This window comes from Melitaea cinxia, chromosome 8 (genome assembly GCF_905220565.1).
Source record: "Melitaea cinxia chromosome 8, ilMelCinx1.1, whole genome shotgun sequence".
NCBI lineage: Eukaryota > Metazoa > Arthropoda > Insecta > Lepidoptera > Nymphalidae > Melitaea > Melitaea cinxia.
Window position 1 is genome coordinate 6419610 of NC_059401.1, and position 121896 is coordinate 6541505.

Below are 121896 nucleotides of genomic sequence, written 5' to 3' on the forward strand. Positions count from 1 at the left end.
TTTAATTATTATTGCTACGGTGGTCGTTTTGTTTGATGTATTGATTAAAATCGTGTTTGTGTTTAAATGCCATCTAGATAGCGGTTTCTATCGTGTCAGAGGATACTGTAATCTCTGGGGGAAAGGCTCCTTGTCACTTTGTTGGCATGAGGTACAATGAACGTTTGATTATGTAGGGGTCAATAAAAGCTCTTGATGTATCATGTCCCTAATGAATATTACTAATTGAAATGATAGCCATGCTTTTACTCGTAATTCAATACAACACACACAATAACAACGACAAGTATTCATTTAAATGATATGAATTGAATATTAAAAAATAATAATAATTAAAAACTGTAAAAATACCTTCTACTTTTTAAAAACGAGACCACCAAAGACGTCCTCAATATTATAGCGTAGCACTGGATATAACTTTACATTTATAAATCTATGTACGTATTAAAAATCACATTTTTTTATAGTAACTAAATAGCTATACAAATTGCAATTTACAAGATATCTTTTTTTTTTTGCTTATTGAATAATGTTTTGTTATCGCCAAAAACCAGCAGCAATTTAGCATTTAAGAGTCCCAACTACCATTAATATTTTGTACTGCGCGTTACGTCTATTGCCGCTATGACTTCGCAGCGTACTCAGCTATGATGATTACTTCAGTTCCTCCGCAGACTTTCTCATATCTGATTAAATCGCGTAGAGGTGCATAATCATCCTAAGCTTTTTGATGAGGTTACATAAGGACTTTTACTTTTTTTTAAACATATGAATGAAACAAACTTACTTTAAGCAACCGCTATTAGTGTCTTATTTCGAGGGTCCGACAGGCCACTCGAGGGTTGACATACACACAAGTCATAACACAATGACTTCGATCATGAAAAATGTATAGTTAATGAAGTATTATAATGTATATGTAATTTAAAGTAACGGAGTAATATATTTCAATGTTAAAACATTTTTTATTCCATAGTTTTGAAAGGATGCTTGATTCCACTTTTTTTTAATAAAGATCCCTAAAACCTATTAATTCAAATGATTTATTAATATAAGTATTGTTCGTAAAATCATTGGTTTAATATTATAATACCTTTTCCACACAAAACAGGAAATAATTCCTTTACCACCTTTTCCTGGTACATTTTATACGTTTTTAAAAATTGTTTTAAAACATTTTACAACACAAATAAAATCTGTTAGTGTTCGTTGCATTGCAAATTTTATATTCGGAACGTAAACACATAGGCAACTCTGTCGCGTAAACTATAACGACCAGTAACTTTACGAGGGCATAAACATAAAAAACTCATTGGAACCACGGGCGAAAAATATGAAAATGCACCTAATATCGTACATGTGTGCGAATAAAAGTTTTTCCATTTAGTTGGTACATCGTCGGATGGTATTTCCCTATAGAAGTCATAAACACGATGCTTAGCGGGCAGCGGAGCCTGTCTCCCGGCCCCTCTCCTACCTCCCCGCCTTCTACGGCAAAAGTTCAATTTTATTTCAGTCTTTAGTGGAAACACTATGCTCAGCAGGAAAAATGTTTCGCTTCCCTGTCCATTAGCTGTTTTAAATTAGAGTTTTAATTTTTAAGAGCGCATCAGGCTTGAAACCTTTTATAGAAGCAAAAATCTCCCACATTTAAACAAAGTATAATTCTAAGCCTTAAAAGGAGTGCGCTCCCTTTAATTTGTATTATACCCAAATATTCTATCTGGCTTTGTTTAATTCCTTGTCTTCTTAAATTGGATCTAAATTAAATTGATAAAAAATTTACCTTACAGAAAATGAGTTTACCGAAACCCTCTATGGCTCGCAATATAAAAACAATATTACGCTTAAGTAATATCCAAAGCAATTTTTAATAATTATGTTAGCATGCTTCAAATGTTTGGAACAACGTTGTCTATCAGGGCGTGCTATTAGGGATATGAAGAGGCTCGCGGTAAAGCCACGCGAGCAAATAAAGTAGCGCCGAAACGCACGGTAATGAAAGTTCATTGGATTAAGCCTGGCTTACACGAGCCCCAATAATAATAATAATAAGCAAAAATGCACGTGGAGCGAGCCTCGCATTAAATAACTCTCTCAATAACATCTAATTTAGGGATCACTAAATATACCCGAGTACATTCCGACCCTAGGCTTCGGACGCTCCATTTTGTGCGGTTACAAATTACGATGTTTCAAGTTTATGTTATTCTCATTAAGCTAAATGTTATGGATGCTTAAACCTACATTTTTCAATGCTGTTATTTCAAGCTTTTTTTATTTATAATATGCCGGCAAAACGTAGCAATAAATTTCTAATTTAATTTTTTAGTAACTCTCTCGGTTTATAAGAATATTATAAGCAAAAATTGATATACGTTAGTCATTAGTACAATTATATAAATAATCATTTCTAGAACATTTTGTTTTTACAATATTTATGGTAAATAAAGAAGTTCTCTAGATACCTGTAAACGATAATGTATCAAAAAGTAATATTAAGAGTTCACGTCAAACACACACAATCAGTAAATTTAGTTGGCAGAATAACAACATTTATGACAAAGAATAATCTGAAACGTAAACCTTTGATGTCGAACCTTTTTCAATTCAAATAAAAAACAATAGATATAGAGTCGCGTAGACTCATCTACAAATAGTCTCCAATGTTCTTCAGCTCGAGTATCGGTACAATTTCAAGTCATTTGTCCCACGGCGCGTACAGTAATGCGCCACAGTACATTTGCACCTAGCGCAATTTATTCAACATCCACATACATTTTACCTTTCGCGATGCTATCTCCGACATTCACTCGTACTTTGAAAAGATTTCTGCAAACACTTTTTAAATAAACGTTCGGAAATTTTTCACTACTTTCTACAAGTAAGAGGGGATGTAGTAACGAATCTAGACATTAACGATTTGTAAAATAAGTCGTTTATAGTAAAAGCTTTTAGAAACATGCAATATTAATCTTCTGGTGATAATGTTATTTAAGTAAAACTTATCTTAATCTCTACTTATATTACAAAGCTGAAGAACTGTTTTTGTTTGAGCGCGTTAATCTCAGAAACTACTGGATCAAATTGAAAAATTCTTTTTGTATTGGATAGTCCATTTACCGAGGAAGGTATAGGTAACATAATATTTTATTGTGTTATTTCCTTAAAAAAATGCGGGTGAAACCATAAGATTAAGCTAGTCTACAAGAAAAGATTTCAATGTTTAAACATTCTACGTTAATCTTACTTATTATTAACAATTATAATTTGATTAAAGTGAGTTTCATTAATTAGGTTTATTCAAAATAAAAAATAAAAATGAAATCATTGTAAGTTTCTATTTATTTTACACACATAGAAGCATGTGTAATTTATCACAAGCGCCATTTGTAAATAATATCTCTCGTGGCATTAATATAGACGTATGAAGCAGAGCCACGTCTTCGCTTTATATCTTTTGTATCCGCTTTGTAAAATTTTGCCCCCATAACATTATGTTGATAGCGGCAATAACGCTTGAAATATTTACGAATATCCTAACAAACGAGGCGTTGAAAGATAAATAGGTGATACCCGCGATATACTTGTCAGATTGACCGTGTCGATTTGTGGAATAACCACGACTCGTACGTGCTTCTTATGTAAAATGATTGTCTATTTCCCATCCTATACATAATATATCTATCTATTCCCGTCATTTAAAGAAGATTGTTGATTCTAATAGTTTATGCACTGATATAGTAGTATACAAACTCTACAACTACAACAAACTCTTGGCCCACTTGGAAGGTAACGATCTCCTCAGCGACCGGCAGTACGGTTTCCGCCAGCACCGTTCGACTGGGGACCTTCTAGTGTATGCCACACATATTTGGAGTGAGGCCATTGACAAACACGGCGAAGCACTTGCCATGTCTCTCGATATCTCGAAGGCCTTTGACAGGGTTTGGCACGCGAGCCTTATAAGCAAGCTTCCTTCATATGGTATTCCACCTGGCCTTTGCACTTGGATTTCTGACTTCCTGAGCGAACGTTCAATACAAGTTGTCCTTGACGGGTACTCATCGAACCAAAAGGCTATCGACGCTGGTGTTCCTCAGGGATCAGTCTTGTCCGCTACCCTCTTCCTGCTGCATATTAACGATCTGCTCGTCCCCGGTACCTTTGGGTACGCTGACGACTGCACAGTGACGGACAGATACTTTTCAGGTGCAAGGGCTAGTAAGGATGTTATTCAGTCTTGTCGAGAGGATATGGTCAGCCGCTTGAACGTCGCCCTCCAGGCAGTCTCCGAATGGGGCGATGCCAATCTGGTCACGTTCAACGCTACAAAAACACAGGCGTGTGTGTACTCCTCTAAACGGGGCCCTTTACACCTGGCTCCGACTTTCCGGGATGTTTCTGTGGAAATTACCGACTCCCTACAGCTCCTCGGTGTAGAGCTATCGTCCAATCTGAACTTTGGGCAACACATCGAGTCCAAAGCAAAAACTGCAGCAAAAAAACTAGGTATTCTCTCTAAGGTCAGGCGATACTTCACTCCAGAACAGCTGCTTCAACTATACCAAGCACAAGTTCGGTCTAGTATGGAGTATTGCTGCCATCTTTGGGATGGATCGGCCAAATACCAACTGGCAACTTTGGACTCGGTGGAAAAACGAGCTAAGAGACTCATAGGTGACCCTACTCTGACAGACACCAAGTTGCAGAGTCTCGATCATCGGCGTAGGGTAGCTCGTCTGTCGGTGTTCTACAAAATATATTTCGGTGAGTGTGCGAAGGAATTACACGATCTAATTCCCCCAACAACCTTCCGCCATCGGGACACTAGGCGCGGTCGATCGTTCCATCCTTATGTCATCGATATGCCACCTACGCGCACATAACGCTTTGGCTCTACTTTCCTGATGCGCACAGCTAAGGAATGGAACTCGTTACCCGCGTCTGTGTTTCCCGAACGATACAATCTGGGTGCCTTCAAGGCCAGAGTGAATAGGCTGATATTAGGCAGGCATGCTCCACCTTCGACCGCATCGTCACTTAACATCAGGTGAGATTGTGGTCAAATGCCTGCCTATTTGTCATAAAAAAAAAGCATTGTATGTAAGCATTTCATAATTGACATGTTCTGTGTTCATTATAGTTTAGCTGTGCCCGCGACTTCGTCCGCGTGGAATAAAAAAAATGAGATTAAAAAAATATTGTTCAGTTCGCAGCGTTACAAAATATATAAATTTCTAAAATAAAAGTAGTCTAAGTTACTCCTTATTACATCAGCTATCTGACAGTGAAAGTCCCGTCAAAATCGGTCTAGCCGTTTCAGAGATTAGTCGGAACAGACAGACAGACAGACAGACACAAAAAAATTTGGAAAATTTTTTTTTGGTATATGTACCGTGTATACGCATGCATATGCATACCATATGCATTTAGAAAAAAGCGGTTATTTTAATATTACAAACATACACTTCAGTTTTATTTATTTGTATAGATGAAATGTATCAATTTACATATTCAATGACAGATTGGCGTTGTTTAGTAACAGGCGCCGTCGTCCAGCAGGGTGCCACGCCGAAGGTGTGGTCCAGGAGTGAGGTGAGGGCTGCTGTTCTACAAGAGGCAACAAGTCTCTCTTAAAGAATTACAGACCAATCTCACTTCTGAGCCACCTCTATAAGCGGTATTCGAATATAGTTAAGAATCATCTCGCCACATAACTCAATGAATCTCAACCACTGGAGCAGGCTGGGTTTCGAATTGGCTACAGCACCGTTAACCACATGTATACTGTTCCGCAAAAGACCGAAGAGATGTATAATGAGCTGGATGAGGATTGCGGCAAACCGGGATATCTAGCGTTAGCTTGGGGATGTCTACGTCCAGAAGTGGACTGCAATAGATTGACCTGAGTAGCAGCCCCACAGCTGCCTGACTGACTGAAATATATGCAAATACAGTTTTTTTTTTATATTTTAAGGAGTTCGTTATTTTCCATAACTATCAGCTTACGTACACATCTTTTATTTGTAGTTAACGAAAGAAACATTTTTCCTCAATAAACAACTGGCTGGTGACTGGTGACATTAATATATATAGAAAAAAGAAAGTTGTTAAATATCGTAAGTATCACTGTTCTTTAAGATTTCTAAAGAAAATTTTCAATTAAATTTATAACGAGAAATGCAGACGCATTTAAACAGAACAGTTCCATTGATAAAGCTCTTTGTTGGAGTTCCTATTAAAACTTTACTATGGCTTGTATTGTTACCACTATTCTAGACATAATAAGATATAATTGATATTTAAATAGTTTGTCTATGTTGATAGTTTGTACTAAAATGTTGTTGAATATATACAGTCTAAAAGAAAAAATTCTCATTATTGTTTTAACGTTTCCAATAAATTAAAATATTGCGTACTTTCATTTAAGGATAAAACATGGACATAGCTAAGTTTAAATTTATTAATTTTTTATTTAAATGTATGCTGTCTTGATTACTCTACACTATAATACTATACACGAATAATAATTTTATTTTACAATCGAGATTATTAGAAGCTAATAAACCTTTTTAAACAATTGTTTCATTATAAGATAATTGCATTATTAGCAATTTAACAACGAAAAGTAACCCACAAGATCAACTTGCAAAGCACAAATGATCTCATAATATTGTAAACCTTATCTTATCTAGTAAATTATTAAAAATAAATATAAATTACTGTCCAGTAGTCTCAAAAATACAGCTCTGTAGTTTAAGTACTTACAATTTTATTGGATTGCTGTTAAATTTAGGCGGATTGATTAATTTTGAACAATGTATATTATTATGGAGTTTGGTCGCGAGAAAAAAACAGCCTTTAATTTACACGTACAAGTAATATACTCTATACTCATAAATAAATTGATAACCCAATCAGTGCTCATCTAGTCTCGATTAAATTGAAATGACCATGTGACAATCTCCAGCTATCGATTCAAAAAAGAATCGTCACAATCGATACTTCCGAAAAACGTTACGAGGTAACAAATAAAAAAATACAGTCGAATTGCGAATTGAGAATTCTTTATTTTGAAGTCGATTAAAGAGAACCCGAGATTACGCTCTTAAACTTACTGCGACAAGACATAGATTATTTTTATATTTACTGTCTACAAAAATTCTCCCAAAATAAAAGATATCAATTGTGAGGAATAGGGTTGATATAAAGATAAACATATAATTAATACATAATAAGAGTTAATAAATAAATACAAGCGATATGAAACCATTCAAAGAGATATCAAATAACTGAAAAGTTCATATATAAAATACTTCCACAGCTCCACGGACCACCGTCAGCAATATTAAGGATCCCTTGTTCATTAGCGACGGACGGTGATGGTCATCGGCGCGAAGACCCTTTTGATTGTATCAGATTCAAATCCCCGGCGTAACAATACCGTCCACTTCTTCCACCTCAACGATGTTCATTTCGCAATTCATTGTTTTTGTGACACACTGACAAAAAGAGCGTAAACACCTAAACTTATTTTAAGCAGTCATTACTTAAGCACAAACATTCTGACTGTGATCTTATAAATTGATATTAATATATATAGATATATATATAAAGTTACATGTACCGAGGCTATTATTGCCATGGCAGGGGATTAACATTTCAATATAAAAATAATTTACAAACATATTGCACAAGACTTTGACAAGCTGCTTAAAAGCCTCTGTTACTAGTTGTCATGACAAAAAAAAACGGTTCTTGTGCGTCAAATTTCGCTTTATAATATCGGTAATATGGTATTCAATAGATAAAAAAACGCATAAAGACCCTTATATAAACAGTTGTCAAGAAACTTTTTCAATTGTGGAAAAAATAATGAAAAATAAACTTAACGGTCAATTCGACTGTATATTTTTAAGTATGCTACCCAGAACTTTTGACTGGGTGGACCGATTTCGATGATTTTTATTTTAATCGAAAGGTGGCGCGTGTCATGATTTTGGTCCCATTTAAATTTAATCGAAACCTGCAAAGTATTTTTTAGTTATCTCTAATAATGCATATTTACTTGACTATTTTGTCGTGCATTACTGCTGTACGTTGTATTATTGTTATGTACTGGTCGAAGTAATTGAAGTCGGTTTTTTTTTTTGTTGTAAAAAACAATTATGTATTTTTATTTTAGTTAGTTTACCTATCGTTACATAGAGTCTGTAACTGTATTCTCTATTCGTTTTTCATTGAACTATAAAAATTAATAAAAATTATATTAGATAAATATATCATTATATGTGGCCGTGTGTTACAAATGGTCAACAATCGCCGACCAAATAACATCAATACAGAAGTCCCTAATTAGGGTGAGATACCTGTTAACAAGAACCCAATTAAAACTCATATTTTGAATAGTTACATTAATAAAGCACCTTTTCACTTCTCTTCGGGCAGTTTGGGGCCAATATTGAATATGTTGATTCATTCAAATGTATAATAATACTTTACTATACTTATACATATATAAAGCTAACAATAAAAGTTGTAGTTAATTTATTATTATATATTATTTTTAATTGCTAACATGTCAATTTTTAAATTACTTTTTAATAGAAACAAAATGAATATAATATGTGTTTAAATAAGATCTTTTTGATCCATGAATATAATACTATAATAATAAAAATAGTTAACGACAGGGTATTTACAGTCATTATTAAAGTTTCGTGCTTATTTCATGCCAAGTCACGACCTCCATTCATCTCGAAACGATTTCCCTATGGACAAACCGACATCGAGGTATCTAATTACGAATTCGATTCAGCCAATAAATATTTCAATAGCTTCAAATTTACATAATTCTGTTCAAATATATGTTCTATAAAATGTACAGTCGAAACTAAAGTAAATAAAACCAATCAAGCGCAACAGACTTGTTTTGATATCAAAACAAATTCAAATACGATAACGAACTTCAAAGAGTACAAAGACGCAAATATTCGTATGATAGTTACTGAGGAGTCTTATTAAAACTACGGAATAAGGCAATTTTGTGGACAAAAGGACGCCCCTCAGAGCTGATGGACGCTGACGGCAATTCAAAGTTACTTGACGGTATATCGCCCTAGCTCTCCTGTTTTATTGAATTTCAACCGAAATTTGAAGGATGACCGCAGAATTTATTGTTCTGTCGGGGTATGATTTGGGGCAATTTTGTTATAGATAACGGATATACGAGCCTAAATGAAGTAATGTGATATAAAAAATATTTTGAAGTTTTGAAATATTTTTTGTGAAGTATTTATCACAAAATTACAATAATTAATAATTGTGTTTGCAGGCAAACGAAGAAAAACCGACTTCAAGTATATCGACAAGTAATACAACGTAGGTAGACGAAAAAATAGTCAAGTAAATACGCATTATCAAAGATTACTCCAAAAGTTGTAATCAGATCTCGGTGAAATATGACCACATGATAAACATCGGCTTTCGATTAAGTTAAAAATCATCAAAATCGGTACACCCAGTAAAAATTTATGCGGATTTTCGAGAGTTTCCCTCGATTTATCTGGGATCCCATCATCAGATCTTAGTTTCCTTATCATGGTACCACAAGAGATATCAAACAAAAAAAAATATCAAAATCGGTTCATAAACGACGGAGTTATCCTCGAACATACATAAAAAAAATATATATATACGGTCGAATTGAGTAACCTCCTCCTTTGTTTGAAATCGGTTAAAAAAAGTATTTTTCTCTGAAATAATATTTAATATTCAATTTATTATATCAATTATAATAATATATTTCTTTATGTACACCAGAAAAGATTAAAATAAATTACAAAAAGAAGTAAAAGTACAAGTGGTTGCCTTATCTTATATTAAAGCAGTTTATTTTTATGCAACCTTTGGATAGAAACTGAAAATTAATAATTTAGTACGCGTACTAAAACAAAACAAAGGGGGTATAAATATATAAATAAATATGTATATACATAAATATGTATATATGAATATACAAACATTATTTTTAAGCTTTCCATTTTATAAAGTTAAAATTATAAAAAACAATCTTTTATTCTAAAATGATAATAGATAGAAAATAAAGTACGAGGCGTCTATAAATAGGGTTAGAGAAGCGTCGTCTGTGGCAAGTGGACAATTTGTCCTCCCGGGCTTTCAATAATAATTTCTCCATAAATTCTACCCTGACCGCGTCCTACGATAGTGATAACAATTAATTATTATATTGCTTTTTTGACGGCATAGCAGGAATAGTTTCTTCATAGAGTCGACCCTCACTGTATTTATGTTCGTATAAATATTATAAACCAAAACTTTGGTAGGATGGATGATTGAATGTTTATTTAAGCTGAAAGTTAACATGAGGCTCTAATCCATTTGTATCGAAAGTCAGTATGGAAGCTGGGTAAAGATCATCATCAAGAAGGAGATAAAAAGTTTATAAAATTATTTGTTGACAGTACCGAAAAAAACTTTAAACATAAAAATTCTAAATGTAAAAAAAAATCAAATAAGTTAACGAAGTGAATTTTATTTACTCTGGAAACTGGTGTGAAGCAAAAATTTTAATAGTAGAACTTAAAACCTCATTCCTCACGGAATTTAATTTTATTACTATAGAAAAACATAATACAATATTTTATGTGCATTGTCTGATAGAATATAGTATATTGCGATTTGTAGCACAAAGTTCGTCTACCTTTCCGACATACTGTCTAGTGCAATTTGTTATAGTAATACGGGCAATCTGTCGCTAGCCGACGTCATAACTCAAGCCGACTATATAACCGATTATGCCATGTAATGGCAAATTGGTTTGTTTATTACAATTAAGGTTTTTATTACTTCTCGTTTAAATCACTTTGATCACACTGGAGATCACTTTGAGTCTGCATATTTAACCGTACATATGCTGCGTATTTTATTATATATCATTGGAAGGGTTTGAATTACGTTATAGAACAAAGGAACTTATAAAAAACCAAATAAATCTGTTATCAAACTTAACTCATATGAAACCACTGTTTTTTTTTTCTAATCCTTTCAAAAACTTATAACATAGACTAGTTTCAGCAAACTACCAATAAACCAATTACAATTGATTACCAAAACAACACAAGAACTCAACATAGAAGCACCTGTCTGAATTATTTATTTGAAACGACACAATATGACATCATCTACATCGAAATTCACTAAAATATATTCATATTGTAAGTTATATTCAGAATTACCACGCGTTACCCATACATCGGGACCCAGGCCTTATTAAAGTTTAAAGGGCCGCCCATTATTCATGAGTCTCGCTTGATTCTCCACACGAAATAGTTGCAATAAATTGAGAGACTTTATTGGCTATTAAAATAAGTAATGAAAATGTTTCGGGTGCCATACAGTTTCATTTGCCGGGATGCGGTTAGTGATTTATAGAAAAAAAGGTATTTTTTCATTGCTTTATTTTATCTTCGAAAATGACACGTAATAATTCTGTTAACTTACGCCGCTAAATTGAAAATTAAATTCGCATGAAGACCTTAAATCATATTTAACTCATTGATTTAATGTAGCAAGAACACTACTTTTATAAATTAGTATAAAAGGCTCGGTTTCATTCGCATTATTTCGATATATAAAGAATTTACTCTTATCCTCCCTATCCTCCTTTCCTATTGTATCACTTAAAGCAAATTTTAAGCCCTAAAGTTATATTCTGAATAATCGCATCCAAGTAAAAAAAAAACTTTTATTTCTCTTTGCACAAAAAAAGGTTTACAACACAAGAATTGGAACGGAATTAAAATAAGAAATTTATTTTTTTAAGTGGAATTCAATGGAATTTTACAAGCTATCTACATATAGTCTAATAAATTAACTATTAATAGACTATGTTAAGCTACCTAAATATACATTCTTAGACCAATAGATAATTAACGAGAGAAAAACCTAATAATTAAAATTAATAGAACCATTCCTCTTTCTACCAATACAGTAACACAGCGCAAATACACTTGTTCTTTTAATTAAAAGAAGTTTAAACTCGAGTCTCAAACAACTTTACATATTTCCAACTAATTCTTGAAAGGAACAAAGTCCAATTTACAACGTTATTTACTACTAAAGTATCGCTACATTCCTTTGTATCGCCTCGAATGGCTCTCATTTTCTACGGCGTCTATTTTAATTAGTACAAGGAGCTACTTATCGTTTGTACCAGCTTAAATAAGAGCCTGTACGTTCTTGCTTACATTTCTAAATATGTTTAACTTGTAGAAAAAAATGGCGTCTTCTGTTTTGTTCTGTAAAAACATTCATTTTAATTAAGCATTAATTAAATTTTATCCCGTTTAATACAGTGTCATAAAAATAACTTGTTACTTTTAGAAGTATTGTTTGAGTTTTGTTGTCGCAACACATAAATAAAGTATCGAAGAGCGCTCCGACAAATTAAATAACTCATTATAACATAATGTGAATTCACACGTACTTAGTTTTATTTTATTATATGCAATTTTATACCTAATAAGTATGAAAAATCAACTGGTACATTTTATGTTAAGCTTATTAATCACAACCTAATTTTATTAGATATGAACAACTACTTTCCCTAGATTAATAAGATGTCGTCAAATCTAATTAAAGTAAAACAGTATTTTTGATTTTTTTGTCTATCAATATTCAAATTAAAAAAGTTCCTTCTTTAGTGAAATAGTCTTATTTCTAACTGTCTAATTCCAGAAAATTGTGTTTGCTCGCAAACGAAAAAAAACCGACTTCAATTACATAGACAAATAATACAACGTAAGTTGACGAAAAAAACTAACAAACGCACTAATCGTCACTACGATTTTCGAGGGTTCCCCACATTTTCTCTGGGATCCCTCCCTGGGATCCTGGTTTTCTTATCATGGTACTACCCTTGGGATATCTCCTTTCCAACAAAAAAAGAATTATCAAAATCGGTTCATAAACGACGAAGTTATCCCCGAACATACATCAAAAAATATATATACGGTCGAATTGAGTAACCTCCTCCTTTTTTGGAGTCGGTTAAAAAAAACAAAGTTTTATATTTATAAAATTGGACGACTCAATTCAACTACTTACCACTTAATCAAGAGCTCAATTAAATACGGCAGCCATTGAACCTCAATCCGGTGACTTCCAGGCATTCATTGAGCATTTCCATTAAATTAAGCAACTATTTATAAAGATTCCGCTTAGGGTGATTCTATTCAAGTGAAATTTGACGTGTGAGACCTTTCGAATAAAATGATCCAGCATCTATTGTGCGGAACTTAGAGAACATGTCTACCTCATAACCCGCGTCTTATTATTCCCCGAGACATCTTCATTTCGCGAATATTAGATTTATATTGTGCTGTTGATACATTTTTTATTTATTTATTTAAAGTTTTTGTCACAATTGCAACGTTCACCTGTAATTTAAAATGGAAGTAAATATTCACTAAATCAACATTATGGAAAGCTTGTTGATAACAAAAACTATTTTTTTACTGTATGTAACTACTGCTAAACGTATGTAAATTTAATTATGAAATATTTAAATTTTATTCGTTGTGTTTAATGCTTTTCCGTTTTGTGATTTAAAATGTCATCTACTCTTTATTCATACTTGCCATTTTCATCTGAAGCTCATCACGCACCGTGTGAATAAAGAACACACATAAAAGGTTCAAACACGATCCGCGTCTTATATTTCCAATCTATTTAGACATCGCATGATACATACGTTTCACCCTCTACCATCTAAATCGCTGAGGTACCGAGGAAAATCGCAGTTCAAAATATACTGGTTGCAGAAGGACAATCAAGCTTCGCACGATCGCATTTATAAAGATTCGAAACGCATTCCCCGAATGAATACAATTTGAAGACGAATGCGTTTCTGTATTCGCAATTTCAATGAACACTTGGGCGCTTGATTCTATCTTATTACGCAATATTTCGTCTGAATTGGTTTATAGCTTTTGTTTATTTTGTACTATTGCTCGTTTTGCTTTTTACCAGTCTTAGAAAGAGTTGGTAACGGTGATATAACTGCATTAAATAGCATTGAGTGTTTTTGTATATAATAATCTCGTGTCAACTTGTTTGAAGTCGCGCTCTTCCAAACCTGTACAACCGAGTTTTATTAAATTGTTTGGTACAATAAATTCGGTAAAGTATATTTCAAATCGCTAAGTAGGTACAGTGTTCCAATCCAATTTTTGAAGTGAAACTTCTTTAAGCGCATGAGGGGTAAAATTTTTATGCATGAAACGCGTCACGGCTTTGCAAATACACCGGTTCTCGTCCGCTCACCGAAGTTAGGCAACGTCAGGCGCAGTCAGTATTTAGATGGGTGACCGCCTGGGAACGACGCGTGACGTTGGTTTTTTTTTTTTCAAGTACTTTTTTATTTTAGTTTACTTTCAATTTTCAGTTTTATTAATTTGTTTTTTTTTTCAAGCAGTTTGCCAAAGAAGTTTCAAGTGTATACAATCTACAGAATACACATAAAAGACACCAAATCCAACATCAAATAACAAATAATATCTTAATAAGTATTCTAATGAGAATTGAAATCAGTAAACATATCATAAGGTTACCCCACAAGAAATAAGCAAATGGAATCTCAAAGTTGTACAAAAGCCGAACCTACATTAGCATGAAGTGGATGACATACACTCATCGGATTAATGTCCATATTAGGCATGCATCAAAGAGCTCCAAACGGCATTGTGGAGTGCCCTCCTGTGATTTAACTCCGAACAATACGAGCAAATTATACGCAATCGCTACGTTACGCATCTTGACCTATTTCTATTGGTATTAAATTAAATTCTGTTATTAGTTCATAAGCCCAGTGATTTCCAAATACAGTCCTTAACGTAAGGAGATAAGAGCGAATTTATTTTCTGTAGTGAATATTACGTTACGAATAGTAGATTAAAATTTAAAAGTATTTGTTAGGTATTAAATATAATATTAAACAAAACTTTTAAAATCGTACAGATACTTGTAAATATTGTCAAATTAGAACATTTTAATCTATATTACGTATTCTTTAGATTACTAACATACATAAAGCAATTTAATTTATTAAATTATACACTACAACAATGATTGACATTAACAAATGAACACTTTTCGTTTTAAATAAGCAGTTATTTTCAATTTATAAATGAATGTGCCAATAAAGTCCCTGTAATTTTCATTTTATTTAATGAGACATTTTATAAATGGCAAAGAAAAGAGTGCCTATAATTAATGTACTTACACCATTCGATTCGAAATGAAATTATAATATTAAAGTAACAATTTATTTAAAGACTATTGAAAATAATTAAGTCGAGAAATTATAATAATTATTTGGTAAGTTATACAAAGTTATAAATATGAATGATTATTATTATTTTTGTTACTTATTATCATCATTTGTATTAATAATATATAATCAATCTCGTCTTTTGATAACACGCTAAATTAATAATGTAGGTAATTTAAGGAGACAAAATTTTTTAAGGACTTCAAATTCAATCTTAAAACAAATAGTTTATTAATCAGAAATTAAAACACAACTATCGTTATGAAAATATCGTATGTAAATTTAAAATATCGTATATAATAAAAATACATCGAAATCTATGAGTAGGTACTATAAAACCCAAGTCGCGCAAACAAGCCCTATATATTCCAACCTGATCATTGAAATGTCCAACTCAAATTCACTAAGACAAGATGTTATACTCGAATTGGAGTTTCTTCAATCATTGGGTTCAAAAATATTCCTTTATCCTTTTACAGGGCGATCAAAAATAAAAATGGTAGGTTACTTTATTGTCTACGTTCTTGTACTCTGCACTGCTGTTCAACTCGGTCTCACACTATTTTCATATAATACCAAAGATTGGTTGGAGATCATCAATGTAGCTCCAAATCTAGGAGTAGTTATTATGACCGCAATAAAATATACTAAAATGCAGACACACAAGGCTTTGTATGAAGACATTTTTAAACACTTTCATGATGACGTGTGGGATATTGTTGCGATTGATTCCATCGCTCATCAGAATATTGTCAAGAAATATAAACAGATAACTAGGATTATAAACAGATTTTTATTTTATTATTCCATTCCACTCACGATCGTGGTCGATTCATTTCCTTATCTCGTAATGGTATATGAAAATACAGTTCATGGAGTTACTGATGAATATTTGTATCCTTTTGATGGATGGTACCCTTTCGACAAAGTTAAATGGTACTTCGTAGCTTATATATGGGAAAGTTTTATGACTGCAATCGTGGTATGCGTGTATTGCTTTTCCAATATGATACACGCATCATGCATCGGTTTTATTTGCATGGAACTTAAAATACTTGGAAACTGTTTAGAAGAAATAATAAGTCAAGATGATGTCGTCAAAATAACTAAGGGACGTAACGTTGATATTATACATAAAACAGTTTTGAAAAAGTTAAAAATAATAATAGTGAAACATGACTTTTTAGCAAAGTATGCAAAATCTTATGAGTTTTATAAATTAAATTAGATGAAAGTTTTCACTTAAACGATAACAATAACAATAACCGTTAAATTTCCAGAAGATCGGCTAAACTCGACGCAGTTTTGGGTGATGCAATGCTTTTAAACTATTCCCTAGGAGCTGTATTCATTTGTCTAACGGCTTTCACATTCACGGTACATCTATTTTTAAATCTTAAATCGCAACATCAGATTTTATTGAATACTATAGTATTAATATTTAAATAAATCTTTTAGGTAGTTGACAATCTGTATAAATCTGTGCGGTATTTTTTTATGTTTATGTCACTACTGGTTGAAATATTTAATCAATGTCTTATTGGACAAATTTTGAGTGATCACGTAAGTCATTAATATACTTAACAAATTTATTTCACTTAAGATATATTTTTTGAGCCTTTTATATATTGCAGAGTGAGAATTTGACAGAAACAATATATTATTCAAACTGGCTTTACGCTAGTCCCGAAGTTAAAAAAATCATGCTTATGTTGATAGCGAGAACTCAAAAACCTTTCAAGTTAACTGCAAATGGATATCTTACAATGAATATGAACACTTTAGGCAGCGTAAGTTCACAAAAAAAAAAAAACACATCAAAAGCAAAATTTACAATTACTTATATTCTTAACTATACAATATGAGAATGAATAAATTGTGATAATATTGAATTTACCTATTATTCTAACCGATTTTTTTTTTTTATTTTTATGTGTGTTACCTCAATACTTTTATCAAAAGCGGTATTTCTCGAGTGGTTCCATTTTAATTTGAGAGACTTTAAAATAGCTTTTTTAAACTAAATTTTCCGACGATTACCGACGTTTATTATATTCTCATTTTATTACTTGTCGATGTAATCGAAGTCGGTTTGTTTCGTTTGATGACAAATAAATAATTATTATAATAAAACTTTTCATATTGTTTCAGATTTGCAGCACATCTTTTCAACTCTTCAACTTACTAAGAACTATTTATTTATAATATATACCATATTTGCTTACATAAATGTACTCTTTTCTCGTTTAATATAAACACTTGTTATTTTAGTAAAAATAAAAAAAAACTGTATTTTTATTTGTCGTAATACAATATAATGTATTATAACAAAAGTAACATTAATATCACAAATGGTACTTTAATTATAATACTACTAAACCTATTGAGAACGTCATGACTAGATGAAGTAAAAATCAAGATTAACTTTAAACAAATAACTTATAAAAGCATCTTTGACTTTATATATTATAACTATAGAAGGATGAGTATGAAAATACTATAATTATAACCTGTGGTACTTACAATTCAATAACTGGATAATTGTGTTTGCAAGCAAACGAAAAAAACCAACTTCAATTATAACGACAAATAATACAACATAGGTAGATGAAAAAATAGTCAAGTAAATACACATTATCAAAGATTACTCCAAAAGTTGTAATCAGATCTCGATAAAATTTAAATGTGACCACATGATAAACATCGGCTTTCGAATAAATTAAAATCATTAAAATCGATACACCCAGTAAAAAGTTATGCAAATTTTCGAGATTTTCCCTCGATTTCTCTGAGATCCCATCATCAGATCCTGGTTTCCTTATCATGGTACCACACCGGGAATATCTTCTTTCCAACAAAAAAGAATTATCAAAATCGGTGCATAAACGACGAAGTTATCCCCGAACATACATAATATATATATATATATATATATATATATATATATATATATATATATATATATATATATATATATATATATATATTATACGGTCGAATTGAGTAACCTCCTCCTTTTTTTGAAGTCGATTAAAAATAGATTATAAAATCCATATTAAAATTTTCGTTTTCGGGACTAAAATAAAATAATTACCTTTTAATACATTTATGATGCACTAGCTTCTGCCCGCGACTTCGTCCGCGTGAAGTAATAAAAATTCTGTCATGATTTTTGCAAAATTTTAACTGTTTACGCAGCACATGCAGAGGAAGCTCTCAAAATAAGAAATAACCCCTGATTTTGAAACATTCTTAATTGACGTTCCGCTCCTATTGGTCTTAGCGTGATGATATATAACCTATAGCCTTCGTCAATAAATGGGCTATCTAACACTGAAAGATTTTTTAAATCGGACCAATAGTTCCTGAGATTAGCGCGCTTAAGCAAATAAACAAACAAGCTCTTCAGCTTTATATAATTAATTTATTTATGATTTAATGTATATATTTCCTTCGATGAATATCATCACACGCGGGAAACAGTTGTTTGAAATAAAATAAGTCGTAAAGCGCATACTAAGTGCATTGCGACGGTAAAATCAAATAATGTTATAGAGATGTACAAAAATTATGATATACGTGTGACAATGAAACTAAAAGAGCTGACTCTAACAATGGCTTTATTGAAGCCATTTCGCATCAACGCCATAAAGACAAGATGTCTACGAGTCTACGAGTATTACGAGTCTTAAGAACATATTGGGGGTATATTTCACTTCTTGAATTTGCTTCTTGTTCTATATCTGAATATTCGTATAAATATTATGATATAAGATAGCAAACTATAAAGCTAATAATTAGTTTTTATTAATATCTAGTTAAATGAAATTAATATAAGCTATAAAACATCAACTATGATTAATTGACGGTAGCTGAAAATTTCCTATTCTCTAAAGAATTATAGTGTACTATAGTCGTCACAAAATATTGTTATTATTATTCTTGAAATGGCTCCCTTGCGGATTTGCCAATATCAGATTATTTAAACTTTGCTTTATTTGGAGTTACAGTGGAAGTACAAGTTCGGTTCCAATTCCCGCACAAGTTTGCTGAAAGATCGTCACAAAATAAGAGGCTCGTTTTGACATTTGACAAATACCCTAGAATGTAACTTAATATGAAACTGTAAGAAACAATTAAAGAATTATTAATAACATAGTATTTTTAAAAAATACGTAAATTTTTTGGCGTGTTAAATAATATGATAGAATATATTGGGAGTATTCTTTTCGCGCTTACTTTATAGTAACATGCAATTTCTAATTATTACGAAACGTCTCAAAAACAGTTACGTTCTAAGTCTTTTTTTAATACTAGTGTTGTAATTAATTAATTACTGAATTTCTCCAGCTTCATTCGATTTTCATCGTAATTAAATATTGTTTAGTGATCTTTACTGAAAAAAAGAGCTTGGCGCTCAAAGCCAATTAAAATTTTGATTTGACTAGTCAACCGCGATAAAATCCGAAAAAAAAATGTTTTATTATAATTATTAAAATTCGTGTAAATGTTAGAAAACAATTAAAAATATAAAATAAAGAGAAATCGACCTTTTGTACCATTGTATTATTTCAAATTACCTACAATATTAAAGTTTAAATTAAATTTCTGATCAAAATTTTAATCAAATGATCATCAATACTTTACATTACATTATCAAATCGATCAAATAGTATTGTTTTTTAATGTTCTGCGAATTTCACTCATTGAAAAAAAACAACTTTTTCGGATTTTATCGCGGTTTATTTTAAATTTTTAGATGCCTGGTCACTAAAACGTGGTGCGGGAGGACTGAGAGTCCTCCCGTGACCATGGTTGCTGTAAAGTATCCGAAACGTCGGACATCAAATAATCATACAAACTTGAATCGATTTATCGTGAGAACCGAATACCGGGTTGTATGGTTACACTATTTACTTCCCGATGACAAATGTCAAAACGGGCCTATTATTTTGTGACGACTATAGTGACCTTTGTCGTTCATATTTTTACACGATAAGTAAACACCAAGATAATTATCATATTATTATTACTATTATTATTAATTATTATCATATTATACTAAAACCTCCAAAACACGTTGCATCTTATGGTATGAGTATTATTCCGATCGGTTCAGTACTGTTTGCAGTATAACTGAATAAAAAAAAACCGGCTCTCCATTTATCAATATAAATATTTTTTATAAGGATATCGTTATTAAATAACAATATTATATTGAGTTCGTTAAACACTATTATTATTCTTCATTGTTCTCTATTGTTCACTTCTAGCCGCTGCTACTATATCGTGTGTCCTGTGCCCAAAGTTTATCTGAAAAAAATATCTCACCTGCGATAAGAGCGCCTTTGTACATCTTTGTTTTCATTTATTACTAATTTATATTTTGGTGTGCAATAAATAATAATTATTATCTGTCCATATATCTTTATACTTGAAGTAAACTACACCATCCATGTTTTCGTAAGGGTCTCTTTGCAAGGCTTAATGCTTGTTAACAAATTAAAAATAAGAGAAGAGTTATAAATCAATCATAAAACATAATTTACCTATAACAAAAAATAAAAAAAAAATTTATTTTATTATACTTATCTTCTAAATATAGTTTTACAGAAAGATAACTTACTGATACATAATCTGTACTGCTTATAAGAGTTTCTTTAAGATAAATTACAATTTAAATAAATAAACATCATATGTTTTTAATTTTTTGCAAAGAAGATACAACAGCACATACAGCATTAACTCATTAGCAAATTAATTGATTCAATGTACATTGTAACAACTTCTTTCGAAATAAAGCGTTCCATATACCAGTAAATTATAGATAAACACGAAAAAAATTTTTTCTCTAAGGTAAAACTTCGCCATGACTTCAAAAAAAAAAATACGTTAAAATAATTCCTTATCTTTCATTTTTTAAACACGTATGACAACCTTTGAAAAAAAAATTAATAATGAATGTTGTTATCAAATGTTATCGCGACCTTTTAAAATCTACCGTAATTCTTACACGTGTGTAATTAAATTTGATTATTAGTAAATAAAATTATATCAACATCACGACATTTTAACTGCCACTTTTTAGTGTTTTTTTTTCCTTTATAAACCCTTCGTCAAGCAGTACAAGTCAGTCATTTCACCTTGTGAAAATGGGTCCAAGGGAAAACATACTATTATTTTTACTAGTGTCTCCCCTTGGTCTTGTAACACAATGTCACGGATTATGTAAGTCAAAACTAAACTACATTTTATTCTAGATTCACTTTTATCTAATACAATTCAATTTAATTGTTTCATATTATAATAATTATTTTTTTAACAGCGGCCGACTTAGAAGCGACTGCTGAAGCTTCTGCTGTCGGTATGCTTATATAAGATTTTTATATTTAACCTTATTGTGTAGAGCAAGTAAAAAATTAAATAATTTTCAACAAAAATCTTTCAATCAATCTTAAGAGCTTAAACTCTTCCTCCAAAACGATATATTTTACTTTAAGCACCATATTTTATCATACCATTATCCATCTACTAGAAAAGTTTTAGACCGTTACCAATTACCGACCAATTATTGACCGTTATAAATAATAACTGAAGAGACTATTCAAACATAAAGATAGTTTTATTATATCACTAACAGTTTTTAAGCCACAAACTTACGTCGAAATCATTAAACTTATTTTAAATTTAGCCTTAACTCACACATCTAGATAAGAAAATCATTCCTGTAACTACATTTATAATAATGGTATTAGTAATTACTAAAAATATACCAGTATCTACGTATGTATGTGTTATAATAATGAATATAGTCGCAGTTAATAACAACTGAAAACACTAGGAATGAATCCAATGAAGCTATTGCAGCTTCTCATGGTCGTTTTACGATTATATTTTTTTAATATTCATTTTTGCTAAATTTTTCTCACTTATATTTTTTAAGGCTCTTAAGATACAAGGCTAAAATTTAATCAGTCGATTGTATTTTGATTTCGTGTCTGATAGATCCTTTTTTGGAACACGAAAGAGCAGGCAATGATAAATAATAAGTGGTATTATATTATATTATCTCAACTATAATATTTTTTTAATTATTAAAAGCTGAAGAAGGAGGTGGCGAGTCAAGTGATGCAATTGCCAATTCTCGAGGTAACAGTGCCAAATTTAAAACTACATATTTATATGTACCTATTTTTAATTTTTTTTTGATTGATTACAAAAAAAAATGTATGTACGATTGGATAATTTTTTTTTGCAAAAAAAACGATTTACAATTTTGAAGTAAAAGTAACTGTAATTTAAAAAAAAACTCAGAAACGCTGTTAGTATGGCAGTAAAAAATTACATAAAATGACAACGTTAAAAAGTTATCTTTAAAATAGTAAGAAGGTTTGTATTAAAAACCAAGTATTAACCACAAATATTGTTGTAAAATTAATTTAAAAAAAAATAGTTTTTAAATTTACAGTGTTTTTTGAGTCTTTTTTTACTCGAAATTAATTTTAATGTGTGATATATATTATCTTCTTTTGTATATATGTATATATTATTATGACTATTAATGTTTCACAGCTATGAACCTTGGCAGAGGGATAAGTGAAGCAATATCTAGAGCCAAATGTAAGTAAATATGTAAATAAAATACATATAAATAAATGTAAAATGCGTTATTCTTAAGCAATCGTTAATTTTAACTTTTATACTTTAACAGCGGAAAATGATGATTTTCGTAACTCAATTCGCCGTCCTCAAAGTAAGTTTGTTTATGTACTAGAAATCAATAACTTTAAAACATTACATAAATAGTTATACTGACTGATAATTTAATATACATAACAACCACTCATCTTATTGAGTCACTGGTGGCTCCTTTAACAATTTACTCCGATAGTAACAAAGGCCCGTTTATAGAGATGGTCGCATTTCTTTTTTTATGGAACTAATATTTTTATTTCTATAAACTATATTTTCTAATTGATGTAAATGCTTATTGCATAATTTAGTATAAGCTAAAGTAATAAGCGGTTGATTTTAAAGTTAGTAAAACGCACGTTGATTAATAGCGTGTAACTGTTTCAGATATTGGCGACGAAATAAGCGAAGCATTAGCACGAGCCAGATGTAAGTCAAATGTTTTGAGAATAATTACATTATTTAATAAGAAAACTAATAGGAATAGTTAGAGGAAAAATTACAACAAATAATTTAAATAATAACTGCAAACAATGTCCTCGGGTCACGTGACCCAATACTAGATTTTTCTAAAACTTTTACAACAAATAGCGTTATATATTTAGCATTCATGTTAACTCTTCCGGTACATTTTTGATCAATTTTTTACTAATAAATAATACCAATATGTGACTGTATCATCTTATTGTCATTATTTTTATTTTATAACAGCTAAAAATACCTTAAGCGGGTCGAGTGTAATACATATGTTACAATAATTATTCATTATATTTTAATAACAGCTGAAAACGTAGGTAGTGGGTCCAGTGAAGCAATTGCCAATTCTGAAGGTAAATTATACTGATCAATATTCCGCAGTTTAGTAATGTAGATTTTCGGTGATTGTTTACTGCTTATTTTTATGTATACAACGCCTGTTAAGTACACAACGCACGAAGCATAAACTTTGTCGTTTTTAACTTGTTCGAAACTTAAATTAAATCGTAAAAAATAGAAGAAGAAGAAGAAATATACTTTATTGTCCATACAAGTTAATATACAAGTTATCTTAAAATTAAAACTTATAATATTATGCACAAAGATGGTCTTAGGTAAAAAAAATAATAATAAAAACAAAGTGAAACCTACAATCTAATAATATAATAATAATAATACTTTTTTCTTGCTTTTCTATAAATACAATATCTTCATTTCATAACACCAGAAGCATATATGTCACAAGTATGAAGTTGTGCGAAGCGTATATGAGTTCATAATATAAAATTGTATGCTCTACAGTCTCAACAAGATAATTGTATAATTACAATAGGAATTACAAAATTGGTGAACTTATACCTAATTCGATGAAACAGTATTATACTATACCGTTCCTTTATAATTTAATAACAGCTAAAAATAGTAGTAGCAGGTAGCGGGTCTAGTTAAACAATTACTAACACTGATGATTTTTTTTATTTGCCAGAATATCATGATATATTTCCAATTCATATAAATATAATCGCATTTTACATAATGATTGTTTATAATTTAACAACAGCTGAAAACGAAGGCAGCGGGACCAGTGAAGCAATAGCTAATTCTGAAGGTATTGTAGTAAACAAATTTAAATTTTTTGATTTACAACCGCTGATTTTTAACAGCTTGGTTTTATGCAGCTATTTGATATTTCATACGCAACATAAAAATGTCATAAGTTAGTACTCTTCCAAAGCGTAAATGTGACCGTAAATTTATATTGTTCGCTATCACAGACTGCACGCACTAGGCACAACAACAAAAAATGACTGTTCAACAAATATTATTTAATGTGGATGTAATACCGATGAATATTTCGCATATTTGTTATTTAGATTTTCGGTGAATTTTATTGCTTATGTTTATGTATACAACGCCTATTAAATCCACAACTAACGCATAAACTTTGTCTTTCTTAACTTGTAATGTATTTTAAATCGTAAAAAAATTATTCTTGCCCTACGGAATCCATTTACTTGGCATAACAATGGAACATATAATATTAATAATTAGTTTTGTATATGGTCTCACTTTGCAATAACTATTGTATGTAATTTAATCACAGCGGAAAACATGGGTAGTGGAACAAGTCAAGCAATCGCCAATTCTCAAGGTAATAAATAGTGAATATTTTTTGAACAAGTAACATTGATTTTGGTTCGTTTTTTCTTGCTTACCTTTTCGCTTGCTTATGTACAAGTAGCTAATTGAATTAAATTCATATCTACTTGTAAACTTTTCCGAAGCAGAAATTAAGCAATAAACTTTATTTACGGTATTATTTTATTACGGTATTTGTCACAACATCGCGCAAGATTAATAAATAATAATTAGTGTAAGTAAATTCGTATTTTACAATAATGATTTTTTACTATTTGATAACAGCTGAAAACGAAGGTAGCGGATCCAGTGTATCAATCGCCAATTCTGAAGGTACTTTAACTAATATCGATTTTTTTTGAGTTTTGTATTGCTTACCTTTATGTTGCTAATTGAGTTGAATTCATAAATCTTAACTTCTCCGATGCAGAAAAGAATCGATACACGCTCTTTAATCTATAACACATTATTTACATTCGTGTGTCCCATACTTCATTTTTTAACACAATATCATATAATAATTTAAAAAATATTATTTTATAACACATTTAAATATACAATTAATATTAATAATCGTATAAATAATATTTATTAGACACAATCATATTTCATACATATAAAGTTTACCCTGAATCCTGCACTAGCAGAACTATGTTGCAGAAGCAGAAGGAAGGATTCCTTTGATTACATGTTACTTATGCCATTATGCAGATTTTTCCATTCAGCCTGTAATATCTCACTACTGGGAATAGGCCTATTTCCTCATGTAGGAGAAAGATCAGAGCTTAATGCACTACGCTGCTTCAATGCGGGTTCGCGGATATATTCGCTACTATAAGTAACGATCGCTATCAGGTGTACCGTGTCAGGTGACCGGTGGCTTAACGTGGTCTCCCACGTGAAACCCACAAGGACTGCACCAACACCTAGACCACGGTAAACACCTGTATGATCAATACAAATATTTGTCATGTGGATCGAATCCGCAACAGTCACAAAACAGTGCTGTGACCGCTAACGCGTCGTTATTCATCGTCGTCCTTAGGAATTAAATTATATTAAATTAACCTTCTAATCCTAGCTAAAGTAGTAATATGGAAGTTTTAATTAAGTCGTTTATCCAAGAATACACCTTAAAACTTCATAGAATTTAATTTATGAAGTGTTGCACAATGACAGTTAGTTATCAGCGATACGGTTGCAAGTATATGTATGTATTTTAAGTATAAAATTATGTAACAATTTATCCGAGGCTAATTTGCTGAAGCGTTGATATTTCGACTTAAAAACATTCAAGGACAGCAATCTTTCCTCCAGCTAGGCTCTGATTCTAGCAAGGCTATTTTCAGCTTTGATTTATACAGTATACTAAATTCTTCCATGAAATATCTATATATATATCTATATTATATCTATAGTATCATCAGCAAACATTGCTATTTCAACGATACATTGAGCAACTACATTACAGAGTTCATTGATATTAATAAGAAATAAAAAAGGAAAAAGAGTGCTGCCCTGTGGAACACAAAACCATTCAAATATTGTGTTCTATCCGGTAAATAATCCGCGAACTATACAAGAACCACACATTTCATGCCAAGATTTACGATTTAGGAGTATTGGTAACGAAGCCGTGTCGAATGCTTTTTGAATTTTTAGGAAAACTCCCAAACACTTGTCGCTCTTGTCTAAATACATCATCATCATTCATCATCATTACAGCCTATTGCAGTCCACTGCTGGACAAAGGCCTCCACAAGCTCGCGCCAAAATGGTGCGAACTCATGTGTTTTGCCCATAGTCACCACGCTGGGCAGGCGGATTGGTGACCGCAGGGCTGGCTTTGTCGCACCGAAGACGCTGCTGCCCGTCTTCGGCCTGTGTATTTCAAAGCCAACAGTTGGATGGTTATCCCGCCATCGGTTGGCTTTTAAAGTTCCAAGGTAGTAGTGGAACTGTGTAATCCCTTAGTCGCATCTTACGACACCCACGGGAAGAGAGGGGGTGGCTATATTCTTTGATGCCGTAGCCACACAGCATTGTCTAAATACGTTACTATAATATTATTAATCTTAACACTGCGTTGTCCATTGATTTACTTTTCCTAAAGCCAAATTGATAATTGCAACATATAAGCAACTCATACTTTACTTAATTTCACAATAGTGATGCTTTGTAATTTTATAACAGCTGAAAATGAAGGTAGTGGGTCGAGTGAAGCAATAGCCAATTCTGAAGGTAATTTAGTTTTCTGTATTCAAATTAAAAAAATGATTGCCGCTTTGGATTGTTTTATTTTGTAGAACTAGTTGTATTTTAATGTGTGATCTAAAAATGTCGTAAGTCTGTACTGCTCCGAAGCATAGACAGGTCCGTAATATTTTATTGGCAATGGCCAAAGAATTGATTAACTGAACATACCAATAAAACAATAACTGGTCAATAAATATTAATTAATGTAGTAGACGTACTTATATGTTACAAAAATAATTCCTTATATTTTATACAGCTGAAAACCAAGGGAGCGGGTCCAGTGAAGCAATTGCCAATTCTGAAGGTAATCTTAGAAACAAATATTTTTTCTTTAAAATCTTGATGACATTACTTACGTCATTAGCATTCTTTTTCACCCTCAAAATTATTAACTGATAGATATAGGTGCCACAATAAAAGCAAAAAAGCTTAAGCTTTTTTACCGACATCAAAAAAGGAGGAAATTTTTCAATTCGACTGCAATTGATCGATTTATGTCTCCTACCTTTTACTTTTTAACGGGAGTACCGATTTTAAAATTCTTTTTTTAATCGAAAGCTGGTGCTTGTCTTTTAACTTTTAGGGTCATTCCTTATGATATTTAATCAATTAGATGATATATTTTTAACTGTCTTTGTAGTATTATTTGTCGAAATAAATTGAAGTCGGTTTTTTTCGTTTGCCACAAACAATTATGTTTTTTAACTCGCAGCTGAAACATCCAGTAGACCCAGCAATCCAAGCGGCCCAAGTAATCCAGGAAGTTCTCCCGGAAATTCAGGAAATCCAAGCAGTCCTGGTAGTTCACCCAGTGGACCTAGCAACCCAAGCGGCCCAAGTAATCCAGGCAGTTCTCCCAGAAATTCAGGCAATCCAAACAGTCCCGGTAGTTCACCCAGTAGACCTAGCAACCCAAGCGGCCCAAGTAATCCAGGAAGTTCTCCCGGAAATTCGGGCAACCCAAGTCGTCCTGGTAGTTCTTCCGGAAGACCCAACAACCCAAGTGGGCCTAGTAACCCAGGAAATTCTCCCGGAAATTCAGGCAATCCAAGCAGTCCCGGTAGTTCACCCAGTAGACCTAGCAACCCAAGCGGCCCAAGTAATCCAGGAAGTTCTCCCGGAAATTCGGGCAACCCAAGTCGTCCTGGTAGTTCTTCCGGAGGACCCAACTACCCAAGTGGGCCTAGTAACCCAGGAAATTCTCCCGGCAATTCGGGCAACCCAAACAGTTCTGGTAGCTCTCCCGGTGGACCCAACAATCCAAGTGGCCCCAGTAACCCAGGAAGTTCCCCCGGAAATTCTGGAAATCCAAGCAGTCCCGGTAGTTCACCTGGTGGATCCAGCAACCCAAGTGGCCCCAGTAACCCAGGGAGTTCTCCCGGAAATTCAGGCAACCCAAACAGTCCTGGCAGTTCTCCTGGTGGACCCAACAATCCAAGTGGCCCCAGTAACCCAGGAAGTTCTCCCGGGAATTCGGGCAACCCAAGCAGTCCCGGCAATTCTCCCAGTGGTTCCAGCAATCCAAGTGGGCCCAGTAATCCAGGAACTTCGCCCGGCAATTCAGGCAACCCAAGCAGTCCTGGTGGTTATCCCGGTGAACCCAACAACCCAAGTAGCCCTACTAACCCAGGAAGTTCTCCCGGCAATTCGGGCAACCCAAACAGTTCTGGTAGCTCTCCCGGTGGACCCAACAATCCAAGTGGCCCCAGTAACCCAGGAAGTTCCCCCGGAAATTCTGGAAATCCAAGCAATCCCGGTAGTTCACCTGGTGGATCCAGCAACCCAAGTGGCCCCAGTAACCCAGGGAGTTCTCCCGGAAATTCAGGCAACCCAAACAGTCCTGGCAGTTCTCCTGGTAGTTCCAGCAATCCAAGTGGCCCTAGTAGCCCAGGAAGTACTCCCGGAAATTCGGGCAACCCAAGCAGTCCTGGTAGTTTACCTGGTGGACCTAACAACCCAAGTGGCCCCAGTAACCCAGGAAGTTCCCCCGGAAATTCGGGAAATCCAAGCAGTCCTGGTAGTTCACCCAGTGGACCTAACAACCCAAGCGGCCCAAGTAATCCAGGCAGTTCTCCCGGAAATTCAGGCAATCCAAACAGTCCCGGTAGTTCACCCAGTAGACCTAGCAACCCAAGCGGCCCAAGTAATCCAGGAAGTTCTCCCGGAAATTCAGGCAATCCAAACAGTCCCGGTAGTTCACCCAGCAGACCTAGCAACCCAAGCGGCCCAAGTAATCCAGGAAGTTCTCCTGGAAATTCGGGCAACCCAAGTCGTCCTGGTAGTTCTTCCGGAAGACCCAACAATCCAAGTAGCCCCAGTAACCCAGGAAGTTCCCCCGGAAATTCGGGAAATCCAAGCAGTCCCGGTAGTTCACCTGGTGGATCCAGCAACCCAAGTGGCCCCAGTAACCCAGGAAGTTCTCCCGGAAATTCAGGCAACTCAAACAGTCCTGGCAGTTCTCCTGGTAGTTCCAGCAATCCAAGTGGCCCTAGTAGCCCAGGAAGTACTCCCGGAAATTCGGGCAACCCAAGCAGTCCTGGTAGTTCACCCGGTGGACCTAACAACCCAAGTGGCCCCAGTAACCCAGGAAGTTCTCCCGGGAATTCGGGCAACCCAAGCAGTCCCGGCAATTCTCCCAGTGGTTCCAGCAACCCAGGTATTTATGTATATTATTAAAAATTTATTTATATTATGAAAGTTTTTTGCGCCTATGCGTTGTCTTCTTACACACTACTAGCAGTTTGAAATAATTCAGTGATAATAATTCAATTCAACTTGCTGTGTGGTTACGGCAGTAAAGAATATAACCATGTGTTGCCCATAGTCACCACACCGGGCAGACGGGTTAGTGACCGCTGGGCTGGCTTTGTCGTACTAAAGACGCTGCTACCCGTCTTCGGCCTGTGTATTTCAAAACCAGATGGTTATCCCGACATCGGTCAGCTTAATAAGTTCCAAGGTGGTTAGTAGAACCTTAGTCGCCTCTTATGACACCCACGGGAAGAGGGGAGGTGGCTATATTCCTTACTGCCGTAACCACACAGCTTATCAGCTTGTTGTTGTCTAACTTAGAACTTATAAATTCCACAAGTTTATTAACATTTTCCGTGACTAAAACCGCATTGATTTACCGATAATTTTTTTTTTTTTTAAATATGTTACTAAACGGATGTTGATGATTTTCTCAAGACTTTTAGACATCGCTGGTAACTCATGGTCATCGATGGAAATCGACGTATAGAGAGATATTTATTAAATACGACTTCTGTCTCCGTTCTTATAAACTGCGATTACTTCTGATCGTTTTAGGGAATCAAGGAAAACTCCAGCTCCCAAACAATCGTTGAAAATATTTTGCGGAGTGTTAGTGTTCTAATTAATTGTAGATTCTGAGATTTTTTTTGTTGACAGATTTTACCAGCTCACGGCTACCCACGCCTATAAAATAGTCGTTTTCATCATGCAGCGATTGATTAGGAAAAGATGAGCTATTTAACTGTACTTTAGGGTGTGTGTAGTTTTGAATGTGTGTGTGATGTTTTTGATTACTTTCCATAATGTTTTGTTATCTATCCGTGTTTCTATTATTTGGGATTTTTCTTAATTTTTTATGTTCGCAATAAATTGTTACATATACAAATACTCTTTATTGTACACTATCAGAGAAAAATAATTTTACACCGAAAAAGAACATATAGACATGTACAAAAGGCGGACATACATACATATATTTCTGTATCGTTTATAGGTTATTTTTGAGACTTCGTTATCCGGATCAGTGTTAGTTTTTTTGTTGTGTAATCGGTCCCTGTTTCGCATGTATCGTAGTAGTCCAGTCTAGACAGTGTTATAAGTTTTGTATTCCTTTCTATAACATTTTGTAAGTATTGTGATAGTAGGTATTGTAAACTAGTATTAGGGTTATTTGTTTTATAAATGGGATCGAAATTTATTTTTCGTACATACGTCATATGCTAATCTTTTATCGTCAATTTTCATTCGCGTATATACGTGTATTTTTTAAATTTAAACAAAATAAAATGGGGTGGTGGTCATTAAGTGATGCGTTTGGGACTATGATAATAGATGAAACTTTAGTTTTAATAAGGAAATGGTCAATGCATGTCTGGTGAACACTGCATATAACTAACATATGCGCTGGAAGGAGGCCGTGCGAAAGTAGCTAAGGTTAGATTTTGTTAAAGTGTAAGAGGGCGATCTGTATAAAGCAAATATGGCAGCATGTATTCCTATGGTGGCTAGTAGGCAATTATATTCATGTAACACTGGTTCAATTATAGTTAGGTTAATAGTATATTTATAGTAGATAACTACTCCGTCATTTTGTAAGGGTTTTAGTTTTGTTGCTGAGTAAGAATAGCCTGGTAGGTAGGTTAGGGAATACAGTTGAGCTTTTGAGCCACAGCTCACATATAAATCTAATCACTAAAATCTGATAATTTTAGTTTAAGTCGTTAGAGTAAAACTACGTACGTTACGTACGTTAGAGTAAAACTACGTATATTTTGTGTCAATATAAGTAGGTAGATGGTAGGTAGTCAGACGAAGAAGTAATAATAATTTGACATTCCTCAAGCGTAGCGATTTGTGAGTGAGGTAATTTAAATACAATATTGTATTGTATTGTCAACTATCATTCATTATGCATCTCTTTATTTTTAAACTTAAATGTGATTCTGAATGTTTAATATACGTATGTAACTATATACTTTTATCATAGTAAAAGATTCTACGTAATATCGATCTTAACTCGCCTTCTTATCGGATGAAAATAATATTTCATTAAATAAAACATATTTCTGAACCAATAAGGTTATCATAAAATTTATTGTTGTAAAAGATAATAAAAATAATTCATTGTTACAATTCCACTGACTTGCTTACGAAATAAACGAAATTAGAATCGAAACACAAAAGTGTTATTAGAAAATATAGTGTGTTTATTTTATAAAAAGTGAATGTTAAATTATAACTACAATTTTTTTTAGAGAGCGATGAAGACGAAGATGACGAATCTACAAGCACAACGGGAACCGTTGTCATCGGTATTTATATGATTAAAATACTAATTGGAAAAAGAGTAACTAAACCTTAACCACGTTTTTAGTAAATTTGTTTTATATAACATGGTTAATGTAAATAATACGTAGAATCATTTTAAGGAGTACTTGTCCATTAACATATGCTAAAATTAGTACAATAATATCCTACATCTGATTATATAATTAATAATTGTAAACTTGACAAAAAAAAGTTATGTATATATTGTATTCATCTATTTTAGCTAACCACGAAGGTCCAGGAACGAGTGAAGTGGATGCAGGAGCTAGTGGTGAGAATAATGATCACTATTTGTAGCTGTGTGTAAAACCGTAATTTTTTTACGTATACATTTGTAATTTATATTAACATGACTGTATATATTTAAAAGCGGAAGGTAATGGAAAAGGAACAAGCAAAGCACAAACCAAAGCTACTGGTAAGTCAATTTTCGTTATTGACTTTCAAATTTAAAGTCAACTCTATCGGTGTGTTAATAATAGTACTTATTTTCTTTTATGTAATAGCAAAAACTGGAGGCAATGGAACAAGTATTGCACAGACAAGCGGTACAGGTGAGCTACATATTATATCTTTGTTAAAACGTTTTATTTAGCAATGACAATTTTAATATCGTAGCCATTATTTTGTGTTAAGAAATAAAATATTTTTGAGAAATAACAATGGAAACATTGTACCTATAATAAGGCTATTAAATAAATATGCAATCGATATCTTAAAAGATTATAACAGCTGATTTGTGATTTGTAGCTCCTTTTAAGCGCATAAGTTGCTTTGGAATAACGCTCTCCCATTCATTACACAATTGTATTTAAAGATACTTGAAGTAGTTTAAATTTAACTACTTATTAGTTTTAACAAAGCCGAGGATTTCATAGGAAGGTAATATCTATCGAGACACTATGATTTAGTATTCCTTAAATGTTGTGACTAAGTTAAGGTTACTGCATAACACTGAGTACAACATTCCCTAAGTTTGTTATGTACCTAATGTTTAGATGTTTACATTTTTTAAGTGATGACGCTTTTGCTAGCTTAACTTAAATTTTTTTTGTTAGTCTTTTTTTAAGAGTGTAGATATGTTTTTTGAGGTTCCTTAAGTGTGTATTAACACCTTATGGCGAAATAAATATTTTTCATTTCATTTCATTAGTTAAAAATTTGACAGTAAGCAAAATGCTATATATTTCACTCTAAATTACTTAAAATCTACAGTTCAAGTGTGAATGTTGGTGTCTGTGTTTATATCGATCAGGATGAATGTACATGAGTAATTGTTACACTGTGTTATCTACCTACCTGCATCTGGGTTTAGTATCATCAGAGCTCATTGTTTTGAGGACGTTAAGTAGCGATTTTTTGATGACTTTATTTTTTGATGACTTTTTGATGAGTTCACGCCATTTTTGGCGTGAACTTTTGGAAGCCTATGTCCAGTAGTGGATTGCGAAACGCTGCTGTAATTATGATGCTGTGATGAAGTAGCGACTTTTTACATTCATATCTTTTTATAATGTAAATATTCATTATTTTATTCACTTTATTGTAAAGTTTATGATCTTGAACACGGAATCATCTTACAAGAAAAATTGACATAGGCATATCAATAGGAACGACAAATCGTGTGCGTGTATTGCTTAGTTTGCCGACCTAATATTTAAGAAATTTGTATTCTAAAAATCGAACATAATAAGTACAGTTTCCTGACTAAATATAAAACTACAAAAAGTGTAAAGATCAGCGTTAGGGAATCGATAAAATTAAACAACACTACATTTAGTAGATATGTTAGCGCTTTCGAGTTCGACAAACTATATTTCAGTAGAAGCTCTAAACTTTTTTTTTTTTTTTTTTTTTTTTTTTTTTTTTTTTTTTTTTTTTTTTTTTTTTTTTTAATTTCATACCTCCGATATGTATGGTCGGAGCCTGTATCTACGTTGTACTCTTTCATTCCAGTTCTATCATTTATGCCTCTCGTACTTTCATTCCTCATACTAATTTCTTTCTCGCGTCCATCATCTTTCATACTCAGGGTGGGTTCCCAAACTATTTGCTTCCTAAGCTATTCTATCTTTCTTATTTTTACTATGCCTTTATTTTACAGGGTAAAGAAAACAAAGATTTTACTGGTTTATATTTTGCTTTTTACAATTTGTAGGCTTTGCGGTTTTTATCGGAGTTACTTTTCTTGAGATAATTCATTATCTCGTGAAAAGCTATATTTGAACATTGGTTGTAAGCTCTTAGTTATTTTTACAAATTACATGATCTTATTTCTACTTAATACTATTTTAACTAATTTATTTTATTTTAACAATTTCAATCTTAAGCTATTATACAGATTCCTTATCCTACGCAATAAATCTATGCTACCTAATTATATACAATTATATAATTGGAACATATTTACTTGCCATTTTGTGAGTACCACGTATCAATATTTTTTCAGCCGTTTCTAGGACAGGAATCAGGGTTTATACTGCTGCCTAAGTTAGCTTCATTCAACCTTCCATACATCTCTATTGCAAGATTCGGAGGACGCGCGATGTATCCCTCTTATTCTGCAGGAACTTTGTTCCACAACAAACTTATAAGTTTCTTCCAGATCCAGAGTCCCCGCAGAATGTCTCGCGCACTCTGTGCCAGGGATACGGAGACTTCTTTTGAATACACAGCTGTGCCGACTATCGCACCGTCAGCAATAAGCGACGGACGATCTCGCCAGCTCGTCCCACCTCCTTCTTACTGGGCAGTCACTGCTGAAGGCATTGTGCTGAATACTATCAAGTTTCGCTCTTCGGCAGTTCCTGCAGGAAGGCGGGTCTGATGCCGCGAGGTCCACGCAGTCCGCCTTGAGGTGCGGGCCGCCACAGTGGCTGCACGCGTCCTCCGTTTCCACACAGAACCTCTTGCTATGTCCGTAGGCGAGGCACCTCGAGCACTGGACCAGCGGGGACTGGTCCTCGGCCTTTACCCTCTGGAGGTCTATATGCACGTACGCCGCGTTGGTGATCCGATTCCAGAGGGGTGGTGATGTTTCCAACACCACGTGTGCCGTGTGCGGGTTCCTCGCCTTACGGCGGTAGCGCACTTTCACTCTGCAGGTCTTCTGGTCGAGACCGTCAAAGAGTTCCCGGTTCTGGTTCTTTAGGGCCTTGAGTATGTCATCGTCGGTGTTAACCGAGAGGACTCCCCGTAGAACCAGGAGCGGGTCCCTGTTCTGGACTTCTTCGACCAGAAGACCCTTCCCTTTCGCTTCCACTCGCTCTCTCACTTTTGCTCTTTCGGTGGTGGTGGCGAAAGCCATCACCACCTTCCTGTCTTTCGCCTTTCTTACACGCTCGACCTTGGTCCATCCTTCTTTGGCATCGACCGCTTCCCTCAATCTGGTGAGGACTTCCTCCCCGGTCATCTGATCATCCTCCGATGATACCACCAGAGAGTGGAGAGCGGCCGGCGCCTTTAGTGAGGGCCCAGATGTTATCGCCTCGGCGTAGGTTTTCGGAATAACTCCCGCCTCATGCTGTTTTTCAATGTTGGCTTTGATGTCCTTAACCATTTTTTGTATCTCAAGCAGGAGACGAGATTGCTCGTCGACCTTCTCTATAACCGCGCTATTCTGACACTTTTCCTGTTCATCAAGCTGGGCCTCTAAGGTTGTGATCATTACCTCGAACAATTCATGGGTATTCCTTAGGCCTGCTTCTAATGTTTCCCTTATTTCTTTTTTCAAAGTTTTTGCAGCGCCCAGGGCTTTTCTGGTCTCATCGAGGTTTTCCTTCTCCGCCTCCCTCCATGTCGTGAAAACTCTCCTCTTCGCATTGTAATAGCTGGCTTTTGGAATCTCTTTTCTCTTTATAAGGGGAGTCAGCCTTGTGTCCAGAGATTTTTGAACACTTCCCAACGAGGACTTGGGAGTTCGCGGAGTCACCGAAGTGCATGTCAACACTTGGGCTCTGCCAGAGACGTATAACCTTGAGCCTGACATACCGGAGGTGCGTCAAATAAAATTTTTCTAGTAGGTCCAATATATAAAAGACTAAAGAAATTTTTGTCAATTTTTTATATTAAATCTGCAATAGCAGGGGTAAATGATTGGTCAACCACTAAAATGAAGAGCAAATATGCCCGTATCTTAAGAATAAGCTAATACTAAACTTAAAACTATCAAAAAGTAGAGAAAACTCTACTTTTTGTCAAGGGCTCTAGGTAGAGTCACCACGCACGGTCAGTTACAGAGTCCTTTAGGAGGGCTTGTCAAAGGTGAAAACTGCGTCGCTCTACGACCAGTGGTTCCAGAGATATCTTATCTTCTAATTTTGCTCCTTCGCGATCGAAATCCTTCTACCAACTTCTTTAAAAAACAGAAATTCGATATCTTCGGAACCTCTGGCCGCAGAGCAGTGTGCGACGGCTCCCCGTGTCGGGCCTGTCAAGCTCTTTGACCTCCTGGTCTCGGATTTTGGGTTGGGGGGGGTTGACTTTACCCAGGGTCCCGAGCCCTACTACTGGACGGAGGTGATCGTGACTTGTGCAACAGCGAAAGCCCCGACTTCCTCCGATTATTAGAACGGGAGTAAAATGGATTTTTCGTTTTTCAAAATGGCCGCCAATATGGCCACCTTGTCCCTTCCGAGTTCTAGAGTTGGCTGTATTTGCCCGAATCCTAGCGTTCTTGGGCTCGTTGAATTCGTCTCGACGAGAGCTAACAGCTTTATCTACTAAAAAATTTTTACAACTACCCACGATTTATGGGGTTGAAAAAACCTGGTTTTTTAATAGAAAATTCTTTATAAAATTAGAAATACACCATAAAAAATTCTACAAAAAATTTAAAAGCTTAAACTAAATATTTACAATATGTTGGAGTTGATTCCGGAGAGATCAGACCGGGGGTTACGTCCCCACGCGCACCCCCTAAAATTTTAAAAATTTGTATCTCCGAAACTATTTGGTCGAAAAATCTGAAATTTAGTATGCAGCTAGAGAATATTAAACACTATTAGATAAACAAAAAATTTGGGAGTGTCGTCGCTTTGGTTTTTCCGAAAAATAATTTTGAATTTTGAAAATTCACGAAATTCCCGATATCTCCAGAACCACTCACCTGATCTTAATGTTTGATACGTCGTTTTGCTGGGCTTGCCGAGATGCGTCGAATGACGTATCGCAGTTAGGTGTAGCCCCTCCGGATCACGAAACACGTGGACACGTGGTTTTCAGTTTTCGTTAAATAACTCTGTGAATTTTCCGCAGGAAAATTCCAAGTGGTATATCAAAATGTCGGGCTCATTAAGCTCCGTTGAATGACATAAGAAAAAACATATGTCGTCGATTTCGTTTTCGCAGCGTTTCAAGTTTTTTGTTAAATTTTTAAAATTTTTACAGTTTTTCACTCTTTTCACTAGTGAAAAGTCCATATCTTGGAAAACAAAATACACCACAGTGTAAAGCGAATAATTCCGCAACTTTTGATGTATAATTTATCTAAGTACACTCACTTTTTACCACTTTTTAGAATTTTTAAAAATTATTTCTGCACGGAGGAACAGCGAAAACGACCGTTCTCGGTGACTGTATCGAGAGGGCTCCTAAGCTCTAAACTTAGGATACAATAGATGTATACGATTTTATTTTTGTTACCCACACATTAGGAAATTCTAAACATTTTTTTAATATCATATTAAAAATTAACTGTTCCAGCGGGGATCGAACCTGCATCTCCGACTGACCGATATGATATAAAATCATCATTTCAAAAATTTCGATCTAGCGGGTACATCGTTCCATAGCTTAATTGGCTAGAGCACCGACACGGTCAGTCGGAGATGTAGGTTCGATCCCCGCTGGAACGGTCGATTTTTGATATGATTTAAAAAAAAGCTACAATAGATTCCAAATTGACTCAGCAATGGGATCTGTTAATTAGTTGTAATAAATAGTTGCCAGCGATGTGCCTTTGAGTTTTAAAGTTCCATACCAACTTCAATCCTGTTCATGATTAGTTTTATGTGATGTCATGCCAAGATATTTTTTGATCAACTAAGACTCTTACGTATTTTTTGTGATGGTCTTTTTTATATTTACACATAAACAGTTTATATATAACAAATAATTTTATTTCATTTATTCTTAAGTTGACAAAAAAGGAAAAAAGATCTTTTTTTATTTTATCAAGTCAATAATAAAAGAAAAACCTTACATATCTACTAAATAAACTATATGGTAGCAACCAAAATGTAAAAATAAAATATGTAAGATAAAGTGTGCTTTTATTGTCGTTTATGATAAAGAGTTCTCTCCTTTAAAGTTCAAGATAAATACATTTTTTTATTTTTCAGCAAAATCTCCCCGTAAAAAGAAGCCCCCAAAACGTCCTGGAAATTCACCAGGAAGTTCAGGCAATCCAAGCAGTTCACCCAGTGGATCTAGCAAACCAAGTGGCCCCAGTAGCCCAGGAAGTTCTCCCGGAAATTCGGGCGAACCAAGCAGTCCGGGCAGTTCTCCTGGTGAATCTAACAACCCAAATGGCCCGAGTAATCCAGGAAGTTCCACCGGAAATTCGGGCAACCCAAGTGGCTCCGGCAGTTCACCCGGTGAATCTATCAATCCAAGTGCTCCTAGTAGCCCAGGAAGTTCTCCCGGAAATTCAGGCAACCCAAGCGGTCCAGGCAGTTCACCTGGTGAATCTAGCAATCCAAGTGGCCCAAGCAGCCCAGGAAGTTCTCCTGGAAATTCGGGCAACCCAAGCAGTCCAGGCAGTTCACCCGACGAATCTAGCAACCCAAATGGCTCGAGCAATCCAGGAAGTTCCACCGAAAATTCGGGCAACCAAAGTGGTCCCGGCAGTTCTCCCAGTGAATCTAGCAATCCGAGTAGCCCGGGTAACCAAGGCAGTTCTCCCGATGAATCTAACAACCCAAGTGGCCTTAGTAACCCAGGAAGTTCTCCCGGAAATTCGGGCAATCCAAGCGGGCCCGGTAGTTCATCTGGTGGACCCAGCAACCCAAGTGGCCCCAGCAACCCAGGAAGTTCTCCCGGCAATTCGGGCAACCCAAACAGTTCTGGTAGCTCTCCCGGTGGATCCAACAATCCAAGTGGCGCCAGTAACCCAGGAAGTACTCCCGGAAATTCGGGCAACCCAAGCAGTCCCGGTAGTTTACCTGGTGGACCTAACAATCCAAGTGGCCCCAGTAACCCAGGAAGTTCCCCCGGAAATTCGGGAAATCCAAGCAGTCCCGGTAGTTCACCTGGTGGATCCAGCAACCCAAGTGGCCCCAGTAACCCAGGAAGTTCTCCCGGAAATTCAGGCAACCCAAACAGTCCTGGCAGTTCTCCTGGTAGTTCCAGCAATCCAAGTGGCCCTAGTAGCCCAGGAAGTACTCCCGGAAATTCGGGCAACCCAAGCAGTCCTGGTAGTTCACCCGGTGGACCTAACAACCCAAGTCGCCCCAGTAACCCAGGAAGTTCTCCCGGGAATTCTGGCAACCCAAGCAGTCCCGGCAATTCTCCCAGTGGTTCCAGCAACCCAGGTATTTATATATATTATTATAAAATTTATTTATATTATGAAAGTTTTTGCACCTATGCGTTGTCTTCTGACACATTTATATCTCTTCCCGCGTGACGTCAGAACTAGCAGTTTGTAATAATTCAGTGACAATAATTCAATTCAACTTGCTGTGTGGTTACGGCAGTAAAGAATATAACCATGTGTTGCCCATAGTCACCACACCGGGCAGACGGGTTAGTGACCGCTGTGCTGGCTTTGTCGTACTAAAGACGCTGCTACCCGTCTTCGGCCTGTGTATTTCAAAGTCAGATGGTTATCCCGACATCGGTCAGCTTTATAAGTTCCAAGGTGGTTAGTAGAACCTTAGTCGCCTCTTATGACACCCACGGGAAGAGGAGAGGTGACTGTATTCCTTACTGCCGTAACCACACAGCTTATCAGCTTGTTGTTGTCTAACTTAGAACTTATAAATTCCACAAGTTTATTAACATTTTCCGTGACTAAAACCGCATTGATTTACCGATAAGTTTTTTTGTTCTTGTATATACGTTTATTTTTTTTTTTATTTAAACAAAATAAAATGTGGTGGCGGTCATAAGTGATGCGTTTGGGACTATGGTAATAGATGAAACTTTAGTTTTAATAAGGACATGGTCAATGCATGTCTGCTGAACACTGCATATAACTAACATATGCGCTGGAAGGAAGGCCGTGCGAAGTAGCTAAGGTCAGATTTTGTTCCCCTTCAAACTTGGTTTTATCAGAATTAGACGCTATATTCATATCACCTATAACAAAGATGTACTTAAAGAAGACGCCAATTGTAAAGATTTATCCAACTACATGAGAAGCAGTTCTACTTTGGTGTAAGAGGGCGATCTGTATAAAGCAAATATGGCAGCATGTATTCCTATGGTGGCTAGTAAGCAATTATATTCATGAAACACTGGTTCAATTATAGTTAGGTTAATAGTATATTTATAGTAGATAACTACTCCGTCATTTTGTAAGGGTTTTAGTTTTGTTGCTGAGTAAGAATAGCCTGGTAGGTAGGTTTGGGAATACAGTTGAGCTTTTGAGCCACAGTTCATATATTATCAGATTTTAGTTTAAGTCGTTAGAGTAAAACTACGTACGTTACGTACGTTAGAGTAAAACTACATATATTTTGTGTCAATATAAGTAGGTAGTCAAACGAAGAAGTAATAATAATTTGACATTCCTCAAGCGCAGCGATTTGTGAGTGAGATAATTTAAATACAATATTGTATTATATTGTCAACTATCATTCATTATACATCTATTTTTAAACTTAAATATGATTCTGAATGTTTTATATATGTATGTAACTATATACTTTTATCATAGTAAAAGATTCTACGTAATATCGATCTTAACTCGCCTTCTTATCGGATGAAAATAATATTTCATTAAATAAAACATATTTCTGAACCAATAAGGTGATCATAAAATTTATTGTTGTAAAAAATAATAAAAATAATTCATTGTTAAAATTCTACTGACTAGCTTACGAAATAAACGAAATTAGAATCGAAACACAAAAGTGTTATTTGAAAAAATACGTATATGTGTGTTTATTTTATAAAAAGTGAATGTTTAATTATAACTACATTTTTTTTATTTTTAGAGAGAGATGAAGACGAAGATGACGAATCTACAAGCACAACGGGAACCATTGTCATCGGTATTTATATGATTAAAATACTAATTGGAAAAAGAGTAACAAAACCTTAACCACGTTTTTTAGTAAATTTGTTTTATATAACATGGTTAATGTAAATAATACGTAGAATCATTTTAAGGAGTACTTGTCCATTAACATATGCAAAAATTAGTACAATAATATCCTACATCTGATTATATAATTTATAATTGTAAACTTGACAAAAAAAGTTATGTGTATATTGTATTCATCTATTTTAGCTAACCACGAAGGTCCAGGAACGAGTGAAGTGGATGCAGGAGCTAGTGGTGAGTATATTGATCACTATTTGTAGCTGTGTGTAAAACCATAATTTTTTTACGTATACATTTGTAATTTATATTAACATGACTTGTATATATTTAAAAGCGGAAGGTAATGGAAACGGAACAAGCAAAGCGCAAACCAAAGCTAGTGGTAAGTCAATTTTCGTTACTGACTTTCAAATTTAAAGTCAACTGTATCAGTGTCTTAATAATAGTACTTATTCTCTTTTATGTAATAGCAAAAACTGGAGGCAATGGAACAAGTATTGCACAGACAAGCGGCACAGGTGAGCTACATATAACATGTTTGTCAAAACTTTTAAGTAAGCAATGACAATTTTAATATCGTATCCATTATGTTTAACAAAGTTCTAAAAAAGGAGGAGTTCCTCAATTCGATTGTATTTTCTTAATGTATGTTACCTCAGAACTTTTTTTTGACTGGACAGACCGATTTCGATGATTTTTGATTTTTGGTTCGAAAGGTGGTGCGTGTCATATGGTCCCATTTAAATTTAATTGAGATCGAGTACTCTACTACTAAAGTACTAAAGTACTTCTAAGTACTTTACTTGACTTTTTTTGTCGACTTACGTTATATTTATTATACCTCATAACTTTTCACTGGGTGTTCCAATTTTGATTATTCTTATTTTAATCGAAAGCTGATGCTTGTCTTGTGGTTTTATTTTAGTTTGATGACACATTTTTAATTTAATCTTAGATAACGCGTATTTACTTGCCTACTTTTTTTTCTACCTACGTTGTATTATTGTAAAACAAATTATGAGCAAAAGCAAAGAAATAAAATATATTAAAGAAGTAATAATGAAAACATTGTAAGTATACTTAAGACTATTTTGAAAAATGTATTCGATATCTTAAAAGATTATAAAAACTGATTTGTGATTAATAGCTCCTTTTAAGCACATAAGTGTGCGCTGTGTTTGGAATTACGCCTCCCCATTATATTATTGTATTTAAAGAATCTTGAACTAGTTTAGTTTTAACTAGTTAAGTTTGAACAAAGCCGAGGATTTCATAGGAAGGTAATGTTTACCGAGACACTATGGTTTAATATTCCTTAAATATTGTAACTAAGTTAAGGTTACTGCATAACACTGGGTACAACATTACTTAAGTTTGTTATGTACCTAATGTTTAGATGTTTACACTTTTTAATTGATTTACACTACATCTGGCTTTAATATCATCACAGCTGCATGTTTTCAGGATGTTAAGTAGCAAATTTTTACATTCATGCTTATTTATAATGTAAATGCTGTTGTGTAGTTACGGCGTTAAAGAATATGGCTACCGTGGTGTCATAAGAGGTGACTAAGGGATAACACAGTTTTACTACCACCTTGGAACTTATAAAGCCAACCGATAGCGGGATAACCATCAAACTGCAGGTTGGCTTGAAATACACAGGCCGAAGACGGGCAGCAGCATCTACGTTGCGACAAAGCCAGCCCTGCGGTCACCAACCCGTCTGCCCAGCGTGGTGATTATGGGCAACACACATGAGTTCACGCCATTCTTGGCGCGAACTTATGGAGACCTATGTCCAGCAGTGCCCTGCGATAAGCTGAAGTGTGTTTGTGTGTGTGTGTGTCCGTGTATAATGTAAATATTCATTATTTTATTCACCTTATTGTAAAGTTGATAAGTCTTGAACACGGAATATTCTAGCAAGAAAAATTGACATAGTCATATCAATAGGAACAACAATGCGTTTGCGTGTATGTGTTGTGCTTAGTTTACCGACCTAATCTATAATAATATTATAACGCTAAAGAGTTTGTTTGTTTGTTTGTTTGAACGAGCTAATCTCAGTAATTACTGGCCCAATTCGAAAAATTCTTTGGATAGCCTATTTATCGAGTATAGCTATAGACTAATTTTTTCAAATAAAGGCGTTTAAACCGCTAATTCTAAAAATCGAACATAACATGTACAGTTTCCTGACTGAAATAAAAATACAAAAAGTGTAAAGATCAGCATTAGGGAATAGATAAAATATTACATTTAGTACACCGCGTTGGCGCAACGGTCACAGCCATAGATTTTTTTTTATATAAGTAGTATACATCCACGGGATTTTGAACCCATGTCCTTTTTTATTTCTAAAACATGCTATTTTTTTAAATTTTTTTTTTTTTTTTTTTTTTAATTTATTTATCAAATAAACAATATTGTACATATTTAATATAAATAGCATTAAAAACCACGCAGGTTTATGACAATGCTATTTAGTAACTAATGAACTAAATATATATATAAAATAATTACATAATTATCCACCCTCCTATTAGAAGCAAGCTGGCAAACTCAAATAAAAAGATGCACACAAAGTAGGTCTTACTCAGCAACATCATTGTACAGCCGTGGATTATACCTGTTGCGCTAGCGGTTGCGGGTTCGATCCCTGCACATGATAAACATTTGTATTGGCCATACAGGTGTTTGCTAGTCTGGATGTTCGTGCAGTCCTAATGAGTCTCTCCACCGTGCCTCGGAGAGCACGTTAAGCCGTTGGTCCCAGTTGTTATCATATACACCTGATAGCGATCGTTACTCATAGTAGGGAATATATCCACCAACCCGCATTGGAGCAGCGTGGTGGATTAAGCTCTGATCCTACACCTACATGGGGAAAGAGTCCTATGCCCAGTAGTGGGATATTACAGGCTGTTAATAATAAAAATAATAATAACATTTAGTAGACATGTTAGCGTTTTCGAGTTCGAGGAACTACATTTCAGTAACAGCCTTAAAATTTGAATATAATAGATTCCAAATTGACTCAGCAATAAAATCTGTAGATTAGTTGTAAAATATAATTGCTAGCGATCTGTCTTTAAGTTTTAGAATTTCATACCAACTTCAATCCTGTTCATGATTAGTTTTATGTGATGTCATGCAAAGATATTTTTTGAGCAAATCCGACACTTTACGTATTTTTTGTGATGGTCTTTTTTATATTTACATATAAACAGTTTATATATAACAAATAATTTTATTTCATTTATTCTTAAGTTGACAAAAAAGGAAGAACGTTTTTTATTTTATCAAGTCAATAATAAAAAAAAAAACCTTACTTATCTACTAAATAAACTATATGGCAGCAACCATAATGTAAAAATAAAATATGTAGATAAAGTGTGCTTTTATTGTCGTTTATGATAAAAGAGTTCTCTCCTTTAAAGTTCTAGATAAATATTTTTTTTATTTTTCAGCAAAATCTCCCCGTAAAAAGAAGCCCCCAAAACGTCCTGGAAATTCACCAGGAAGTTCAGGCAATCCAAGCAGTTCACCCAATGGATCTAGCAACCCAAGTGGCCCCAGTAGCCCAGGAAGTTCTCCCGGAAATTCGGGCAACCCAAGCGGTCCAGGCAGTTCACCTAGTGAATCTAGCAACCCAAGTGGCCCGAGTAATCCAGGAAGTTCTACTGGAAATGCGGGCAACCCAAGCGGTCCAGGCAGTTCACCCGATGAATCTAGCAACCCAGGCGGCTCCAGTAACCCAGGAAGTTCTCCCGGAAATTCTGGCAACCCAATCGGTCCAGGCAGTTCACCCGATGAATCTAGCAACCCAAGCGACTCCAGTAACCCAGGAAGTGCTCCCGAAAATTCGGGCAACCCAAGCGGTCCAGGCAGTTCACCCGATGAATCTAGCAACCCAAGCGGCTCCACTAACCCAGGAAGTTCTCCCGAAAATTCGGGCAACGCAAGTGGTCCCGGCAGTTCACCCGGTGAATCTGGCAATCCGAGTGGCCCGGATAACCCAGGCAGTTCACCCGATGAATCTAGCAACACAAGCGGTTCCAGTAATCCAGGAAGTTCTCCCGAAAATTCAGGCAACCCAAGCGGTCCAGGCAGTTCACCCGATGAGTCTGGCAATCCGAGTGGCCCGGATAACCCAGGCAGTTCACCCGATGAATCTAGCAACCCAAGCGGCTCCAGTAACCCAGGAAGTCCCGAAAATTCAGGCAACCCAAGTGGTCCCGGCAGTTCACCCGGTGAATCTGGCAATCCGAGTGGCCCGGATAACCCAGGCAGTTATCCCGGTGAATCTAGCAACCCAAGTGGCCCGAATAATCCAGAAAGTTCTACCGGAAATTCAGGCAACCCAAGTGGCTCCGGCAGTTCACCTGGTGAATCTAGCAATCCGAGTGGCCCGGATAACCCAGGTAGTAGCAGCTCTGGAAGTTCTCCAAGTACACCTGGCGGCTCAGCTAGCAAACCTGCGGAATGCAAACCTATTATTATATACAGATATCCAAGACATAGACATCATAGACACAAGGAGCGTTATGTTTTGGTACCAGAAATAACAATTACGGGTACAGGTAAATCACAAATTTCTTTTTTTTTTATTTTATCCTCCAGTGACGATATATAGTGCGTAGTATGAAAAAATATGAAGAGTGAAATCTTGTGAAACAATGAAACAGCAGTGTCACTGAAAGTGTCGGTTTACAGGGTTTTTAGCTGTAGTAAGATGTAGGTATAATAGTATACCAGCAATTATTCACTTTAGAGTTGCTTTTAATTAATTACAATTTTATTAGCTTAGTAGTACATTTTAATTTGTAAATATGGTGGTAATCTTTATTGTGGATTGAATTCCAGTCGCCTGTCAAAATGACACGTACACTCTTTTACTGTCACCAAAAGATTAGTGTTTGAAAAAAGTGTTGCGTTATTCATTATTCCTAATATAATTAATATTTGTATTATTTTTGTTACGAATAGGTGTAGAAAATAAATATCGATCTAGACCGAAGCTGTGTCCGTGCCCAGTATCAAGTAAGTAGTCAAAGGCCACCTCTTTTTAAAGAATAGTAACAACAGATCTGTAAATTTGCCGCTAATTCACATGTTAATTTTATAATATACATTATTTTATGTACCTATTTATTATATTTATTATGTTTTATCGAGTAACTTGAAATCCCTACTAATATTATAAATGTAAATGTAAGTTTGTTTGGTACGCTTTCACGCGAAAACTACTTAACCGATCATCATGAAACTTTGTAAACATATTCTTGGAGGTATAAGAAGTAACATAGGATACTTTATATTAACAAAAAAATTAAATGCAAGCGAAGCCGCGGGTAAAAGCTAGTTATATATAAGGATATATTTTTGTTGTGTCGTGAAAGATTTAATTTATCTAATAATATTTACGATACACTTATTTGTAATATATTTTTGTGTTCTCTTTGCAGGTAAGAAATCTTAATATCAGCCCGATAGAGCAAGTTATTAGACGATAACGAAACTGAAGAACGACCATTGAGCGAGAACAACTGACTGACGTATCTAACATACAATATAAATATATATACCAGTAATTGAAATGTAATATTTTATTTCCAAAATATATAGAGCAAGTACAAAAGTAGTTTGCATTTTCATTTCTAATAAATACTTTTTCATATGCTTAAGAAGAAATCAGTTTGTGTGAACTACGTCTATTCACTGGGCTATATCTTAAAATTTAACTTCTTTCGTTATATGAATTTTGTACGATTCTTGTTAGATTATTGTATAAAATTGGTTGCTTAAATTGGCCTAGCTAAATTAACGTAATCGTTACCAGAATAAATAAATATCTTAAGAATTGAATTACAATGCAGTACATTTATTGTCTACGCTTCTATATATTCAACGTTGATTTCGCATGGAATTGGGAAAAAAGACTGACCGAACTTTTAATTTCATAATGAAACTATTAACCTGGTAAGAGGTTAGATCTGGTAAATCACTTTTTAATTGAGGTTGCAATTTTTGTAACTATGTATGAATACTTAAGATTAACGCAATAAGCTGAGCAGAGATTTTGTTTTAAATAATAATTAACGGACTGTTAAATAATTTTGTGTTGTACAATAATGCCAGACACTATATGAAAAAATAATTGGAAATAAGACGATTATTAAGGTGAGGTTACCTTCATTGGCCTTAGTCCGTCTATTGCAGACGATTTAGACAATGTCAGACAGACATTGTGTCACCTAGGACACTCCTCAAGAAAACGCAGAGTTGCCTAAGCTCGGCGCCACCCTCTCGACCTCAGTGGCTAGGCCCTCAGGAACAACGAGTAGATACGTGTAGAGCCAGTTCGGCTGCAGAAGTCTTTCGCATTTTAGAGCTATGCTACGAATGCTTGACGGAGACCCCATTCCAGGTTTCAAGTGAAGTTATCCTTCTCCAGGATCCTGATGATTTTGAGCCAGCTTTATCCCTCCCACGTGAAGAAAGGAGGTGGTGCTATTCCACTCGGCCGACACACACGGTACAGGGGAGGTTAATGCAGAAAGAAAATAAAAAAGAAATAAGTAGTAGTAGTGTGCTTTATTTATTTATTTACTACATAATTTTTTGCAATGCTTTGATAACAATGATGGCGTTAACATAAAATTATTATTAATATAAAAATGAATGAAATAATGGGCTACATAAATATTACATCATCATTATTACAGCCTATACAGTCCACTGCTGGACATAGGCCTCCACAAGTTGACGTCAAAAATAACGTGAACTCGTGTGTTTTGCCCATAGTCACCACGCTGGGCAGGCGGGTTGGTGACCGCAGTACTGGCTTTATCGCACCGAAGACGCTGCTGCCCCTCTTCGGGCTGTGTATTTCAAAGCCAGCAGTTGGATGGTTATCCCGCCATCGGTCGGCTTCTTAAGTTCCAAGGTGGTTGTGGAACCTTGTTATCCCTTAGTCGCCTCTTACGACACCCACGGGAAGAGAGGGGGTGGCTAAATTCTTTAGTGCCGTAGCCACACAGCACATTATATTACATACATAATAATTAATACTACATAATTTATTCGATACACTTTTATTATGAAAATCATACAAAAATTAATCAATAGTTAAGGATGATAGATCATGATCAATAATTGTTTACTCCTACTTTACTTCTTCTAATCATAAATTATTTGTTAAGAGATAGAGAGAAGATATATCAACCAATGCAAGTGCCTAGTCATAGAAACCGTTGAAAAGCATACTTATCTTGGATTGGTGGTGGACTGTTATTTTAATTGGAAACCTCATATAAGTACTATATGTGACAAACTCAGAGCCTTATTGGCTAATGTAGTTATAATTAAGAAGAAAATACCATTTAAAATTCTAATTATGCTTTACAATGCTTTGGCTGATTCGATCATAAGCTACGGTATCACGACCTATGGTAGAACCTTTAAAACTTATCTTAACACTGTACAAAGTTTACTAGTAAGAATCCTAAAACAAATCGTAACTCCTAAAATAAAAGAACAATATAAAAATGATGACAATAAACTTTTAAAGCACTGCAGCGTGTTACCGGTTGAATATAAATTTCAATATAACATATTAAAAGAAAACTTTTTTTAATATGGACATACAGCACAAAATTCACCATGAAATTAATACACGACAAATAACAAAACAAAAACTTATAACAACAACTGTAACAAATAACGTATATGGTGAAAGGACCACCGAATATTTGACTCCTCGCTTGTTGAATGGATTAGATGTGGCATTTAAGAAAATAATCACTACAAAAAATTTAAGAAATGAATTGAAGTCATATTATCTGAACATCCTGTAACTGTTTGTAACAAACCGGTATTGCGTCTCGATCGCCTTCCCCGCGTACGCATTTACACCTAATTAAAAGATACCTACTTACTTTAATTTGTAGAACTAGCCTCCTTATTTTTAATTGCCTAAATGAACTGTATTCAAACTTAACACTCCGGACAAATCTCTGCGATTTTTGGAGTATATTACTGTAATTTTTTTTCATGTAAAATGAGTTTAAATATTTAAAAAAAAAGAGCCACTTTCCAAAGTGAGTTTTCTGGATATTTTTCTCTATAGAATTTCCATACCGAATCAGTGGTAGCGTCATGTACGCTGCAACTAATTAATATAAGCAAGTAGTATAATAATTTGTAAAATAACAATTCATAATTGTGTTTGATTCCAAAAAAGAACCGACTTCAATTACATTGACCAGTAATAACAACGTTGCTATACGACAAAATATTCAAGTAAATAGACATTAGTAAAGATAACTCGAAAATACTCAGCAGATCTCTATCAATTAAATGGGACCACATCATCTTTCGATTCGGGAAAATCATCAAAATCGGTCACAGAGTTGGTTACCCAGACAAAGGTGAAAAGTTCTGCGCTAACATACATAAAAAAATACAGTTGAATTGACAGCCTCTTCTTTTTTTTAAATCGGTTAAAAATGCTTTGAAACCTCAAGTACGTATAAAATAAGTTTGATTTGACTTAATTATATATTTATTAGGGATTGTACACACCACAGCCAAAGTTATTAAAAAACAAGAACGAAATATAATCATAAAAACCAATTACGAGCATCCATCCGCTTAAAATTAAATCAACAAACGTGAAAATCAAAAAATGAAAAACAAAACAAAAAACGATAAAAACGAACAAAAAATGAACTTATTTACATATTTAATTAATAAATACCCCTAGGAAGTACAAATTACAAACAATCAACGGATTTGGTAGGTAATATAACCTATAAATATAATAACAATAATAGTAAAGATTATATAAATATTTATGAAATATATACAAATGATATATATTTTAGTTGTTATTTTGAATACTGTTTTAAAGAACTGTCGTTGAATTTAATTTTTAAATATAGTTTTGGAACCATTGAAAATATCTACCTCTTGAAATTTCAAATTGTAGGTGTTAGGCAATCTTGTAAGTGTGAAATTCTGTACATAGTGGTGGATTTTTTACCAAACGCAGTAAATCTTTGAAGCAAAACATGGTCCTCAAAACAAATCAACAAAGGTTCCGTATCATTTACTGTACTATCTATTATAACCTAATAAATTATGAGTATATTTAAGTCTTATCACTTGGTCATTTGGGCATCAACTATTGGTTATATCTATATAAATGAAAATGAATTGCTAAACGCATAACTCGAGAATGGCTCGACTAATTCGGTTAATTTATTTTTTTATATGTTCCTTAAGGCCCACGGAAGGTTTTATTACTTTAAAAAAATAAAAAAATTTTTTTTTTTAAGTTTTACTATTAACTTTTGACAGAACGAAGTCCGTCTGGGCAGCTAATCTTCTTACATAAATGAAAATGAACGTCGCTAAGCGCATAACTAGAGAATGACTCGACCAGTTCGGCTATTTTTTTTGTATGTTTTTTTTTGTATGTAATTTTTTGCTGGGCTAAGGCCCACGGAAAAAAATTACTATCAACTTTTGACAGAACGAAGTCTGTCCGGGCAGCTAGTCTAAAATAAAACACGTTGTTGCTTTAAAATTATTGCAAACATACGTTTTTTTTTTTTGTATATATTCACGAGTATATTATAGATATAATTAAATATTTAAACTATATTTTTTACTATAGTTTTTATTTGCATTGACTTTAGGTTCTACAATTTAATAATTAAACTGCTCATCATAAAATTGTCAACGGCCACGAAAAGATAATTTGGTTGCTTTAAGACCTAAATTGTTAATGAAGTCATAAATATAAAAATAAAACCCGACTCCTATAATTCATATACATTATTAAAGACAATAGTTACGTTCATCTATAAATTTAATATCAGCAAAGCAAATAAAAAAGAAGTTACAGTTTATTTTACAAGCATGCCATTATTTCTAATTATTTGCATGATGTATCATACCAATAGTATTACAAAGTAGCAGGCGTACCCGATATAATGTTTTATACATAAATGATAACGTCTTAAATAACAAAATTGAATATAAATTACAGGACAATTGTTTTAAGCGTGCGCGTGCGTCACGAAATTTTTCGCAAACCTCAGTCTGCAAACCTCAAATTCGGATTTAGCACCCCAAAATACACATAGAATGAAAGAAATCAGAACTACCCCAAAACTTTCCAAGTAGCGGCCCTTTAGAGTACAAATTGACTGAGTAAGTGGTGGCGTAGGTTTTACGAGAACGAGTATATAAACATAACACAAAAATGACAGATTGTAATAATAATAATTAATATAACAGAGTATTAACTTTTTAATTATATTCTTCCGACTATCAAATTATCGGTAATTTGTTTGATTAACAATGATAAATGAAGAATTTGGTCAATCAGTAACAGTTTCCTGTATTATTAACGAATTAAGTTCTGTTAAAACCTCTAAAATTTGGGCACCCTATTCTATTATTCAAAAATAATTTAAATTTAACTACAAACAAAACGTACTTATACGATTGTCAGACAGTGAATTTCACAAAGCATCATTATCCGTTTTAATTGGAAAACTCATTATAAATAGAGTAGTTCTCAAAACCTTTTTTAAATTAATAGGGTTGAGTTAAACTTACAATATTTATACCAAAACTGTTTCTTTTTAATACTTTATAAATATGTATGCGTATTCATACGTTAATTCAGTTTTTAGACAAGTAACTTTATATATTAATTACTCTTATTCTTGTAATTTTCTTAATAAAAAGGTTTTCACATAATAGTTTCGTTAATATTTTTACTAATATCTATGCATAACACAGCCTTGCCTCCCGCTCCAGATTATGATACATTACAAATATAATTATTATTACAATTAGATTAATGTTTTAATAAGAAAAAAATAAAATGTAGTAACAAATTTACATCTCAAAAGACAGTATATAAGTAGAAAGTATTTTATTACTTTAAATAAAATAAAATTAAAATTAAATATCTTATGAAAAATTGTCACGACATGCATTAATGACAATAATGACTAACGATTTTTTTTTTAATTTTATTATTAGCTGCATAAAGTTTAATTGTCTTTTGAATGCAATGAATAATAATAAATCAAATTATTACGATTTTTATGGCAAATGTAATGAAAGCGTTTATATTTAAAAGTGCAACTCATACGAGTCCATTTCATACTTCTAAATTGTATACAAGATGCAAAGGAACGTCGTCGCTGTTTGCATTTTCTTTTTACTTATCCATTCCTTATTCGAGCCATATGGTAAGTATTTAGATGGAAATTTTAATTTAATTTAATGAGATTTTATTAATACAATTATTTTAATAAAACAGTTGCAAGTCACCACCATCATCACCACCATCATGGAAAAGGTAATTGTTTTTAATTTTTATTTTATATAATTTTAATTTATTAAGGTTTATTTTGTACTGTGTGGCTACGGTACTAAAGAATATAGCCACTCCCTCTCTTCCCGTGGGTGTCGTAAGAGGCGACTAAGGGATAACACAGTTCCGCTACCACCTTGGAACTTAAAAAGCCAACCGGTGGCGGGATAGCCATCCAACTGCTGGCTTTGAAATACACAGGCCGAAGACGGGCAGCAGCGTCTTCGGTGCGATAAAGCCAGCCCTGCGGTCACCAACCCGCCTGCCCAGCGTGGTGACTATGGGCAAAACACATGAGTTCACGCTATTTTTGGCGTAAACTTGTGGAGGCCTATGTCCAGCAGTGGACTGTATAGGCTGTAATGATGAAGGTTTATTAATATTCTTTATGTGGCAAGTAAGGTGACCAAAGCTCCTGGACGAAATTAAGTGGCAAGATCGGCAACACGCAAGTGATGCTTCTGGTGTTACAGGCGTCTCTAAGCTACGGTAATCGCTTATCATCAGAAGATGAGCCGTACGCTTGTTTGCTGACCTGGTTATATAAAAGTCACAAAAGCCATATTTACTACGTTTGTAATCAATCTCGCGTGTGTCTCACATTTAGTGTGTTTGTCGTTAGTCACTTACCCCATGTCCCTTGAAATAGTGGTGAAATATTAGTAACTCAAAATAACAGACGTAAAGCGCTCTAAATATCCCATTTCACATATTAAATAGTTTCATTTGATAGGTACTCTGTATCAAGATTATATTAAATCACATTTAGAATTAAACGACAAATCAATCTACAACTTTACTGTTTTTAAGCCATAGCTTTGGCTTTATATTCTATATATGTCTTTTTGATAAAGCTAACGGTAAGAATTATCGAAACTAATTAGTAGTTTCATAGTTACATTTGCAAACAGTTCAATTTTACCCGTTTCCAGTAAGTAAAATTAAAAATAAAATCGTCTTACACAATAACTTCAAACATTATCAATTTATTAACGCGTGTAGCATTTTTTTATTTTAATGTTCAATGATTATTTTGTATTACAGTTAAGTGTCTCAAGCAATTAATTCGAGATATAGATATAATAGAATAGGTGTATATAGATTTTTCTTGCAAAACTTTCATTGACCGATTAAAAATAATAAAATACTATTAAAAAGAGTGAAATATCCAACGATATATTTTTCTTTAGTTAGAATACAATTTCACAAATAGTTATGTAATTTTATTTTTTAATATTTTCAGACAAAGAAAACGATGAGAATCAGTCACCGTCGGGTAAAGTAATAAAAGACTATTTATAAATATTTTTTTTGCTTTTTTTTTAAATTATTTAAGTCTATAATATTAATACGTGAAGCATAAATTTTGTACCCCGTCTTACGAAAACTGCGCGGACAGAGGAGTATGAAATTTTGCACACTTATAATTTATATAGAGAAGTACAGAGTGTCAATATCGCCATTTGAGTCTTGATTCTCCAACAAATGCCGAGCGTCATCCATTTCAATGCTCCCATCAGTACATCGCTATGCAGATTGCCGCTTTATTTCTTTTTTTTTTTTTTATACATTTTGCTTATTTTTCATTTTTTTTTTTTGTTTTTTAATTGTTATTGTTGATTTTATATGGGTAGTTACCTATTGTTATTGTTTTTAATTTTATTGTGTTTTATTTCGGTTGTATATTGTGTTCATTGTTTCCAATTTAGCTATTTGTCATAATATCTATTACACATACTCGTACTACCATGTATTTGACACAACACGCATAATATATTCTCTTTTGTTTATTATTATAGAAGTATAAGTCTTTGACACCAGAACCTTAATAATGTTCATATAATTTAAATGAATTATGGTCGAATTTCGACCGCTGGGCGACCACTAGTATTAATAAAAATAAAAAGTTAAATATCCAACGATCTATTTTCTTAAGGTAGAAAACAATTTGACACATAATTATATTAATTTGTTTTTTTATTATATTTTCAGACAAAGGCAGCAATATGAAGCCGTCACCTTCAAGTAAGTTAATAAAAAACTATTTTTGTTTGTTTTTTTTTTAATTACAAAATAATTTTCATGTTGTGTTATATGAATACAAATTTAAAAATAATATTCCTAGAACACTATCAATCAATATTACAAGTTCTTAAACCATTGTGACTTCACCCATCCATCTACAAAGAGCTAAAAGAACCTAAATAGCTAAATCATATTATTCGGTCTTATATTTTATTAATGAAAAAGATGTATGGATTCAGTGGCGTTGTATTTCATGTATATAACAACTTTTTTTGTATATAACAACATTATGGGTTACAATAAACTACAACATTATGGGTTATTTTCAAGACATAACTTTTTACTTATTAAAACCCTAACAGTTACATTGCGATTATATTTTCAGATCAAAGATACTCAAGTGGTATTCATTTTATTCACTCACTCACTTCAGCCTATCGCGGTCCACTGCTGGACATAGGCCTCCACAAGTTCGCGCCAAAAATGGCGCGAATTAGTGTGTTTTGCCTATAGTCACCACGCTAGGCAGGCGGGTTGGTGACCGCAAGGCTAGCTTTGTCGTACCGAAGACGCTTCTGCCCGTCTTCGGCTTGTGTATTTCAAAGCCAGCAGTTGGATGGTTATCCTGCCATCGGTCGGCTTTTTAAGTTCCAAGGTGTTAGCGGAACTGTATTATCCCTTAGTCGCCTCTTACGACATCCATAAGAAGAGAGGGGGTGGCTATATTATTTACTGCCATGGCAACACAGCAGATTTTATTATTATCTACGTACTATGTACTTAAATGTTTATAATTACAAAATATAAAAACGACCATTACTAAAACATTTTTATTGTAAAAATGTTAACATATAATATAAAACTGGTAATCTTTGATACTCCTCAAAAATGTTTTGATTGGTAATAAAAACGGTGTTTTCTTTTAAATGTTTCATTCATTTATTTGAAACTAGCGACTCGCTCAGGCTTCGCACGGTTGCAAAAACTATCAGTGTTTCTCTGCTATATATGCATGTATTATACATATAAACCTTCCCCTGGAATCACTCATTACTAAAGAAAATCGCATCAAAATCCGTTGCGTAGTTTTAAAGATCTAAGTATACAGATAGTGGAATGCGACTTTGTTTTATACTACGTAATGATTTATATTTAAAAAATAGTATGATATTTGTAATATTTATACTATCTTTATTTGTCGTGTAATTTCAGTGAGAGCAAGTAGCAATGCTATAGCTGAAAACAGGCAAATGACGGAAATCGTAATAAATGCTGAAAAACCTTCCTAAACATGGTTTCTCACCTGTAAGTTATTTGTTTATTTACGTTCATAAGTGTAAGTCTAATAGACTTATATTTTGTATCTTTTTTACAGTAATAATTTTGATACAAATATTATGGTGGTATGTAATTATTTACTACAGCTTAAAATACAAATTATATGATTTTTTAGTTCCCTCTCACGTAATGTTTTATTTAATTAAAACCATAAGCAGCAAATGTGTTTAATACATAAGAATATTTTATATGTGTTGCTATTCATTTCAGGTAGTCTAATCATCGTACGAAAGAAAATAAAGTTTGTGCAAAAATTTAAACGTTTTCTATTTATTTTTCATACCTGACCCCATAAATGCTTAAAAATAATGTTTAGATGTAACATGTCCATGGAAACTAATGAAAGAATTCTATAGGACACATTAATCACATCCGAGGAGAAGGGCCTCATTCTCAGATTTGATTAAAGTACACAACGCATATTTCATGTTTTCATATTTCCAAAACCTTCATTAAATAAATAAATAAATATGCTTACCGTACACAATCTCAACCGTCCCTAAGGCACACACACCTGTGCAACTTAACGCCTACGTTTTAGGTAGGTTACGTTTTTGTGAAAAATGTACATGTATACTATTATATAACAAAATCCCTCCCATAAATGATTTTAAAATTGTCACAAAATAAATACAAAGCCTCACCGAACTACCGAACCACCATTGAAGATTATACTCAAGACTAGCTGTGCCCGCGACTTCCTCCGCGTGCAATTTAATTAATTTACAGTGAAAATCGGTCCAGCCGTTTCAGAGATTAGCCGGAACAAATAGACAGACAGACAAAAATTATAAAAAATGTTATTTTAGTATTTTCAAAATTTAGTTAAAAGTGGTTATTTTAATATTACAAACAGACACACCAATTTAATTTATTTGTATAGATAAATTTACACATTGAAACGTCGTAATCTATATATCTATCTAGTAATAAAATTGGCTGTATTCATTTTCAATCGAACTGTAAAATAATAAATATAAGATAAAGATGTGAGGAATTAGTGGTCCTATATTTCATGCAGGGTTTTACAAATTTTACAATGAAATGTATTTTTTTAAACATTAACTACGGAGTTTCTTACCGGTTCTTTTCAAAATGTATATTCCGGATCGGTGGTAGCTTTACTTTCAACTATAAAGAAATTATTAAAAATGATATAATTAAATTTTAATTTGTAAAATGACGATTCAAATGTGAAGCCTACTTTAATACGGTAATCTTTTATTTTTATTTTTTGTACATGGATAGTTAAATAAATATTCAATTAAACAAGCATTATTAAGGGTTACTCAAAAAATATTCGTCAAATCTCGATCGAATTGAAATGAACATGACAAGCATCAGCTTTCGATTAAAAAAAATTACTACAATCAGTACAGCAAATAAAAAGTTATAAGGTAACACATAAAAATACAGTCGAATTGAAAACCTCATCCTTTTTTAAGTCGGTTAAAAAGAACCTACATTGCATTAACTCTACAAACTATATTTCTTATTTTTAATACAGCTTTGATCGTTAACAATGATGTTATAGTATTAGCAAAGATGAGAATGAATCAACAATATGTTCTTAACAAGTATGTAATATTTACTCTCACACTAGGAAAAATTAGTTAGATCAGTTAACAGCTGTTCATGTTAAGATACTATTTTGTGTCAGACCGCTGTTTTGAATTTCATCATAAGCTTAAATTATAATACATAGAATCGACCTTTAAATTAAAAAGTTCGTGCTTTCTGTCGAAAACAAAGTTGAAGAGTGAAAACGGGTTGATATTTATTTTAGAAAAATGTACTTAGCGTATAGGTAGACTACAGGTAGGTTTCTCAGTACTTTAACGCAGCGAGAGCACGAAAACCTTGATTTTCCAAGTTGAAGTACGTTTAGGTTGTGTTTTTTAGTATTAATAAAATAATAAACCTTCAAATCAGCTAATTTAGTTTTTAAGGTAAAAAAGTTTTCTTAATATGTATCCTAAGTTTAAGAGAATCATCATCATCATCACTTCAGCCTATCGCAGTCCACTGCTGGACATAGGCTTCCGCAAGTTCGAGCCAAAATGTCGTAAGCTCTTGTGTTTTGCCCATAATCACCACGCTGGGCAGGCGGGTTGGTGACCGCAGGGCAGGCTTTGTCGCACCGGAGTTGGTGTGCTGAAGTAGTTGATCAAAATATAGGTCATTACGTCTGTACCACATAGAATATACCCTAGTTATACTAGACCAAGTGAGGGTCTATAGGCCATGCTTGTCACAGTATGACCACGGTATGTACTACATAGTATATGGGCACAATATGCAGCTGTAAGCAAGCATAGCACCTGCTCCAATCCAGTGGAAGCTTCACTGGCACATTATCAAGCATGTCTGCTATGGCAAAATTGATCAGGACGGGTAGCCGTAGATCTTATAAATATATAGACAGACTTTCTTAAACTCTTTATTAAATTAAGCTATTTAAATAGATCTCCAGCCATCAGAGTCTAAATAACCCAAAACAATTTGTACGATTTTATTTTTGTGTTACTCACACATTAGGAAATTCTAAACATTTTTTAATATTATATCAAAAATCGACCGTTCCAGTGGGGATCGAACCTGCATCTCCGACTGACCGTGTCGGTGCTCTAGCCAATTAAGCTATGGAACGATGTAACGGAGTGATGTAAGTATGGAACGGTCGATTTTTGATATGATATTAAAAAATGTTTAACCCAAACAAAATTCAAAGAATATTTTGAACCTCGATAACCTACGAGTATATTACGGTAAGGAAGCTGAAATTATTTTTTTTTTTCAAAATAATAAATTCAGCCTCCAGTATATTGTTTTAAAACCATAAATTCAGCCTACGTTTGATAGTTTTGTCAACTTTCAACAAGTGTAGGCTTAATTCATGGTTGTAAAATAGTAAATTCAGTAAATTCAGCCTCCAGAGCCTACCCCAATACATATAATATAAATCAAAAGAGATATATATAAATTACAAGAATATTTTGAGCCTCAGTAACCACGGAAAGGAGGCTCAAAATACTATTTTTCAAAATAATAAATTTAGCCTCGAATGCCTTTTTTTTACGTGGAAAAAATCCATCATGGATACTCTCCGGCGCGGGGGTGCCAGAGGGTTATGTCAGAATCCTACTAACTAAAATACTACCAAGTGTGAGCAGTCGTCCTGGGTGGGGCGAGATGGGGTCGCGCTAGCATTCACCACCTCACCCCGGCGGTAGGCTCGGACGAAGCCTCCGGGCCCCGGCACAATGGTTGGGATGGCCTCACCCACAACAAGGCCACCTCTCAGACTTGTGGGGTCGTGTCGTCCAGCCGGCTGAAGTCCCCCGACTATCAGCTAGCGATCCCACTATTAAGAGGGGGGAAAGGGGGGCAAACCATCTCCTCCTTGCCTCCGCACATCTGCGCTGGAGTGGGTCAGCCGAGACGTCATTCTCTCTGACCCGCTCCGCAGCCTCCTTCTGCGTCATCACCTCTTCGCAAAGCCTCGAAAGCCTATTCTAGCCACTTCTATCGTGAAAATGAATCATATTGGTGGTTGTGAAATAGACGAACTGGCGAAGGGAGCGTGTACAAAACTGTAGTACATATAGCAACAACGCTAGTTCACTCTGAGAACATTTAGCTCTCTCTGGCGTTTAAATAAAACGACCAGTGTTTTGTGAGAAAATAGTCTTTAATGACTGATAAACAAGTTAACAAGTACCGAATACAATATTAGAATTAAGAAAATCGACACACTTAGATAGTGCAATCTTTCTGCGAACAACGCCAACTGCGTTTCATTGTATGAACTAATAATAATCAAATATACATTCAACAGAGCAAACCGAACCATGGTAGGATATCTGAAGGCTGAATTTATTAGTTTAAAAGCATAAATTCAGCCTCCAGAGCCTACATCTCTATCGTTAAAATGAATCTTATCGATGAAAGTTTCGGTAGGTTGTGTAGGCTGAAAATAAAATTCTAAAATCATAGTTTTGGCCTCCATTTCCTATTTTTAGGACTTTAAGGGCCAAAATAATGCTTTGAATTTAACGTCAAGTACGTCAGTTATAAATGAGGCATGTTAGGCTCAAAATATTCTTTAAATTTTGTCTCAGGGAAACTGAGTATTTTCGTATGATACACTATTTCATATTTATAATAACAGTAATTTAAATTTGATACGAACAAATTCAAAGAAAACATTTAAAAATAATAATAAAAAAAATTATAGTTATATTTCATTATTTAAAATTTATCGGAGAATTTCGTGTAGGAGCAATAAATTAAAAATATTGTTTTACTATCAATATAATATATTATGTGTTTTTTTTATTATCTTCGTGGGTTTTTAAACCAATTTCCAACAGCTGTCTATTCACTAACTGCTTGTCTTTTGCTGCAACTTATTTTTCAAGATGCTGAAGCAAATTGTTTTAGTATGTCTAGTGGTTCTACTTTTCCATCATACATTCGAATCAAGTGGTAAATATTAGTTTTAATACAAAAAATATTGTTTTCCACGATATTGTAGAAATTTTGATCAATTTCTGTTGTTTATTTTTCTATTTTTTATTTTCACAGTTGAGGGCTGCCATCATCGGAAAAGTAAATAATTTTATATTTGTAGCATTAATTATTTATGTCTATTTTAACAAATAGTTATTTTTTATTTATTATACTTAAAATTTTATTAATACTGTCGACTCTCGTTAATTCGAAACTCGGGGGACTCGAAAAATATTACGAAATATCGAATGTTTGAAATATCAAATAGTTCGAAGTTTTCGAGAGAAAATAAATAAAACTTCGAATTATAGTGTTGATCAATTATTTCATACAAATTTATTAACTTCTATTCTTTAACAAAGACAAAAGTCACCATTCTTTTCACCTCCCTCTACTTTTTTGGTTTAACTTTTGCTTTTCAGCAATCGTCAAGCATGTTTACTTTTTAGGACTCATAACTAACACAAGCTTTTAATCTGTATACAACGAAAGAGTAACAGTAAATGAAACATAACTAAATAAACCAATTCGTGCGGAAGTGTGTGTCAAACTACTCATAATAAATGTATGTACAAGTTTGACTTTTTTTGTCTCGAAATGTACTAAGCTTTCTGTTTCTTTTTCTCTGCAACTTTGAATTGTCGAGTGTTTGACGCCGATGACTTCGAATTAACGCGTCGTTTTGTTACGTAGCAATGGTTTTTTCGTCCGAATCACCAAGTGTATAAAAATGGATTGATTTATTTCGAAATATAAAGAGATTTTGTAGGAAACTCGTAATGACTTTGAATAATAAAGAGGTTCGAATTATTGCAGGTTTAAATTAACGAGAGACGACTGTATATTATTGTACATTTAAAGATTTATTTTATAATCAAAGTTTTAAGACATTTTTGTCGTGTTAGATAAACCTGGTCGTCCTTCTAAGACTCCGTCTCCTCGACCATCGCCGGCACAACCATCACCGGCACCACCCGCACCACCATCACAACCCGCACCACCAGCGTCATCACCAGGTAAGGTTTTAAGCCAAAAACATTAGACATTATTTCACATATTGTTTGCTTAAGTAGGACGACCCGAGCAATTGTTGCAATAAAGCTATCAATCACCTGAGCATTCTTAGACCGGCTTTTAAAGTCGTCGAAGTATGTTTTTTTTGTGATTGTGTTTATTAAATAAATAAAAAAGTGTTGTTACTAGTTTAATAAACTTATTGCACGCCTCATGAGCGAAGCGGATGAGGTTGTGCTCTACAATTGCCTTACAAAAATCAATCTCTATCGTCTAATTCAATGTAGTTTATTTATAAAACTAGAGCTGTGCCCGCAACTTCGTCCGCGTGGAATTTAACAAAAAGTAATTATTCAGTTCGCCGAGCTATAAATTAATATATGTATAAAATAAAAGTAGCCTAAGTTACTCCTTGCTACGTCAGCTATCTGCCAGTAAAAGTCCCGTCCAAATCGGTCCAGCCGTTTCAGAGATTAGCCGGAACAAACAGACAGACAAAAATTGTACAAAATGTTTTTTGGTATATGTACCGTGCATATATATGCATGCCACATGCATTTATTAAAAAGCGGTTATTTTAATATTACAAACAGACACTCGAATTTTATTAATATGTATAGATTAGCAATAATTTAAAAAAGTTCGTTATATGTTAGCAATAAAAAGATCAAAATCAATTTCATTGTAAAAAATGAGATTATGAGGCGTGCACTTTTGGATTTTCCAAACATTTTTTTTTCGAAATTTTTATGAAGATAAGGTTACAAAAGAAAATTTTAAGATATTTTTGGCCTTGTCAGATAAACCTGGTCGTCCTTCTAAAACTCCGTCTCCTCGACCACCACCGGCACAACCAGCATCGGCACCACCCGCACCACCATCACAACCCGCACCACCAGCGTCATCACCAGGTAAGGTTTTAAGCCAAAAACATTAGATATTATTTCACATATTGTTTGCTTAAGCAGGACGACCCGAGCAATTGTTGCAATAAAGCTATCAATCAGCTGATCATTTTGAGACCGGCTTTTAAAGTCGTCGAAGTATGTTTTTTTATGGTTGTGTTTAACTAAATAAATAAAAAAGGATTGTAACTGCGATGAAAATTCTTAAATGCCTAAATTAATGAAAAAAACAACACATTCATAAGAATCTGAATGTGTTATACTTTTTTTCATGCTCATCTCAGAAACGGCTTATTCCATTTAGACGCAATTTTCACTTATATATTGTGGTAAGCTACACTTAAAATTTAGTGTTTTTTTTCAAGTCGATCGCTTCATAAAGAAAAAAGTTATGCCAATTTAAAGGACACGTTGAACATATAAATACCCAGTATCTGGGTGACCGAGCTTAGCTCGGTATTTTTAGTAAATCGTGTTTTTTGGAAATAATATTTAAATTTTTTTTTTTATTATTACAGCCTATACAGTCCACTGCTGGACATAGGCCTCCACAAGTTTACGTCAAAAATAACGTGAACTCATGTGTTTTGCCCATAGTCACCACGCTGGGCAGGCGGGTTGGTGACCGCAGTACTGGCTTTGTCGCACCAAAGACGCTGCTGCCCGTCTTCGGCCTGTGTATTTCAAAGCCAGCAGTTGGATGGTTATCCCGCCATCGGTCGGCTTCTTAAGTTCCAAGATGGTTGTGGAACCTTGTTATCCCTTAGTCGCCTCTTACGACACCCACGGGAAGAGAGGGGGTGGCTAAATTCTTTAGTGCCGTAGCCACACAGCACTATTTAAATACGAATCACATTTACGAATCACATTATTGATAAAATATGAATGATATTTTTTTTCATCGTCCTCTGAGGCATTACAGCCGCGGGTGGGCCTTAGCCTGGTCCAGCAAAGCTCTCCAGTCCGATCTGTTCGAAGCTTTCCTTTCCAACTTGTTACTCCCAAGATCTTAATATCTTGTTCGACGCCGTCCCACCATCTTAACTTGGGCCTACCTCGACTTTGGTACTCTTGCCTCGTCCATTCGCAACACGTGCCCTGCCCAACGCAGGCGCCCGATCTTTATGGTCTTAATTACGTTTGGCTCATCGTACATTTGGTATAGCTCGTGGTTATAACGCGTTCGCCATCTCTCATTTTCCCTCACAGCTACGAAAATGCGTCTTAATATTTTCCGCTCAAATACCGACAAGGAATTTTCGTCTTTTTTGCTCAACACCCAACATTCGTAACCCTAGGTAAGTATGGGTCTTAATAAGGTTTTGTATAAGAGAAGATTTATGCTTCTTAAAAGAAGTTTCGAACGTAAGTATCTTAGTAGTCCGAAGTAGCACTTGTTAGCCGCCATTGTTTTTCTACTTATTTTTGAAGACACATCGTTGTTATCGGTTACTAAGGATCCCAGGTATACGAAATCATTGACGCTAGCGAAGCTTAACTCCTTGTAGTAGAGTTTGCTGGTCTTATGACTGGCTTTTAGGTACTTAGTCTTAGCCATGTTAATTTGGAAACCGGCCTCCGCAGCTGATTTATCAAGAGCAAGGTATGCACTCTCTATTGCAGGTAGAGAGAGATCTTCCTATCACATCGAGGTCATCCGCATACCCTAGAATTTAAACGGATTTGTGGTAGATAGTGCCTTTGGTCTCGATATTTAACTCGCGAATACACTTGTCGAGAGCGATGTTGAACAGTAGGCACGAGAGCGCATCCCCTTGTCTTAAGCCGTCATTAGTTCTGAAAGGTTCTGATACATTTGTTTGAACTCTGACAACATTCTGAGAGTTTCTCCGTCAGGCGCACGAGCTTTGTTGGGATGCCAATCTCCATCATAACCTGGTACAGGAAACGTCTTTGCACATTGTCATAGGCAGCCTTAAAATCTAAGAAAAGATGATGAGTGTTCACGTTGAACTCAAACGTTTTTTCAAGGATCTGCCTAAGCGAAAAGATTTGGTCTACTGTGGACCTGTTTGGTTGGATATCTTTAGTTTATTAAAAGCATATTGGCAAAAACTTTATAACCGGTGTTCAAGAGCGATATTCCTCGGTAATAATTGCACTCCAATCTGTCGCCTTTCCTATGTAGGGGACAATAACAGATGTATTCCAATCATCAGGCATTTTTTCATTGTTCCTTCCTTCAATATTTTTTTACCGACAATAGTAAAAAATAAAAATAAATATAAAAAATCAAAAAAAAAAAAATCATCATTACAGCCTATACAGTCCACTGCTGGACATAGGCCTCCACAAGTTTACGCCAAAAATAACGTGAACTCATGTGTTTTGCCCATAGTCACCACGCTGGGCAGGCGGGTTGGTAACCGCAGTACTGGTTTTGTCGCACCGAAGACGCTGCTGCCCGTCTTCGGCCTGTGTATTTTAAAGCCAGCAGTTGGATGATTATCCCGCCATCGGTCGGCGTCTTAAGTTCCAAGGTGGTTGTGGAACCTTGTTATCCCTTAGTCGCCTCTTACGACACCCACGGGAAGAGAGGGGGTGGCTAAATTCTTTAGTGCCGTAGCCACACAGCAAAATTATTAAATAATAATAATAATAAAATATGAATAATATTTTTCGATTTTACATACATAATTAAATAAAAAATAACGAGTGCAATTAGAAAAAAAAAGAAAAAATAATAATCGATCAAGGATTTAAACCGTGGTCTTTTCAGTCGATTGCGACCGACCGATTTCCCACTTGAGCTATTACAATATAAAGAATCAAAAATAAAAAAAATAAAAAAAAAATAATGATAAAATATGAATAATATTTTTCGATTTTACATACATTATTAAATAAAAAATAACGAGTGCAATTAGGAAAAAAAAAAAGAAAAAATAATAATCGATCGAGGATTTGAACTGAGGTGTTTTCGGCCGATCTCGTCCGGTCGATTTCCCACAACGTTACTGACATTTGCGAAATTTACCTTCGTATTCTAACGATATTTTTTCATTGTCTAAAAACTCTGATAAAACGTCATTTTCTAAAAATGAATCCTAGCTAGATTTATTTATCTCCCCCGAAATTCGCTGCATACTAAATTTCATGAAAATCGTTGGAGCCGTTTCCGAGATTCAGATTATATATATATACAAGAATTGCTCGTTTAATAGTATAAGATACGGCGATGTTTATAATCGAAAATAAACTAAAACATATATCCAAAAAATGCTGTCCAAAGTCCACTATTCCATAAAATAGTACTAGTTAAAGTATCTAAAAATTTTATTTCCGGCCGCATTTTGAAATCAAAAGTGGGTTTTTTTACACATACTATATTATCACTTTAATTTAATTTTCTCAAATTACAGCACAAATAGCATGGAATTAATTTTTCTTTTTTTAATCTTTAAATACATATTTATTTCAAATCATCGGCTGAAGTTGATATATTTTACACAAATCCTTAGGCTAAAATAATTTATAAAAGTATTTAAACTTTTCACAACTATTACCTTTGATATTTGAAATAAAACAAAAGTCGTATAGAAATATAAAAGGTTGTATTAAAGCTATTTTGTTTTCAGCGGACAAAAGCGCGGGAAATAGCGCTGAAGTTAATAGCCAGCAGACTACAAATATCTCTGTAGATAATTGAGGATAATATAATAATGATTTTGTCATTATTGTAGTAATAATACACGTAAGTTCTTCATTCGTATTTTTAGTCATATATTATTAAGTATAACTGGAAAGACAGACCTTCCTAACTGTTAACGATATTAATCTGTTTGATATAGGTATAGATAATGTAATACTAAGTTATGCACTATCGTCAGAAGCAAAAATTTATTATGTAAGCTAAGTTAATTTTAAGATGTTTCCATGAGGGTGTTATCTTCAATATTTGAACAAGCCCTCTATAAATATTTAAGAAAAAAAAAATATGTTCATTATTATGACGACAAAATTATACAGAACTGCATAAAATGTGTTTTTTTTTTTTCAGAAAGCATATGTAAAGGTAGCTCAAGTGGTAATAAAAGAATAAAAATTATGTACTTTTTATTTCAAACTATCTACGTCCAATCGTCCACCAAACTTTCTCCTTTGTGAATCTGTAATTAGTCTCGTAGTTGTTTATATGTGTATTCTTACTAAGTATGAAAAGCTGTAGATTCGCCTAACAAACAAAATAAAATAAAAAGATACAAAATAAATTTTCTGTCCAGTCTATTCTTCTGAAGCAATTTGTTATGCATTTTATAAAAAAAATTATTTTTATAAATAAATATTATTAAAAAATAGCGAAAAAATTACACTGAGAATGTACATTTTTTTTAACCATTTACCTAACAAGGCACTAAATGTTCAAGTAACTCTGAACGTATTGAAGCATTTGCACACTGCATATCGTATCATATTACATTATTACCTTTTTTATTAATAACCAATGCACGGAAACGAACCACCGCCCCAATGTAGTGGTGCGCGTGTAATGTACGCGCTTTATTACCGGCGGTTTGCGGATTCGATTCCCCCGATGTCTATCTTTCTTCTTCTTCTCTTCTTGAAATTTGGTCTTCCATCGACCCTTGCCAGAAAGTAAGTTAAACTGTTGGTCCCGGTTGTTATCATATACACCTGATAGCAATCGTTACTCACAGTAGGGAATATATCTGCCAACTACCAGTGGACCTGTATTGTGAATCAAGCTTCAATCCTTCTCCTACATGGGGAAAATGAGGCGTATGCCCAGCAGTGGGATCTTACAGACTGAATCGTACGAAAACGCTGAAGTTAAGCCTTGTATTATTAATATTATTTGACATACAATTTTATAATTCGATAAACGTAATTCTTATTCTTGCTTCATTCCTTTACAGTTTATTAAAAAGTGCTATAAGTTTATTTTTATAATAATCGCTATTTTAATAACTTATTTAAATTTCATTTGTATTAAAATTTATTTATTTATTTATTTAATATTTGGGAAACAAACAGATATACATAATAAAAAAATATTAACACAAATTAATTTTACAAAATCCAGCAAAGTTTCCACCAATTATTATTTCATAAAAGCACTCCAAAGTAATGATAAGCTTTAATAAATTAATCAGCATCAAAAAATTAAAAAAAAACTCAAATCAACTATATAAAATTCATTCTACATTAAATTGTTTTAATGAAATTCGACAACTGCTTTCTATATTCAGGCAAAGATAAATGAAATAAATCAAAATTCTCAAAATGCTCATTGTATTCACGACAAGCTCTGATCAAAAACGAATTAGCGTTATAGGATGTACGACAAGTTGGAGTATGAAAACACCTCGGATGACGTGAACCAGACCGTGGACAGTTCAGAAGTAGATTGCTGAGTAAAAATGAAGAGTCTATGTGACTATTAACAATTTTAAATAAAAATATTTGGTCTCGAACAGAACGGCGACTAGACAGACTCAATGGCTTGTTTGGTAAGTCAGTAAATTTATACGACAAATACTTCAGAAACTTATTCTGAATATTCTCAATCCGATTCCTATAAACGTCATACTGTGGATTCCAGACCGTAGAGGCATACTCATGTACACATACAAAATTTACGATAAAGGTTTTAAAATATCGAAATTTGTTTCTTAAAACCAAATGTCATATTTATTTTCTAAAATTTCTAAATATGAAATAAGAAACAAATAAATTAAAATTGTAACAACATATTCTGTAAAATTAATTCATTGTCACTAAAAGTACATAATAAATCTTGGATAGTGACTAATTTAATTAAGAAACAAAGGTTTTACCTATGTAAGTTTATTAACGTAATATGTAAAACAAAACCGTTATAATTGTTAAGTTAAGACTGCTCTTTAAAAAAAATACTGAATAAAACAACTAAAATTGTTACAAATTAAAGTTATTTGCTTAATTATAAATATCATATAAACACAAGAATCTTAACTTTTCAATAAAATACGAGTATAAGACTATGAATTATCAAACTAAAATTAATTTCATACATTATATTTAGGAACAAAAAACTAATGTGATGTATACAAATACAAGATTTGTTTTAATCCATTTTATTTCCTAAATGAAACACGCATGTCCGTTTCCACATCCGTTTCAGACAACCGAGGCACTTTCTAATGCATAAAAACTAGTTCTGTACTTAGTGTAGGTTAAGCTAGTGTACTTAATGTAGTCAAAAAATATTCATCAAAATCTCTATGATAAAAAGAAAAATACTTTTAACAAATTCAGAAATTGGAAAGCGGGTAGCGGATGTAGCCTTTTAGTATAATATCCAATGGTTCAACTAGATACGATTATGTGTAGACGAGTATTATTATAGAAATATTGCAATGATTCATGTACAATAACTATTGAATCGGCGAAATATACGTCATTATTTTTAGTCACTGTAGCTGCTGTAACTCAAATGATATCAAATACAACACATACAGAGAAATAAAAAAAGTTTTTATTTTAATTATTTTGGATAAATTCGACAGTGAAATAATGTTTTTCGTAGTGGGGCTAAGATCTTACATATCTATAGGCGAGTTTTGAGCTGATATCACTATTCTATACTATACACATCACTGGAGCTGGACAATACTTCTAAAACTACGAACTTTAATGGAAAATCTAGTTTTTCTAAGAATGCGACGGCAAGGTGCACGGACGATTTTCAAACTAAAATAAACTCAAAACAATATTGTAGGTAGACGGCAACCGTATAGGAGGAGTACTAAAGAAGTATTACATACTGTATATCGACAATGCAGAAAAAAATTTAATATTTTTTTTAGTATTATTTATATGCTTACAAATTAAATTAAAAATAAAAATTAGAAACAAAATATATAGGGCTGCCCACAAACGACATTGGTACCCGACCACTATATTTTAAGGGATGTGGTTATTAAGATCATTAAAGTGTTTTTTTTTAAATACATTTCTTGTTTTTTTCGTATAAAGTACCTTTCTAGGATTTTTAGGCTACAATACCACTGCAAAACATTTACATATTTCCAGTATGTCTATAAGATTTATTTTGTGTTATCAACTAGCAAAATATGAAACTTATTTCTTTATTTAAATTGTTTAAAGTATAGCCGCATGTTTATATAATTATTACACTTATAGGAAACAAACACAAAAGTTTGTTACGATGTAATCTTCTATATAAATAAAAATAGATGTTGCTAAGCAACACATAGCATAAGCATTGCACAAGTCCAGAATTACTCGACCTATTCGGAAGGTTTTAAACTAAAAAAAGTAAAAAAAATAAAATAATTTGTACTATAATTTATGACAGAACAAATTCTGTTCCGGATAGTTTCGAATATAATAATAATAATAATAATATCTTTATTTCACATACTTAGAACTATATTACAATGATAATGTGGCAACAAGTTTCAAATATAAACTTTATGAATAACTTGAAAATATACTTTATATGTCTGTAATCACATATTTTTTCTGATCTGATGAGTATCTTAACTGCAATATGGTAAATAATAAAAAAAAAATAAATATCTATACAATACACACACATAGTTATAGGTAACGGCCGACTGGTATAGCTATATTTTTTTTTCAACAAACATACTTATAAATAATACATATATAAATAAATATATATATATATATATTACATCCAGACTCGGGGACTCGAACCCACAACCCCCGGAGCAGAAAGCAGGGTCACTACAAACTGCGCCAACGGGCTACATACACATACATATGGTGGATACAATTATCTTAGCATTTGGCCTTAGGTGCGTTGTATTAGGTTTTCCTGAACTATAACTACTTTTCTCCATATACTCACTCACATATTGTACTAGTCAGCCTAGGTCGACTTTACTATTACACAATGGGTACCTGCAACGAGGTGGGGATAGGTATGTTCTATGCTCCAGTTTCCATAAAAGTATTTATTTTGTATTTGATGGACCTTTATTATCATTCGTTTCAATTTAAACGATCATTACAATTAATTACAGCATTAACTACAACGCAAAGCAATTAAACGAAAAAGTAAAAATTAATACGTGTACTGTAAACGTTTTAGAATACGAACTACTATGAATCATAAGATTTGTTAGTCGTCAGTTCAGAAACGTATTAAATTCCTTAAATGTTAATAGTTTCGGAGTTTCTGACGAAAAACATTATTCCTTTTTTTTTCAAAATAGTTTGTTAATAACTTTTGCAATTTTGCGTACATGAAAATCCTTCCGTTCCATTTTTCCAGAGGTCATTCCGCATCTAATGAACTATAGCTCATATTTTTAGGAGAGTTATCTTTATTTAACACGTTTTAAAACTTCTTGATTAGACTTTACTACTAAAACTATTTTACTAGACACGCAATTTTACTTGCGTATATACAAGTAATCTAAGAAACTATTACTACTTTTTTTTTTAAATTCAGCCTCGAAAGACTACATTTCTATCCTGAAAATTAATCATATTGGTTTTTGTGAAATAGACGAACTGGCGAAGGCAGCGTGTACAAAACTGTAGTTCATATAGCAACAATGCTAGTTCACCCTGGGAACGTTCAGCTCTCTCTGGCGTCTAAATAAAACGACCAGTGTCTGTGTGAGAATATAGCCTTAAATGAGTGACAAACAAGTTAACAAGTACCGAATACGATATTAGCAAATCGACATGACACTTCGATAGCGCAATCTTTCTGCGAACAACGCCATCTGTGTTTCATTATATGAACTAAAAATAATCAAATATACATTCAACAGAGCGAGCGGAACCAAGGTAGGCTCTGGAACCTAACTTTATTGTTTTAAAACCATAAATTCAGCCTCCAGAGCCTACATTTCGACGAAGCGACGGAAGGTTGTGTAGGCTGAAAATAAAATTATAAAATCATAGTTTTGGCCTCCATGACCTATTTTAGGACTTTAACGGCTAAAATAATGCTTTAGCGTCAAGTACGTTACTAAGGAAATAAGGCTTGTTAGGCTCAAAATATTCTTTCAATTTAGTCTAATAAAAGTGTGTATTTTTATCCATACACTATATAATATTAATTATAGTAACAGTAATTTAAATTTGATACAAGCAAAGTCGAAGAAATTATTTAAAAATAATAATTAAAAATAATTGATAGTTATATCGTGTAGGAGCAATAAATTAAAAATATTGTTTTACTATCAATTAAACACACTTATCAATTTAAGTGTGTTTTTTTTATTATCTTCGTGGGTTTTTAAACCAATTTCCAACAGCTGTCTATTCACTAACTGCTTGTCTTTTGCTACAACTTATTTTTCAAGATGCTGAGGCAAATTGTTTTAGTATGTCTAGTGGTTCTACTTTTCCATAATACAGTCGAGTCAAGTGGTAAATATTAGTTATAATACAAAAAATATATATATCATTTTCCAAGATAGTTTAAAAATTTTGATCAATTTGCTATTTATAATATTGTTTATTTTTATATATTTTTTTATTTTCACAGTTAAGGACTGCCATCATCAGAAAAGTAACCACTTTTATATTTGTAGCATTAGTTATTAATGCCTATTTTAACTAATATAATAAACTTATTTTTTTTATTACATTTAGAATTTTATTAATATATTTTATATATTTAAAAAAGTATTTTATAAATAAAGTTTTAAGACATTTTTTGTCGTGTTAGATAAACCTGGTTGTCCAGCACTGGCACCACCCGCACCACCATCACAACCCGCACCACCAGCGTCATCACCAGGTAAGGTTTTAAGCCAAAAACATAAGACATTATTTCACATATTGTGTACTTAAGCAGAGCGACCCGAACAATTGTTGCAACAAGGCTATCAATCAACTGTTCATTCTGAGACCGGCTCTTAAAGTCGTCGAAGTATATATTTTTTGTGATTGTGTTTAATTAAGTAAATAAAAAAGTGTTGTAACTAATTTAATAAACTTATTTTAACTTAGAAAAGAAAATATTAAGACATTTTTTTGCCTTCTTAGATAAACCTGGTCGTCCTTCCAAAACTCCATCTCGTCAACCACCGCGGACACAACCAGCTCCGGCTCCACCAGCACCGGCACCACCCGCACCACCATCAGGTAAGGTTTGAACCATAAACATACGAGATTATTTCAAATGTTTTGTCCATAAACAGGACGACCCGAGCAATTGTTGCAACGAGGGTATCAATCACCTGATCATTCCGAGACCGGCTTTTAAAGTCGTCGGAGTATGTTTTTTTGTGATTGTGTTTGAGTAAATAAAAAAGTGTTGTAACTAATTAGAACGAAGTTCCTGACGGCAGACTTGACATTTGGCATGGGTGACCGAACTGAAAAAAATGTGATACTAAAACCGTAAGAACAATATATAACGGAAGTGACGTAATATCAGTCACACGACTGTATAATATAACGTTTGTACAACTAAAATATTACTGGTAAACTTTTTTAAAATTATTTATGTAATTTTATACTGTCGGAAAAATAAATAAAGACATGTTTTTTATTTCACTTAACAGTTTTAATTATCATTTTTTTTTTGGTTTATTTTATTTTACGGTATTTTTTATTTTCTAAAATACTAAATTTCCTAAATACTTTTATGTAGTTATTTAAAAACCAATCAACAAAATTTAAAAAAAAATCAAAAACTAAAAATATATATAAAATTGAACAATTATTTTTCAAATTGTGCTGCTTCTATACTATCCGAAGGAACTTCGTTCCTACCTGGTGTCGTCCCATGACACCACATAATTTTTTTAATAAACTTATTTTTTCGCCCTTCTATGAAGACAGGCTTAGAAAAGAAAATATTAAGAATTTTTTTTTGCCTTGTTAGATAAACCTGGTCGTCCTTCCAAAACTCCATCTCATCGACCACCGCCGGCTCAACCAGCTCCGGCTCCACCAGCACGGGCACCACCATCAGGTAAGGTTTTAAACCAAAAACATAAGACATTATTTCACAATTTGTTTCCTTAAGCAGGACGGCCCGAGCAATTATTGTAACAAGGCTGTCAATCACCTGACCATTCTTAGACCAGCTTTTAAAGTCGTCGGAGTATGTTTTTTGTGATTGTTTTTAATTGAGTAAATAAAAAAGTGTTGTAACTAATTTAATAAACTTATTTTTGCGAACTTTTATGAAGATAAACTTAGAAAAGAAAATATTAAGACATTTTTTTGCCTTCTTAGATAAACCTGGTCGTCCTTCCAAAACTCCATCTCGTCGACCACCGCGGACACAACCAGCTCCGGCTCCACCAGCACCGGCACCACCCGCACCACCATCAGGTAAGGTTTGAACCATAAACATACGAGATTATTTCAAATGTTTTGTCCATAAGCAGGGCGACCCGAGCAATTGTTGCAACGAGGCTATTAATCACCTGATCATTCTGAGACCGGCTTTTAAAGTCGTCGAAGTATGTTTTTGTTTGTGATTGTGTTTAATCAAGTAAATAAAAAAGTGTTGTAACTAATTTAATAAACTTGTTTTTTCGAACTTTTATGAAGATAAACTTAGAAAAGAAAATATTAAGACATTTTTTTGCCTTCTTAGATAAACCTGGTCGTCCTTCCAAAACTCCATCTCGTCAACCACCGCGGACACAACCAGCTCCGGCTCCACCAGCACCGGCACCACCCGCACCACCATCAGGTAAGGTTTGAACCATAAACATACGAGATTATTTCAAATGTTTTGTCCATAAGCAGGACGACCCGAGCAATTGTTGCAACGAGGCTATTAATCACATGATCATTCTGAGACCGGCTTTTAAAGTCGTCGAAGTATGTTTTTGTTTGTGATTGTGTTTAATCAAGTAAATAAAAAAGTGTTGTAACTAATTTAATAAACTTGTTTTTTCGAACTTTTATGAAGATAGTCATAGAAAAGAAAATATTAAGACCTTTTGCCTTGTTAGATAAACCTGGTCGTCCTTCCAAAACTCCATCTCGTGGACCACCGCGGACACAACCAGCTCCGGCTCCACCAGCACCGGCACCACCCGCACCACCATCAGGTAAGGTTTGAACCATAAACATACGAGATTATTTCAAATGTTTTGTCCATAAGCAGGACGACCCGAGCAATTGTTGCAACGAGGGTATCAATCACCTGATCATTCCGAGACCGGCTTTTAAAGTCGTCGGAGTATGTTTTTTTGTGATTGTGTTTGAGTAAATAAAAAAGTGTTGTAACTAATTAGAACGAAGTTCCTTACGGCAGACTTGACATTTGGCATGGGTGACCGAACTGAAAAAAATGTGATACTAAAACCGTAAGAACAATATATAACGGAAGTGACGTAATATCAGTCACACGACTGTATAATATAACGTTTGTACAACTAAAATATTACTGGTAAACTTTTTTAAAATTATTTATTTAATTTTATACTGTCGGCAAAAATAAATAAAGACATGTTTTTTATTTCACTTAACAGTTTTAATTATCATTTTTTTTTTTGGTTTATTTTATTTTACGGTATTTTTTATTTTCTAAAATACTAAATTTCCTAAATACTTTTATGTAGTTAATTAAAAACCAATCAACAAAATTTAAAAAAAAATCAAAAACTAAAAATATATATAAAATTGAACAATTTTTTTTCAAATTGTGTTGCTTCTATACTATCCGAAGGAACTTCGTTCCTACCTGGTGTCCCATGACACCACATAATTTTTTTAATAAACTTATTTTTTCGCACTTCTATGAAGACAGGCTTAGAAAAGAAAATATTAAGAATTTTTTTTGCCTTGTTAGATAAACCTGGTCGTCCTTCCAAAACTCCATCTCATCGACCACCGCCGGCTCAGCCAGCTCCGGCTCCACCAGCACGGGCACCACCATCAGGTAAGGTTTTAAACCAAAAACATAAGACATTATTTCACAATTTGTTTCCTTAAGCAGGACGGCCCGAGCAATTGTTGTAACAAGGCTGTCAATCACCTGACCATTCTAAGACCAGCTTTTAAAGTCGTCGGAGTATGTTTTTTTGTGATTTTTTTTAATTGAGTAAATAAAAAAGTGTTATAACTAATTTAATAAACTTATTTTTGCGAACTTTTATGAAGATAAACTTAGAAAAGAAAATATTAAGACATTTTTTTGCCTTCTTAGATAAACCTGGTCGTCCTTCCAAAACTCCATCTCGTCAACCACCGCGGACACAACCAGCTCCGGCTCCACCAGCACGGGCACCGCCATCAGGTAAGGTTTTAAACCAAAAACATAAGACATTATTTCACAATTTGTTTCCTTAAGCAGGACGGCCCGAGCAATTGTTGCAACGAGGCTATTAATCACCTGATCATTCTGAGACCGGCTTTTAAAGTCGTCGAAGTATGTTTTTGTTTGTGATTGTGTTTATCAAGTAAATAAAAAAGTGTTGTAACTAATTTAATAAACTTGTTTTTTCGAACTTTTATGAAGATAAACTTAGAAAAGAAAATATTAAGACATTTTTTTGCCTTCTTAGATAAACCTGGTCGTCCTTCCAAAACTCCATCTCGTGGACCACCGCGGACACAACCAGCTCCGGCTCCACCAGCACCGGCACCACCCGCACCACCATCAGGTAAGGCTTGAACCATAAACATACGAGATTATTTCAAATGTTTTGTCCATAAGCAGGACGACCCGAGCAATTGTTGCAACGAGGGTATCAATCACCTGATCATTCCGAGACCGGCTTTTAAAGTCGTCGGAGCACGTTTTGTTTGTGATTGTGTTTAATCAAGTAAATAAAAAAGTGTTGTAACTAATTTAATAAACTTGTTTTTTCGAACTTTTATGAAGATAGCCTTAGAAAAGAAAATATTAAGACTTTTTGGCTTGTTAGATAAACCTGGTCGTCCTTCCAAAACTCCATCTCGTGGACCACCGCGGACACAACCAGCTCCGGCTCCACCAGCACCGGCACCACCCGCACCACCATCAGGTAAGGTTTGAACCATAAACATACGAGATTATTTCAAATGTTTTGTCCATAAGCAGGACGACCCGAGCAATTGTTGCAACGAGGGTATCAATCACCTGATCATTCCGAGACCGGCTTTTAAAGTCGTCGGAGTATGTTTTTTTGTGATTGTGTTTGAGTAAATAAAAAAGTGTTGTAACTAATTAGAACGAAGTTCCTTACGGCAGACTTGACATTTGGCATGGGTGACCGAACTGAAAAAAATGTGATACTAAAACCGTAAGAACAATATATAACGGAAGTGACGTAATATCAGTCACACGACTGTATAATATAACGTTTGTACAACTAAAATATTACTGGTAAACTTTTTTAAAATTATTTATTTAATTTTATACTGTCGGCAAAAATAAATAAAGACATGTTTTTTATTTCACTTAACAGTTTTAATTATCATTTTTTTTTTTGGTTTATTTTATTTTACGGTATTTTTTATTTTCTAAAATACTAAATTTCCTAAATACTTTTATGTAGTTAATTAAAAACCAATCAACAAAATTTAAAAAAAAAATCAAAAACTAAAAATATATATAAAATTGAACAATTTTTTTTCAAATTGTGTTGCTTCTATACTATCCGAAGGAACTTCGTTCCTACCTGGTGTCCCATGACACCACATAATTTTTTTAATAAACTTATTTTTTCGCACTTCTATGAAGACAGGCTTAGAAAAGAAAATATTAAGAATTTTTTTTTGCCTTGTTAGATAAACCTGGTCGTCCTTCCAAAACTCCATCTCATCGACCACCGCCGGCTCAGCCAGCTCCGGCTCCACCAGCACGGGCACCACCATCAGGTAAGGTTTTAAACCAAAAACATAAGACATTATTTCACAATTTGTTTCCTTAAGCAGGACGGCCCGAGCAATTGTTGTAACAAGGCTGTCAATCACCTGACCATTCTTAGACCAGCTTTTAAAGTCGTCGGAGTATGTTTTTTTGTGATTGTTTTTAATTGAGTAAATAAAAAAGTGTTATAACTAATTTAATAAACTTATTTTTGCGAACTTTTATGAAGATAAACTTAGAAAAGAAAATATTAAGACATTTTTTTGCCTTCTTAGATAAACCTGGTCGTCCTTCCAAAACTCCATCTCGTCAACCACCGCGGACACAACCAGCTCCGGCTCCACCAGCACCGGCACCACCCGCACCACCATCAGGTAAGGTTTGAACCATAAACATACGAGATTATTTCAAATGTTTTGTCCATAAACAGGACGACCCGAGCAATTGTTGCAACGAGGGTATCAATCACCTGATCATTCCGAGACCGGCTTTTAAAGTCGTCGGAGCATGTTTTTGTTTGTGATTGTGTTTAATCAAGTAAATAAAAAAGTGTTGTAACTAATTTAATAAACTTGTTTTTTCGAACTTTTATGAAGATAGCCTTAGAAAAGAAAATATTAAGACTTTTTGCCTTCTTAGATAAACCTGGTCGTCCTTCCAAAACTCCATCTCGTCGACCACCGCGGACACAACCAGCTCCGGCTCCACCAGCACCAGCACCACCTGCACCACCATCAGGTAAGGTTTTAAGCCAAAAATATAAAAGATTATTTCACAATTGGTTTCCTTAAGCAGGACGACCCGAGCAATTGTTGCAACAAGGCTATCTATCACCTGATCATTCTGAGACCGTCCTTTAAAGTCGTCGAAGGATGTTTTTGTTTATGATTGTGTTTAACTAAATAAATAAAAAAATGTTATAAGCTTGCGATTAAAATTCATGAATGCCGTCCACAATCGTAGCAAATAATAATCAGTAAAAAACTTTTTGCGACGGATAAATCCACCAACCAGCGCGTATAATAAAAACGTAAATATATAATGTTTGTGCACGCTAATGTCAGAAACAGCTTATCCGATTAAAATGCAGTTTTCACGAATATATTGTGGTAAGCTTTTTTTAATATATAGACTGGCGCTTGACTGCGATCTCACCTGATGGTAAGTAAAAATGCAGCCTAAAATGGTGTGCGCTTGCCTAGAAGATACCTGTTCATTCTTCATTTAAAGATACCTAAGTTATAGTTAGTTGGCAAAACGGAAGCCGGAAGGGCATTCCAAAATTTAGCAGTGCATATTAGGAACAAGGAAGCAAAGCGCTTAATGCGAGATCGTGGGATTTGAACCACGTAGCGGTTCAGATTCATGTGACGCCTTGCTGTTTGGTTGTAGAAAGGTGATGGTGGAACCAAATTGTATAGTTCTTGTGCACACTCTCCGAAATAAATCCTGTAAATACCGACAGACAGGTAACCTTGTGCCGATGTTTCAGACTTTGAAATCTAGAGTTAACCAGTGATTCGTCACCGATGAGTCTTCTGGCGCGCCGATCCGCAGAATCCAAAGCAGCAAGCTAGGTACTTGGCAGAGCCATCCCATAAGTGGCTGCAGTACTCCATGCACGATCGACTTGTGCTTGGCACAGAGTAAGAAGCTGTTCCGGTGTGAAGTACTGCCTGACTTTATTGAGGATACCAAGTTACCAGCAGTTTGTGCCTTGGACTCTATATAAAACAAAAGATATATCTCAAACATGCTGTCCAAAGCCATTATTACACGCGGACGAAGTCGTAGGCATAGCTAGTATGACAATAAATGTGACAGCAGTTCATAGAACGCTACTGAAAAGTCAAAAGTTAATCTCGAATATCTCCACGACATCAGACATTATGGTCTTTTTTTTCATAAAAAAATTGAAAAATGTAAAATCTAAAAATTCTTTTTAGGCCGCGTTTTGAAATTAAAATTAGGGTTTTTTACACATACTATATTATCATTTTAATTTGATTTTCTCAACTTACAGCACAACAACATGGAATTAATTTTTCTTTTCTTAGTCTTTAAATACATGATTATTCCGAATCATCGGCTTAGTGACTTTTTTTTATTTAATCGATGCAGCGTGATCAACTCCACTATATATTTGAAAGAAAGAAGAAAGAAAGAAAGAAAGAAAGACATTTATTTGAGACACATACATTGCTTAGAGACATTCAAATAACACAATGAGAGCACAAATACAAAAAAAAAAGTCAAAATTAAGTGAAAATGTAACTAAATATTTAAATAATTAATTTAAATAATTGTGTTTGCAGGCAAACGAAAAAAAAAACGACTTCAATTATATCGACAAGTAATACAGCGTAGGTAGACAAAAAAATAGTCAAGTAAATACGCACTATCAAAGATTACTCCAAAAGTTGTAATCAGATCTCAATGAAATTTAAATGTGGCCACATGATAAACACCAGCTTTCGAGAAACTTAAAAATCATCAAAATCGGTACACCCAGTAAAAAGTTATTCAGATTTTCTAGAGTTTCAGATTACTACACCAGGGATATCCCCTTTTCAACAAAAAAAGAATTATCAAAATCGGTTCATAAGCGACGAAGTTATTCCCGAATATACATTAAAAAATATATATATAAATAAATAAATATATATACTCGTCGAACTGAGTAACCTCCTTTTTTTGAAGTCGGTTAAAAATTAAAAGTATATAGTGTAATAAAAGAGTAATAATAAAAAAAGCAACAAATATAACCTCTCTTTATAAGATTGAACATAAATGTGAAGAAAAGGGTAAAAAACTTAAAAAATTAAATTAAAATAACCGTAAATGTAACACAAAATTCATCTGCCAAAGTTATTTACACCTGTACAGCAGTGTACCGTCACAAAAAGGATGGCCACTCAGCACTTGTGGAAATACAGGGACCATAGTAAGATCCCTTTCACACGCTGATTTTCAGTGGCCAACTCGGGTACCATGCGAACGACAGCGGCAGCAGCCAATAAATCGTATCTAATAATTCAGTAAGACTACGCAGTAACCAACAATACCAAATATCATCAAGTACACATATAATAAATATAGGTATCTATACATAGATACACAAATAGATACATCATGTACACTCACATACACATTACACACTAAACATCCCTTCCAGTCGTTCTTTTATTTTATTACACACATTGGTACAGTCGTTTTCAAATTTATCTGAATGTAGACGAGTTGATATATTTTACATAAATCCTTAAGCTAGAATAATTTTTAAGTGTTTAAGCTTTTTTTACGACTACTACATTTCATATTTGAAATAAAACAAAAGCTATGTATATATTTTTTTTAAGATATTCCACCTTATCGAAATATAAAAAGTTGTATAATTATTATTATCATATCATATATATTCCATCGTATCGAAATATAAAAAGTTGTATAATTATCATTATCATATCATATTTATTTTGTTTACAGTGGACTCAAAAAAAAGGGCTAAAGCTTGTGCGGATCGAACTGGAAGGAAAGACCATCGTAACTGTGTACGATATTAATCTGCTTGATATAGGTATAGTTAATGTAATATTAAGTCATCCACTATTGTCAGAAGCAAAAATGTATTATGTAAGCGAAGTTAATTTTAAGATATTTCCATGAGGGTGTTATCTTCAATATTTGAACAAAAACTCTTTAAATATTTAAGAAAAAAAAAATATGTTCATAATATTATGACGCCATATACAGAACTGCATAAAAATGTGTTTTTTTTTTCAGAAAGCATAAAGGTAGCTCCAGTGGTAATAAAAGAATAAAAATTATGTACTTTTTATTTCAAACTATCTACGTCCAATACCTTCCTACATCAAACTTTCTCCTTTGTGAATCTGTAATTAGTCTCATAGTTGTTTATATGTGTATTCTTACTAAGCATGAGAAGCTGTAGTCATTCACAAAATAAATTTTCTGTCTAGTTTATTTTTCTGAAACAGTTTGTTATTTTTAAGATGAAATTTACATAATATATATTTTTAGTGGTAACAAGTTATGTCGACTTTCACACAAAACTTAAATAATCCTATTAATAAAGACACCTTGAAGGTTCAGATACTAATGTTCCGAGCACTTTTCAAAAATAAATGATCTGGTATTTTTAAGAAATCAAATAAATATATTAAATTTTATTATTTTATCTTTAATAGACATTATTAAAAAATAATGAAAAAATCACACTGAGAATGTACATTATTTTTTTAAGTATTTACATAACAACGCACTAAATATTTAAGTAACTCAGAACGTATTGAAGCATTTGCACATTGCATATCGTATCATATTATATTATTAAATGTCTTTTTTATTAATAACCAATGCACGTAAATGAACCACCGCTCTGGTGTAGTAGTGCATGTACCTTGTACGCGCCTTATTCTCGACGGTTCGCGGGTTCAATTCCCGCTCGGGATAAATATTTTTTCCGGTTTTGATGTCTTTCCTTATGGGTCCTAGGACCGTGCGATGCCGGAGAGCACGTTAAGCTGTTGGTTCCGGTTGTTATCATATACACCTGATAGCAATCGTTACTTACAAAAAATTAATGAGATGCATACAAATGCAAGATTTGTTTATATCCATTTTAGGTTTATTTCCTTAATGAAACACGCATGTTCGATCGCACAACCGTTTCAGACAACCGAGGTAGATACTTTCAAAAACATGAAACTAGTTCTGTTCAAAATTTAATTATAATATTATTATTATATATAATATATTATATTTGTTGTTATATATATATATATATATATATATATATATATATATATATATATATGTATAACAACAAAAACTTATACGAAATCCTAACTTTCTTTCGACTATGTTTTTAGGATTACATACTAAAATTGCGCTGCATGGTTACGGCAATAAAGAATATAGTAACCCCCTCTCTTTCCGTGGGTGTCATAAGAGGCGATAAGGTATAACCAGTTCCACTAGCACCATGGAATTTAAAAAGTAGAGCGACGGCGGGATAGCCATCTGACTGCTGACTTTGAAATGCACAGGTCGAAGACGAGCAGCAGCATCTTCGATACGACAAAGCCAGCCCTGCGGTCACCAACCCGCCTGCCCAGCGTGGTGAGTATGGGTAAAATACATGAGGTCACGCCATTTTTGGCGCGATTGCATCAAAATTAATCTAGAGAATATAAAAATATCAAAAAGGTTTATTTTTAATTAAAGAAAGTAAAGAGGCCAGAAAAAAAATTAAATTTTAAAACTGCTTTTCTCGTACAAAACATTAAACAAAGATCATTCATGCCTTATTATCATACGATCGAACCATTAATATTTGAGCCATGACCATGAAAGGTCATCATCTATTTAGCGAATGTAAAGTAATTTTATTAAATTAGTATGTGCATCTAATAGAATATATAATTTTATTTCGCTTTCACAACGAAGAAAATATAAGTGTGTACTGGAAAAAGCCTTAACAATCTAAGTACAATTTGTTGTATTTTTACAGTATCTTTTACCAACTTACTTCTACATAAAACGAATAATAATAATAATAATATTGAAATGAAAATATTCTGAAGTGTGAGAAATTGTGTTGCGAAATAAACAACAAAACGGTGCATAAAAACAATAAGAAGTTAAATGAATCGCAATCACGATTTTTTTATCATCATCATCATAATTTCAGTCGATCACAGTCCACTGCTGGACAAAGGCCTCCACAAGTTTACGCTAAAAATGGCGTGAACTCGTGTGTTTTGCCCATAGTCACCACGCTGGGCAGGCGGGTTGGTGACCGCAGAACTTACCGAACCGAAGACGCTTCTGCCCGTCCTCGGCCTGTCTATTTCAAAGCCAGCAGTTGGATGGTTATCCCGCCATCGGTCGGCCTTGTAAGTTCCAAGGTGGTAGTGGAACTGTATTATCCCTTAGTCGCCTTTTACGACACCCACGGGAAGAGAGGGGGTGGCTATATTCTTTACTACCGTAGCGACACAGCAGATTTTATTATTATCTACGTACTTATACTTAAATGTTTATAATTACAAAATATAAAAACGACCATTACTAAAACATTTTTATTGTAAAAATGTTAACATATAATATAAAACTGATAATCTTAGAAACGATAGAGATTTGTTTATAAATTCATTTTATTACTTTCACGTTAAAATGTTTCACGTTCATATAATAAATATCAATATTAGCAATTTATATATTCGACTAACGTTATCGAATATGGATCGTGCGTGGGTTTAATCTTTAAGATCTTGGTCTGCCTCACTAATGTTTATTTTTTTATTAGTCTTATGTATATGAACAATGTTTGTTTTTTAAAATTAATTAAAATTTAAAAATTAATGGTTGTAAACAAACTCACATTTTATTTCGCACAATTTTGTAAAAAACCGGTGTTTTGGCCTTTATAATACGACTTGTAGAATACGGAAACCTGACGCTTCAACAAAATCTATGAATGTCACTGGTAAGAGATTAATTACAACTAAAAGCCATTGAAACAATTAGTAATTTAGATGAATACCAAAACTGTCCTAGAATCCTTACTGTATTCCGCCAATGTATAAGTGAATATAACAAAAACGGATCCCAGATGAATGTAAAGATAAATTATACTAAGTCTTAATAATAACGCAAAAAAAAAAACAATTTAATTGATAAAACTATAAAATCAAATTAGTCTTATATCGCTTTGGCTATCAAGGAGTTTTGGAATAATCACATTGCATAATGATCTCATTTTTTTCTCGCTTGTAATTTCTTTTTATATACCATTAATATTTCGCTTGTTTCTCCTTTACCCCAACCAGTCAAGTTCTCTTCGGAGGCTTAAGAAGCATCCGAGGTGGTTGCAGACGATATATCCTGGGTATGAGAGAAACGGTTTTCGATGTTCTGCTATGCCTTCGCACGGGCTTATATATTTTCCCACTCTCCTTGATCCTTGACGTTTACAAACATGACGAGTTAAACCTATAACATGAAAATACTATATTAAAATTGCATTTACATTAAATTCAATAAATATTTAACAATATTTAGAAAAGAAAACAAGTTTTCTTCTAAAATTAACAGTTCTATTGATATATTTAACACCGTTTCCATTGCATCCTGGTTCATAGTTACCATAAACTATTCAAAACTATGCTTATTTAAATGAATTAAGCTTAATTAAGTCAGCTACATTCAATCACATCAATAAACTAATACTGACTCCTCTAAAACGACTTTATGAGTATACTCACATATAACTCTAAACGTCAATAGGTTAGGCTAAGGTCGTAGATGTAATATTTTTAAACACTCGTAGTATTTACAAAGACCAAACAGTAATATTTTAATTATAAAAATAAAAAATTAATGCTGTAATTATATACACATTGTGTAATGTTGTTAGTTATATATTACATTTAGAAGTAGATAGGTTTCCATCCACTAACCTTGTCACAAAACTTCAGTACATTATAATGTTTGTAAAGTGTGTGCTATAACTACTTGCCTTTAATAGATGTGTCTAGACGTATTACATGTATTACATGTATTATATATAGAAATATACAACAAGAATTAAAAATTATAATTTTTTATACCTACGAGATTCTCCAACTGTCACAGCGTATATTCTCCATTTGTACAATACATAATGATATAAAACTTTTTGCGGTTTCAAGCCTATTGAGATTTGACACCATTACTGTGTGTAATAACTGTTTCCGCACATTTACTATAGGTCATACTGTTCCGTCTCAGTAGTCATAGCCTTATAACGTTCCTTATAAATACGTTTTCTAAATGCAAAAAGATTTTTTTAAAACGCTTTATTTCAGTTACCGGATATAATTAATCAAGTCAATATTTACAAATATATACATTATTTACAAAATAATTTATGCGAAAACATTATTTGATTTCAATAATTTCAGTATCAAATCGACAAAAAAATTATTGAACACAAATTTATGCAAAAAAAGAAATGTATTCAGCATTAAATAATAATTTCGCCTCTTGTGGCTAAATATTTGTTCAGTAAAAGTAACCAACAACTTAACTTGTTGTACAATTGCATTTAAAATAAGGTATTTTTTCGTATTTACATTATGACAGCTCTAAAGAATTTTGTTTACATTCGGTATATTTAAAGAACCTTGCAAATAAAAACAAAATGTATTTGTAATTTTCTTTAGGTATACCCAATGGATATCGGTGATTTGAATATCAAACGAATTTTATCTCTAAAATACGCTCTTCATTTTCCAGAGGTAGACTTTTCTTTGAAAGTAACCCGAGGTTAAGGTTTTTTATCGAGTAAGTGGCGGTGACGGATTCCTGCATAATAGCCGTATCGAATACAAAGCAGGAGGCATCACCCGAAAAAGAATCTAATTTAAAAATAAATAGCCTTTCACACAAGATATAAAGTAGTAAACGAAATGTAATAATATATGGAAAGGAAATCTTTAACTGTAAATAAATGTAAATATTTAAAACGATATAAAGATCTTTAGTTTTTTTTTTCTTTTAAACTTGCCTATTTACATTATATACTCGTGATAAAAGTTAAGTGGTTTGGGTTGTCTTCAAGAAATGGCTAAATAGCCATAAGTCCGCCCATTGTACTTCACAGTCTGTAAATATTTTTTAAATGTGTTTATTGTTTAAAATGTAGTTGTGGTGTACAATAAAGTATAAATAAATAAAATGGGAGAAATGAGGAATGTCAGAATAAATTCGCGCCACTATTTTAAATGCTCTATTTCAAATAGTTATAGAGGAGAATAGATTTAATAAAAGTCCCTTCGTTGGTGAATTTAATTTAGAAGATGATGTGGAGCGTAAAGTGGCTCCTCACTACATCTGCGAACCTAAATCAGATTTTGTTCTACATATTTTCCATCACACTATGAAAGTAAGATAAAGTACTTGCTTTTTTCCATTGTACCAAAATCTGTGTAAAAATGTTAGACTAAAATGAAAAAAATAAAATAAGAATGTACATTTAAATTGCTTTGTACAAGATTAAAATTTAACAAAACAGAAGATTCGTAATCATTTATCATAATATTATTTTGTATTAATTTCAGATTAAAAAGTCTTCAAGTGGTTTTACAGTTTTTAGACATTTGTGCCGTTATATTATCATTATTGCTCCTAAGGAGGGAAAGGGTACGGTCGTCAAAGTGCTTACGATGCTACTTGCGTTGCAGGCGTACAAAGGCTACCGTTACTGCTTAGCATCATGAACGCCGTAAACCTATTTGCCACCCTAGTGGTATGATCTTATACCTATTATATAGAATAAAAGCGATATTCAGGGACACCTCAATTACAAACCGCGTGCATTATTTAAAAGCGAAAAGGATAAATTATCATACAACTTAGTTTATCTTATTATTTTAATTATTTACAAATCGTGAGACTGTAAGACACAAACGTACAAATAATTTAAATTCCCAATCCACTCATAACATGTCGTTAACGAATAAATTGTTAACTATTTCTATTGCGAATTTAAATAAAGTATTAATTTTATTATCCTTCACACAAATATCACAGATTTACATGTTTATTTACATCATTTAACTTTTGTACTACTGAACATAACTGTACAAATACGAAAGTTTTATTATACATAGGGTAGGTACTTGTGGATTTTATTTTATATAAATATTTCATATAGATTTTATCTTCTCCCGTAGAATCCTCTGAAGAAATATCTTGGGACACGTTCTGTAACGAAACAAAAATAATGTCATAAGAATAATTAAATGTATTAATATGTATGTGTGATTCGGGGATCTGTATCAAATTCACAGAAGTTGTCCGACTTATCTATAATAAAAAAATAAACATTAAAATATTTACGCTATTAAATAATTTTTTTAATATTATAATAATAATATCCATCATTCGAAAATTTAAATTTATAAATATGACGGAAGTTACTAATGTTAAGTATCTTTACTATTTAATATATATGTGACCTTATTTGAATGTTAAAAATACGCAACGTGTTATCTTTTCTATTTAATAACAAGTCATAAGACTGAAAACCGAAAGTTTATTTTCAAATCCAGTTTTAGTAATGGAAAAATATGTTTAAAACTTACGATTGTTTAATTACAAGTATAAAGAAAATAAGAAGTAATCTTGTGTTGTTTTTTCGAGTGACCTGAATGAATGAAGTGGTTGCAACATGTAGTGGATTTAGCTGAAGTACCTTGAAATGTATTAGTTTATATGTACATATATATTTCTTAACCTTCTTCGATTAATATAAGTAATGCATTAATTTGAATAAATGCATAGAATTAGTGATAAGCGAGGTTTAAGTTAACATATTTTTAACCGGCTGTAGAGGAAGGGTTATGTTTTTTGCGCGTGTCTCGTATGTAATATTATTTATTACCTCATATCTCCAGAACCGCTGAACGGATTTACATAATTGAGGTATCGTTAAATTTGTCTTAGCAGCCCAAGTTTTCTTAGAAGAGTGTTCTTAGGGAGGCATGAAATTGAAGGATAAGTCAAATCATTCTCTCTTTGTGCATGTTTCCAACTGCACGTTATGTACGATGTTGCATAAAAATTTGAAGGAATACCGTATTGATATTTTTTAGTGTACAGTACATAATGTTTGTTATTGCTTCGATTTATTTCCCTGGCTTTGTGTAATTATTGAATTTTTATCTTGTTAAAGCCTTTTGATTTTTTATTAGTCGTTCTTCACGCAAACGTGTTTTTTTTATTTTTAACCGACTTCACTGAGGAGGAGATCTGATAACTACTGTTTGAGTAATCTTTGATAACGCGTAGTTACTTGACTATTTTTTCGTCGATCTACGTTGTATTACTTGTCGATGTAATTGAAGTCGGTTTTGTTTTTCGTTTGCGAGCAAATACAATTATTTTATTTTTAATTATTATTTTATGACCTTTATAAATTAGGAACTTACTTAAGAAATTTAGGAACTGACAGTGAAATTATCATTAGTTCCATTGAAGTTACGTATAAATAAGAATACATCATATATAAAAAGCACGTGCTGGGTACAACAATAAGACTTACGACGGACTTTATTTTTTCCTGTAAAAACGTATCTACTTTACAATTGGTGTACATTTTATTGGTAATCATACAATAGTCAAGCTTAACTAACATATTCGAACACGCCATTGTTTTAAATTCCTCGATACAGTATCAAAATGAAATGTGTAAAAATAAATAAAGATACGTAGTATACTTTCACAAAGTTTTCAATTTCAGAAAGAAAATTAATTCACGTCTACTTGTATTAGGTCTCGCTTAAACGATAACAATGTTTGTTTAAACGCGTTTAGGGAATAGAATTCCTTGTCTCACGTCAAATTTCACGTTCGTTGGGACGGAAATGCACAAAGTTTCCTTTTGTGGCGTTTCTCATAACTTGATTTGTACGTTGCAACCCTTCAGGGCGGTTCCTGTGAGGCGCCGCGTCGGCGAGACGGGCCACTTCCGCCATGCACGACTTTTGATACATATGGCTTATTTGATTCGCGACATTCGGACAGTTTATGTCACACAGATATTACATTGACGCTTTTCGATTAGACACGGGTGGTTTATGTGACTAGTATTGTAATATATATATTAAATTTCGAGCAAGATAGTAATTGAGATATTTAATAAATTGGGGTAGAACAGAGCGGTGCTATCCTATATTCTCTACCTATATACTTAATAAAATAAAAGTAACAATATTTTTCTAAGCTCTACTACATATAGCTTATCTATACTAATATTATAAAGCTGAAGAGTTTGTTTGTTTACTTGAACGCGCTAATCTCAGGAACTACTGATCCGATTTGAAAAATTCTTTCAGTATTTGACAGCCCATTTATCGAGGAAGGACTATATCATCACGCTAAGATCAATAGGAGCGGAGCAGCAATGAAGAATGTTTCGAAATCGCGGTTTTTTTCAAGTAACTACTCCACGCGAACGAAACCGCGGGCAGAAGCTAGTGTATTATATTCTTGATATTTTTTTCGCTATAACCTGCACCAGAACGGTTTATTAACAAGGCTGACTGTAACAATTAAGGCTGTTTTATTTAACTCATGTTTTGTGTTTTCGATAGCATAACGGTACATAATTTTATCATTATTTATTAATAATGAAAAAAATGTTTACCATTAGAAAAATAAATGCCGCTGTGTATATTTACTAATAGTTTTTCTTAGCAAAATCTTCTACGACTTATTTGCTTTCTTATTTTTCATTACTACATTAAAATGTTATTTATTTATCACGATATTATTGCAGTAAAAACTTTATACAAGAAACATAAAAGTTATTTTTTGCTTAGTATTTGAAACTTGTAGGGTGGCGTATTCGTTACTGCAACTTATTATATTATTATGAATATTCCTCTAGCAGGCGTAGGTTCGATTTTTGAACTTGCTGTTTTTGTTTATGCTATATTTGGTGTAAATGTTTGTGGCTGTGTTCCATATGTTTCCAGGACCCCAAAACAATATTTCATACTTTTTAGGGATTGTTAGTTGTGTTAATAAAAAAACATTTTGAAATTATTGTTAATCCTCGTTGTAAACGCAAAGTGTTATTAATTAATTTTAAAGCGAAAATACCATTGATGCATATACTTAACTTATAAAAATAATTATTATAAAATATTTCCTTAAAAAACCATTCCAAACAGGTGTGATTAGAATTATTTAATGACAAATTAAAAATACGACGACACTCGTAAGACAACTTTTACATAAGTATTAAAATATTTCTATAGTTGACACCAAGGAGAACATGACCATAGTACGCTATATTAAATACTGCATTAATAGAAAAGCGGTTACGCAATAATTTGCAAGTAAAATTATTGAAATTAGGCTTATAGGCAAGATTAAAAGTCATTTTGAAAATTTTATTGAAATAAAAGGTACTTATATAAGCATTACCACTTCTGTCATTAAGCCTATGAAATGAAGTAGGCCAGCTGATGCAGCGTGATGAGCCGTACCGTCAAAGGTAAACCAAATATGTTAAAATGTTTACAAGACCAGCTTTAAGGTATCTATTTCCTAATAAAAAATATGATTTAAATTAGACATTGCCGTAGTTAATAACAACTATGTACGCATTTTGATTTTCATCTAATCTCGTTTGTCGTTCACCTAGAAAACCATTATAAATTTTAAGGTAAAAATATTAAGCTATGAATAAAAATAAGGTATAAAATAGATATAATATCTATTATTATAGATAATGAGGTAATTATAAAGTATATATATTTCCTGGTTCTTTTTCTACATATTTAAACCACAGCAACCATGACCAAATTCTCCTAGGGATAGTTATCAAGTTTGTAAGTGAAAACACCAGTATTACGGTATCACAAAGCATATATGTTTCGTAATTATCTTACGAAATAGTAAATTATATCCTGACTATTTATTACTATGTTCAAGATTTTATACTTTATAATGACCAAACTTTTATTCCTTGTAGACAAGAGAATAAAAGTATCTTTCAATAAATACATTTGTAATATAAGTAAACTAAGGGGGGTCGTAAGTTGGCAATGTGTTTACGGCAGTAAGAATATAGCCACCCCCTTTCTTCCTGTAGGTGTCGTAAGAGGCAACTAAGGGATAAAACAGTTCCGCTACCACCTTGGAACTTAAAAAACCGACCGATGGCGGTATAACCATCCAACTTCTGGCTTTAAAATATACAGGCCGAAGACGGGCAGCAGCGTCTTTGGTGCTACAAAGCCAACCCTGCGGTCACCAACCCGCCTGCCCAGCGTGGTACTGGACGTGGACGTGTACGTGGATTATAGGCAAAACACAAGCCATTTTTGGCGCGAACTTGTGGAGGCCTATGTCAAGCAGTGGACTGTATTAAGCTGAAGTGATGAAGGGGGGTCGAAATGTGGATTTTAATGACTTAAAATAATTTCCAGCTGCATAACTCTGATGTAAATGTAAAAAAACTTAACTCCTTTTTCGCAAATCCACCGAGAAACAATAAGACTGATTCAGTTACAACACTTCGACTTAAATAAAGAAAATGTATTCCTCTGCATTAACAGACATTGTAACTTTGAAATAATAGATAAAAAAATATAAATAAATACTTTTCAAAACTTAACTTAAATTTATTCTTGTTTATATAATAAATTGATTATAAGAATCTAAGAATATTTGAATAAACGCAAAATATTGATATGAAACTTTTAACAAGACTGGGAGGCTTCTTTATCGTGAGTTTGCTGAATTAAATGTAGTGGGTATAACTAAAATAATCGCTATACTCGCTGTACTCGCACTTGTAAATTTAACGCATAAAAGAATTTATACATCAAAGTTTCTTTTTCAGAAGAAAAACGACGACGAAAGAACGCAAAAATTTTTGGTAATTACATTCCAATACCTTTCACATTAATGTAGTACGTACAATCTAATGGTTCTGTTTCTATTTGAACCACATTTGATATTAGCATCCGCGTAGTTGCACATCGATGGATATCGATTATTTTTTAATACGTGAAGCAAAACCTTTGTACCTACCCCTTTTTACGAAAATTGTGCGGACGGAGGAGTATGAAATTTCGCACACTCATAGTTTACATGTAGAAGAAGTGCAGAATGCTGATTTTTTTTTATAATATGCATAAAAAATACATTAAATCAATAAAAAAAACGTTACACACCACTACCGTGTATTTGACACAATGACAAATTGAGAATAGATTAAAGATTAATCAAATGGTCTGTGATTATAGAAGCCTTTGACAACAGAACCTTAATAATGTTCAAACTTATAATTTAAATTAAGTAGTTATGGTCGAATTTCGACCAAGTTCGACGCTAGTCGAACTTTAAGAAATAAATTTTCGATGCAGTCGCAAAAAGCAAAACTTTTTCAATTTATAACTTCACTCAATTTTTTGTTGATTGAAAACTAAACTCGAAAAAAAAACATATTGTCACAGAGCTTAAAGAAAAGTTTTAAAAGGGATATTAAAAGAAGCAAACTACATTCAACATTTTGTTAGCTATATTCTGTTGAAAGATTTGTTGTAATTTACTTTACGACATTTACAATTAACGCAATTAATATTTTTTTCATATGTCATAACATTTTTCTGATGCATGAACCAATTATAGTGATAAGATTGGAAAGTAATAGGAACGCGTACTGACTGAGCAGTTAATTGGTTAGTAAAGTAATTTATTATGGCCTTACCGTATTCTGATTGATGTGTGATAACACAACTTTAGTTTATAATTACAGCTCCATAAAGCTTCTGATATTTACGATACTGCTGATTACTAGTTGGAACGATTTTTCCGTAAAGAAGGCAAAGTACATTTAAATTAATATTTGAAAACCTCTATGTTCTAACAAATCTATTCTGAAAATAACTGAAAATAGTTGATATGTCGGTCTGTATATAAGTAGAGGAATTTATTACAAACTACTAACTTAATACTCGATTATTGTACTACTTATTATTACTTAATACCAATATTTTAAGTAAATTAAACGTAAAATACGACTAAAACTTATTTTTTATATATTTTAACTGTTTTTTGTACATCATAATAATATTGAAATAGAGTTACGAAAAGGGTATTTTCATGGTCTACGAAACATTTACCCTCACGTATTCATTAAAAGAACACACAGTAGCATTTTTGAAAACAAACATATAAATATGCATAAGATAAATATCGCAAAGGTCCGAATAGAAATGGTGGCGGTCCGGGGATATAATTAATTTTATGAGTGCAAACTCTTTTATTTAATTACTTATACCTTTCAAAACAATGGCTCCCTTATGTCTACGGCTAAATGTTAATAAAATTATCATTCATAAAAAAAACTACTACTACTTCTTACCATATTTTTTTTTAAATATTGTTTACATAAATCTCGTTCTGGCAATAATGAACAGAAAAAAAGAGTTATTCAATGTAGTGCAAAAGTTTATATTACAATTTGGCTATCTATTTTTATATATTTGGACTGATTTTTGAAAAAAATTAGCTATTTTTATTGTGTGAATATTAATGGAATTTCTAATCAATTGTCTTGAAAATTACAGCATCATTTATAAAAATACGAGTAAAAATCAAATAACGGTATATTTTTATTAAAAAATACTATTAAACAGTAAATAATATTTACGAACCATGCAAACAAAGTCGCGCTTACCACTTAGTACTTGTGACGTTCGGCGCAACACCCGTTGCCGCTTGCGATATGTCAATTTCATAATTAAATATGCGTTTGACCGTGTTGGAAGGGTATGTGAGATTAAGGGAGTCCAAATTAAATATTTGGGACGAGTTGAAGCTGTGAATATATAAAGTCATCGAGCCTTGTCAAATACAATTAAAAATAACCGAGATGAACAATAGAAATCGGGGTTTAATAATTGTATTTGGTCGCAAACGAAAAAAAACCGATTTCAATTACATCGACTAGTAATACAACGTAGGTTTACGAAAAAAATTGTCAAGTAAATACGCGTTACCAAAGATTACTCAAAAAGTTGCTATTGGATCTCAATGAAATTTAAATGTGACCACATAATAGACATCAGCTTTCGATTTAATTAAAAATCATCAAAATCGTCACATCCAGTAAAAAGTTATGCGGTATAATACAACGTAGGTCGACGAAAAAATAGTCAAGTAAAAACGGATTATTAGATATAACTCGAAAAGTAGTTGTTAGAGCTCAAATTAATTTAAATGGAACCAAATGACACACACCACCTTTCGATTAAAATGTTTTTTGTTGAAATCGGTCCACCCAGGCAAAAGTTCTGAAGTAACATACATAAAAAAATACAGCCGAATTGAGTACCTCCTCCTTTTTTGGAAGTCGGTTAAAAATAAAACGAAAATGATTTTCAATGCTGTTTCACCATTACTTTGTTGTTTAAATATAATTAAATTGAACGTTTATCAAAAGTTTAACAATTATTATAATTGTAGGTCTGTATTGAATAATTAAATTCATTAATAACAATTTAATATGCAATGCAAAAATAAATATTAGTATTGTAATTACCTATTAGTAATGGTCTATTAAAACAACAATGTTGTTATTTAAAAGTTTACACGATTAGGATCTTATGCAAAATATTGCAACATCGAGTTCAAAATAACTTAAGTACAGATAACGGTCGACAGAAGATTGACATCAGAACAACAAACGAACGTAATGTATATATGGCTGACAATCAGGAATGTTGCCACGTAAGGGCAGATCCTGAAGATTACAAAAGCACTGATTAATCCTGTTTGTATCAAATAATGCTTCTAATATTGACGCGTATAGGTAATTATAAATCAATATTACTAATAAGTTATTAGTCATAAAAATTCACGTCTGTTTGGCTAGTACATGTTTAATTATTTGAATATTTATTATAAATTTGTTGTAACTTATAAACCTATGCTGACTTTGACCATTTCCTTTGCCCTAAGGTTGCCTGAAGAGATCGCTTTTTAGCGACAAGGCCGCCCTTTGTACCTAATGAATATATTGTTAACATTTTTTCTTTCATTGCTATGTATTATTTCTGTTTTTGGTATACAATAATGTGTACTATTATTATTATTATCGTTATTATTACATATGTTAATGTATGGATCAAGCCGCGACCAATAATGGACAAACGTTGTAATGACCACAAAACATGAATAAAGTTTATACAAATTTTCGTAATTTCTGTTTTATATTTCTGTATTGACACGTGTCTTTTAAATTAAAATTTAATCGTTAATTTAAATTCATTAAGTAGTGATAAAATAAAATAAACGTCAATATTAATATACATAACTAAGTTTAAATTAACATCAAAATCAATAACATAAAATTATCAGGTAAATTATAACATATTTTTTGTGTTTGTTTTTTGTTGATATCTACTTAATTTATTAAATTAGATGTGAGCAAAAAAAAACAAATACAAAAAAAAACATGTTGTAATTGACCTCTAATGTAATTTGTCAAATCAGGTAAAAGATAACGAGATATAGAGTACAAAACGATCGTGAGCAAAAACAGCTGATGAAAAAAAGGTATGCCTATAAATTCAGAACGTAACAAGTTTAATAATGCGTTGATCCGGCATTGCAAGGTCATACTATCGCTTACTCGTTGCCGGAACGAAACAAGATTAGGCTGTTAACCGCAGGTCCAAATGATTCATAGGAAAACTATCACTACTCCATATCTGAATTATAACTAAAGCAGTTACCGTGTTATTAATACTATAATTATTTTAATAAAGGGAATCAACACTAAATAAGAATTAATATGCGTTTTTACAAAATAGCTAGCATGCAATGTGCATCTTACTTAAAGGTTCTAATGAAACAGGTCACACTTTTTTGTTTTTTTTTTTTATTATTTTTTGTAAAGTAAATATTTATTTATTTACATCATTTATATTTACAGCTATACAACAAACAATAAAACTTAAACAATATTTAACATTAAGAAAATGCGTTAAAAAACAATTCGTATCCTATGTTACAATTCAATTACAACTATACTTTTTTTATACATACATGCGATCTAATTAATATTGTATTGGTGTAGTTATAAACATGCAACTTATCTATTTCAAGCATTTACTACTTATATACAATTATTAAAAAATAAATTAAAAACATGCAATTTTACATCTGCTTTGCAGATTCGCTTAAAACGCTGCAAAAACGTTTCAAATAAAAAAAAATACAGACAACGAGATATAACAAAAACAAAAAAGAATATATAAAGAATATTACAGTGAATAAATGCTCATTATTATTATAATAGGGATTTAAGTATGTTATTAAAAAAAGAAGTAGGGTAAAAGGATAATCCAAACATAATACTAAGAATGCGCAAATTACAATGCAAAAAGCCAAATACCTAAAATAAACGGCGGTTTTAGGTAACAGAGTTTGAAAGATCGTATATCTTGTTGTCTTTTAGTGGTACGTTAGTTTTTATCTACAATTTACTACATTTGACTTATCTGCCGTCGCCTCATCGTTTACCTTGGGAGTTCGGGGGCTGGAAGCCATAGCCGGACGCACCGGGAACTACTCCGCTGGTCTGGGATGGGTCGCCGGCTGGCGATGGTGGGAACACTACTGGGCCTGGAACAAGATGCAACTTGAATTAATTTAAAAAAAAAAACATAATAACAATAAAACTGAAATGAACATACAGCTGAAAATGCATATCCACGGTGTATAGGTACAAAACTATTTTGACGTCAACAATTATATTAATGTACTTGTTAAATTATTGTATACAATGTATTACACAGTAATAATAATAATAAAAAATAATTTCACTAAATCTTTCTTTACGATATGAGTGTTAGTTATTTTATTTTTTTTTATTTTATTTAAAAGTTAGTAGTAGATATAATATTATAATTATGACGACGAGTTAGCGCAACGGTCACAGCACTGGTTTATGGCTATTGCGCTAGCGTTTCCGGGTTCGATCCCCGCATATAACAAACGTTTGTATTGGCCATACAGATGTTTGCCGTGGTCTGGGTGTTTGTGCAGTCCTTAGTTGGGTCTCTCCACCGTGCCCAGGAAAACAGGTTAAGCCGTCGGTCCCGGTTGTTATCATGTACACCTAATAGCGATCATTACTCGTGGTAGGAGTCCGCCAACCCGCATTGGAGCAGCCTGGTGGATTATATTCTAATCCTTCTCCTACATGGGGAAAGAGGCCTATGCCCAGTAGTGGGATATTACAGGCTGAAGCGATAATATTCTATTATAACTAGCTGACTCGGCAAACGTTGTCTTGCCGCTAAACGCTATTTCAAAACAAGGGTTGATCGTAAAGGGTTAAAAATTTAGGGTTGTATGTATTTTTTAATGTTGTATCGTAAAAAAAATATCTAAAAATAAAAAAAAATTAGGGTTGGACTACCCTTAACATTTAGGGGGATAAAAAATTGATGTTGTTCGATTCTCAGACTTACCCAATATGCACACAAAATTTCATGAGAATCGGTCAATCCGTTTCGGAGGAGTTTAACTACAAACACCGTGACACAAAAAATTTATATATTAGGTAAAAAGGTGAAGAATAATCACAAATAAGTAAGAAACAAAATATTTAAAAAATTCATCAAAACTTAAGTTGACAAAAAAAAAATAAACATAAGTCTTTACATAATATTCCTGTTGTTGCAATCCGACTCCTGTCGGAGTAAAAATTTGTAAACCAATAAATTATTGTCTCACGTCAATCGGTCTCTACAAATATCTATTTAATATAAGCCTACAACCACCCACATAGTGATAAAAAATTAAATACATAGCTTACATAAATAGACTATATAGCTACCAAGTATTACGGATTCATTCTGGTTTAGGTACCAAAAAATATTGTGTCGTGTTGAAAGAAAGGAAATATAAAAAATATTAATAATCGTATCAATTATAATTATCTTGATAATTCAATGCACAATAAACATTAATTTATTCGATCAATAAAATTTGGTAAATCAAGTTCTTTATTAGCGAGAAAGTTTTTGAAAATTACTTAATGGATTAATTACAAAACTTAAAAATCTTTACTCATTAACACGATTAACTCGTAACTCTCATTGAGATAATATGTGTTAAAAACTTTCATATTACATAAACTTCGAGTCCAATTGAATATAAATTTACTTAAGATAGGAAGTATATATTTTTAGTTCAAACAACAATTCAATGTTTTATGAGATGCTTCTCGAGTCTGACCTTTTCGTCTATTAAGACTTACAAATAGGCGTTATAAAATCACCGAAATGACAAGAAAACCTCACGAATTGACCTAAAGGCATATTGAACATTTAAATGAGATGGAACATACGCCTAAGTGTGTAATCAAAATCAAAATTGTAAGTCACTTGAACATAGTCAACGTAATTGATGAATGAGAAGTTATGTAACGTCAATACAATAATTACACTCATACTTCCTACGCCACAATTAGATTAAGGTACATATTTTGAAATGTTCGGACAGCATTGTTAATTATATATCATATAGATTTTGCTCAAGTAAATATGATGTTACAAAATAGTTAAGTCGAAACAAGTCTAATTATACTAAATAAACAACGTTGTCATTCAAGGATAGTTAAATAATTATTATAACTACATTATTCTGTTCATGGGATTCAAAATCTTATATCTGTACGTATAAAGACTCATTTGCTGCACGCATATATCAATATACAGTGAGTGTACAGTTTACATACAGACAGTAGATAATTAAAATTATGCAATTTGCGAATGACGACTATAAAAGCTTTAAAATAGAAAATAATTAAAATTTACTATTTAATAATGTGTAACCGATATTATGATATGATTAATAAAGTGTAGGTGATGATTTCAAAATATTTTTCAGGGAATATGTCTTTAGAGACTATCTTAACAGTATTCTAATTTCGTTATGGCGAAATCATCAATAATATTTTGGCACTATGAAAAGTAGTGAACCCAAGTGCCTAAATGAATAAATTAAAAAAAAAATTATAGACCAATTACAGACTCAATAGCAGACTACAGATTCAATATACAGGCATAAAATCACTCAATTTTAGTCCCTCATTCACTCACTTTTTACTTTTAAACGTCAACATAATCATGCAGAATAAAATATTATTTTTATTACCTTGAAAATAAACTGCGTGTTGAAACAAGAACAAGGGAACATATTTTTTACCTGATAACCTTTCTAAACAGTGTCACTACAGAACAAATAGATTTAATCATAAATAATGTCGAACTTTTGAAAAGGATAATTGTCAAGTAAACCTTAAATTTATGACTAAAAACACGCATCTTCGAATTTTTAAAATAAGGATTCAGCCCATAGTTTTATAATAGAGATTAAATAAACTCTACTAGTGATTTTTTATTCCGATATCATATATTGTTACATATTACCATTGTACTATAAGTTTGTAGTTCACTAAATGTTCGATCATCTGTTATTTTGGTGGAATCATGTCGCAGTTGTGATAGCACGACATTCGTTTTTGTTACTCAAAATTAGTTTTAAAGATGCATCTTCTGACAACGTTTTGATAGAGTACCTATAAGTGGTGTGTCAACCGAAAACCACAATAACTCTCCAATGTCTTTATTTTATTTGATTACTAAAATTGTTAAAATGAACCACTATGACAATGATTACTTTTTGAAAAGAAAATTTCCGCCTGGACTATGACTTACTGTTAATTCAAAGAAACCTAAACAAAGCTATTTGTCTTTATCAAGCTGTACAAATAATTATAAAATAACTAAAATCTCTACAATACATTGTGCAAGTAACAATTACAAGTTTGTTGTTGTGGCGTATGAAAGTAAGCATCTTAACCTGTTGCAATAACATATGTCCCTCACGTAAGCCTTATGAGGTAAAAGGAAACAAACGTTACGATATATTAATAGAATTATAACAGCACGTTGCTATGTGAACAGCCTTATAACATAACGTGTCGGTCGGCACACGCGTAACATTGAAAAATCGAGAATCAGACCGGGTCGAGCGAGTGCAACTGAATACAGAGATGACATGAAATTTTTTAACTATAAAACCCACGTTTAACTGACTAATATATATGTAGATGCAATAAATTAAATTTAAAAATTGTAATTTGTCTAATGGTTCTTTTTGAAAGTAAGCCATTTATGTATAACTATTTAACTAAAAATGGATATATAAACTATTATGTAATTATTTGCTATAGTAAAATCTTTAGAGCTTATGTTTAAAAACAGGACTACTTGTTAACACTTAAATTTCCTTGGAAACATTTTTATACAGCAAATACAACTATAAACTACTATAATAACTTAATTTATAACTGGTATTTAAATATTGCAAATGCCTATTATATCTTAAACTTAGTTAAAATAACGCATTCTTGTCTTATCTACTTACGATTACATACGTGTAGCGACTAAATAATTAAACATGCGCCAGTGGCCATCTCTTGTGCACATTGCGAAATGATTGTTTTACGGATCTTGCCACACAGTACAACACTTGTTTCGTTTTACCACTAGCGAAATCTTAATTGAATCTAATTATATTTGTTACAAGAAAAACGAATGTAATAAATAATTTTGTATACTTTTAACTTTTTGTTTTATTACAAAATTTAATTCAATGATCATCACCATCACTTCAGCCTAATATAATCCACTGCTAGACATAGGCATCCACAAGTTCGCGCCAGACATTCCGGTTTTCCGCAATCCCCATCCTAGACCGGCAATCTTACGTAGATCGTCGGTCCAACGGGCCGGAGGACGTCCCACACTGCGTTTGCCAAGACGCGGTCTCCACTCCAGGACCCGTCTGCTTCAACGGCTATCGGTCCTGAGACACTGACGCCTCTTACGATACCCAGGGGAAGAGAGGAGGTGGCTAAATTCTTAATGCCGTAACCACACAGCAAATTCAATGATAAAAAGCTTTAACTTAACAAGAGGGTGAGCTTAACAATAATGTTCCTATAAGGGATGACTCATCCTAAATCTTACAAATATAAAAAGCGTGAATTGAAGAATAAGGCAAGGAAAAGCTTTAAAAATTTTACAATATGGGTTTCCGATCATAGCTCATAATGAAAAATGATTTAAAAAAAACATCATATGTATATAACATAAAATTTTATCAAATTTGTTATACTCGCAACAATTAATTCTGATTGAGAGATGCCGCGTGCAAAACACTTGTGCAACGTCCTCGACGGTTTTTGCTCAGCCGAGCATGATTCTGTCATTAAACGGACCGGGGCCCTTCTAACAATAACCACGTATATATATGATACACAATGTCGCGAACATTTGCCTTCGTTATGTTACGAGTCTGATTCAATTTCACTTTTCCCGGGTTCGTGCTTTATGATGTCAATATTTATTTATGCATGTAATAAGCAAACATGTATTTGCTCTATATATATCACTAATGAATGTTTATTAAATAGTTTTAACTTACTTAAATTAGTTATGTTGCTATTAATAGCACATTTTTCTAATTTCTCTGTATGTCTTTTATAGTAATTTATATATCTTAAAAATGTTGTTTTGTGGTGTTTTTCTCTGTTCTATAATTTTCGATTTTTTTATAACCTTTTTTTAAAGTTTTTATTTTTAATTTTAGATTTTATTTATAACAGTTTTTTTTCTCCTAACAATATGCCTATATTTAACAATCTGTTCTAACATAAAATAAGATTGCTTGAAATTAAAACTTACTGAAATCAGTAAATAGCCTTCATTACTTATAGACACAGAATTAATCCTTGTCTTATGTATAATTTATATAATCCACTTTAATAAGCTGTTTATAGAGCTATTTGTATCTAAGACTCGGACCGGTTTCGTATGGGAATTGTTTCAATCTTATCATTTGCTGATTCACTTATAAAGGTCAAAAAGTTTAAATAATAACAACTCTTCTAAAAAGAAAATAATAGTATCTTAATCTGAATAAACTTCATATGGATTGCATCAAAACTTCATTATTATTTTTGAGTAGCTATGTTAATTATTATATTTATACTTAAATTTGTATCTCTTTAATATTGTTACAAATAAATGAATAAACGAAACACTTTAGTAACGGGCCAGAACGTAAACCTATTGAAAGTTTAATACAATACTGAAATTAGATTTGAAATAATTAGGTACTTTAGGTATATAAATCTCTAAACATTTTGCAGTAAACTTGAATTAAGTTTCGCTACGGTGTAAACAGATAAAGATCAGTAGTCGTAATCGTTTTGTTATCTATAATGTTACAACTTAATTAATTTATTATAAAGATTGCGTGTATGATTTGGTAACTTATGAAGGAAGTGTTTCAACAAAAACTCATTAGCAGGGCTCGATTCTTTGAAATTGGACTAAATAAATTTACCCGCTCGGCCCCTTTCCTGCCTTCGAACAGACCAGTCTAATTTACATTGGTTTGCGTAAACGTTCATTTGGCTTCAAGTGGTTAAATTACGGAAGCCGCAGCCGTGAAAAAAACTGGGGCGTAAAAAAGGCTAAATAATTAAAGTGCACTGGCGAATGTTTCGCGAATTGTGGGAACACGGTGCAATGTCCTTCTGTAATTAATCAAGAACGGAATTTAGATTTACTTATTAATCAACTTACATATGGTTGTGTTTTCACACACAAACACAATGTTAGTCTGAGGAATCTGTTATATAAACTTGCTTAATATGAGAGTATATTCAATTTTTATATATTTTTTCATGTAACTAGGTCCGGCAAACAAGCGTACGGCTCACCTGATTGTAAGTGATTACCCTAGCTTATAGACGTCTGAAACACCAGAAGCATCGCAAGCGCGTTGCCGACCCTATCCCCAATTCCCCCCATTAGCTCTGGTCACATTATTCACGAACAGGAACACAACACAGCTTGAAAATAGTATTATTTAGTTGTGATCTTCTGTAAGGTCGAGGTACCACCCCAGTCGGACTGCTCCATATTTTGAGCAAGAAATTTCCTCCTGTGCCCTACTCTAGTTTAATTTTTTTTACATAGGCATTACTTTTACCGGGTCGCTTCTAATTAGCTTATACTAGTATTAAATAGTAGTTGCGTTTACGTAAATGTAGCTTAGTAGTAGAGTATTAAATTTTTGTTACAGTAATATGTAAGATTCACACAGTAATACAAAAAAAAAAGTATGACATGTTACTAATACCTCAACAAATGAGTTATCTCTACATTGTTCTTGTTTAAATTAAAAAATTTAAAAACGAAAACAATAGGGAAACAAAGACAACCGACCGCAGACCACGTTGAAAGTATTTGCGAATACAATGTTTACTTTCGTAATAACGTGAACACATGTCGCTACAAACAATTAGTCGAGTGCAGTCGTTCTGTGTTTGCTACAAAACAGTAGATACCGCGCCTTCAAACGTTTCTTAATATCCTTTTGTTTAAGTGCTCTGTATACGGCTATCTACTTTCTATTAGATTTGTACCAACTATTTCAAGGAGAGTTTGTGTAGAAACTGCATTTTAGTTGAACTTATTTCATTGATTCGCCAATATAAAAACTAATTACTGTATAATATGTATGTTTATCGCGATATTATATTAGAATAATTGCTTGTTTATTTATTTGTAATGGATATGGATTAATTCTGAAAATACTGAACCGATTTACCAATTGTTTTTAGTGGAAAGCTACAATATTCAAAAATAATCAAAGCGATAAAACACAGTGCTCGGTTTTTAAGATCAATCTTGACCAACGATCAGAAATGTTACTAAATCTTACAATTATTTAACACAACTAAAACTACTTATCCGAACAAAAATGACTATTAATTTATTTTAATTTTTTATAGACATTATATTTTATAGACATATTTTATTTTTTAATATTAATATTTTAAAAATATAAAATATTTTATATTAATTTATTTTCTGTTTTTTATTTGTTTTCTACGCTATATTTAAATAAACATTTGATTTAAACATCACTAACTACACCTTACAATAAGCTGTATCTACCACAAAAAAAAAAAAAAACAAAATTGTAAGTCGCTACACTCGTATAAAACGCATCACAGAGTTAATAGCTGCAATAAATCACTGTAAAAACATTAATCGATTACGAACAATTAAGATGATCATTCATTATTACTGTTCTCTAACCTGGCATTATGTTTTCATTAAAAAATAATTATTATGCAGCAATATTAAATTGAAGCGAATCAATATTTTTTTTCTGAAGCAATTTTAAAACAAAAAACTGAAGTACTCTACTACTCACTGTTACAAAGTTTGTGATTAATTTCATATTAACAAGATTTAATTTTAAAAATGTATATAATTTATATGATAGCCAAATATCCACAGGTGTTACTCCTGTATGTCATTACCTGTGTTAGCCCTCGGGTCTCTAGCCGCTGCTGCAGATAGAACGTTTAAGCTCGGAGGCCCAAAGTTGGTCAGATAGCCGTCTGAGAAACCGAAACCAAATTGGTTGTACTGCGCCGATGTGAGCAACACGCATGCACAAAGTACTAATGGCTGGAAAAAAAGAGAAAACATTTTGATAAAATAAAAATAAAAACATTCAACTTTAAACTTTATACGTCAATATATCATTTGCATTGTGTAGGGCCACACACGTCAGAAAGTCGAGCAGATATAGGAACAGAAAAAAAAAACATAAATGTCAACGTAGATGAAATCGCCAGAGACTAGTAAAGTAGTAAATAGTAATCATGTTAAGCTCTAAGCTTTAACCACGAAAATCAAAATTCTAATTAAAACGAAGAATTAAGTTAAACTTTAATATGTAGTTTGATAAAATCGCTTCAATACAAGTAAAGTGGGATAGAAATGTAATTTTCTTTTATGTTGAAATAATTAGTTTCTGAATATTTTATCTTCAATCATAATTTATTAATATCCACGAAATGACAGCAAAAACTCAGTCTTTATTTTATTTTACATTTTAAAAATCAATACCATAATTTAATAATTTGATAAGAAAAATAAATATCATAATTGTAAGCTATCAAAAGCTAAGCGTTAAAAATCATGACTACAAAATCTTGATAAATATAAACTTTTTAGTTTTTTTTTTTTTTTTGAATTTGAAATATATACTATTTGCACTTTTAAATATACTATACGGATATTTTTTTTGTATATTCATCAACGCAAATATTTACATAAACACAAATTATTGTAAATGATATGACAATATATACATAACCGTGAATTTTAAAGTTTTATCCTTGATGTTATAAAAACAAGCTTAGTAAAAAATAGCGACTATTTTGAAAGGTGGGCTAACTAATAACGAACCTTTTTTTACTAGAAATATGAGCATTTAAAGCAGAAACTAAATTAATCGGTAATTTAACTGCTTAGAAAAGTACCTATAACCTAAAATGGTTACCGTAATAGTTAAAATTATTTTCGGAGATATGATTAAAAATAGTAACATTACTACATAGATACAACAAAAAATAAATATTTTTATTTGCTTAGTTAAAAAAGTTCGCTATTGCTATAATTTTATCATTAGCTGTCTATCCAAATACTGAAAGAACAGCGAATCTCTCGTCTCGATGTAAGTCAATTTTAATTTAGTTTATTTTTGCTGTTTTAGTAAACATTATTAAAACCTTTTTCTGAAAATTATATTTCAATACTATTTCAGCTATGTCAGTCTTTTGTTTCTTCTGAGGAATTTATTAAAAAAATGTTTACAAACCTTTGCATCTAACAAATGATACATAGGTAATCAATAAGGCTTGTTTCGTAACAAATACAAAGCTAAATACATTGTATTAGACTTGAACAAACATAATTATGTATATTGTATAAATCTGTTAATTAGTAGCATATTAATTGAAATGTCAAACACTCAATTGAATGTATTCTTCCATGACCTTACTTGTAATTCATTGCTTTCAATTTAATTACTCGTATAAGTATACATTCACTTTTATTTCTGTAACGCTATTGTTATATTGATCTTATTGTACCATTCACTTGACAATAAACAATTTTATTGTTCAAATATCCTTACAAAAAAAATCATATAATATAAATAATTATTATATTACAGCAAAATTTTATGTGACGTAATTAAAATAATATAAAATCGCATTTACTCGTAAAAAAATTAAATAAAAAAATTGTACACAATTTTGTCATTCGCAGCCCTACAATTGTATTTTGATTCCGCAACAATGAGTGAACGGGAACTGCGGAAGCAGTTATGTAATATTCACATACGCAATTTGCCTCCGAACGTATGAACTTGATATGTGACCTTAACTTAGGCGCGCTGAAGGCAGGCCGGGCCACTTATGAGCTGTGGGTCAGAGGCCTATTAGTCATCTACATTTCAAATCGAAATTACATGTTCTGAGCAAATTTAAATTTTCGCGTTATTTAAAGAAGATATATATTTATTTAGATATAATTAGATATTTGCTAAATGTTGAAATGTTATCTATATTTTATTTTTAAATTTGCTTTATGATAATTAGATTCAATGTTGATGTTATTTTGATTTATTTAATTACTAGTTATTTCATATGAAAATATGATTAGGAAAGACATTCGTATTATCATCACTAAGGTCCTTATGACTAATTCAAAAGGTGCGTGATTGGTATGGTGAAAATACTTAAAATTGTTTTAATAAACAAAACTTTAATTTATGTGTATGGGGCATTGTGAAATCAATCGGTTTGTTTTTGTCAAATAAATAAATCGGTTATATTCTAGTTATTGGTTAGTAATATATTCCAGGTACAAGTCATAGTGAAAATTATTTCATATTATGTAAATTAAAATTTTGTAAGAAAATTAATTTGTAGTATGAAGTAAATAACATAAATCTGACAACACGTTAAACGCCCACTCGAGCACGGCAACATTGACTTACCCTATAATTGATTTGAAAGTTTTAGTTCAAAGTATTTCCTAACTTTTAAAAGGCTTAATATAATTTTACGAGTCTATTACCACTGATAATAAACGCAGTATTTCTTAATCTTTCGGAGCAAAATACATGATTTTACTACATTTTTTACAATTAAATAATAATAACTGCAAATATTATTTTATTAAAATAATTAATAAAAATTGCAATTAATAACAAAAAACACTTTGCTGTCTTTATTACTAATCGAAATCGGTAAAAAAATATTTTTGTTTTACGTAGATATTTTATCTCACTGATATTTCAAAATTGCAGTTTAGTAGAAAATGTAATAAACTTCAATCATTATTATATCGTTTAAGTTTAATGTTTAAAGTATTTTGCTATTATTGTAAAAAAGTTTACTGTCATTGATATCATTTAGCATATTTTTGTTACTTCTCAAAATAAAATAAAAAAATCTGTTATGACAAAACTCTTCTAGTTTAAAACGCTAGAAATAAAATATATAGACATATTTCATTTCTAACTTTTTTAAATTTGAAGTTACGATTCTTATTTTTTTGAAATATCTTTACGTGGAAACAAATTGTAACTAACAACTATGTATATCTCTTACATACTTTTTTTTAAACTTGTCGACGAAATATTGTGCATACTTTTGTAACTCATATTCAATATAATTTAGCCTTGATATTCATTTCATTCATCATGTACACAATTATATATCAGACTAAACAAGAAACCATGTCGAAGCGAGCGCAGATTGTATCTTTATAGTGGAGGTTGTTCTATCGCCAACAGTCTTATCAATACTACTAAACTTAGCTAAAACTTCCTAGACTGCATTAAGCTCAAAGTTACCGACGGTTTGTTTCGAAGTCAATTTGAATATTAAGATAACCATAACGCAGTATTTACCAACATTTTAGGGAGTTGAATATTTGAAAGCGTATTTTTTTTTTACTTTCTGCAAGTAAACAATAGCATTATTTTTCTTTGCCTCCTAGTTTAGCATCACAAGAAATTTAACTGATTATCTTTTACAATATAAAAATCAATGTCTCGTTTAAATTCTAGAGCAGAACTAATTTGAGAAAGCTTAAACGGTATAAAGACATTTACATTAGTATAGAAACAAATATATATGTATATAATATTACAAAATAGTTTCCTAACAATAAAGTCAGTTGTTACATAAATGCGGCTTACTTCACGGATAAATAGATACTTATGTAATATGCTCTTAGATTTAAATAATTTTTATCATTGCTTTTTATCAATTACTCCTTTATTTACAGTTTAAACATTTGTTATATGGCCGAATGCTCCTTTTTAGTCCGCAACTGCACTTATGCCTAGATGTTCCTTGTAAAGGCTTCATAATTATTCAAAAACAATAAGCCGTAGTATCATGTTATATGGCCTCTACCTAAATGTTTATTTCTACTAGGTACAGGTAATCTTTTACACTTGTTATTGATTATAATTAGTTGTAAGTTGAGAGTTTAAGTTTTTTTTTTTGGTAACGCAGGGGAACCCATTTGCGGGTGATATCCAGCACGCCCGGGTAAGCATTCCTAAACCGTAGGTCAGCATCAGCACTTGGGGGTGCAATACCGACAAAACCCCTCTTTTTTACGTGGGGAAAATCCTTCATGGATACGCTCCAGCGCGGGGGCGCCAGAGGGTTATGACATACTAAAATTACTTTCTTTAAAATTCTATTACTGAACATTAATAAAATACTTTAATGTTTGTTAAAAGACAAGATTTCTGATTTCACAACCCTGCGGGGTTTATATTGACTGTCCATAATGCCATGACACTACAATTTTTCTGAGTGATATTAAAATTTCACAAATGTATCTTATAATATCATTGAATGCGCTATACGAAATTGAATTTAAAATTTAACCGGTACGTAATACTGTTTGAAATTGAAACGTTTCAGAATTTCTATAATATCTTTTTATGCCAAATCAGTCTAAAATTTCGATATTTACGATAATAATTTTGAGGTAACTATAACCAAACTTTGGAATATTTAATAAATGAAACTTAATGGTTTTTTTTTTTCTTAAAACCAAATGTTAGAAAATTAATCTGACAATAGCAGTTAACGAGTTTTAATAGTGGCACAAGGTCGTTACCTAATTATTCTCATAAATTCTTCAATCTAGACACAATCTAGGCTGCATCCTTACAAGGACGATTACGTTAGCTACGTGCGACGCCTTCCTATTATCGAAATCACGTGCTAACTGGTCAAACTGCTGAATATTTAAGTTTAATACTCTACTTATGTTTATACAATATTAATAAAGGCTTTAATTCACTATATAACTATACATTTTGACATTTTGACTAGCCCATTGGCGCAGTTTGTAGTGGACCTGCTTTCTGCTCCGCGGGTTGTGGGTTCGATTCCCTTCTGAGTCTGGGTGTAATATTTGTATTTATATAGCTACTATTACTAAGTGTATTTATTAAAAAAAATAGCTATTACAGTCAGTTGTAGGCTTATAACACAAGTATCAAGTTGCTTACCGTAGGAACAGACGACCACGTGTGTATAAGATATATATATTTATTTATTTATAAGTGTGCGACAAATATATGGTATTTAGGCTTTAAACTAAAAACCGATAAGCTTAAATAAATAGCTTGTTTATGAGCAACGTGCTTTTATTATTGGTTTTTATCTAGCTTCCCCCTAATTGAGTGTCGTAACAGTCTAATTTAAACTTATCGATCAATTTACATGTGTTGCTTAAATCGAAACAAATTACGATTTTATAATACAAACAAATCACCACGATTCCACAAAAACTTCAAGAGAGAAGCATTAAATTTATCATTATACCTATTACATATTATTTAACGACATCATACATCATACGGACTGTAAGAATATATGTCTTTAACCTAACGATGTTACATCGTGACTAGCACACGCATACCTGTGGTTGGTTAGGCATTTACTTACAGTCAAAATAAATGAAGTGTAAACGAAATTTACAACATATTGACGCAACTACAACACATATTGTAATTTGTCCTTAAATGTACTCAAATTTTACAATATCCTGTAATTTGCCCGCGAACTTAATACAAAACTAATTAAAGAATAACTTAGTTAAATATTTGTAATTTTAATGAATAATCTATTTATTATTTTTTGTTGCATTCTATTAGTGTGGGTAAATTATTTAAGTTTTCAATACATTTAAATTTTGAAATAAAATGCAACTATTGACAATCTACGTAAACTAATAAAAAATATAATTACCAAGTTTAGTTACAACGACGAATTTAAGAATGAATTTTCTTATTCAATAATAGTAGTAAAAAATCCGTTAAGATAATTGAACGTAATCATTACAAAAGAAAGTGTTCGTCATCGACTAAATATCGACATCAACCACTAACAAATGTAATAAATCTACAACATTGCAAATTCCCTAAAGTTGCAATATGAATTGCCACGTAAAGATAGATGTCGCAATGTCTTCAGAGCCTTTACGGACCTAAAATACAACTTTCCAGAACATTCTACTGTTAATTTATTGCCAATATTTACAGTGCAACACAACAAATTAAATCAATGTATAAAATATGCGTTGCAATGCAAACCGAACAGCAACCGATGTTGCAAAAGAGAGTGTACAATAGATGCGTTATAAAATATGCAAAGGAACGTGGACTGAATAAGGGCTTTGGTTAAGCATACTCGTATTTCGTCTAAGTGGGTTAAACATAACTGACAGCAAAAAGTCGTACCATATTGTTATAAATAAAGTACGCTATTAAGGACACTATCCCTTTTAATTTACAGTTTATATAATAAAATTGAAACCATTTAGAAATATTTGAATTATTATAAATAGTAAGGATATGTACATAATTATACGAAGTCAATAAAATAAAATGAATATTGGAAACTTGTTACGATGCTGACACTAGCTCTTTTTTATTTTCTAACGAAAAAACAATCTCAGTAAATACAATTGCATAATTGTTAAGGCTTTTAACTGACTTGTAATTCAAATGTTGATCGTTGATACAGTTATACACGCTACACTCATTCATTTGCTAATTTATTAGTAAATGGGTTATAATAAGGTAACTATGTCAAGTTCGTGCAATTATTCTAATTGCCATAGAGTTTGCAAACAATTTGCTCAATTAGTATATGATTGTATGTTGGCCAAAATGCAAAAAAACAAAGTCTCGTTAATATACTGATTACATGATGTAATATTAGTATCGGTGGCAGGATATTATGCTGGACTTTATATTTTTATCTTCCGTTTTAAGTGTGAGAAACGCTAAACGAATGTGTACTTATTACGAATCTGAGTCACCTCAGATATATGCAAAAGTAAATGACACAAAAAAATAATTCGAACAAAAATTTTCCAAATGTTATAAGATAGTTTTGTTGGAGAGTTAAAAACATATTTTTGAGATATTTTATTTTTCAAAAATTATGTTCCTAATCCCTCTTCATTAGATTCAATTCTTTTGCGTTATACAATTAACCTAAAAGTAGACGTTTATAGACTATTGTAGATAATTTTTAACATTTAGATTTGTATATTCGAGCTCCAACTACAATTTTGTTTAACGTGTTATCATAATAGTGCTTATCAGTATGGCATTCTTAGACATTATTGTTCAACAGTGGCATTCAACTGGTCACTTAACTCTACAATCTTTATGTAAGTAATTTACATAAGTCACTAGTTGTCATTCACACAAAAAGATTCTTAGAGTGGTTTAGACAAGGTTAGGTTAAAAATTTCATTAAGTCGTTTCAATTAAATGTCATAATAGTTACGTGAAGTCGATCTAAAGAAAAATTTAATTCGATAAGTACCTATCTATGCACGTTAATACAAAAACGTGCCAAAAAATCTTTCAAATATATATATATAGGTCAGGTCAGCTGGTAGCAGGTATATATATACCTGACCAACTTCGTACCACCTTATTTTTTTTCTTACATATAATAATGACATATATCAAAATAATATATAGCCTATCTTTCAAGTTGGATTAAACTGCACACTGTATCCTATATATATTAAGATATGATAAAATCAAAAACGTGCCAAAAAAAATTCAAAACTATGTAATAAATATTGAAAGACAGCAATAAAACATTTTTATAGTGACCTAAAATACCATTTGACCTCAAATAAATTACGTATTATAAAAATAAATTAACTATATCTTCAAGCATGCACAATGCTAATACGCGGCAACAGAGTTCTCAATGTTGTCGCCTACATAACGAAGGTTACCCAAACTTGGGTTAATACTCTTGTTCCATGATATTGACGTAGTTATGCCGCACCTTACATATTTAGTGCCATTTTAACTATTAAGGCAATTTTGCTCTTGTAACAATCAGTTATAAGATTTCCCGTAAGTAAATGTACTCGAGGTCAACCGCTGACCCTCATGCATACTTACAGACGCAGAAAAATACCGTTGTCTTTGATATAATAATGTATTGATTGATCTTGTTAACAATTGACACTTAAACGCCTGTCTCATTGCGTACGAATGTAATCTATAACGTGTTACTTGATTTACCACATTAATGACGGTTGATTAAAAATAAAACATAAAACAAGTTTCATAAATAACCGTTTTTAAACAAGGAAGCTCGAATAAAATATTTAACCCAAAACGGAATCTTCTAATTAAGTCTCTATTAAATTAATTATATGTAATACTAATATAATCTTGTAGTAATAATATTGGTATTACACAATACACGACTACATACCTACATCATGGCTCTCGCCATGAATGGCCATTAGCTTACCCATACGTCACAGTTATCGCCCGAGACAGTACTAGTAAGCAAGCAAACGATAGTGACACGACAAATTTGTTGTGAATATTTCACATCCGTTCTAAAAATATTCATCATCGTCACAAATTTTTAAAAATCATGATGAATCGTGCTAACAAAATAAGTTACTTGTAAGAATCTAAAATTCATTTTTATATGCATAATGTGTTATGTATATATCTTATACAAAAATATAACACTCTAGACATAATAAAAGCGTTATGGATACATTACAAAATTATTTTTTATTTAACGATAACGTCATATTGATTACTTAGTTTAATACTCAAATATAACTCAGTATCACAACATTATGATAGAGAAGAATCAAGTATATATCCAGTCGCGAATAAATCGCAAGTCTGCTGGTGCAAAATCGCCGCAAATGTGTATTAACATACTCGTACACATACGCGGCGTGTCCACAAACCGGTTACTATAACTTCCGTCTTCCGCGATAAATACAAGTTATTTAATAATAATTTGCCATGATTTATTATTCAAAATATTTAACGTACCCGTAACACAACTAGGAATTGATACACCAATTACGAAAACAACTGAGATCATTAAACAAATCCGCTAATGAATAATGGTTTATCGAATTCGTTATAAATAGATGTAATCGATTTTATTCGACTATTATAAATGATGGCTCCTGAGTTTAGAACATAATGATCTACCGTTTACGTTACTTAAGAAAATAGACCGCATACATTTATCGACGGTATATTTTACAATCGCCAATTACAGCTGATCATTTAATCGAGTTTGGAGATCGTTTTATTTAGATTTTATTGAGTGCCAACAAACTTAAATGTCAATTGGAAATATTGAGCTACCATGCTTTAAATTTTTACAATTTATCGATAATAATCCGATTATCTTCGAATAAAAAAAAGTAATAGCTTACAGAAACAGTCTGTGTTACAAACATAAATTTTTGAGTGAAAGTATAGAGATACTCGAAGAGCAGCGAGTGTATGTTATTTGGCATCGGATAACAGTTTAATTAATCATAATAGACAAGGAACCTACGTTAACGCAAAAGACACATTTAATGCAATCGGTATATTATTGTTAACAATATAAACAATTGCTGTAATTTCATATTGTTTTTTTAATTACTGGGAAAAATTAAATTTTGATTTGAGCAATTAACACATAACTATGGCAAGTAATTTATCAAACAATCGTATAATTAGGTGAAGTTGACACATAAGTAAACTATGAGTGCAACAACAAGGCCTTTATCAGAGTGAAAACGATATAACCAGCACATTTATTCGCCTTGACTCCTATATGGCTGAGGTCGAGAATGAGAATTAAGAAAAGGAAGTACGCAGCAAAACAATACAAAGCTACTTCGATTCTTTATTTGTAGGTAATCGTAATGGCTATTTAATACCTGACCGTCGCTTATAGAGGATATAAGATGGTTATTATTACGCAACATGGCACTTAGCCATAATTTTATAAATATAACTTAACTCTACAATTGCGTGTAAAAAAACAATCAAATTTCTTAAAGTATTGTTGTCAATTTGTATAAATGAATAAAGTGTGATTTTGTACTCTCCATTCTACGTGACACTGGCGAAACCATCTGTGCTCATTTGACACTATTGAAAGCTATTAAGCCTGAAGAAGAAGAAAAGGTGTAATTTTTAAAAATGTTGCTTGATTAACTTTAGTGGGAACCGTTAATGCTAAATAACCAGAAAACGTATGTAAAGCTGTACTTAAAAACGCGGAAATGAGATATTATGAACGCAGTACGAGTTCGTTCATTGGTATACTATAAGATTCGTATTAAATGATATACCGTGCACTTTCTACGTACACAGGTAATGTCGAGTATTTTGTGAATGCGCTTTCAGTGTTACACAACACTTACAACACTAACATCTCGACTGTATCATTATAGGTCTATTATTTTTGTCACAGAATGTAATGGCTAGTCCAAGGTAACTCACACTGTCGCGTGCGCCGAATAGACATTCGTTCAAAGTCACCAAAATTTTATTTTCATGATCATTAATTTGTTATCATGAATTTAAATTACTTTTCGTGACACTGAAAATATATCGAACTATACCGTTGATATATATGCGTCCCAAATTCCTTTTCTCTTTTCTTACGTTACTAAAGATAATAAAAATATTATTTTAATTTCTATCGTAAAGATTGGAAAACTAATTTAAAATAATAATATTAAAATGTTGGTAATATCTCAAGTGTGTGTAAAATAGGTCATTAACCTTTTACCCGCAAATTCAGAAGGTCTTTTTTTACTCACAGTCACGAACACCAGACGTCTTTTAATGTACCTTATATATATTTTTTTTTAATTTGTAAAAATATAAGAAATCAAGGCCCATAATTGCATATATTATATGAATATTTATGAATATTTTTTATCATTTATAAAAACATCAAAATAAACTTAATCGGATGACGTAAAGTAAAATAATGTTGTTGTTCATACGTAAAGATAAACCACAAGATTGCGATTATCATGAGAACCAATCGTCTTTGTTCTTAACTGACACCAAGAGATACCTTGGCCGTAATTAATCAACTCCTTTTGTTTGATAAATGCACATATAATATTTGACCCACTTTTCTCATCACACAACATTTAAACACCATGCAATACATTTAATTAATTATTTTAAAAGAGACTCGATGGTTTGTAAGCCAGGAAATGAGTTTAACTTTAAGATCGACACAGATTTTCGTCTAAATATGAGTGTTATGTAAGTAAATAAAAACATTATGTTACTACGGGATTAAATTATCTCTAAACTAGCATGTGTAACCTTACTAATAGTGATGTAACATTAAAGAACTAGTAACATAGTTCACAGTAGCTATTTGACAAAATTTATGGCTTGAATTCATAAAAATTAATTTCACTTTTATTTTTCTAAAGATTTTTGAGTTTTTTCTGAGAAGTCTGAAGCTGTGGTCTATTTGTTTTGTTGATCCGTGGCATAATCACCATTATTTTAATACCTATATATATAAACTTTGTTCAAAAACTCAATTGTATGAGAAATCCTAATTCTTAGTCAAGTGGCCCGTTTAAAACAAAGTAGCATATAATGTCTTCGAAGTTTATTACAAGTATCAGATTTAATGCACGTAGTTACATAAATTACTTATATATATTTAAATTGAATACTAGCTCGGATAATTATTATATTGCCAAGGAAACTAAATAAACTGTATAAATAGCCGTTTGTTATTCTAGTTTATTTTACACTTAAGAAAAGTGGTGGTTATAGGCTTAAAAACCGCACCCTATGAGTACCGCACCTAAGATATTTTGTCAAACAAGCTATTATTCCAAGTGACGGAATTAGTAGAACTATTTCTATTACTTCCGTTTAAATGAACGTTCGTGAACTTTTTTTCACGTGTGAAATGATACTGAAATTACATGAAATTTAAAAAGATAAACGACAATGACATTTAAAACTTGTTGATTTTTTACTATGAAATGAAATCACCGTCGACTGAATTCTTAATGCATTAAATTATGTTATTGTGTTTCCTACTACATTCAAATTTTTGCATGATAAGACATTTCAGTTAAAATTGTATTTTAGACTCTAATATTTTAAACAAAATATTTATTACAGATTGAAGTTTAGAAATTTTTTGATAGAAATACGTTGATTTAAATTATCTATATATCTATATTTTTTACTTATCTATATCTACAAAAAATAATCGCTAAAATATGTGTACGGGCATAGCTTCCAAACGACTACACCAAAATGGGTGATTCTTTTTTTGTGTCCTTTACTGTCAGGAACTGTTGTGTGAAAAAAAATGAAAAAGTCGAAAAATTCAAGAAAAAAATTATTAGGGTAACAAAGCTCGCTGAAACTAGTAATTGATAAATTAGATGCAACAATTAAGGATCAAAACGTCTACCGCTATCTTTAACTAATATAACTGTTTGTCACGAGATAATCATCGCCGTAAAGCGTAGCAGCGCGTCGATCGTACGATTGTATCGGCCCTTGATTATATCTAAGACTAACGAAAGGAACATTCACCTATTTCACTCACAATAATTCCTGTCGATACTAGTCATAACAATGTAACACCGAACTAAAGCCTTGTTCAATTGAATCAGATATTTATTTACAACAATCCTATTTCAATTAAAATCACCATTATTAATAAAGAGTCGTGATTTGATTTTCTTAGTTTTAGGAACTCTGAAAATTAAAGTTGATTTGCGAATTAATTCGCTGCTGAAAATCTAAAATATAAGTTAATATATTTCAGATTTATAAAATCGAAAAAAATTTATTTTGAAATAAATATAACAATAGTTGTATTTGATCTCAAACGAAAAAAACCGACTTCAATCACATTGACAAGTAATACAACGTAGGTAGAGAAAAATAGTTAAGTAAATACGCGTTATCAAAGATTACTCAAAAAGTTGGTATTAGATCTCAATGAAATTTAAATGTAACCACATAATAGACATCAGCTTTCGATTAAAGTAGAAATCATCAAACTCGATATACCCAAAAAAGTTATACGGTATAATACAAGGTAGGTCGACGAAAAAATAGTCAAGTAAAAACGCATTATTAGATATAACTTGAAAAGTAGTTGTTATATTTCAAATAAATTTTACTGGGACCAAATGACACGTACCACCTTTCGATCAAAATTTTTTTTGTCAAAATCGGTCCACCCAGTCAAAAGTTCTGACATAACATACATAAAAAATACAGTCGAATTGAGAACCTCTTCCTTTTTTGGAAGTTGGTTAAAAAGCAAGATTGTAACGTTTAGAAAAGCCTTGATTATTTTAAGTTTGAAGAATTTTCATTAAAATTCAAATTCTAACTAAATTTACGTAGCAAAAGAATAACCAAATAACACCAGTCATAAGATTTAACAAATAATTTGTATTTTTGTCGTGCTTTAGACTTTAATTTCCGCTGCGTACGCGTCTTTTTATCTTTATTTAATATTTATTAAAACTTTTAAGTAATTTCAGATTTAAAATATTTTGATTACTAGGTTTAATTTGACGTTTTTTATGACTATAAATATATTCATTTGTTTACTCTAATTGTTATTTGCATAAATTTTATTCTGCGTGCGAAATTTATTGCGTATATATTAACGTGTGACAGTAAATTACTGTTTGACATCATAAATTTCCACTGTATTAGGAAATTTGATCTGAATAAATAATATACAAACATCATTTTCGTAATTCGAAGTCCTCAATACCTAGTAATAATAAAATATAGTAAAGTATTGATGGTCAACTCTTATTAAAACCAAAATTGATTAACTTAGTTTTTGTTTTGTTCTATATTTACTTGTTACGTCCTGTTTACACTCTCATATTTAAAGTATAATCCAGGCACAAAATATACTGATAATATATTTTGATAAAATATAATATCATACATTTCTTTAACTAAGAATATTCCTTTTCATAAGTAATTTAGACAAAACTAATATCTATAAAAAAACATTTAGACTTGTAGGTACTTTTGTCATTATACTGTTTTTTTTTTTATTTGTTTTTTTTTTTTAATTTTATTTAATAACCCGATAAACTCGTTAGTCTAACACATAAAATTAAAAAATATTTATTGTTTAATGAACAATAAGTCAATTGTAAACTCGTTGCGGATATCAATTTTACGTAAAAACATTTTTATTTTCAAGTTAAATGTTCATGTTAAATATTATGCATCTTATATGATTGTATATTTAAATAGTTCTAATTTTATAGATAGATTTTTTTTTCGAATTTTACAATAAAAAGTTATGAAATACAATTTTTACATAATTGTTACTTTATGGCTAATATATAAAATATTTAACTTACGATTGTGACGTATTTAGTCATTTTGAGGGTTGTTATGCTTGGCACTGTCACAGATTCACTGGAGCGGGGCGACGCACGCGCACTGACCGTCGGCTGCGTCCGAGTTCCGACTGACTCTAACTGCTGGAAAATCGCCGGTCTGCAACCAAACGGTGGTGGTACAATACACGCCGTGCACCATACAAACAACCATTTTAGATCACGCGTCTAATAATTTATGAAAATCTTAACGCGGGGATGTAGAAATCGTTTCGCAATTGACCTTGACGGGGCCGATTGGAATGTAATTTTAATTATTTTTTTTTTACATTTACGTACTGGCTTCGTAGCGGGGTGTTTGCTGTGTGCGGTTGAGTTGGGTAGTACGCTCTTAGGAGTTGAGATCGAGTTATATAGGACAGAGCGCGACCTTAGTATTGCTGGAAGTACGTGTGTTACCCTCGCTGAAGATTACACTTAGACACGAATACAGTTGACATTACGGTCGAGTTCACTCGTTCGTCTTAATTTAATTTTACTTTATTTATTTTTTAAACTGTTAAACATTTTAGAAACGCATTAAAATTTAAAAATATGTGGGATACTTTGGAAATTTAGTGCAAGCTTACAAATAAATTAACTTTTTCTATCATAATTTGAGATGTCTAATGTTTTTGAAATAAAAAGAAAACATAATTCAGTGTTAAACAGAGTTCAGTGTGCTCATTTGTATTCATAATAGAGCTAATATTATTCCATTAAAATAAACAACAAATATTTATGAATAAGACATACAAAATCCAAAAAATATGCGTTCCCTATAATGTTTTTAAATCTCTTGTCTATTCATACATACATAACTGAGGGAGGACAAAGCAAGAAATTTCCTGCTTAAAATATGGAGCAGCCCGACTAGGATAGTACCTCGACCTTACAGAAGATCACAGCTAAATAATACTCTTTTCAAGCAGTGTTGTGTTCCTGTTGGTGATTAAGGTGACAAGAGCTCCTGCAGAGCTAGGGAATTGGGGGTAACTTCAGCAACGTGCTTGCAATGCTTCTGGTGTTGCAGGCGTCTATAAGCTGCGGTAATCCCTTACCATCAGGTGAGCCATACGCTTGTTTACCGGCCTAGTTGTATAAAAAAAAAATCATATTATCAGCTATATACTTTCCTTACGGAAAATGTACTCGAACTATGTAATTGACTATATACTAATTAAATTTAACAATGATTACTAAACAAGTTTCCAGTAAAGTTTACATTTTTGACAAAGTGTAAGTGTAACTTTCTGTCGACATATTTCATTCATTAAAATTAATAATCAAGTTAATTTCTATTAGCACTTAAAATGATAGCGTTAATTAAAATTTTCTTTTATAGTATTTTTATATTTTATACTTAAAACGTACCTACTAATGTATATACGTAAATTATTCATTCACAATATTTGTTTAATAATATGAACAATAACATTTACAAGAAAGTATAGTTCTAGTACACTTTCTTGGAGATCTCAAGTTGCTATGATCAGTCGCAAAATTATAAAAATATTCGGTTCAATCGGTCAAAGGTTTCCTTTATAAACGGGGTGTCTGTAAGAAATCACTGTCAGTGATAAGACCGCCTTTGCACTTTATTAATCAAAATCATAAATCGCGATAAACAAGTAAACTTTTAACATAAATAACTATGGATGAAATCCAATATATAGTCACTTATTATTAATCGAATATTATTTTGTTATATTATTGAAGTATATTTTTAATGGAATTCGAAGTTAAGTAAACACTGTGAAAGGTTTTATAGCCAGAGGTATTGATCAAGGTTTGATTAATTTAAAAATTGTTTAAGTTCATTAAACAGTCGCTTTTAGTCTGTACGAGTATACAAACAACTATAGTATACACACTATTCATGTATGTATCCAAAATACAAATTATAAATACAAAATACAATTATAATGAGAGCAGAAAATATAATTTAAGAAAAATAAAAGTGAAAAATGTACAAAACGCTGTCTTATGGCTGAAGGAGCGATATCTTCCAGGCAACTGTATAAGGCGAAAAGAAAGTGAACTAAAGACAAAAAACAACACATGCACATGTACACTTACATAAATACATAATACTTACTTATTACAAAAACACATTACGATTATATTGTGTATTTAATACAAACAGATAAATTTATAAGTGAAACGACTAAGTTAACGACCAAAAGTAGCAAATGTTAACATACTAAGGTGAATATTTTCTAAAACTACTTTTACTTAAAAAGTAAAAAATCTTAACATTAACAATACGACGTCGTAATGTAACAATAGACGTAAATTACACAACTTTAACAATACCGTTATATCTACGAAAAAACAAAAAAACAAAAGAAATTTAAGAAAATTTGGCTTTATTTATTTGTATATAATAGATACGAATAATCTGATTTTTGAATAAATAATTTTTAAAAGAGTTTTTGAAAGTGTTTCATATCGACCGCTACAAATATTTGTCTCAGTAACGTGTCTCATGCCTTCTGAGGCAACGAGTAAGACAATCAGCAGTACTGTAGTTATATTTGCAGCACTAGCTTTTTTATTCATAATTCCAAAATAACGACATAGGTACTTACGCTCTTGATGATTTTTTTTTTAACAATTTGTTATCATAATTTTTTTATCTCATTATTTAATTACTTGAACAATGAATATTTAATCTATAATATTATTAATATAATATTAATTAATGAATATTTTTTGTGTAGTAAAATATCTATAATTTTTTGTTTAATAACGCCGCAGGTGGTTAAGTTATTGTAAATAATTTATATAAAATTTATTCTTAATATCACAAAACTTT

General features: G+C 32.4%; 4 protein-coding genes across 4 annotated transcripts; 3 read left to right on the forward strand and 1 right to left on the reverse strand.

The window, feature by feature from the left end:
• Positions 1–15740: 15740 nt before the first annotated feature.
• LOC123655952 (putative odorant receptor 92a) lies at positions 15741–17560 on the forward strand. Its single transcript, XM_045591689.1, has 5 exons — positions 15741–16546; positions 16636–16732; positions 16814–16918; positions 16990–17145; positions 17507–17560. The coding sequence occupies exons 1-5, from the start codon at positions 15741–15743 to the stop codon at positions 17558–17560; spliced, it is 1218 nt and encodes a 405-aa protein (XP_045447645.1).
• A 9773-nt stretch (positions 17561–27333) lies between these two features.
• Positions 27334–32534, forward strand: LOC123655828 (collagen alpha-1(III) chain-like). Its single transcript, XM_045591582.1, has 4 exons — positions 27334–27403; positions 27675–27722; positions 28131–30074; positions 32428–32534. The coding sequence occupies exons 1-4, from the start codon at positions 27334–27336 to the stop codon at positions 32532–32534; spliced, it is 2169 nt and encodes a 722-aa protein (XP_045447538.1).
• A 4568-nt stretch (positions 32535–37102) lies between these two features.
• On the forward strand, positions 37103–64639 carry LOC123655831 (collagen alpha-1(I) chain-like). Its single transcript, XM_045591583.1, has 10 exons — positions 37103–37151; positions 38842–40032; positions 41662–41718; positions 41958–42005; positions 45245–46357; positions 54419–54451; positions 55168–55200; positions 61956–62066; positions 62865–62975; positions 64593–64639. Exons 1-10 carry the CDS (start codon positions 37103–37105, stop codon positions 64637–64639), a joined length of 2793 nt encoding a protein of 930 aa, XP_045447539.1.
• Positions 64640–87189: 22550 nt separating this feature from the next.
• Positions 87190–119424, reverse strand: LOC123655556. The gene is made up of 5 exons (XM_045591324.1): positions 119379–119424; positions 119061–119199; positions 104777–104927; positions 96880–96981; positions 87190–87537 (listed from the first exon to the last, which is right to left on the reverse strand). The coding sequence occupies exons 2-5, from the start codon at positions 119079–119081 to the stop codon at positions 87491–87493; spliced, it is 321 nt and encodes a 106-aa protein (XP_045447280.1). The 5' UTR covers positions 119082–119199; positions 119379–119424; the 3' UTR covers positions 87190–87490.
• Positions 119425–121896: the final 2472 nt, after the last annotated feature.

Bases quoted from the DNA above. Each gene is read 5' to 3' on its own strand.
- LOC123655831 (XM_045591583.1), top strand. From the start codon at position 37,103: ATGGCCGCCAATATGGCCACCTTGTCCCTTCCGAGTTCTAGAGTTGGC. The intron at 40,033-41,661 runs GTATTTATATAT...TTTTATTTTTAG, and splicing joins CAGTGGTTCCAGCAACCCAG to AGAGAGATGAAGACGAAGAT. The intron at 55,201-61,955 runs GTAAGTTAATAA...TTGTCGTGTTAG, and splicing joins TATGAAGCCGTCACCTTCAA to ATAAACCTGGTCGTCCTTCT.
- LOC123655828 (XM_045591582.1), top strand. From the start codon at position 27,334: ATGCTTTGTAATTTTATAACAGCTGAAAATGAAGGTAGTGGGTCGAGT. The intron at 27,404-27,674 runs GTAATTTAGTTT...TATTTTATACAG, and splicing joins AGCAATAGCCAATTCTGAAG to CTGAAAACCAAGGGAGCGGG. The intron at 30,075-32,427 runs GTATTTATGTAT...AATTTTTTTTAG, and splicing joins CAGTGGTTCCAGCAACCCAG to AGAGCGATGAAGACGAAGAT.
- LOC123655556 (XM_045591324.1), bottom strand. From the start codon at position 119,081: ATGACTAAATACGTCACAATC. The intron at 96,982-104,776 runs GTAATGACATAC...ATCTTGTTCCAG, and splicing joins AGACCCGAGGGCTAACACAG to GCCCAGTAGTGTTCCCACCA. The intron at 87,538-96,879 runs GTAAACGATGAG...GTTTCGTTACAG, and splicing joins CCAGCCCCCGAACTCCCAAG to AACGTGTCCCAAGATATTTC.
- LOC123655952 (XM_045591689.1), top strand. From the start codon at position 15,741: ATGTCCAACTCAAATTCACTAAGACAAGATGTTATACTCGAATTGGAG. The intron at 16,733-16,813 runs GTACATCTATTT...TAAATCTTTTAG, and splicing joins TAACGGCTTTCACATTCACG to GTAGTTGACAATCTGTATAA. The intron at 16,919-16,989 runs GTAAGTCATTAA...TATATATTGCAG, and splicing joins GACAAATTTTGAGTGATCAC to AGTGAGAATTTGACAGAAAC.